A 144179-nucleotide genomic window follows, 5' to 3' on the forward strand; every position below is an offset into this window, starting at 1 on the left:
CTCCATATATTGTGTTCTCTAAATGTCATATAAAACAGCAGAAGTGCTGAGCTATCTGGTCAGACCCCAGTTCTACATGCAGGTTATGGAAAATGTACTCTTTCATTATTTCTTCTGTAGGTGAAACCTTCTATGTCAAAGATAATCAAACAAAGACAATGAAGTAAATACAGTAGTCTGCAAAAACACTACAGGGAATACTATAGTATTTTTTTCATGTGGGTTGTAGCATAGCAGTCCAAAGTTTATTTTCCTCAGGTCTCTGCAAACTATTATAACAGTTGACCTTTCTCAGCTTTTTTGCGAAGTAGATAACGCTCAAACTATGTGACCAATTTCTGCACATCTGTGTGCAATTCGCCAGGCTCGCATCTCCAGTCTAGAAATCATAGGGGTGAAGAAACTTCAAAGTGTCACACATGATAATATGCATTTCAACAAAGCAAAGCGCAGCCATTCCACACCACAGAACCATGACAACAGCGGTTCTAAGCCCACCAATGACAAAGTGTGGAAGCTTGAAACTGCAAAGAGGAACCTAGTAGTAACTGGGTTTTTGACACAGTATGTTTGATTTCTTTCCGTAGGTGTATATCTTACTGGAAAATACTGAGCTATGTGCATTTTGGATTTGGTGCGTATTTCATGATTCACATTTTCCCAATTTGTGCTGCTGTCTAAACAAAAGATTAGCAAACTTTGGCAAATCAACTTGTTAGTCTGGAACTAGCTAAGAGTAATTTATCACAGCTCACTGGTTTTATTGCGCTCCCACAGCAATTTACACTGTGTTACATTTTTTCCAAATGACAGACCAGTTTTGAGGTAGCATGTAATTGGCATGCTGACTGCAGGAATGTCCACCAGAGCTGTTGCCAGAGAATTGAATGTTCATTTCTCTACCATAAGCCGCCTTCAATGTCGTTTTAGAGAATAATGCTCACCTTCGATGACCACTGGCACGCTGGAGAAGTGTGCTCTTCACGGACGAATCCGATTTCAACTGTACCGAGCAGATGGCAAACGATGTATATGGCGTTGTGTGGGTGAGCGGTTTGCTGATGTCAACGTTGTGAACAGAGTGCCCCATAGTGGCGGTGGGGTTATGGTATGGCCAGGCATAAGCTACGGACAAGGAACACAATTGCATTTTATCATTGGCAATTTGAATAAACAGAGATACCAGGACGAGATCCTGAGGCCCATTGTCGTGCCATTCATCTGCCTCCATCTCCTCATGTTTCAGCTTGATAATGTTGCCCCCATCTGTACACAATTCCTGGAAGCTGAAAATGTCCCAGTTCGTCCATGGCCTGCATACTCACCAGACATGTCACCCATTGAGCATGTTTGGACAGCATGTTCCAGTTCCCTCCAATATCCAGCAACTTCGCACAGCCATTGAAGAGGAGTGGGACAACATCTCACTTGCCACAATCAACAGCCTGATCAACTCTATGCGCAGCTGATGTGTTGCTCTGCATGAGGTAAATGGTGGTCACACCATACTGACTGGTTTTCTGATCCACGCCCCTACCTTTTTTTTAGGGTATCTGTGACCTACAGATGCATATCTGTATTCCCAGTCATGTGAAATCCATAGATTAGGGCCTTATGAATTTATTTCAATTGACTGATTTCCTTATATGAACTGTAAATGTAAAATCTTTGAAATTGTTGCGTGTTACGTTTAGATTTTTGTTCAGTCTATAATATGATATTCTGTTTTCTGTCAATTTTAAGAAATGTTAGATCTATACACGTAAATACATACCAGTAGGGGAGCCTAAAGGTAATTATAAACCAGGTAGTTTGGCTCCTGGATGCTGATTGGCTGAAAGCCATGGTATATCAGACTGTATACCACGGGTATGACAAAAAAATGATTTTTTACTGTTTTAATTGCATTGGTAACCAGTTTATAATAGCAATAAGGCACCTCAGGGGTTTGTGGTATATGCCCAATACACCACCTCTAAGGGCTGCATTGCGTAGTGCCTAAGAACAGCCCTTAGCCGTGGTATATTGGCCACATATCACCCCCCCCTTATGCCTTATTGCTTACATAATTAAATAATAAGAGAGAATTTAGATTTTTAATAAAGTAGTACAATTTAAAGTGAGTATGTTTGGGGCAAAATCCAGTGGTGGCAAAATGCACCCAGGGCAATCAATACAAGTCAATGGTACCTACAGTGCATTCGGAAAGTATTAAGATATACCTGGCGGAGGCTCGATTAAGCTAGTTGTCTTGACTATTTTCATTCTTGTTGATAAGGGACAGAATGTGTTCGGACCATCAATTATACGGCATTTACAGTGCATTCGGAAAGTATTCAGACCGCTTGACTTTCTCCACATTGCGTTACGTTACAGCCTTATTCTAAAATGTATTAAATATTTTTTTCCATTATCAATCTACACACAATAACTCACAATGACAAAGTGAAAACAGATTTGTAGAAATTTGTACAAATGTATTAAACATAAAAAACGGAAATAGTTTTGCTATGAGACTCGAAATTGAGCTCAGGTGCATTGTGTTTCCATTGATCATCCCTGAGATGTTTCTATAACTTGATTGGAGTCCACTTGTGGTAAAATCAATTGATTGGACATGATTTGGAAAGGCACACACCTGCCTATATAAGGTTGACAGTGCACGTCAGTGCAAGTTGACAGTGCACGTCAGTGCAAAAACTAAGCCATGAAGTCGAAGGAATTGTCCGTAGAGCTCCGAGACAGGATTGTGTCGAGGCACAGATCTGGGGAAGGGTACAAAAACATTTCTGCAGCATTGAAGATCCCCAAGAACACAGTGGCCTCAATCATCCTTAAATGGAAGAAGTTTGGAACCACCAAGACTCTTCCAAGAGCTGGCAGCCTGGCCAAACTGAGCAATCGGGGGAGAAGGGCCTTGGTCAGGGAGGTGACCATGAACCCGATGGTCACTCTGACAGAGCTCTAGAGTACCTCTGTGGAGATGGGAGAACCTTCCGGAAGGACAACCATCTCTGCAGCACTCCACCAATCAGGCCTTTATGGTGAAGTGGCCAGATGGAAGCCACGACTCAGTAAAAGGCACATGACAGCCTGCTTGGAGTTTGCCAAAAGACACCTAAAGGACTCTCAGACCATGAGAAACAAGATTCTCTCAAAGATTGAACTCTTTGGCATGAAAACCAAGCGTCACATCTGGAGGAAACCTAGCACCATCCCTACGGTGAAGCATGGTGGTGGCAGCATCACACTGTGGGGATGTTTTTCAGCGGCAGGGACTGGGAGACTAGTCAGGATCGAGGGAAGATGAACGGAGCAAAATACAGAGAAAAAAACCTGCTCCAGAGCACTCAGGACCTCAGAATGGGGCGAAGGTTCACCTTCCAACAGGACAATGACCCTAAGTACACAGCCAAGACAACACAGGAGTGGCTTCGGGACAAATCTCTGAATGTCCTTGAGTGGCCCAGCCAGAGCCCGGACTTGAACCGATCGAACATCTCTGGAGAGACCTGAGAATAGCTGTGCAGCGACGCTCCCCATTCAACCTGACAGAGCTTGAAAGGATCTGCAGAGAAGAATGAGAGAAACCCAGATACATGTGCCCAGCTTGTAGCGTCATACTCAAGAAGACTCGAGGCTGTAATCGCTGCCTAATGTGCTTGAACAAAGTAATGAGTAAAGTGTCTGAATACTTATGTAAATGTGATATTTCCGGTTTTTATGCACTGTATATTATCATTTTTCAAATCATCTATAAGTAACTTCTTTGAGTTACACAATCAATTTTGAGAAACTTTAGGATGATTTGGACAGGAAGGGAACAAATGTAAATGTAATAAAAAATGTACCATTGACTTACATCAAAACCTCAATATAGTGAGGATATTAATAGTGAGATGTGCAATGTCATTTTGTTCTGATATTTGATTTATTTAATTAAAATAAGATACCTAGACTTTAGCTTTTAGGAGTCAATTACAAAAAAATTACAAAATAAAATGGATTTTAACACACTAATCTTCAGGGGACATTTTGCCCAGATATTGGGGCAAAACACCCCTATCTAAAGTTTTTGTTTCTATTGAATAACAACAAAAATCTGCCCACTTATTCCCCTTCAAAATGTGTTTACCTAAGGATAGACATTATGCACATATCTAAATCCTACCAAACCTTGCTTTTTAAAATTGAAATTTCACTTGGGGAGCATTTTCTCCCATGTCCCAAGCGTTTCTGATCATTAAATGTAGATAATTATTCCAAGCTATAGTATCTCGTCAACTCATGAAATCTGCCTTGTCCAATATAAAACAGACAGTTATTGGGACATTGTGATCATCAAATTACTGATCGGTTGATATTAAACATGATTTCAGGGAGAGAAAACACAAAACTTCAGAACATGATTGGTCAGGGATATCAAGTGACACTTTCCCTTATGTTTGTATGAAGAGTTAGAGTATGAACAGGATGCAACCGCTGATGACGCCGGTTTTATGATCCAATCTTATAAAACTCAATGTTTTACGACGTCTGTGTCTGCACACACAAAAACAGAGGCCAGTAGATTTCCGCTGCACACTTGAACCCAGGAATAAAAGCCCTAGGCTTTTTCTTTCCCATGAAGATGAGGTAGTGGAATGTTGACAGTAGGGACTGGAAAGAGTCTCTTGCGCTCTCATTCTCTTTTTCCATCTCTCCCTTTTACAGTAAAACTCTATCTAAACGAATCTGTTTATCTCCGAATGTGACAGTGATCCGGCTGAAGACCTTCATAGAACCTAGAGTACACTCATCTCTCACTCTCCTTCACACTACAGTATCTCCACCATCCCCTGGCTTAGTCCCTAGGAGTAGATCCAAACCAGACCCTCAGTATCACCTTGGAGACCCTGGGAGCTGCAGAGGTCTGTGTTTTGAGAGAAAGCTGAGACACTTGAACATAAATCAGTGGCTCTCCCTGTAGGTCCCCATAGGGCCGGAGTTCACTTGCAGGTAAGATGTTACCAGATTACCAGGTCCGTGTCACACTCTCGATGCCCCCTGCGGATGTGATGGGTTTTGCCCCTCATCCCACCCGCCCTTCCCGTCCAAAGCCTGGGTTTCGTCTTCTTTCCTCCCCCTATCCTGTGGTGAACCAGCTGGCGAGCGTAGGGAACCTGATCTTCTTGGAAGCTAAAGTCCACTGTAGAGAGAAGGGGAGTACTTGCACGACAGCATCGCCATTTCCCATTGGAACAGGCGACCGGGCCGGACGGTGGGAACCAAGCGCTGTTTCTGATCTATACTTCTCCCCGTCCATTAGCCTGGAAGGTGTTGACATGTTACTTGAAACAAAAGGCGTATCTGACAACAGGCAGCTGTGATTTTGGCTAGTTGATCGCAAGCGGGTATCAAACAGATATTGGGAAACATTTTTAAAAAGCTATGTGTGTCATACTGCATGACTGTTACTGAAGTCACTTTTTATTAACTTCTTTGGGATCGGTGTCCATTCCACGGGACGGTTGAGCTAACGTAGGCTAATGCGTGAGGTTGTAAGCTACAGGCAGTTAGATTTGGGTATGTCATTTTTGGTGGAAATTCAAGAAAAGGGGCAGATCCTTAGTGATCAACATGAGATCACAGTAATAGATCGACTGTACAAAAGGGTTCAAAGAAAGTATCTGCATTTATTTAATGTAATGATGACTCAAATAACAACCACTTGCTTGATAGACCACCAATTATTGGCAGATTCTGCAGTTCTACCTCAGAAACTGCCATTGTCTGCTTACTGTAGGTACTAAAGACACATAGTCAGTACTACCACCATCAGTGCATCTTTTGTTACATCAACAACCAGTATCAGTCCGCAGGAACCACACCACAAAACATCTAGACACTTTAAATAACTCTCATGAAGCCAATATGATTGTTTTCTTCAGTGTATAGTTCTTGTGAGGGTGAACAGTGCAATGTCTCAGAAGTTAAGAGCTGTGTGGGAGTGAACGCCCTCTCCATCTGCGCCCCCACGCTCAGAGGAGGTCCCTTGGTGGAGAAGGCGCGTAAGGAGGTGCAGCAAGCGTTTCTGGACGGCCTGGGGACGCTCCTCGTCCTCTCCCCAGGGCGTCTCGGCGCACTCCTGCACCGCCCGCTGGAGGTCCACCTGGAGGGGGAGGCCCGCCTTGGCGCCCAGCAGCGTGGGAGAGAACCAGGGCCTGAAGATCTTCTGACAGATCACCTGTCCAGAGCAGAAGAGAGGGGGAGAGAAGAGGGGATGACAGTCCAGAGAGGAGCGAAGAAAGGAGGAGAGAAGAGGGGGTGAGTCAGAGACCCAAGAGTAAAGGAGGAAGGGGGGTAACAGAGAGGAGAGAGAAGAGGAGGGGACAGTCAGAAACACAAGGAAAGTGGGGAAGGGGGGATGACAGAAGTGGACAGTCAGAGAGGAGAAGAAAGAGGGGTGGACAAGAGAAAAGGGGAGGGGGGTTGGTCATTGTGAGAGTAACCTACTGTTCCTTAGTTCTTATTTCATTATCACCGGGGCCATCATCAGTCATATTCTTATTACACGCCTGTTTGAAGGGGACGAGAGCCCCCGAGACACAAATCGTCTCCTTGACCCCCGCAATCGTTTAAAGACAAAGCCACCATTGTCTCCTGGATGGCAGGCAGTACAATGGAGAGGTAGGGGTCAGCGAGGGTTGCGATAAGTGATCAGGAGCGGAGGAAAGGTATCATTCGCAGCAGCCACCTGTGGCCTTGAGGTGGACCTGGTGTCATCACGTATGCGACATTGTCTGGGAGCTCTCCGCTTCTCCAGGGCATCCGGCAGTATGAGTGACGACAGTATTTCAACTTATCAATTGGATGCATTTTATGTCAAAGACTAGGTATTGACAAGGGTGACAACATGTCCCGGATTGTGTGGGACCGTGCCGCATTTTGGCCTTTTGTCCAGCGTCCCGCAACCAAACAATCATGTCCCGCATTTTATCAACAAATTCAAACACCACTAATTTACCAAAAAGTTTAATTTGTCCACTATTTCTCAGACATTCCAACCTGTCTCTTTTGCAGTCATGTTGCACTTTTGTACTGCATTGTGTCTTAGGCCGGATTAGGCCGGGATTTGAACAATGTGCCATTGAAAGGTCAACATTGAAAGGTCAACATTGAAAGGTCAACTGTGAATGTAGTCTCCGCAAACGCGGAAACATAGCATTTAAAATGCTGACAAAAAACACGATCGTATTGAATCCCGGGCCGTAAAGGTGATTTCTGCTTAAGCTGACATCTGCTGTGTTTACAGCGAAAGTGGGAAATAGTCTCTTGAGGTCTTATCTATCTTGGGTTGGTTCTTGTATTATAATCATGCACTGAAATTCCATAGTGTTATCATAAGCAATTAGCATTCCTTGAAGCGCTCAACTACACATTCGTAATTAAAAATAATTAAAAGTTGAGTGCTCCAGTTTAGCTCTTCAGAGGAGCAACCAACCCAATAATTGAATAACTGACTTAATGGTGAGATGTAGAGTGAGTTGAAAATAACATGCAATCACGTCCATATTTCGATGCAATCACACTTACCTGCAGGTTGCTATTCCTCCGCTTTGAGCTGCACTTGTTCGTCTTCACGTCGCATTTCGAGACGCAATCGAAGAAGTTGCAGTCGTCGTCATTAGTGCAGTTCTGATCGAGGATGTCTCGCATTTTGGGCTCGAAGAAAGCCATGTCCACATCTATAGCCACCACCTGCACAACAGCACGGAGAGAGGTGAGTGAGTGCCCGGAGTCTGATCGAGTTGCATTGCTGCCAACTTCGGAGCCCACATTGACCCCAGAGGGCACGGGTTTAATATCCGTATCAATCAATCAAATGTATTTTATTTCGCCTCATTTATTTTCAGTATCTTCACTTACGTTCACTACTTTCGCCTATCTCCCTATACCTTCACCACTTGTTCTTTTTTTTAGGTAAAAGGAATAAATCAAGAAAAGCCACATTGCAACTATTCCTGTGGGAGATATTTTGAATCTCATTGACATGGAATTATACAGTAAAAAAAAACAAAAAAACATTTTCACACATGCTGTTGTTTAAAGGCGTTGGGATTCCGTTTCATCTGTACGGCTTGTTATAATCGTCCTCTTTGCTTAAGTGACGGCCCGTGAGGAATGACTCCACCGCAGCACTTCATGTCAGCTACAGCTGATTTGTAGCAAACACTCAGAACACCAACAAAAAAAACACGTCACTGTCGAATCCTGAAAGGTAGAAAGAATCCTAAGGGCTCCATTCAATCCGTATCGCGGGAAGTCGCGCTTCATAGCGTGATTGACAATTAAAGGCAATGTTCTCGTGGTCAAGGAGACTGCATTCACGGTATGTCGGCTCAATCGGGAAATGACCTTCACATTTCTAGAGCGCAATCTCTAATGCTTCAGCGACACAGACTGAATAGAGCCCTTGGTGATCGGTGAAAATAAGCGATGGTATTCTCGACATTGCTCTTCAACTCATCATGTCCAGCCAAATCAGCATAGCGCTTTAAGGAGCTGTAGATCTGACAGATATGATAGTAATTGGTATCCTTTCTATGTATCACTTACCACTGCTAACGCAACGATGCAAGCCAACCAAATATATACTCCCAATATACTTTTAATATACAATATAGCCCCTATACTGTATACCCCCCCCCCAACATTTAATATACTCTACACAATACACCCTTTCAATATACCCCCCAGTATAAAACAGAGAATTCCTTTTCTCTGTTTATTATCACATGAGAAAACTAAATAAGGGATCAGCTGCACGGTAAAAAACAAAGTATCACCTGGAGCTATATACATGTACTTTTGAAATAAAAAGAAAGGAGGGATTGAAAGGATACTTTTTTTTGACGACGCAGCAGCCGAAAGACAATAACAAGTCTCCTTAGGACTCCTCTCCTTTCTCCTGGTCTTTGTCCACACTATCAAATGAGCTCACGGTTTATGTAAACCATAATAGGGACGAGAATATTGTATTTAATTTCAAACAGCGTCATCTTTTTAGTGTCTATGCTGTCGATAAAGTGTAAACTTACCCGCAATTACACAGAGAACAAAAACATCAGAACATTCACAAGCCAAATTAAAGCTTCCATCTTTCTTTTTTTCTTGCATGTTTCCTTTTTTTACTTCAAAAGGTAATTTGGGTTTTGGCATGCTAACTGTTATGCAAACTAAATGATGTCCTTATAACAATGGTTATCTCATCGAGGGCCTCGTCAAACTAATGTTCTCCGGTTTCGGATGCCGCCGCCAACATGAGCAATTGGTGTACAGCAACTTAAGCCAAGTTGAATGAAAATAGAAATAAATCTACTCACTCTAAAGATAATACATGTGTTTTTCATTGATTGCTCAAACAGCTTATTCTTCATGGCCCTGGCAAGTTTTTAAATTTTTTATGGAAATCAAATGAAAATGGTGCCTACCAGAGAGGACTGTTAATAAATTGTAATACCCTCTATTGTAACACTATGCTTTTGTGTTAATGATGTTCGCTTTTTATTCCCCTTGTCTCATCTAGGCTACTCAGAAAGAGTTCATTTGGATATCTGTCTATGCTTTGAATCACCCATCAGCAGAAATAAAACACGTTTTGTACTGATTATTGACACACTGATGGCACAATTGGGGTACAAAAATGCAACGTGAGGTGTATATGCACCTTGCTCTCAGTCCTTCATAGGTCAGAGTCAGCATAGGTTTCAAACAGAGAAACTCAGGTGAAACTCAGACAAACTTATATCGTTGAATGCATAGGGGGAGTCCCCAACGAGCATATTTAAATACATCTCTAATCCTATTCCTCGGTGCGTTGCCTGGATCATGGGCTTCCTCCATGTTAAAAAGCAACGTAATATAATTGTGAAAAATGGCACAACCGGCTGTTTTTTAACCTTGTGGGAAACAATGAAACGACTTGGAGCCTCATCATTCTTCAGATGGCGCGTTGTTCTCATCAAACGGTTTGCACTCTGCGGATGAATGTGCTGCAGTATTGTGTGGATCATTACTGTTTTACTATGAAAAAGGGAGCTAAATCTGACCTTTTCTTGTTTACACAGAAAGAATCTGAACTCCCCCCACTAAAGAGAAGCAGATCTCAGATCTGTGAGGGGTACCCAGCAGCCGCTCTGGGACGGTTTTAATGACAGGTTTCTCTCCAAACGAGCCTTCCATGCTGTTTTAGCGTTCCTGTGTGAAAGAGTCAGCAACTTATTGCTTTGAAGCATGTGCGTGTGTGTCTATGAGTGTACTCTGTGTGTGAGTGTGTTCGTATGTGTGTGTATGTGTGCAAAAGTGGTCAGCTCACCGTAAGGTCCTTCCGGATGGCAAAGTTCTCTGGTTTGATGTCGCACAGGTGGAGGCGGTGCGAGAAGTCATTGTCGAAGCGCCACGCCATGTCTAGGAAGCTGAGGGCGATGCGGTGCACCATGTCCCTCGCCGTCCATGGGCCCGCCGATACCTCCTCCAGAGAGAATATGTTCTGGTCCCAGGCGTGGCCCGCCGACAAGTACTCAACAGCGTAGAAGTGCCCGCAGGAACCCAGCACCTTGGCCACGTGGCGGCTGAGGTCCTGCAGCACCCTCAGGAAGACGTACTCCTCCTGCTGGAGCAGGGACCAAAGCGATGCCAGCTCTGCCCGCGAGTAGGGCCGCCCACGCTCCCTCATCCTCTGGCCCCACAGCGGTGGCAGCGAGGCGTTGCCACCCATGTCCAGCCCCAGGGAGTTCCTGATCTCCAGGGTGGCGTAGAAGACCACGTCCAGGGGAGAGAGCTCCTCGGCCGGGTCCTGGTACTCCAGGAGGCCCAGGCTTTCGTAGGAGGAGAAGTTCTCCAGCTTGGACTTGAGCACCACGGGAGTGCCACGCCACCGAGCCTCGATCACCTTCTTGCCATTCTCGTAGTAGAGGCAGCGCTTGTACTCCACCTGGCCGCTCACGCACAGGTCCTCGCACAGGTCACCAGTCAGGGCGCCCTCGCGGTACTCCTCACACTGGGACAGACAGAGACACAGACAGACAAAATCTAATTATTTTTGGTGTAGATAGTAAGGTTGTCATGGCAGAGTCACAAAACATTGTTGTTTTTTTGCAAATCTTTTTTTTCTAAAATGATGAGGCACCAACAATTTTGCAGGAAACAACGTTTATTTGTGAACAGCAGATTTGAAAAATGTGATTTGTAGTCCACGTCTCATCCTAATAAGGGAATGGCACTGTATTGTTGAGCTACTGAAATGAAAATGGACAATCCTGCACAAGGGAGTACATTTGTCTGAAAATGTTTCAGTTGATGGTGAATTAAATTACATCCCACTACACTACAGCTTCGCCCTCTATTTAACCTGCTTTTTATGTCTCCGATTCGCGAGCTTATGTGATTGTTGTACGTCTCAGTGCATAGATGTACATCCAGAGGTTGGAAATGATTAGTGTTCCTAGGGGGATTACATAGAAACTCCCTCTCTGCCTACATTCCAAAGTAAACAGCTGTCATCTTGATTCTCTCAAGATTTCAGCGAGATGCCTAATAGCCTTGACTGGGTGGCATGGCATTAACACGTTAGCCATAGTTTTGTTTCTCTTATCACCATCCCTCACAAATGTTTATTGGTCCTTCCACGCCCTTTCCTCTCTAGGCTTGCAGGCTTGCATTGAAATTGCAAGCCTACAAGCATAGGTCATACTTCACATGCACACAATGTAGTGACACATTGAAGTGAATTAATTGGTCAAATAACATGTAGTTACATGTAATTCAACAGTAACTTCACTGATAATAATTGACTGTGGTTGTGGACTATTTATTTTCATTACAATTTAGTGATTGTTTTATGTTCATTGCAGATGTGTTACAAAATAATTAACATAACAACAACTTGTAGTTAAGTCTGGTCCATGTGTCATAATCATATGTACATTACCGGTCAAATGTTTTAGAACACCTACTCATTCAAGGGTCTTTCTTTATTTTTACTATTTTCTACATTGTAGAAGAAGAAAGACTATGCAATAACACATATGGAATCATGTAGTAACCAAAAAAGTATTAAACAAATCTAAATATATTTAATGTTTGAGATTCTTCACATAGCAACCCTTTGCCTTGATGACAGCTTTGCACACTCTTGGCATTCTCTCAACCAGCTTCATGAGGAAGTCACCTGGTTAAAATACCAAGTCCATATTATGGCAACAACAGCGCAAATAAGCAAATAGAAATGACAGTCTATCATTACTTTAAGACATGAAGGCCATTCAATACGGAACATTTCAAGAACTTTGAAAGTTTCTTCAAGTGCAGTCGCAAAAACCATCAAGGGCTATGATGAAACTGGCTCTCATGAGGACCGCCACAGGAATGGAAGACCCAGAGTTACCTCTGCTGCAGAGGATAAGTTCATTAGAGTTACCAGCCTCAGAAATTGCAGCCCAAACAAATGCTTCACAGAGTTCAAGTAACAGACACATCTCAACATCAACTGTTCTGAGGTGACTGCGTGAATCAGGCCTTCATGGTCGATTTTGCTGCAAAGAATTCAATACAAAAGGACACCAATAATAAGAAGAGACTTGCTTGGGCCAAGAAATTTGTCCTTTGGTCTGAAGGCCAAATTGGAGAATTTTAGTTCCAACCGCCGTGTCTTTGTGAGACGCGGTGTGGGTGAACAGATGATCTCCGCATGTGTATTTTCCACCATAAAGCATGGAGGAGGTATTATGGTGCGGGGGTGCTTTGCTAGTGACACTGTCTGACTTATTTAGAATTCAAGGCACACTTAACCAGCATGGCTACCACAGGATTCTGCAGCGATACGCCATCCCATCTGTTTGCGCTTAGTGGGACTATCATTTGTTTTTCAAAAGGACAATGACCCAACACACCTCCAGGCTGTGTAAGGGCTATTTTACCAAGAAGGAGAGTGATGGAGTGCTGCATCAGATGACCTGGCCTCCACAATCCCCCGACCTCAACCAGATTGAAATGGTTTGGGATGAGTCGGACCACAGAGTGAAGGAAAAGCAGCCAACAAGTGATCAGCATGTGGGATCTCTTTCAAGACTGTTGGGAAAGCATTCCAGGTGAAGCTGGTTGAGAGAATGCCAAGCATGTGCAAAGCTGTCATCAAGGCAAAGGGTGGCTATTTGAAGAATCTAAAATGTAAAATATATTTTGATTTGTTTAACACTTTTTTGGTTATTACATGATTCCATATGTGTTATTTCATAGTTTAAATGTCTTCACTATTACAATGAGGAAATTGTAAAAAATAAAGAAAAACCCTTGAATGAGTAGGTGTTCTAAAACTTTTGACCAGTAGTGTATATTTCACAAAATAAATGAAAAAGAGTGAACAGTATTCTCATCCATCTCTGCTTGGCTTGTGCCTGATATTGAGTCTCATACTATGGTTGTATTGGCAGACTTTCCGACTCTCCAACTTTGCTATCTGTTAGGCTGGGTGACAACACAAATGAAAGTGGCCTGTCTTGAGCTGTATCACATAGTTTGACGGTCATTGCAGCCATCTGAAAGGCCTAAGTGTCCTCCCCTTATCTCCAGAGGGCTGAACTCAGAGAACCCTGCAATTATTTTGAGGCCCCTAATGCACCCCTGCTATCTCTCGGCCTCGTGTAGGCTAACCGGTGCCGTGGCCATAATATCCCAGCCTAGGCATCTAGCCCAGGCTGGATCGTCTATTTTCTTTTCTTTTTTCCTTCTCAGCAAGGCATCCAAGTTCCACACATCCATTTTAATTCCCTGGATTTCCTGGGACTTGCGTAATTTCAGACTGCAGCTGTTTTTAGCTTCTGTTTGTATGTAAACTTTCCCACTGTGGTGTTTGGACTCTGTCATGAGGTTTTGCTTGCATTTGTGTAAGCATTGGAGTTTACAATGTACATATAATTGCTTTGTGGAGAAACAATGGCTTCAGCTATAGTTACACATGTCGTATTGTCAGATGTGGATATGTACAGAGAAGCCAAAATACAACACAAGAGTGAAAGTCAATAAATAGCCCTGCTGACGCCCACAGCATGTTTGTTTGGCATTTCAAACTCTAGCTAATGACGTGAATAAGTGGGCTCAGGGAAACAACACACTCCAGACTTTGAAGTAGCCCAAGTCATTAATGAACCTTCGGTTAACCAGCCAAGTCACATCATCATGATTACAGGGTCGAAACAGCAACAACAAATAATCAGCAGGTGTTTGCTTTCTGTACTTTTCCTCCTTTTACATTTTATGTCTCGAAATCCCCAAAAAGGCAATGAACAAAGCATTAAATTGTATTGGCCATCAATCAGAATCAGGGAAATCGCTGCTGGCTGGGCAAAGCCCAAACTCCATCTCTGGGGCACATTCCATATACTAAAGTCCAAATACATAGACCTTAAAAGGCCCAACAAAAGCTAATCACATTAATTTTTCATTTAGCCCAATAGCAAGGTTTACCAAAACGTCTGCACCACTGCAAAGATTCGTCCACTTTTCTATTATAAAATATTTGCCTTTTAATTGCACCATTTATGTTTTATTCCTATTCTATGACTGGGATTCAATCAAACAGACAAAGTTCACAAACTGCTGCCTGTTTACACACACTTCTTATTCTGAAAACTGAAGCCATCTACCTATGAATCTACCTGGAAGTGGCAGTATAGGTTTTACAGTACTCACCATTCTGTAATCTTATTAGCTAATGGGTAAGGGAGCTAAATAACGCAATGTCCCTTGGCATTTATGTAATAACAAACTAATCCCTCAGAATTACATTAGTTCAATGCATGTGTCATAAATACGGTTCGTTTCCTGTTATTAAAAGCGTACTTATTTTGTACAATTATTGTAAATGGCTGAACTGTAGTGGCTTCAGTTCACATGACAGTTCACAAGTTTCACACAAGAAAAGTGCAGTGGACCAGTGTGCTGTGGTCCGTGGAGCGGAGCGCAGTCTGGCCCAAGCACTGGTCAGAGTCGGCATGTCTGGAATGTCCTACAACAGTGGCCTTAGCTCTACTAAGATTTCTCTCACTGGAAAAATGTGTCTGAAAACAAAGATATGCTCAAATACGTCCAGAGAAGATCTTTTGTTCCCCATTATTCGACAGACAATCGTTGAAATATATACATTGTAGCCTAGATTATATACATTTGGCTCGATTTGCTAAGCGGGAACAATGTGATAATTATTTGGACTCACTCACGGCCAATGTAAGCCAGTACTGTAAATCATCATGCCATAATTGCTCTTATTGTGTGGAGTGTGAATGTGGGGTGGACTTTATTGTGTTTATTCATTTTAAACGAAGAAGAACAATAAATACATTCATTTTGAGGGCACTGAGAGGGTGGCCTGTTTTATCGAGAAGTCCAGTTCACTGGAAGTACTAGTATCCCATAATTACGTATGTATGCACTATATACAACTTCATTGCTGCTTATCTGGAAACTAAACCCCTTTATTCAGTAGCCTAGTGTTGCATGATCTGATCGCTTAGCTGTGGGATTCAAGCCCTCGTCATATTGTTTTTGATCTCAAACAGCCGGTTTACTAGCACATAATAAAAAACACAAAAGTTACCACATACATTATATTAATATTATATTTTTCTGACCTGTCCCTTCTCCATATGAGAAAGCATTAATAGCCCTTGACTTATTCCACATTTTGTTGTGTTACAGCTTGAATTCATAATGGATTAAATATTTTTCTTCGCTCACCCATCTATACAAAATACCCCATAATGACAAAGTGACATGTTTTTTGAAGTTTTAGCAAATTTATTGAAAATTAAATATAGAAATATCTCACTTACATAAGTATTCACACCCCTGAGTCAATACTGAGTAGAAGCATCTTTGGCAGCGATTAGCTGTGAGTCTTTCTGGGTAAGTCTCTAAGAGCTTTACACACCTGGATTGTGCAACATTTGCCCATTATTCTTTTAAGAAACTGTAACTCAGCCACTCAGGAACATTCACTGTCTTCTTGGTAAGCAACTCCAGTGTAGATTTGGTCTTATGTTTTAGGTTGTCTTGCTGAGAATTGAATTCAACACCCAGTGTGTAATGATGGGGCGGAACGTACTGTGATGGGGCGGTGAAACGTTTTAATAAAACAACAAAACCAAGAACACGACACTAACATAAGGCAGTACGCCGATACACAAGAACAATACCAACTGGTGAGTGAACCTCGGAGAGTGACATATAAAGGGGAGGAAATGATGAAGGTAATGGAGTCCAGATGTGAACCATAATGATTCACAGGTGCACATAATGATGAGAGCCATGTGTGTGTAATGATGAATCCCAGGACCGGTGGTTAGTACTCTGGCGACGTCGTACGCCGGAGGGGAGGAACAGGAACAGGCGTGACACAGTGCCTGGTGTAAAGCAGACTGAACCAGGTTTTCCTCTAGGATTTTGCCTGTGCTTAGCTCAATTACGTTTTTTTTTATCCTGAAAAACTCCCCAGTCCTTAACGATTACAAGCATACCCATGACATGATACAGCCACCACTATACTTGAAAATATGGAGAGTGGTACTCAGTAATGTGTTGTATTGGATTTGCCCCAAACATAACACTTTGTATTCAGGACAAAAAGTTAATGACACATTTTTTTGACACACTTTTTGCAATATTACTTTAGTGCCTTATTGCAAACAGGATGCATGTTTTAGAATATTTTATATCTGTACATGCATTTTTCTTTTCACTCTGTCAATTAGGTTAGTACTGTGGAGTAACTGCAATGCTGTTGATCCATCCTCAGTTTTGTCCTATAATAGCCATAACACTCTGTAACTGTCACCAGTTTCCTTCCTCTCCGGCAACTGAGGTAGGAAGAACGCCTGTATCTTTGTAGTGACTGGGTATATTGATACACCATCCAAAGTGTAATGAATAACTTCACCATGCTCAAAGGGATGTTCAATGTCTGCTTTTCTTTTTTTACCCATCTACCAATAAGTACCCTTCTTTGCGAGGCATTGGAAAACCTCCCTGGTCTTTGTGGTTGAATCTGTGTTTGAAATTCACTGCTCGACTAAGGGACCTTACAGATAATTGTATGTGTGCGGTACAGAGATGAAGTAGTCATTAACAAATCATGTTAAACACTGTTATTGCACACAGAGTGAGTCCATGCAACTTATTATGTGACTTGTTCAGCACATTTTTAATCCTGAACTTATTTAGGCTTGCTATAACAAAGAGGTTGAATACTTATTGACTTAAGACATTTCAGGTTTTAATTAGTAACATTTTCAAAAAACATGATTCCACTTTGACATTATGGGGTATTGTGTGTAGGCCAGTGACAGAAAAATCAAAAGATAATCAATTTTAAATTCAGGCTGTAACACAACAAAATGTGGAATTATCACAATATTATTAACCAATCATATTATTCACAATGGCATGGTATAAAAGGAACACAATGTCATATTTACAGTTACTTTACAGATGGCACAATATATAATGTATACTTTTTAAAACAGTAGCGTACTGTAATTATCCTATGAAACACAACCATCATTAGAATTCACATTGAAGTGGCCTTGGCACCACTCCCTCCCTCCAGGCATTGCCATCTGTGCCTGGTTAAATGCATAAATAAAGAATAAAATAGCCAAGCTGTAGTGTAAGCCCTGGAGCAGAAAGCTATTAAGGTGTGCAGTAAAAATCTTAAAGGGTTTGTTCAACTGGCAAAGGCTGCCAAAAGACCTCCGAAAAGATGGCTCCACTGTTTAAAAAGAGGACTCACAACATAGCCTTTTGAATGGGATCCTTTATGATTTAGTTTGTTAATTTAGCATTCAGATAGATGTAGGATCTTAATTTGTGCCAGTTTGCTAGAGCAGTAAAATAATCCTGTAGCAACGGGAAATTTGAATTATTCGGTGGATTATAATGAATGGACATTTTTGTAGGGTTGATACGTTTTTCTTAAGGGAAAATCAAGTCAAGGTGGGAATTACAAAGCGCGGATGCCTTTTTAAACCTCAAATACACTACAAGTTCAAAATGTCCTGCATTGCAGGGAAAGTTGTCTTGAAACCTGGTGATCAAATTAAGATCCAACATCGGAACCTGTAAACTTTCATATTTCTAGTACTATCTATTACATACAGTAGCACAACTAGGTGTGGGGTGGTGTTGTGGGTCTTTATGTGGTTAGATAAGGAAGTAAACACGCATTCCAATTAGTTTTTTTTAGGTTATATTCAAATTGAAGTTCAGTTCTGTCTACATTTGTTGTTGTTGTTGTTTTGTTTCCCTTCGTTTGCTTTTGTCTGTTATCATTATGGATGAGAAAAGAGATTTCATTGATATTGCAACTCGACAAACAAATGTGACTGTACCTGAGGAAATCCTCAGAGGATGATACCGTTCTTTGATTATTCTGACTGAACGCCTCACAGATAGACAATAGTCCTGAACACATCCAGACACTTTCATGTCTGCTCCGGGCTTTGAAGCACAGCTACGTAATGCTATCTAAACCACAAAGTCCCTATTGCCAGCTGAGAAGTGATGAAATGAGTGTATATGCCCACTTACCAATGTGGGAAGTTGTTCCAAGCTGTAGATATGCTTAACTGCACATCAAGAAACCATAGCAATATTGGGTCAATGTTAGTCCCTGTATATACAGTTGAAGTTGGAAGTTGACATACACCTTAGCCAAATACATTTAAACTCAGTTTTTCACAATTCCTGACATTTAATCCTACAAAAAATTGCCTGTCTTAGGTCAGTTAGGATCACCACTTTATTTTAATGATGTGAAATGTCAGAATAATAGTAGAGAGAATGATTTATTTCAGATGTTATTTCTTTCATCACATTCCCAGTGGGTCAGAAGTTTTCATACACTCAATTAGTATTTGGTAGCATTGCCTTAAACTTGGGTCAAACCTTCTGCAAGATTCCCACAATAAGTTGGGTCAATTTTGGCCCATTCCTCCTGACAGAGCTAGTGTAACTGAGACAGGTTAGTAAGGCATCCTTGCACGCACATGCTTTTTCAGTTCTGACCACAAATTTTCAATAGGATTGAGGTCAGGGCTTTGTGACGGCCACTCTAATACCTTGACTTGGTTGTCCTTAAGCCATTTTTCCACAACTTTGGAAGTATGCTTGGGGTCATTGTCCATTTGGATGACCCATTTTCGACCAAGCTTTAACTTCCTGACTGATGTCTTGAGATGTTGCTTCAATATATCCACATAATTTTCCTCCTCATGATGCCGTCTATTTTGTGAAGTGCACCAGTCCCTCCTGCAGCAAAGCACCCCCACAACATGATGCTGCCACCCCTGTGCGTCACGGTTGGGATGATGTTCTTTGGCTTGCAAGCCTCTCCCTTTTTCCTCCAAACATAACGATGGTCATTATGGCCAAACAGTTCTATTTTTGTTTCATCAGACCAGAGGACATTTCTCCAAAAAGTACGATCTTCGTCTCCATGTGCAGTTGCAAACCGTAGTCAGGCTTTTTTATGCGGTTTTGAGCAGTGGCTTCTTCCTTGCTGAGTGTCCTTTCAGGTTATGTCAATATAGGACTCATTTTACTGTGGATATAGACACTTTTGTACCTGTTTCCTCCCACATCTTCACAAGGTCATTTGCTGTTGTTCTGGGATTGATTTGCACTTTTCGCACCAAAGTACGTTAATCTCTAGGAGACAGAACGCGTCTCCTTCCTGAGCGGTATGACGGCTGTGTGATCCCATGGTGTTTATACTTGTGTACTAATGTTTATACAGATGAACGTGGTACCTTCAGGTGTTTGGAAATTGCTCCCAAGGATGAACCCGACTTGTGGGGGTCTACAACTTTTTTTCTGAGGTCTTGGCTGATTTATTTTGATTTTCCCATGATGTCAAGCAAAGAGGCAGTGATTTTGAAAGCAGGCCTTGAAATACATCCACAGGTGCACCTCCAATTGACTCAAATGATATCAATTAACCTATCAGAAACTTCTAAAGCCATTACATAATTTTCTGGAATTTTCCAAGCTGTTTAAAGGCACAGTCAACTCAGTGTATGCAAACTTCTGACCCATTTGGAATTGTGATACAGTGAATTATAAGTGAAATAATCTGTCTGTAAACAATTGTTGGAAAAATTACTTGTGTCACGCACAAAGTATGTCCTAAGTGACTTGCCAAAACTATAGTTTGTTAACAAGACATTTGTGGAGTGGTTGAAAAACAAGTTTTAATGACTCCAACCTAAGTGTATGTAAACTTCCGACTTCAACTGTATCATCAGGATATTGGGCATTTCCATCAAGGTCCGCTCACAAAGTTACCTACTGCCTTCACTGTGTGTGGTTGTAGTAATAGGTTCACAAGGTATCAGTGTGATAGTTTTCATCTGGTAGCTTAGTTAAAAATACACTTCACTGTTACATTATATACAATTTAGCTAAAATCCTCAGTGGTCGCCTCAAGCCACATAATATATATATATATATATATATATATATATATATATATATATATATATATATATATATACCACCGGTAATCAGTTATGTTTTGGATATGCCCCAAATATAAGGCTTTGTATTCGGGCAACACAATCTCACACTCAATTCGTGCAAATATATACAAAAAGTATTTCAGCAGATTTCATGCCTTTTTGTAGGGAAAAACACATTTTTGTGCGACTTCATTCATATGAATATTTTTCTTTGGGGGGGGGGGACTTTTGAAAGTTATTGGAGCAGTGCATTTTGGGAAATGGTGTTCTACACTGCATTTCTTTGTGTCCCACATTTATTTATATATATAAAAATGTTAACAACTCAGTATTGTTAATCAACAAAATACTTATAAGAAAATAGTAGCCTTATGTTTTTTGAATGTTTTATTAATACCAATGCTGTTTTCTACAATACTTTGGGAAACTAATGTGATGTCGTATTTTATGAGGATTGCATTTATTGGGGATTTGGGATTCATTTTCATGATGGGAAATTAATTAACCAATTAATGTGGGGACACAGAAGACCTGCAAAAAAAATCTGTTTGGTTTCAATTCCCTTGGTGCTACTGCATGGTTTTTGCAACTATAACGAGTCTGGACTATGATCAATTAAGCCATATCAATGCAGTTAAACAGATTCATGTAAAATAATGAATTATGTTGGCTTACACTTATGGCACTTCCAAGGCCGTTTCATGATGATTATTGCGGTCGTGTTGATCATGTTATATACTTAGGCTATTGTAGCAAGGCATATGCCAGCATTGTAGGCCTACTGCCTCTGCTCAGACGCCTACTCGGCTTTCATGTCAACGGCCGTTAGAGCTCACTTTGCCACGTATGAGCCTTGGTTAGAGTCCCTGTTGCAGCTTTCACTTTCTTCCGCTACATTGGTGGCAGCGTTGGGATCCCGTCCAGCTCACGTCTAGTTATGTGGTATAAAAACATTCTGTTTTTCAACATTGCGTTGGGTGTAATTACATTGATGTATCTAGTGAACAATGGAGAAGCAACAATGGGTGTGACGGATAGAGGTAGTCACTACAGGTGTGATCCAGCCTCACACCAAAGTTGCCTGAAGCTGAATGGAAAGTGCTATACCCTGACCAGTTATTCAGAAGAAAATCCTCTGTGACTGTCTCATTTACATAAGTAAACTTACCAGTGTGGACCCAAAACAAACACATTCTACACATTTACAAACAGCCTGTTTACAGTGTTATTACAACCATGATGTTCTTTTGTTACTGAAGCTTATACATCTAATAACCTGACAGTGATCCACATCATATGGGTAGACAAATAATGTGTGTTACGCGGCAAAACACAACTATCCTTTTTAAGGATGGAAACCAGTAATATCAATCACTGTTGAACCCTCTTGCTCTGATCTGGGGCGGCAGGTAGCCTTGTGGTTAGAGCGTTGGGCCAGTAACCGAAAGGTTGCTGCATCAAATCCCCGAGCTGACAAGGTAAAAATCTGTCGTTCTGCCCCTGAACGAGGCAGTTAACTCAATGTTCCCTGGTAGGCCGTCATCGTAAATAAGAATTTGTTCTTAACTGACTTGCCTAGTTAAATAAAGGTTACACATCTAAAGAGATGGATGTAGGATTTTCTACAGCCTAGAATTTAGGCCTTTCCCAGTCATGAAGGACGAAGCTAGGCCGCTCTTGGTTCTCATTGGCGAAGACTGAACTCAAGTTAGGGGTTGTATGTCAGACTCTCCTATATCACTTTGCCCAACATGTTATACCCCAGACTTTGTAAATAAACCCTTTTAAAGCTGATATAACTTGTATCATTATTATAAGGTTGTGAAACCCATAGCCGAATGGCTTCAGACTGAGCATTTCTCACCATTTATTTACGGAGAGCAATTTTCGTTTTATAACAGGTGTCCTTTTATTTCCAGTCGTGTGTTGATTATTTATTGCTTTCTTCAGTGGAAATACAGAATATGTTTACAAATGCCAAATATATCAAACGCTAAATCAAGCAGAGATGTATGACTATTTATCCATGTTAATCATTACTGAAAGATGCAAACTACAAACATTTAACCAGTTAAAGATAATGAATACATGACAACTAGATAAAAATATTTTATTACAAATAATTCAGACAAAAATCAAGAGTTGGCTATAACATGAGTACAAACAAAGTGAGTGTGTGTATATGTGTTTAAGTGTTTGTGTGCGTGTATAATAGTGTGTATTATAATTTCCCATCATAAAAATGTATCCCTATTCCCCAATCAAATACCTTCATCGATACCCCCCCCCCAAAAAAACCTTTGTGTAATGAACACGAAAAAGTGGAGCCTTGTATTAAAGGCATTATGAAGAAATTAGTGTAATGCAGGCTCCACAAAATATTAAATGTGTTATGAACAAAATCATGTAGGCCACTGTTGCCTACACGAAAAAACAGCCTTTCTGACTACAAGTGCACCAGTATCCAAAGCATAGAAAACCGTATTGGCATTAATAAAAAATGAAAGGCTACTATTATATTATAATGATTTCGGTGACAACCTGGTTGATTAACAATAGTGGGTTGTTAACACGTTTGTTTATATATAAATAAATGTGGGACACGAAAAAAGGCAGTGTAGAACACCATTGCCCATCATGCATTGCTCTAATAACTTCAAAAGTTTGCCCCCCAAAACATTTATTTTCACACGAATTAAGCCACACAAAAACACACAAAATCTGCTGAAATACCTTTTGTACATATTTGTACGAATTTAGTGTGAGATTGTGTTGATTCAGGACATAAAGTTAATTTCTTCCACAGTTTTTGCAGTTTTACTTTAGTGCCTTATTGCAAACAGGATGCATGTTTTGGAATATTTTTATTCTATACAGGCTTCCTTCTTTTCATTTAGGTTAGTATTGTAGAGTAACTACAATGTTGTTGATCCATCCTCAGTTTTCTCCTATCACAGCCATTAAACTCTGTAACTATTTTAAGACACCATTGGCCTCATGGTGAAATCCCTGAGTAGTTTCCTTCCTCTCCAGCAACTGAGTTAGGAAGGACACCTGTATCTTTGTAGTTACTGGGTGTATTGATAGGGGATAAGGGATATCCACTGTCTTTTTCATCTATCAATAGGTGCCCTTCTTTGCGAGGCATTGGAAAAACCTCCCTGGTCTTTGTGGTTGAATCTGTGTTTGAAATTCACTGCTCGACTGAGGGACCTTACAGATAATTGTATGTGTGGGACAGAGTTGAGGTAGTCATTACAAAATCATGTTAAACGCTATTATTGCACACAGAGTGAGTCCATGCAACTTATTATGTGACATGTTAAGCACATTTTTACTCCTGAACTTATTTTGGTTTTTCATAAAAAAGGGCTTGAATACTTATTGACTCAAGACATTTCAGCTTTTCATTTTGAATTCATTTGTAAACATTTCGAAAAACATAATTTCACTTTGACATTATGAGGTATTGTGTGTAGGCCAGTGACCCACAATCTCAATTGAATCCATTTTAAATTTAGGCTGTAACATAACAAATGTGGAAAAAGTCAAGCAGTGTGAATACTTTCTGAAGGCACTGTATACCTGATTGGGCAGATTGTACACAAATAGGCATAGACAATCAAATATTTATCCTATTGGATTTTTACCAACTGAACTGTATAAAAGCAACTGTGGTCATAGAACCGTGTCGATTTACTATAAGGCACCTGTTTCTACAGCCATGTCTCATATTTGCTCGTCACGTTTGTTTGTCACTTTTGTTTAATCTTTTAATTCTACCCTGTAAGTGGAATTCCCTTCAGGAAAAATGCTGCAAACTTGGCACCTTTCCACCATTTCATCGCACACACAATACTGTGTGTAATCCACTGGTTCAAAGGGAGATTTATGTGAAAACTTTAGAACCAAGAAGTAATCCCAGACAGAATTGCAGTCCACGAAATGCATAGTCCGTGAAACGCCTCTAGGGCTACATAAAGATGCTGGGGTTGAAACATTAGTCGGTGTAATTGGTAGAGAGCATGGCAGTGCAGAGATAATTATGTCTCCTAAGTAAACATTGGGATTGTTTGTGGACTCTGGGCGCATAGAGCAATTGTATTAAAAGGCATAAATATGATAGGCTTCATACACACAGCAAATTTTCCAGTGTTTTTAAATCAACTTTTGTGTATATATATATATATATACATACACACCAGTGTTAAATTGTGTTCATAAAAAAAATAACATTATGATGAAATGTTCACTTAGGATATCACTTGCTGAAGTCCAAATACAACAACCATGTCTCTCTCACTAACAAATACAGTCATGGGTGGTAAATCTACAATTTACTCAGAAGGCAAGGAACTCAGTTTTAAAACAGCTATTTGAATAAGGCTTTACACAGAGCAGTGTGTTAATTTAACACTGTTATGGTGTCTATATAGGTCCTCAGTCTTGACAATTTCAGCGTTGATATAACACACCGTGTTAAATAAAATGTTTATAACACTGGCTAATTTGCTGTGCAGTAGCCCAGAGGAGGTTAAGAATAAGGGAGGTTTATTGTCTAATACTGCTTAGGAATGCTCTTCAATTGAGTTGTGATTCAGTTAAGTCAATTCAGCTTAATTGCGTGAGTGTTGGTCGGTGGAATTAAAAAGGTATTTGTCCAAGACCAAGTCTACATTATCTTAACCTGTTACATTATTTTGCTTAGTATGTGGTTTGTGGCATGTTTGTCACACACACACACACACACACACAAACACACACTAACCTCAAGTTCAGTGTCAACATCAAAATAGAAGCGTGAGCCCTCCATCCCCCGTAGGCTACTCACCACTCTCTGCAGTATCCTCTTGCTCTTGTCATCCGTGCAGTAGTCGGAGAGGATGGTCCGATGCACAAACACCAAGCCATTGAGGAACACCCAAGTGCCGAACCAGAGCAGGGCGAACACCAGCGTGCTCCTGCGGCATATTTTCAACCCCAGCCACCTGAGCAAACAGCCACCCCGTGATGGACCCGGCCCCATGGTCCTCCGCAACGACCACATCTGTGGACTGCAACCCCCCTCCCACCCCTGGTAAAACTGCTCAGGAGCGAGAGCTAGCTAGCCGACCCCCTCTCATCCCGCTTGTCTCGCATCTCTGGGATAAGTGGCCGTCTGGTGTTGGGAAGCTGCAGGGCTGCTGGTGAGGGTCTGTGTCCTGCTGGGTACACGCTCCTCTGGTTTACCCTCTCTCTCTCTCCCGCCTCTCTGCTTCCCATGGCTGGCTGGCTGGCGCTTGTCTGGAGCCCCCCCCCTCTGGAATACCCCCGCTCCCCCTTGCGACTTCTGTTGGTTCTCAAACTCACGCGTTTTGCCCCATTCGGTTTTTCTCGTCCTGGGTTGCCTTCCCGGCTCCCAGCCCCTTACTCTGTGTGTGTGTCTGTTTTTGTATGCGTGTGTTTTTCTTGAATGAGCGCAGTCAAGTGCTCTGGTCGAGAGGTTATGCTTAGTGCGTGCACCGCCAGTCCGCTCTTCTATTCTACACTCTTCCTATCAAATTGGAGAGACTCCCATGCAGTTTCCCTCTCCCGTCCGATCTCTACCCCTCTATCCCTTATTTCTTTCCCCGTCTCCCTTTCAATCGGTCCCTCTTATCTTGCTCACCCCACATTTCCCCCCTTTCCTCTGCCTCCCGCCCCCTTCTTGTGGACGCGCCTCCTTTTGGGTCGTCTGAACAACACTCTTTCTTTAATTAACGTTACCACGGCAGCTGGAACAAGACTTACTGTAGTCCCTGTGCTGCTGTGTCTGTCGAGTGTGCTGCCAATTCTAATGATTATATTTGTGCTTTCTCCTGTGCCACACATAACAGGCATAACCGTAGAAACAGACCAGGTCCCCTTACTCTCGCTGATAATTGCTCTATTTGTAAATGTTGATGAAATACGGCAAGTGAAATACAGTCGCCTTGAACTGATTTCATTTGATTTGGTCTGAAGGTTTTATTTTTACTCTCAGTCTTGGAAAATACAAATAGTTCACTTGAAGGATCATGTTTGAGACGCTATTTGAACTTTCTAATTTTGGAAATGACATTTTTTCGCACTTGCTCCATTCTCCCTCCCTCTCCCAGTTCATTCTCTCTTTACTCTCACTGTATCTCAGGGAATCTTTTACTCTCACTCTATCTCAGGGAATCTTTAACGCGATCTTCGGAGCAAGAGTAACAAGTGTGCAGGACAGAAAGAAGTCTGTCGATGGCTGTAGAGTCATCTGTAGCATGGAAACAACTTTTAGTCCAGTGGCTAAGAACCAAATATACCAGAGCTCGTTCCACTTTGTGATACAAGTGTCAAACTTGGTACACTAATACTAAATAGATACAATATATACACAAAAAAGTATGCAGACACCCCTTCAAATAAGTGACACCTGTTGCTGATAGGTGTATAAAATCGAGCATGCAGCCATGCAATCTCCATAGACAAACATTGGCAATATAATGGCCTTACTGAAGAGCTCAGTGACTTTCAACGTGGCACCATCATAGGATGCCACCTTTCCAAAAACTCCATTTGTCAGCTAGAGCTGCCCCGGTCAACTGTACATGCTGTTGTGTGAAGGGGGAATGTCTAGGAGCAACAATGGGTCATCCGCGAAAATCGTCTGTCCTCGGGTGCAACACTCACTACTGAGTTTCAAACTGCCTCTGGAAGCAACTTCAGCATAATAACTGTTCTTCAGGAGCTTTGTGAAATGCAGTGGAAACACATTTTCTGGAGTGATGAATCACACTTCACCAACTTTCAGTCCGACGGACGAATCTGGGTTTGGCGGAAGCCAGGAGATTGCTACCTGCCCCAATGCATAGTGCAACTGTAAAGTTTGGTGGAGGAGGAATAATGGTCTGGGGCGGTTTTTCCAACATCTTCCAACATCTAACATCTGGCCTGCAGCAATGTTCCAACATCTAGTGGAAAGCCTTCCCAGAAGAGTGGAGGCTATTATAGCAGCAAAGGGGGGACCAACTCCATATTAATGCCCATGATTTTGGAATGAGATGCTCAACGAGCAGGTTTCCACATACTTTTGGTCATGTAGTGTACCTTAAGGAACATTGTAAAGATGGAGGCAGTCTGGGAAGTGTGTCAGACAACCAGGGTGGCCTTTTTTATGAAATGGCTGCCATTCAGAATTCCTGTTAGATGAAAATAGGATAAAATCCTTCCAAACAATATCAAAATGACTTTGTAACGTTTAGGGTTGGGCGGTATCCAGATTTTCATATCGTCATACCGTCCTTATCTCTTCCTGGGATATACTCTAGTACAGGCATAGTACACAAGGGGGCTCCAAAAAACGCAAAAAAAGACAATTGGGCATCTATTAACAGAAAGCTAACAAAATTAGCACAAGTAATGTGGAATTTCCATGGAGGCTGCTAGCTAAATATGCCAATGAATGCAGACAAAATAAACAAATTGCAGACAGGTAATCCAGCTCATAAAGTTATACATATATAGGTAGGAGCTACCGAATGTCATTTTTTGTGAGTTTGGACATTTACAAGCGAATGTGAACAAGAGGTATTATGTAAATTAACAAAATTTTGTGAAAATGAACAACATTTTGATGCATGCCTGTCTGAAGGAAGAACAGTACTGGCTCTGGAGCAGAATGTGTACATGCTGTGTCTGTGTGGAGTCTGGAGTCGCTAGGGCAACAGGGCTGTCTGCTCTGCTCAGGACAAGAGGGGGGAGGAGAAGACCGGCCAAGAAACAATTCATGTAAATCAAGAGTGGCAGCTGTACAAATAACTCATCCAAAGGGCTTTGACTTCTCAAACATGGCAAAAAGCTAACACAATGTGATTCCCCATCACCAAATTAATTCAGCTACTTAGATTACTAGCAAGTTAAATTTAGGGGTCGCGTTAACACAGAATTCTGCATTTTTCACGCAGGAAAAAAAAAGATAAAACAAATAGAAATATCTTGGTGAGTTTTGTAAACTTCTTATTGGAATTTCTGCTCGGCATCAGACAAATGTTGTGCTTCAGTTGCACTTCTCCACTTGGATGCACTAACGGGAAGTGACAGCGCTCTGACTGATGTGTAGCTACTTTTCTCCTGTACTTTTCTCGTTGTAGCTAGCCTACTTTTTTTCCAGTAAAATGCCAGATTAACTTAAAGGAAAACATTAGGAAATGTAGCTGACTACATTCTTTCAATGATCAACATTAGAAATATGATGACCATGCGATGGCCCAGCTGCACAGGGCCATATTGGACTTGATTCACATGGCCATATCTCCATAAATAATTGTTGCATACACACCAACGATGGCTTAAAATATTTGGGGTCTGGAGAACGCAATAATGCCAAAAATACGTATCATTTAAACTTTTAGTAGAAGAGTGGTGAAAACGATTAGTTCCAATAGTTTGGAATGTATGTACAGTACACACTCTAAAAAGTAAAATGTGTGTTCCCTGAAGTCTACTAACTGCAATGATATGTATTATGATATTCTGTTTTGTGTATATTTTATGAAAAATGACAGGAAACCTGGCCTGTACACATAACTTTAGGTAAAATCACATAGGAACGTATTATGTCCAGCAGAGAGACAGATAACCCATTTTAACAAATACTTTTATGATAAGACATTTCAGCCTTAACACAAAGTTTGTAAAAAAAGTTTAAAAAAAATAGTGTTTTCCAGACAACCTCAATTATTTTAAGCCATCATTGGGTTATATGTACAAATTATTTATGGACATATTGACAAATGAATCTAGTCCAATTTGTCCCAATGCAGCTGGTTGCTGGCCATATTGGAAATGGCCACCAGGGAGGTAATGGACAAAATCTGTGATGGCACTATTTACAAAAATACTTGAAAGTCCACCATTTTTTATGCACTGGACTATGGTCAAAATTACCTCAATATGACCCCTATTAAAGTCTTGAGAGTACTTTATGATCCGAATGATTGTCTATATTATCTGTGGAGTTTATTTGATGGGTAGATTAAATTAAAGTCATTTTTATATTGTTTGGAATGATTTTACCCTATTTTCTTCTAACAGAAAATCTGGATGTTTAACCTGGTTGACCGACACTCTTCCCAGATTGCCTCCAATCTTTAAAATGTTGCTTAAGGCATTTAGTATTAGTGAACAATGTTTGATATTTGTATCATAAAATGGAACAATTATTTATCCTACCCGCTGGACTATGTGTATTAGCAGGGGCTAATGTGATCGTTACATCTCGAGCATGCTAGCTAACTATCATACATGCAGCAATCATACATACAAAAGCACAGGAAGCCCCCAATATCTAACAGGCACTGTGTACACACACACACACACACACACATATATATATATACACACACACATCAGGAAATGTACATAGTGAACTCGTAAACATTCAAATGAAAATAGAATACAGTAATTTAGAAAGTGACCTCACACTTGCATAGACTCATCATCCTGGGGAGAATTGACGTTCGCGATCTCCCCCTATCCGCAAGGGTAGCCTCAACTTTCCACTGCAGATATGTATTCAATGTTTATGTATTCCGAACCAACCAATCGAAATACATAAACATTGAATAGATATCTGCAGTGGAAAGTCGAAACCTAACCAACCCTGTTACACAAGTGCCCAGAATTTCAAATGACTTCACAGAAAAGGTACCGGCAGCCGTGCCAAGATCTGTGTATGTTCATACATTTAGTGAGAAATTGTGTCATTTTGATTGCCAATTAAACAGTCTCGTGTACTTTGAGTAGCTCCTCAGTGTTGGCACATGAAATAACACTCGTATTCTCCAAACTCATTAATGCTAGCCACTCATCAGATATGCCCGGTTGATTTTAATGGGCAGACACCGTTCCCAAATCACTGGATAAGCATATACTTTAAATGGGGTTATACCCGATTTACATCTAACCTTGAAATGTACAAATCTCATAAAATCAAAGAAAGAAAGAGTCAAAACTAAAATACATATCTAATTACACTCAAGTGTAACAATGGGAGGGATTTCACATTATCTTGAGTTATGCAAAGGAATGTATGTATTGACAGGGCAATTCGTTGTTTGTATGGAATATGCTTGATCATAGTGACACACCGTTTATGAATTTGTATTTTCACACCATTCAGTCTCTTTGTTGGGAACTTGTACCCCCTTGCTATCTTGGTGAATAAGTTGATCACTTGATTATAACTTTCCCAAGACTATAAGTATACATAGACTTTTACTGAATTCTAATAGCACAGTGTATCACCTTCTTAAAGCTGTATAACGGCGCCATCTACTGATCGCAGGTACATGTAACTATGATAGGTTAACATGAGAAGGTCCTGTATTCATTCATACAGTACATCTTCATTTAGGATCTTGATATCTTGCTCTTTCCAAAAATTGCATGGTAACATGCAAGTTGTTATCAACGAGTTGATGATGCCATTCTTACCCTCCTTAACATGGTCTATAGACATCCAGAGGGTGCCAAATCCCATGTTAGGGTTCTGTTTGTTGACTTTTCTTCTGCCTTCAACACAATCCAGCCCTACATTCTGGCACAGAGACTCATTCGGGACTTCTCCTTAGATGCGGGGCTGGTTTTGTGGCTGTTGGACTTCCTGAGCCAACGCTCACAGTGAGTCAAAATAGGTCCCCACGTGTCAGACATACTCAATACCAACACAGGCTCTCCTCAGGGATGTGTTTTGTCCCCACTCCTGTACATCTTGTACACTAATAGTTGTACTAGTTCCCATCCTGACAGACACCTCGTTAAGTTCGCTGATGACACTGCCTTGATCAGCCTGTTGCATGATGACGAGGAACATCATGGCCCGGTCCTAGATGACTTTGTAGAGTGGTGTGAGGAATCACACTTGGTCCTCAATACCAACAAGACCAAAGAGATGTGCATAGACTTCAGGAAGTGTACAACACTTACCTCTGAAACATCTATCAGAGGTCAGAATATAGAGATTGTAGAGGAATACAAATACCTGGGTGTCCTCTTGGACAATAAGCTTCAGTGGAGTAAATGTACAGACCTGATCTACAAAAAGAGCCAACAGAGACTGTACTTTCTCAAAAAGCTGGGATCTTTTAATGTACTATACTGACTCTGTTTTACAAATCTTTCATTGAGAATATTTTAACTTTTTGTATTGTTTATTGGTTTGGCAATGCCACTGTCAGAGAAATATGCTGAGAAGGATTATCACCACAGCAAGCAATGTACTTGGAGTCAAACAGACAGGCCTGGATAAGATCTTTAAGGTCAGGGTCCTCCGCAAGGCTCACAAAATCATTTTAGACCCAAGCCACCCCCTGTACCCGGACTTTGAACTACTCCCCTCTGGGCGCAGGTATAGGGCACCCCTCAGCAGGAAAAACAGAACTAGACAATAATTTGTGCCAGGTGAGATATCCCTCCTAAATGGCTCGGGCTAATGTTCCTATCGACTCAGTAAGGCCAGCAGGCTAGTCTTTAAAAAAAAAGTTTTATTGGTATGTAACTGTTATGAAAGTTGTATTGTCAATTTTGTTTTGCATTTAAATGCCACTTTAAACTTGTACATGACACTGCAACAAAATTTCCCCATGGGGACAATAAAGTCAGTAAGTAAGTAAGTAAAATAATGTATTATTCCAGCCCTGGTACAATTTAGATATTGGCCACTAGATGGCAACAGTGTATGTGCAAAGTTTTAGTGTGATCCAATGAACCATTGTATTTCTGTTCAAAATGTTGTATCAAGACTGCCCAAATGTGCCTAATTTGTTTATTAATAACTTTTCATGTTAAAAACTGTGCACTCTCCTCAAACAATGGCACGGTATTCTTTCACTGTAATAGCTACTGTAAATTGGACAGTGCAGTTAGATTAACAAGAATTTAAGTTTTCCACCAATATCAGATATGTCTATGTCCTGGGAAATGTTCTTGTTACTTACAACCTCATGCTAATCGCATTAGCCTACGTTATCTCAACCGTCCCGCAGGGGACACACCAATCCTGAAGATGTTTTAACAACAGTCTCAAACTTGTCACTTGACATTTGAATAAATTCAGTAACATCTGTGTCAGGACCCGGTGCGAGAAACAGTCACTAATAATCGTCAGAACCCAGAAGATGAGGCAGACACAGCAGTACTAGAGATGGTGGTTTAATTAAAGAACAAAATCTTCAGGCAAAGAAACTAAATCCACAATGTCCAAAAATAAAGCCAAGAGGCACAAAATGGAAATCCTCCAAAATACAAAAGAAACTCCACAAAGTGGTAAAAAACAGCAGGGAAAAACAAACCTCAAAAGGCTACTCAAATAATACACAAGAACTAAACCAGAGAACCTCTGGAAAATCCAACAAGAGAAATATCTATATAAAACAAGGCTTGGGCTGGGGCTGGGTGCTAACTTACAAACACTGAGCAAGGAACTGAGGAACACACAGGGTTTAAATACTAACAAGGGAATGACCTACAGGTGCAAACAATAATTAGAGCAAGAAAAACAAAAGGTACAAAAAAGGTGCAATGGGGACATCTAGTGACCAAAACCCGAACAGTCTTGGCCAAAACCTGACAATCTGCAGGTATAATTTCAGAACTATTCCATTTACGAGTATGAAATATATATATACACTTTCTCTCCCCAATTTCGTGATACCCAATTGGTAGTTACGGTCTTGTCCCATCGCTGCAACTCCCATACAGACTTGGGAGAGGCGAAGGTCGAGAGCCGTGCGTCCTCCGAAACTCGACCCCGCCAAGCCGCACTGAAGCTTGACACAATGCTTGTTTTGTTTTTATTTACCTCATCCTCTCTTGCTCATGTGGGTAGCTACATCCTGAGATTTGATTTATGAAACAATCCAGCCAATGGTTAGGCGGCTGTGGTTTTGGCAGAGGGAACTGATTGGTCAGGAGTAAAAGGTCCTGCCCCAGAGCGCAAATAAAAATGTTACTTGCAAATCTCTTTCTACAAATGTACAAAACTTTTTTCCAAGCAAACAAATCTCTTGGTAACGTGACAGAACTCTGAGCATGTGTAGATTCTAAATCTGTGTCAGCGTATGCGCTACTGGTGTTGAAGTCAGGTGCAGGAGAGCAGAGAGTTGTGATCAGGCGCACACTTTATTCGGCGGAAGCAAACAACAGCCGGACGCAACAGTGTCCAACAAACCTCCAGCCAAAGGTAAAAGTGCAAAGCGCGACAAAGTCACAAATAAGCAAAAATGTTTAACGATTAAACATACTCCGGGTTGAAACATAGTACCCGGGGAAAAACCAGCTAGGCTCGTCAATACAAAACACGTAACAAAACAATCCCACACAAAGACATGGGGGGAACAGAGGAATATATATATATGCAGTTGATTAGGGAATGTAAACCAGGTGTGCGGGGAACAAGACAAAACACATGGAACTGCGATGGCTAGAAGGCCGGTGTCGTCGACCGCCGAACGCCGCCCGAACAAGGAGGGGAGCCGACTTCGGCGGAAGTCGTGACAATCTGCAAGTGTATTTTTGATTCACAGCAGAATATTCATACTCGTCAATTGACATTTAAAAAAATTATACCTGCACATTTTATTGAATGTATTCATACACTCTGATCACTACTTTGTTTCCTTTTCTGTCTCCGTTTCCTCCAACCCCAGCCACTCAGCCCTACCCAGATGGCCATGCGCCGTCGCAATGTTCACTCTCTCTCCTACTACTCTCCTATAATCTCTCCCTTCTGCTAAATCATTTCCCCTCCTGTCCCCTGATTCTGCCTCTTCGGCCCTACTCTCCTCCCTTTCCGCATCCTATGACTCGCACTGTCCCCTTTCCTCCCGCCGGCTCCGCCCTCTACTCCTGCTCCGTGGACGAGTGACTCATTGCAAGCTTACAAAAGAGGGAAGCGGGCAGCTGAGCAAAAATTGAGGAAAACTAAACTTCCGGAGGACCTACCTTCTCCTCCTCTGTATCCGCTGCCATAGCCACCCACACGACAGACAGGGAATGCAGCCACCCCCCAAAATTATCAACCTGACTACCAACCACAACGCAACAATTCCAACTCCCCCACCTATCATGGTAAGCGTAAAAATAACGACCGGTACGCGCAAAATAGGTCGTATGACAGCAAACCTAATAAAACACATGTTGCTAACCAGTCAGACAAAGGGTCAGACCAAAAAGGTAACAAAACATGGAATGGGAATGCAATGCTGAGCACGGCCTCTGCGGAAGAATTGCTCAACAGCTAAACAGGGAAAAGACGGCTAAACAGGGAAAAGACGTCAACAACTAAACAGGGAAAACAAATCGTTATGACTAGGCGTGAAACATCAGTATAACATTAATGTGTCCGCTCCCACTTCCACTCAAAATCCAACCATGTGACTTCCAGACCCCGAAATAAGCACATCTGTTTTAACCATCAAAACAAATACTAATGACGAGCCGTAACCCTATGAAACACCCCCTCTCCACTTTGTTGGGGAGATGACAAGTAAAAACAACTCTAAGAGGCCTTACCTTTACGACAGTCCCTGAGGACTGTCTGCCCTGTGAAGCTCTGATCAATTCTGGTTCTACCATTTCCCTAATGTCTCTGACATTACTGGATGACCTTAAAAGGATCGTCAACCCGGCTAAACGTGAGTTAAAATTGGAACGATGTGACACTAAACTTTGAGGGTTCACACAAACAACTTCACCTCTCACAATTCTCCTAAAACTAACCTTCCAAAACGTGGCCCTTGTTCACCCTGTGTACGTTCCCAGCCTTGAAACCGAGCCACTGCTAATTGGGTCAGACTTCATAGATTGCTTGGTCCTGTTGGTAGACTGGAGCATGAACCAAGTGTGGACAAGTGACCACAGCTGCTCCCCTGACCTTACCACCTTCCCAAGACACTTGGTGCAACACTGTACTCCACAGTGGAGAGCCGACTTCAGCTACTCAACCACCCAATGACACCGAGCCATACACAAAGGACTTCCCTCTTGGCCACTCAGTCACTCCAGCATCCTTTATTGCAGATGAGAAATCATGGCCCTCCACCCAGCCCCTGAACAAAAAGGAGGCTTTCTTGTGTGCTCTGGACCTATTGCCAGTTGACGAGTACCGCTCCTAGATGGTGGGCGGTGTCAGCCTCAATAAAACTACGATTCCCATGAACATGGGGCCCTGCTCACACACTCGTTCCACCCCAAAGTTGGGCATAACCTATTGGCTTGTGTCCCGGTCCACCAACACCACTCACAGATGTGTGGTCCCAAAGACACAAAGGGGGGTGATGATAGCCAATGCCCACGATGAGCCTTGTGGAGGCCATATGGGGTCAAGGCTACATCTGAAGTCTTGCAACAAGTGGGCCACTGGCCACACATGGAACAGGATGTGACACAGCACGTACAGGGATGCTTAATCTGTTGCCAGTTCCAACCTTCCAAACCTTCACAAAGAACCCTTACAACGCAATGGTGTATCTTATCCCGGGAGGTCAATCCAGATTAGGATGGGATTGCTCTGGTTGATCCTGGCACTCTGTGCCATTGTCGAATCAAACCAACCAGATGTACTAACGAGCAGACCCCCATCGGTTATCATCCTGCGCAACGATCCAGGACTATTAATGACCAACTGTAGAGTACACACTTGTCCACTAATCTCTAGAGAGTGTACGTCTGCCTGGACTCTGAGAACGTATACCGTAAACACATTCCCCCCAGTGCACACCTGAGTTGGTTCCGGGTCTGATTGGATCGGCCAGGCAGTTAAGCACGCCCAGCTAGACACTGCTCACATGTTGGCCCAACTCCAAAAATTCTCCAAGAATTACCAGAGCCCAGAGCCCAGACGGCAGAAGCGATTCATTGGAGCCTTACTCTCAGTAGCAAGAGCTGTAGGGTCACTACTCTCTTTAGGTACCACTGCCGTCAATGCCGTCAGTCTGGCCACTGTCAAAAATGTTAGAGAACTAACAGATGAGATGCCCCTGATCCAACAGCAGATGAAAGCCCAGTCACTTAGGTTACAACATGTAGGAAAGACACTCCAAGGCACTATTCTGGGTAACATGTATGTTACTCTCATTAATATAACTATCCATTCAGTAGGAAAATTGGTAGAGGTCATGAATCATGATTATGCCCATGTACAGCTGGTAAGAATGTGGGATTGCTGCTCACACTCTGTCATTGATGTAGAGAATATCTACAGGTTAAAAACCGTACTCAACATAGGGTTCTGGCAAGACAACACACATGTGAAAATCAACACATCCCTGGTTGTAGCTTTCCAGGAGGAAAGGCCAGACTTATATCTGACAAACAATCTATTAGTGTACTAGAACTAAAGAAGTTCATTACTTTCGCCCTAGCGAACCATTTGTTAGGGACAACACCGAACATCTTTAAACCCCTAGCCAGCGATGAGCGCTGCCATGCAAGACTGACAACCAGGGATAATATGTCCACCACTCAGGTGGAGTTAGTAGAATACAAGTGGCTTGTTTACACCGTTCACATCCACGACTTATGACTTTCATGACTCAATCACTCAAATTACCATTCCTAACCAGACTGTCTTTGTTAGTGTGCAAGAGGGAGCAATTGTCCACATAGGCGACCTAGCTATGTACCATCTCTGGACACTGAGATAACAATTCCTGATTCATTTTCAAAACGCACTCTTGAATTGGCTGAACTGTACTATTCAAGACCAAATTTTTTATGAGGGACCGATGGCCGTTGATCTTAGTCTACTTAATGATGGCCTGGTAATCAACCCTGCTGATGATAAGTCCAAAGACTGGTCCGTCACCCACTCGTAGACAATGCCTGACAGTATTTTGACCGCTATCATGATCCTTGGTTTCATTGCCCTTGGCGTCTGTTCTTACTACATGCTTAGGCGCACACACACCCAATGGAGGATGTAATAAAGACCTATACTAGAATCACTAGTGCCAGGTCCGAGTCAATACCAGTCTTTGGTTGGCTGACAAGTGATCCCGAGAGTCCTATAAGCAGTACAGCTGATGCCCCTAAGTCCACGTACACTAGTGCCTTAAGCAACACACCACTGAAGTAGGAACACCCTAAGTAAGACATCTTAGACAGGTGTCCTAATAGAGAAATCTTTCCAAAATGTCGGCTTAGATAGTTACGGTGTGTTAACCAGAATTAATGTGTTTATTTACCTATTTTTGCCTAAACTGCCATGAACAGTCTTCCATACAACCACAAATTAAGTGCCACAGCATCCACTAATAGGAAAGGAAATGTAATGGTGTATTGGTTGAATGTCATGTGCCATTAACATTGTAGCTAAGTTACTGCCTAGGTCAACCAAGACGGCTGACTGGACGACGTGGTCAGGAAACTCAGCATCATAATGACAGCTCGTGGACAGTCCTACATTGTGGTTCACAGCTCGGGAAAACCTTCCAAGCTGAAACCACAAGAGGGGAATGTTGTAATGTTAGCCCACGAGTGGACAGAGTACCACACTCCAGGCCAAGATTTACAGTTCTGTAATTGACAGCACCCCCATTCAACCAATCACAAGACCAATAAACTGCTCTTCTCCCTTTACAACTCTGAATGGCCCTGAGCAGGTTAAGCAGACATAAACCAGACCCTTCTGCAAGTCAGCAGACCAGCTGGTGATCTGCATGTGAATCCGAAGAGGAGTTGGGAATTGTTAAGTGATCTGCATGTGAATCCGTAGAGGAGTTGGGAATTGTTAAGCTTTGTAACAAATACAAAATGGCAAAAGGACATCTCAACACATTTTCTCCATTGTATTAAAACTGAAGGACTTGAATATCAACTTGAATATCCATAGCTAAATTGAATATCCATAGCTAAACTAGCTAGCTAGTTAACGTGAGCCTACTACATCTAGGATACATACTGAACTTAAATCTTCTCAGGCCAGTAGTACAATGTATGAATTTATAGTTAGATCAGAATTGCCATTATAGTCATTGGCCTGTACGGAGATTTAAGTAAAAACAGCAAGTCCAAATTCCCATCTCCATGGCTTAGTAAAGGGCCGATTTAGCTAGCTAGCTACTTTAGGACAACAAGCAGACCAGAAACAGATCTTTCTGACAATGACATTTTGCTTTTGGTGTGATGCCACATCCAAACTGGCCTCCCTTGGGGGGTGTTTTGCTGCACCAGGACCACCCAGAGTTGAGCTCAACTCAATGCTGATTGGCATAGAATTGGTTTATCAACTGAGGCCAAATGCTCACTGGCATCAATCAATCAAACGCTTTGATGTCATGTCATACTATTTTTGTCCAGACAGCATCAGATACATGTGGTACACATTCTGAGACAGAGGGGCGCTTTCTCCGGTGAGATAGATACAGCAAATTGCAAATTGAAGGACAATTATGAAAACACAGAGGGAAGAAAGATACACTTTTTATAATTTGTGTTAATTTATTTGTAAATCGTTTTTGGTACGCCTGGCTTCCCTTGGCACCCATTAATACACACCACATCAGATCCTGTGACTCATTGTTACTCATTGCTTGGAGTTTAAAAAAAGTAAACAAAAACAATAGGACTAATATATTTCATTCAATGTTTTGCTCTCAGTCCAGTGCTGAGTTTAAAATTGCACAGTGTTGTCAGAGATTTTGGCTAAGTTACTACTGGGGGGAGTTCACATGCTGTCAGAGTTATTGGAACTTCAGTGTTTCGACCTGGGAAGTCGTGACTGTGGTCTTGTTCAGATGGTGGAAGGCACAGGAGTAATTTCCCCTCCCTTGAATGCATGCCTTACCTGGGACAACTTAAGAGATTGCTGTGTTCAGTCAAAAGACTACAATAGCCACAAGACTACTATGACTACAGTTATTTAACATAACAGTCAACCTATTTCCTTTAGTGTCAAATTAATACAAATTGTGTTAATTTAATTATGTTTATTTCTACTTCAAATGGAGCACACTTTGTTAATAAAAGGTATTAAATTACATAAAATTCAAAGAAGTTGACTCACTCACATAAGTATACCTGGGTGTATCAAATTTGAAACATAGTTTTCTTTATTTGGGCTAATGGCTATGGCTTATTGCATTTACCTGAGCAAATGACATGTGGTAATTGACTGCAATTCACACCTCATCATGTAGATGGCGATAACAAGCAAAACACTCAGTGCTCTGCCCTTTTTTCCTGCCTAACATTTGTTTGTTAACCGGGCAGCATTGCTGCATGGCCCAGGCAGTGTAGAGCAACTAAGACCAAAATTGGCTAGCTGCACGATACAGGTTGCAAAATAGTTGGGAGGCGATTTTCAATGTACTTATTCCATGCCACATGGTTTACAAACTGATACACAAAATGATACCGAATTCAAAACGTAAAGTTTTTCAATTAAAATACTTTATCAAAATTCTTACAACCAATAGAATGTTATATATACAGTGCATTCAGAAAGTATTCCGACCCCTTCACTTTTTCCACATTTTGGATTAATACATTTTAGAACAAGGCTGTAACTTAACAAAATGTGGAAACGTGAAGGTAGGAATACCTTCCGAATGCATCCCATCCCAGCTCTGCATATTTTGCTGCGAAGAGACAGAATAATTAGATGACTTGTTTTGGTACTGCCCATATGTAGCTTGTTTTTGGTCACAGGTTCAGGAATGGTTGAAAAATTGCAACATTTACATAGAGCTAACTCTGCAAATAGCACTTGTGGGTGATTTGAAAAGTCATAGTCAATCGATCAATACTATAATAATACTCTTAGCAAATGTGTTTATCTTTCATTTACAATCTGTAGAAACAATGGGAAAGGTTCATCACTTTTGTGAAACGTCACAGCACAGTGGGAAAATGTATGGCATCTAGAAATCAAAACTGGATGGTCTTCAGGGATAGATGGGAGGGGTTAACGGTCACTGAAGACTTGGTCTAAAAACAAACAAAAGTTAACTAATGTAAAATATACTGCCCGTCAAATTTATGTAGTATGCATAAGCTGGAAGTGTAAGACTAAGTATTGTTGTCTGTTAGTTTACTCCAATTAGGGGAGGGGTGGTAGAGTTAGGGGAAAATAATAAAGAAGGAAAAATTTTTTTTTTAAATTACTGGCCCAACACGTTAGCCACGATCTCTCTGCAATATTAAAGCTGGTCTAACCCCTAAAAAAATAAAATAATAATATACCGCGCTGCTGCCATTTCGCTGACGTAGGAAGTGACTCCACTTCCGTCGGCGGCATATTTTTTTCGGACTGCTGGGATACTTTTTACGGCTATGAAACCAGCTTGAACCGACAGGAATTTGTCCATTGGTTGATGAAATCCACCGTCGGTCTCAGCTAAGGTGAGGTGATGCAAAACCACCAATGTCCGAACTGTGAGGGAAAAATCCTGTATAACCTCTTTAAGTTTGTATAGCAGAGACAATGTAATGAAGAATTACTTTAATAGTTCTTAATGCTAAACTTTGTTATGCACATGCACTGTATGAGCCTTAAACCTGTACATTTCCACTGTCTGTTTGATGGTCTTGTAAGAAGGAGCTGGTATTTTTCCACTCTGCCTTTGTTCAACTTAGTCACACGGTCAAGACAAAGAGCCTCTTGAGAGTGACCACAGTTTTTCAGTCCATCATGTTTTTTTTCGGTCTTCCAAGGGGCACAGCTGTATGGAGATATGAAGAGAATAGAGGCTGGCTTGAACAGAGAGGAGTAACGGAACTAACGTTATCACTTGTTTGTGCGCTATGACCCGATATACATAGCTACAAGAAGAAAACAAGGTAGCTTATGATTCCCTGATCTGCCGGGAAAGGTGGAACCAGCCATGACTAAGCATTTTTAGGTCCACTATATAAGACCTCAGCATTTCCTGTATTGTGGGGCTCTCAACGGATCACCTATGGGTGGTTCGTTGACCAGCTCCATTATTGTAATAATTAATCGATATTAAAGTACGATTGCTTGAAGAATTATCCAAGTCTCTCCTGATTCTTTAGAACTTCCATGACAGAACTCTGCCGGTTCACACTGGGTTCATAGCCCCCAAAAAAGTGTCCCAGCGGTCAAGAACATTTTTGCCACCAACGGAAGTAGAGTCATCGCCTACGTCAACGGCAAAATGTGAATTGCAGCGCTGAAGTTGGTTTCCACGTAATTTTGGGCGGGAAAGAGGAGCACTGACAGTTATGCTAATTAACGCTATCTACATGGGAGGTGTGAATTGCAGGCTACTAACAAGTGCCATGCTAGGTGGTAGAATCAACATTAGCCTAGCCATTAGCCAAAAACAAAGAATATTTCAAAGTTGATACCTGTGCATCCAGGTATACTTATGCAGGTGATTCAATTTATTTTAATAACCTTATTTAATTTAATACATATTATTAACAAAGTGTGCTCCATTTGAAGTAGAAATCTTTAACATTAATAATTTTGAGACTACAGGAAATAGGTTGACTGCTAAACAACTGCTGTAATGGAGTCTTTTGATTGTAGAAAAACAGAGCTCTCTAAAGTTGTCCCAGGTGAGGCTGACAGCATGCCAGGGAGGGCCAACTGCACAGGCATTTTACCTAGTTGGTCTGGAACTCAAATCTTGCATTGCGCTCATCTCCATGCTCATGTTCCTCTTCTCAGGCGTTGGATTGCATCAACCATCAACCATCAACCAAATGTTGTAGATCTTAATGTTTTTCCACATAATCCTGGACTATCGGACCACCATTTTATTACGTTTGCAATCGCAACAAATAATCTGCTCAGACCCCAACCAAGGAGCATCAAAAGTCGTGCTATAAATTCTCAGACAACACAAAAATTCCTTGATGCCCTTCCAGACTCCTTCTGCCTACCCAAGGACGTCAGAGGACAAAAATCAGTTAACCACCTAACTGAGGAACTCAATTTAACCTTGCGCAATACCCTAGATGCAGTTGCACCCCTAAAAACGAAAAACATTTGTCATAAGAAACTAGCTCCCTGGTATACAGAAATACCCGAGCTTTGAGCAAGCTTCCAGAAATGGAACGGAATGGCGCCAACCAAACTGGAAGTCTTCCGACTAGCTTGGAAAGACAGTCACCGTGCAGTACCGAAGAGCCTCACTGCTGCTCGATCATCCTACTTTTCCAACTTAATCGAGGAAAATAAGAACAATCCAAAATTTCTTTTTGATACTGTTGCGAAACTAACTAAAAAGCAGCATTCCCCAAGAGAGGATGGCTTTTCACTTCAGCAGTAATAAATTCATGAACTTCTTTGAGGAAAGATCATGACCATTAGAAGCAATTACGGACTCCTCTTTGAATCTGCGTATTCCTCAGGGCTTAGCTGTCCTGGATCTGCACAGCTCTGCGAGGGCCTGGATCGGGAGAGACACTTAAGTGTTTTACTATACTTCTTTGACACAATGATGAAAATAATCATGGCCTCTAACCTTCAAGCTGCATACTGGATCCTATTCCTACTAAACTGCTGAAGGAGCTGCTTCCTGTGCTTGGCCCTCCTATGTTGAACATAATAAACAGCTCTCTATCCACCGGATGTGTACCAAACTCACTAAAAGTGCAGTGATAAAGCCTCTCTTGAAAAGCACCTTGACCCGAAAAATATAAAACTATCGGCCTAATCTGAACTTCCATTCCTCTCAAAAATTTTTGAAAAAGCTGTTGCGCAGCAACTCACTGCCTTTCTGAAGACAAACAATGTATACGAAATGCTTCAGTCTGGTTTTAGACCCCATCATAGCACTGAGACTGCACTTGTGAAGGTGGTAAATGACCTTTTAATGGCGTCAGACCGAGGCTCTGCATCTGTCCTCTGGCTACTAGATTGTGCTGCCTTTGCACACATCGATCACCACATCTTTTTGGAGAGCTGGAAACCCAAATTGGTCTACACGGACAAGTTCTGGCCTGGTTTAGATCTTACCTGTCGGAAAGATATCAGTTTGTTCTCTGTGAATGGTCTGTCCTCTGACAAATCAACTGTACATTTCGGTGTTCCTCAAGGTTCGTTTTAGACCACTATTGTTTTCACTATATATTTTACCTCTTGGGGATGTTATTCGAAAACTAATGTTAACTTTCACTGCTATGCGGATGACACACAGCTGTACATTTCAATGAAACATGGTGAAGCCCCAAAATTGCCCTCGCTAGAAGCCTGTGTTTCAGACATAAGGAAGTGGATGGCTGAAAACTTTCTACTTTTACTCGGACAAAACAGAGATGCTTGTTCTAGGTCCAAGAAACAAAGAGATCTTCTGTTAAATCTGACAATTCATCTTATGGTTGTAAAGTCGTCTCAAATAAAACTGTGAAGGACCTCGGCGTTACTCTTGACCCTGACTCTCTTTGACCGAAACATATCAAGACTGTTTCAAGGACAGCTTTTTTCCATCTACGTAACATTGCAAAAATCAGAAATTTTCTGTCCAAAAATGATGCAGAAAAATTAATCCATGCATTTGTTACTTCCAGGTTAGACTACTGCAATGCTCTACTTTCCGGCTACCCGGATAAAGCACTAAATAAACTTCAGTTAGTGCTAAATACGGCTGCTAGAATCCTGACTAGAACAAGAAATTTGCATCATTACTCCAGTGCTAGCTTCCCTACACTGGCTTCCTGTTAAGGCAAGGGCTGATTTCAAGTTTTACTGTTAACCTATAAAGCGTTACATGGGCTTGGTCCTACCTATCTTTCCGAGTTGGTCCGCCGTACATACCAATACGTACGCTACGGTCACAAGCCGCAGGCCTCCTAATTGTCCCTAGAATTTCTAAGCAAACAGCGGGAGGCAGGCTTTCTCCTATAGATCTCCATTTTTATGGAACAGTCTGCCTACCCTGTGAGAGACGCAGACTCGGTCTCACCTTTAAGTCTTTACTGAAGACTTATCTCTTCAGTAGGTCATATGATTGAGTGTAGTCTGGCCCAGGAGTGTGAAGGTGAACGGAAAGGCTCTGGAGCAACGAACCGCCCTTGCTGTCTCTGCCAGGCCGGTTCCCTCTCTCTCACTGGGATTCTCTGCCTCTAACCTGTTACAGGGGCTGAGTCACTGGCTTGCTGGTGCTCTTTCATGCCGTCCCTAGGAGGGGTGCGTCACTTGAGTGGGTTGAGTTACTGACGTGATTCTTCTGTCTGGGTTGGCGCCCCCCTTGGTTTGTGCTGTGGTGGAGACCTTTGTGGGCTATACTCGGCCTTGTCTCAGGATTGTAAAGTTGGTGGTTGAGGATTTCCCTCTAGTGGCGCGGGGCTGTGCTTTGGCAAAGTGGGTGGGGTTATATCCTTCCTGTTTGGCCCTGTCCGGGGGTTTCTTCGGATGGGGCCACAGTGTCTCCTGACCGCTCCTGTCTCAGCCTCCAGTATTTATGCTGCAGTAGTTAATGTGTCGGGGGCTAGGGTCAGTTGGTTACCTGGAGTACTTCTCCTGTCTTATCCAGTGTCCTGTGTGAATTTAAGTATGCTCTCTCTAATTTCTCGTTCTCTCTTTCCTCTGAGAACCTGAGCCCTAGGACCATACGTCAGGACTACCGGGCATGATGACACCTTGCTGTCCCCAGTCCGCCTGGCCTTGCTGCTATTCCAGTTTCAACTGTTCTGCCTGCGGTTACGGAACCCCTACCTGTCCCAGACCTGCTGTTTTCAACTCTTAATGATCGGCTATGAAAGCCAACTGAGATTTATCCCTGATATTATTTGACCATGCTTGTCATTTATGAACATTTTGAAAATCTTGGCTCTCTCTAATTTTCTCCTTCTCTCTTCTTTCTCTCGGAGGACCTGGCCCTGGACCATACGTCGGGACTACCGGCCGTGGTGACTCCTTGCTGTCCCCAGTCCGCCTGGCTTGCTGCTATTCCAGTTTCAACTGTTCTGCCTGCGGTTATGGAACCCCTACCTGTCCCAGACCTGCTGTTTTCAACTCTTATGATCGGCTATGAAAGCCAACTGAGATTTATTCTGATTATATTATTTGACCATGCTTTCATTTATGAACATTTTGAAAATCTTGGCTCTCTCTAATTTTCTCCTTCTCTCTTTCTTTCTCTCGGAGGACCTGGGCCCTAGGACCATGCGTCGGGCTGCCGCCCGTGGTGACTCCTTGCTGTCCCCAGTCCGCCTGGCCTTGCTGCTATTCAGTTTCAGCTGTTCTGCCTGCGGTATGGAACCGCCACCTGTCCCAGACCTGTTGTTTTTCAACTCTTGATGATCGGCTATGAAAAGCCAACTGAAAATTATTCATGATATTATTTGACCATGCTTGTCACTTATGAACATTTTTGACACTTTGGCATAGTTCTGTTATAATCTCCACCCGGCACAGCCAGAAGAGACTGGCCACCCCTCATAGCCTGGTTCCTCTCTAGGTTTCTTCCTAGGTTTGGGCTTTCTAGGGAGTTTTCCTAGCACCGTGCTTCTACACCTGCAATTACTAGCTGTTGGGGTTTTAGGCGGGTGTCTGTACAGCACTTCGAGATATTAGCTGATGTACGAAGGGCTATATAAAATAAAATTGATTGATTGATTGAACCAATGAGCCAGTCTCTGCCAGTTCACATTGGGTTCATGTGAACTGGCAAAAATTCCCCAAAACGTGCCCAGCTGCCTCGGTGGAATTGGATGTGCGTTACAGAGCGCACATTTAGTAGCTCTTCAGTGCTTTGCTGACCACCTATTTCAACACTGAAATCAAATGTATTTATAAAGACCTTTTTACATCAGCAGATGTCACAAAGTGCTTATACAGAAAGCATAGCCTTAAACAGCAAGCAATGCAGATGTAGAAGCACGATGCTAGGAAAAACTCCTTGAGAAAGGTAGGAACCTAGGAAGAAACTAGAGAAGAACCAGGCTCTGAGGGGTGGCCAGTCCTCTTCTGGCTGTGCCGGGTGGAGATTATAAATGTGCATGGACATTAAGGCCAGATCGTTATTCAAGATGTTCAAAACGTCATACAGTACCAGTCAAAAGTTTGGACACCTACTCATTCAAGGTTTTTTCTTTATTTTACTATTTTCTACATGTAGATTAATAGTGAAGACATCAAAACTATGAAAAATACATATGGTATCATGTAGTAAACCAATTTATTTTAACAAATCAAAATATATTTTAATTCTTCAAAGTAGCCACCCTTTGCCTTGATGACAGATTTGCACACTCTTGGCATTCTCTCAACCAGCTTCACCTGGAATGCTTTTCCAACAGTATTGAAGGATTTCCCACATATGCTGAGCACTGTTGGCTGCTTGTCCTCTCCGCTGCGGTCCAACTCCTTCCAAACCATTCAATTGGGTTGAGGTTGGGTGATTGTGGAGGCCAGGTCACCTGATGCAGCACTTCATGCACTCTCCTTCTTAGTCAAATAGCCCTTACACAGCCTGGAGGTGTGTTGGGTCATTGTCCTGTTGAAAAACAAATTATAGTCCCACTAAGCGCAAACCAGATGGGATGGCTTATCGCTGCAGAATGCTGTAGTTGCAAAGCTGGTCAAGTGTGCCTTGAATTCTAACAGAGTAACCAGCAAAGCACCCCCACATCATCACACCACCTCCTCCATGCTTCACGATGGGATCCACACATGCAGAGATCATCCGTTCACCTACTGTGCGTCTTACAAAGACCCGGCAGTTGGAACCAAAAATCTCAAATTTGGACTCATCACACCAAAGGACAGATTTCCACCAGTCTAATGTCCATTGCTCGTGTTTCTTGGCCCAATGGTGTCCTTTAGTAATGGTTTCTTGGCAGCAATTCAACCAAGAAGGCCTGATTCACGCAGTCTCCTCTAAACAGTTGATGAAGAGATGTGTCTGATACATGAACTCTGTGAAGCATTTATCTGGGCTGCAATTTCTGAGGCTGGTAACTCTAATGAAAAATAACGTCAAAATAAAACACACAAAAAAAGTATGTTTGAATGACACTGAGGGGCAGTGTTTTTACAGCTAATGCCGGTTTGCCTGAGGCTGATGCCGTGCAGGTGTTTGTACACATGCACATACACACACACTCATTCAAATGAACACAGATGCACATACACGGAGACACACATGTAAATAGTGCCATACATGCACTACATGCCTTGCTGTTGTGATTTTTGTTGTCCTTGATGTGTTTTATTTTTTGCATTGTTGTTTTCTGTTTTCCTTTGTCTTTCTCTTTTTTCTCTTTTGTTAATTTTCTTGGTTATGGTGGGGAATGGAATATTCTTTTATTATCTTATTTTCTCGGTGGGGGGGGGGTCTCGGATGGTTGAGGGGCAGCTCTTGGGGAACTGTGTGGGGATCTTGGAGGGCTGATGATGGCCTGGCGGTTGGGAGCTTGGGCCGGTGGCTGATGTATCGCTGGTTCAGGTCCCAGTTTTTGACCTTATGGGAGATCTGTTGACGTGCCCCTGAGCAGAGTGTTGACCCTGGTTGCTTCTGTGTGTCGCTCTGGATGGGAGTCTGTTAGATGACTAATGGGATGTAGTTGTTGAGCGGCTTCACTGCAAGCATATTGTATGTTTTAAATATTAATAAAAAAATTATAAATAAACTCTAATGAACTTTTCCTCTGCAGCAGAGGTATCTCTGGGTCTTCCTTTCCTGTGGTGATCCTCATGAGTGCCATGAGAGTGTGTTTAGCACTAACTGAAGTTTATTTAGTGGTTCAGACAAAAGCATGGATTAGATTTGCTGCATAATTTTTGGACAAAACATTTCAAATTTTTGCAATGTTATGAAGATGTAAAAAAGCTCCCCTTGAAATATTCTTGATATGTTTGTCAGAAAAAAAGTAACGCAGACGTCCTTCACTGTTTTATTTGAGATGGCTGTACAGCCATCAAGATTAGTTGTCAGATCAAACAGCAGATGTCTTTGTTTCTTGGGACCTAGAACTATTATCTCTGTTTTGTCTGAGTTTAAAATTTAAAAAAATCAACTTCCTTATGTCTTAAACACAGGCTTCCAGGTTAGGCAATTTTAGGGCTTCACCATGTTTCATCAAAATCTACAGCTGTGTGTCGTCCGCATAGCAGTGAAAGTTTAGATTGTGTTTCCGAATGACATCGCCAAGAGGTAAAATATATAGTGACAACAACAGTGGTCCTAAAACTAAACACCAAAACGTACAATTGATGTGTCAGTGGACAAACCATCCACAGAGACGAACTGATATCTTTCTGACAGATAAGATCTAAACCAGGCAAGAACCTGTCCGTGTAGACCAATTAGGCTTTCCAATCTCTCCAAAAGAATGTGGTGATCGATGGTGTCAAAGCGGCACGAAGGTTTGGGAGCACGAGGACAGTCTGGTCTGATGCCATTAAAAGGTCCCTTACCACCTTCACGAATGCAGCCTCAGTACTATGATGGGGTCTAAAACCAGACTGGAGCATTTTGTATACATTATTTGTCTTCAGGAAGGCAGTGAGTTGCTGCACAACAGCTTTTTAATGTTTTCTTTCAGGAATGGGAGATTCGATATAGGCCAACAGTGTTTTTAGAATTTTCCGGGGCAAGGTTTGGCTTTTTCAGGAGAGGCTTTATGATTGCCCCTTTTAGTGAGTTTGGTACATATCCGGAGGACAGGGAGCCATTTATTATGTTCAACATAAGAGGGCCAAGCACAGGAAATAGCTCTTTCAGTTGTTTCCTTCGAATAGGGGACTAGGTCCTGGCAGTTCTGTGCCAACTCAGGACAACTGAGTTTTGGAAAAATATGCAGATTCAAAGAGGAGTCTGTAATTTGCTTTCTAATGGTCATGATCTTTTCATTTAAGAAGTTCGTGAATTCATCACTGCTGAAGTGAAGAGGAATGCTGCTTTTTAGTTATTTTTGTGAATGTATCAAAAACACATTTTGGATTGTTTTTATTCTCCTCAATTAGGTTAGAAAAGAAGGTTGATCGAGCAGCAGTGAGGGCTCATCGATATTGCACGGTACTGTCTTTCCAAGCTAACACTTCCAGTTTGGTGGAGCGCCATTTGCATAAAACCCTGACCTTAACCCCATCGAATACCTTTGGGTTGAATTGGAACATCGACTGCGAGCCAGGCCTAATTGCCCAACATCAGTGCCCGACCTCACTTATACTCCTGTGGCTGAATGGAAGCAAGTCCCCGCAGAAGTTCCAACATCTAGTGGAAAGCCATCCCAGAAGAGTGGAGGCTGTTATAGCAGCAAAAGGGGAGAACAACTCCATATTAATACCCATGATTTTGGAATAAGATGTTTGACGGCAGGTGTCCACATACTTTTGGTCATGTCGTGTATCATATGAAATGGGTGATGGACATCCACAAACTAATACATACCAATAAGAAAAGTAACCTATCTGCTCAGACCCCAACCAAGGATTATCAAATGCTGCACTATAAATTCCCTTCCAGACTCCCTCCTTCTACCCAAGGATGTCAGAGTAAAAAATCAGTTATCCACCTAACCAAGGATCTAAATGTAACCTTGCTTAATACCCTAGATGCAGTCACACCTCTAAAAACAAAAACAAAAATTCACAAGAGATTAGCTCCCTAGTATACAGAAAATACCTGAGCCCTGAAGCAAGCAACCAGAAAAATAGAATGCAAGTCAGTCAAGTTCTTCCACACTTATCTCAACAAACCATTTCTGTATGGACCTCGCTTTGTGCACTGGGCATTGTCATGCTGAAACAGGAAACTGTTGCCACAAAGTTGGAAGCACAGAATCGTCTAGAATGTCATTGTATGCTGTAGCGTTAAGATTTCCCTTCATTGGAACTAAGGGGCCTAGCTCGAACCATGAAAAACAGCCCCAGCCATTATTCCTCCTCCACCAAACTGGGGGCAAGTAGCATTCTCCTGGCATCCGCCAAACCCAGATTCGTCTGTCGGACTGCCAGATGGTGAAGCGTGATTCATCACTCCAGAGATCGCGTTTCCACTGCTCCAGAATCCCATTTTATTTATTTTATTTATTTTACCGTTATTTTACCAGGTAAGTTGACTGAGAACACGTTCTCATTTGCAGCAACGACCTGGGGAATAGTTACAGGGGAGAGGAGGGGGATGAATGAGCCAATTGTAAACTGGGGATTATTAGGTGACCGTGATGGTAGAGGGCCAGATTGGGAATTTAGCCAGGACACCGGGGTTAACACCCCTACTCTTACGATAAGTGCCATGGGATCTTTAATGACNGAGTCAGGACACCCGTTTAACGTCCCATCCGAAAGACGGCACCCTACACAGAGCAGTGTCCCCAATCACTGCCCTGGGGCATTGGGATCTTTGTTTAGACCAGAGGAAAGAGTGCCTCCTACTGGCCCTCCAACACCACTTCCAGCAGCACCTGGTCTCCCATCCAGGGACTGACCAGGACCAACCCTGCTTAGCTTCAGAAGCAAGCCAGCAGTGGTATGCAGGGTGGTATGCTGCTGGCGATGGCGGCAAGCTTTACACCACTCCAGCCAACGCTTGGCATTGCACATGGTGATCTTAGGCTCATGAAGCTCCCGACAAACCATTATTGTGCTGATGTTGCTTCCAGAGGCAGTTTGGAACTCAGTAGTGAGTGTTACAACCGAAGACAGACACTTTTTATGCACTATGTGCTTCAGTACTCGGTGGTCCCGTTCGGTGAGCTTGTGTGGTCTACCACTTCGTGGCTGAGCCATTGTTGCTCCTAGACGTTTCCACTTCACAATAACATAATTTACAGTTGACCGGGGCAGCTCTAGCAGGGCAGAAATTTGACAAACTTACTTGTTGGAAAGGTGGTATCCCATGATGGTGCCATGTTGAAAGTTACTGAGCTCTTCAGTAAGGCGATTCTACTGCCAATGTTTGTCTATGGAGATTGCATGGTTGTGTGCCTGATTTTATACAGCTGTTAGCAACAGGTGTGGCTGAAATAGGTGAATCCACTAATTTAAAGGGGTGTTCACATACCTTTCTATATATAGTGTATGTTACAAATTACAATTCATATTATATGTTATGAATTTGCAAAAATGTACTATATGTTACAAATTTGCTAAACGTACAATATGTTACGAATTCGCTAAACTTATATGTTATGGGTTAGCTAACATGCTAAGTATTTGCAAAGTAGCTAAAAAGTAGTAAGTAGTTGAAAAGTTGCTAAAATGCTAAAGTTGTCCGCAATGAGACTCAAACTCACCACCTTTGGGTTGCTAGAAGTTCATGTTATAAGTAACCTAAGTAACCATCTGTCTTATGTAACCATACTAAAAGCAATAAAATCCTTCTAATTTGAGTAATCATATTATGCTACGTCTAGTCTATGAGACCAGGCTAGACTGACAAGGAGCAATGCTGCGCCACGAACAAAAGCATTTTAGGCGGGAAAGAGGTGCTCCTTGTGCCAACGTTAGAACGCTTAGTCTATCTTTAAATAACTACTTTGTCACTTGGTTAAAATGACTAGCATTTTATAACAGCAGCATAACTCATCTTGAGGTAAGAAACACCATCCCTTTATTGGTTATAAGAACATGTCTTATACAAGATTACCAAACTTTAATAGCCTATAGGCTAAGGCTGCCATAGGCTGTATAGGATCTAATTGCGGGTGTATGTGGGTGTATGCCATAACCTTCGTTAAAGAAAAGGGCGAAAACCATACACCTTGTTGGTTCAAGCAACCAGAAAAGCAACAGCATCATTTTCCTACTTTAGTTATTTGTTCACTATCTACCCACCAGAGGGTGCCATTCCTGCACATACTCTATCTCCCTATGCAGTACCAATGTGCACCATCTATTAATCCCCATTAAATACATATACTAAGTCACTCTTCCCCTTATTTGGCAATATTTTCATAACCCAGTCTGAGAGCCAGCACAGTCCTCCCCCTAATAGGCAGTGGGTTTCTGCTAGAGTGAGGCTACAGAGACACATGGGAGGGTTACACTGGGTCTCTAACAGCTGCAAGTTCTCTCTTTTAAGACAGCGTCCGACAATTTCACCAACTGTAGTTATTTTCAATCTTCAAACTCACAACAAATTGACAATTTCAAGGAAACATTTATTGAGGTTTGATTCACATACTATTCAGACCAGAAATGCTCGAAGATAATTGCAAACTCTTACTTACTAAAGCAAACTACTTGGTTGGTTGTTGGTTGTGACATACTGCAATCTAGCGTACTGTATCTGGTTCTGGCTCTAACGCAAGAACAGCTTTCTATAGAGAGTTCAATTGGCTTTCTTTTGCTCACATAGTTGTTCTGCTATCAACGATTCATTTTATAATTTCTGAGCCAGTGAATCCTTACAGGGATAAACACTTACAGTATCTGATAATACCTAAACAATCACTATTAAGGTAAAAACACTGTCAGCATCATTGCTGGATATTTCTGTTTCCAGTGCTAACGCCTTAGCTTTAGCTCAGTGAGATAACATTGTCTTCAAAGATGGGGGCTTCAAGCTATTGGGCTTCAAGGTTCCATTCCCTGTTGGATACAGGACACAGTTAACATGTATCAAGATCAAAGTGTAATAAACTGCCTGCTCATACTAATGTAATAATAATGTAATACATAAAATAATTCAGGCACACACACACACACACACACACACACACACACACACACACACACACACACACACACACACACACACACACACACACACACACACACACACACACACACACACACACACACACACACACACACACACACACACACACACACACACACTGGAATTGTTCTCAGGGTCAGCGCCAATGTAACTTGAGTGGCATGAAGTACTTCTGCAGCTGACTTCCCAGCTAACTGGCCCGGGCCAAGAGCGTCTGTGACACCAGCTGTGCATACCACGCCAAGCCCTTCCAACCACCACATCAAGTCAACGTACATCCAATACCAATTCACTTCCTGCCCATTCCCCATGGCCCGAACACTAAGATGTTAACGGATCTGTATACAGTAGGTTTAAGCAGTATGGGGGAGCTTCCACCTTACAGACCTGTAAATGTTGTTAGGGCCATATAGTGAGAGAGCTTTTACAATCAGATGGTGATCATGCTTCATCTTGTTCATATCACGGGGAAAGATTCACTTCCTGTTTGCTTCATTTTCCTAAAGCACATAGCATGCAAGGTGCTTTTAATTGTGACATTTAGCGAAGTTGTCTTTAAAGGTATAAACCTTTTCACACATGCTTGGTGTCTGTTTCTCACTTCAATGCTTCCAACTTTAGCACTAAGCTGACTCAGTTAGCTAGTACGTGTATGGCAGAAGACTCATTGAGGCCATGAATAGCTCTAAATAGTTTGGTGCAGACTGGACGTCCCCTATTGTTAGCTCCACAGTTCTAAATAGAGAAAGCCTTGCTCAGCAGCTGTTGTAACTAGGGTTAGGAGGGGGGGATTTGCCCCCCACCATGGGAACGTTGAAGCCTGTCTGCTGTGGTACATGACTGAGGCGGATATGAACAAAACACTTGGGGTTTACAATGACTGGTTCCCTTTCTTTGTCCCCCCAATAGAACTGCTAGGAAATCAAGTTCTAACCACAACAGAGGGAGAACGATTAGCAAGCTATTGGCAGTGTGCTTTTCTGTATTGTCCATTATCACAGTCGTACCATAGAGTGTCTGGAGCTATATCTACTAAGCATTTACACCAGTGTTGTTCTTTATTCATCCAGGAAGTCCCTTAAGGCTTGACACTTCCAGTGGAACAAGTTTTATTCTAAAGGTATTCTAAAGGGTATAAAACACAAAAAGTTGAAGGTAAAATAAAGATTAAGAGATGAATAAGGAAAAGTTCATCAAGACAGTTGAATGTTTTGACTTTGTCTTCCATTTGCATTGCACTAGACTAGAGCAGATCAACCATCAAACATATCATGCCCACATCTGACCAACATGAATTGAGAAACGTACATACAGATTTGAATATACGGTCGTGTCATTTGATTTCAATCCCTTTTTGAACTAAACTTTCTATACATATTTGCCCATGGTAGAAGTGTTCAGAAAGTGACTTTCAGGACCTGAATGCTAAAACAATTAGGAGATATATGTGCTCAAAGTTGACCTGTTTTGCATACCCCACCATCCCGAGTGTCGCAGCGGTCTAAGGCACTGCATCTCAGTGCAAGATGCGTCACTACAGTCCCTTGTTCGAGTCCAGGCTCTTCTGGGTTTGACCGGGATAGGCCGTCATTGTAAATAAGATTTTTTAAATTTATTTACCATGATACATCCATGTCTTCATCACTGGAACAGTTAAACGGTTAAGTTTGATAGCATTTAAAAGCTTACAAACAGGGTTATATTATTTATTTCTTTCTTTTTCATCTTTAACATCAATTATCTAAAAATGTGTAAAAGACACAGCATACTCTTGAAGACCGAGTGGGTCATTTCAATCATAGAAATAGCATTCATAGAATGGACATATCCCTTCAGACATATCCCTACCAGACCACTGGTACATAATTTAAATTGAATTGAAATTTTAACTTCAAAGATAGATTAACCACAAAGATGACCGCCGGTCAACCCACCGTTGAATGTCAACTTAAATGGGAATGTATATTCTATTAACTGTATTTCTATGATTTCAATAGGTTTCCTATGAAAGATTGACACTATAGTTTAAAACAACATTTTCTGATGTGGTGACCTCCAATACTCTTTGTGCTACCATTTTAAAGTTGAAATGTTATTCCATTTTAGTACATTTATCAGCCAAAACATGACACCCAACATGAAAACCCTCTGATGATATAAAATAGGGTCTAGGTTGTTAGAAAACCTTTCTCGTAAGCTTTTAAACGATATGAGACTCAACCTTTTATCTTTTCCAGAAATGAAGGAATGGATGTCTCTTGGTAGGGTGAGGTATGCAAAACTTTGAGCACCTCTATCCCCTAAAAAAAAAATATATTTTTTTACAAACAGGCAACATTATCCTTACTCATTGAGTTCTTCTTCCTCGTCGTCAAATGTCTCTTCCCCGTCATTAGCCGTGGCCTCCTGGTACTGCTGGTACTCAGACACCAGGTCGTTCATGTTGCTCTCGGCCTCTGTGAACTCCATCTCGTCCATGCCCTCGCCGGTGAACCAGTGCAAGAAGGCCTTGCGGCGGAACATGGCCGAGAACTGCTCCGAGAAGCGCTTGAACAGCTCCTGGATGGCCGTGCTGTTGCCGATGAATGTGGAGGCCATCTTAAGGCCGCGGGGCGCAATGTCACATACGGCCACCTTGACGTTGTTGGGGATCCACTCCACGAAGTAGCTGCTGTTCTTGTTCTGGATGGCCAGCATCTGCTCGTCCACCTCCTTCATGGACATGGGCCCTCGGAAAACAGTGGCCACGGTGAGGTAGCGGCCATGGCGCGGGTCGCACGCCGCCATCATGTTGCGGGCGTCAAACATTTGCTGGGTGAGTTCGGGCACTGTCAGGACGCGATACTGCTGGCTTCCCCGGGCGGTTAGTGGTGCAAAGCCAGGCATGAAGAAATGTAGGCGGGGAAAGGGCACCATGTTGACGGCCAGTTTGCGAAGGTCGGCGTTGAGCTGGCCAGGGAAGCGCAGTGAGGTGGTCACACCGCTCATGGTGGCCGACACCAGGTGGTTGAGGTCTCCGTAAGTGGGCGTGGTCAGTTTCAGGGTACGGAAGCAGATGTCGTAGAGCGCCTCGTTGTCAATGCAGTATGTCTCATCCGTGTTCTCCACCAGCTGGTGCACAGAGAGCGTGGCGTTGTACGGTTCGACCACCGTATCGGACACCTTGGGTGAGGGCATGACGCTGAACGTGTTCATGATGCGGTCAGGGTACTCCTCACGGATCTTGCTGATGAGCAGGGTGCCCATTCCTGAGCCCGTGCCCCCACCCAGGGAGTGGGTGAGCTGAAAGCCCTGGAGACAGTCACAGTGCTCACACTCCTTCCTCACCACATCCAGCACAGAGTCTACCAGTTCTGCTCCCTCAGTGTAGTGGCCCTTGGCCCAGTTGTTCCCCGCACCCGTCTGCCCTGCAAGGACAGCATAAAGGGATGAAAATTGTCAGTTAAATCCTACACCCCATCCCTCCAGTAACCCCAAATCCACCCCCACTACCTCAAACACAAGCTAATTGTGAGCAATTTATCATCCAGTCTAAGCCGAAGAGAATGTGGGGTCAGTACAGGGTGTGTGTGAGGTGAGATTCTCGGGCTCAAGTCCACGTGAAAACCCTGAAAAGTTGATGAAACAAATGTCCAAGAGATTTAGGCAAGAACGTAGGTTGAGTCTGGCATTTGTACAAGCTACATGTTCTGTCAAATAGTTTTCCATTGTCTCCCCCGTAGCTGCTAATGAAAAGGTAAATGACTAAGGCCATGTATCATGCATCTCCTGACAACTTCTGCTGGGACCGCCACACTTGATCCATCCCAGTCTTCATTAGGTCATGCATTGGAAAACTGTAGATCACTTAATTCCAATTTGTTTTTGTATGACAATCATGTGTAGTTTAGTCACATGTCATATCTTTGGTTCGTACGAGACACAACACAAGATAGCACGCAAGTCCTTGATGTAGATTGACAATCAGTTGTTATGTCTGTAGAGGATACCATTTGAACAGCCTTCACATATTTACGTTTACCTCACATATTTCCCGTTCAAGTAAGGTTAACCAGTCTGTATATGCTGCTATCAAATCCTTGAAGGATTTCCCTATGGCTACCAATTAGAGATGGGTGAAAACGTGCAACTATAGTAAATACCCTCCTAAAAAACAACAAGTCATCCTTTTTGAGAGCACTGTTCAGAACCAAAACATCCATTGCTTTGATGCCATGGCTCATCTAGAGAGCTTTCAGGGGCTTTGTGTTATAAACTTGATCAATTCTGATCCCCATGGCCCAGTTTTTCAAAAGTTATCTGATCGGATTTTGACAATCATATAGGATTAAACGTCAATTGGGTTTTTCAAAACGGAACATTTTGATTCTGATCCTACAGGTTTGGATTTGGATTTTGTAATCCAATTTTACCTTTAATCAGGATTAAAAGTCGTTTTTTGCGTTTTTCAAAGGTGATTAGGATAGTTTTGCTGCCGAAAATCAGGATTATCTTGATCCCACTGGATGGCTGGATTCAGGTTGTATTTAGAAAGGTTAAAAGCACTACAACCAAGACATTGCAATGAAACTAAGTAAAGGCAAAAAAAAAACATTATTACATTTGAAAACCAAAGGTTAATTGGGTTAAATTGACAGCAGTTTAGGTATGTGGTCAGTTGTTATATTGAAAAGTGTCAAATAAATGTATGTACTTACTTGTAAGTGATATGCAGGCTAATTTATTTTTATCTAAGGTACCTTTATTTGTGTAGTTTACTCCTCTCTGTTTCCCTATGACAGTGTAGAAGTAGCACCATAACCTGTCCAGTAGATGGCAAGGTGTAGGTTTGTTCGAAACACTGAGAATCCGTATTCTGTGATCTTGATATTGTGGTATCTGGATCAGAATGATCTTTCCAATTATGTTCTGGAAAAACTGTCTCAAAAACAGCCAGCACGATCTGACCCTGGATTGCAAAAAAGACAAATACATCATCTGGTTCATTCTGATCCAGATTAAAAGTTTTTCAAAAACTGGGCCCAGTAGACCTCACGTGACCGCCGCAAAACCTCATGCTGTGTGTCCTTGATATTGAAAAAACAATGAAAACACTTAATGGTACACATAACTAAAAACAGCCATTTTGAATCAGTAGGGAAAAAATGTGTTAGCTACATAGAGACAAAATAAGCCATATAATAGGATATTATAAATGCTCTTAGATGCCTATAATACCTATAATAATGCATTATTTAGCTGTTGACTTTAAGTAAAGTGTTACAGTGTGCACTTACCGAAGATAAAGTTGTCAGGTCTGAATAGCTGTCCAAAGGATCCCGACCGGACACTGTCCATGGTCCCAGGTTCCAGGTCCACAAGGATTGCTCTGGGAACATACTTGTGTGCTGGGAAAAAGACAACCAAACACCTATACAGATTGGAATACATTTCAAATGTATCTGAATGCATGGCATGAATGCATGGCAGTGCATGGCACTGTTTCACAAGCAAGACTTCATCAGGTATGCCTATAGCCTATTACCTAAAACACATTCCTTATTTTAGGCCTTAAGGTCTCCTGGTAGCGCCTCCATGCTCTGGACACTACGCTGACAGACACAGCAAACCTTCTTGCCACAGCTCGCATTGATGTGCCATCCTGGATGAGCTGCACTACCTGAGCCACTTGTGTGGGTTGTAGACTCCGTCTCATGCTACCACTAGAGTGAAAGCACCGCCAGCATTCAAAAGTAACCAAAACATCAGCCAGGAAGCATAGGAACTGAGAAGTGATCTGTGGTCACCACCTGCAGAACCACTCCTTTATTGGGGGTGTCTTGCTAATTGCCTATAATTTCCACCTTTTGTCTATTCCATTTGCACAACAGCATGAGACATTTATTGTCAATCAGTGTTGCTTCCTAAGTGGACAGTTTGATTTCACAGAAGTGTGATTGACTTGGAGTTACATTGTGTTGTTTAAGTGTTTTTTTATTTTTATGAGCAGTGTATATATACACACACATATATATATATATATATATACACAGTTGAGGTCTGAAGTTTACATACACTTTGGTAGGAAAACCTCGTTTTCAACCACTCCATAAATTTCTTGTTAACAAACTATAGTTATGGCAAGTCGGTTAGGACATCTACTTTGTGCATGACACAAGTAATTTTTCCAACAATTGTTTACAGACAGATTATTTCACTTATAATTTACTATCACAATTCCAGTGGGTCAGAAGTTTACATACACTAAGTTGACTGTGCCTTTAAACAGCTTGTAAAATGACTAATTTGAGTCAAACCCAGTGCCTCTTTGCTTGACATCATGGGAAAATCAAAAGAAATCAGCCAAGACCTCAGAAAAAAAATTGTAGACCTCTACAAGTCTGCTTCATCCTTGGGAGCAATTTCCATACACCTGAAGGTACCACGTTCATCTGTACAAACAATAGCACGCAAGTATAAACACCATGGGATCACGCAGCCGTCATACCGCTCAGGAAGGAGACGCGTTCTGTCTCCTAGAGATGAATGTACTTTGGTGCGAAAAGTGCAAATCAATCTCAGAACAACAGCAAAGGACCTTGTGAAGATGGAGGAAACAGGTACAAAAGTATCTATATCCACAGTAAAGCAAGTCCTATATCGACATAACCTGAAAGGCCGCTCAGCAAGGAAGAAGCCACGGCGCCAAAACCGCCATACAAAAGCCAGACTACGGTTTGCAACTGCACATGGGGACAAAGATCGTACTTTTTGGAGAAATGTCCTCTGGTCAGATGAAACAAAAATAGAACTGTTTGGCCATACTGACCATCGTTATGTTTGGAGGAATAAGGGGGAGGCTTGCAAGCCGAAGAACACCATCCCAACCGTGAAGCACGGGGATGGCAGCATGTTGTGGGGGTGCTTTGCTGCAGGAGGGACTGGTGCGCTTCACAAAATAGATGGCATCATGAGGAGGAAAACTATGTGGATATATTGAAGCAACATCTCAAGACATCAGTCAGGAAGTTAAAGCTTGGTCGCAAATGGGTCTTCCAAATGGACAATGACCCCAAGCATACTTCCAAAGTTGTAGCAAAATGGCAACAAAAGGACAACAAAGTCAAGGTATTGGAGTGGCCATCACAAAGTCCTGACCTCAATCCTACAGAAAATGTGTGGGCAGAACTGAAAAAGCGTGTGCGAGCAAGAAGGCCTACAAACCTGACTCAGTTACACTTGCCCTGTCAGGAGGAATGGGCCAAAATTCACCCAACTTATTGTGGGAAGCTTGTGGAAGGCTACCCGAAACGTTTGACCCAGGGGAAACATCTATTTAATCAATTTTAGAATAAGACTGTAATGTAACAAAATGTGGAAAAGTCAAGGGGTCTGAATACTTTCGAATGCACAGTATATCTCCAGAGCTTTCTTATATCTCCTAGATATAGGACAGACACTTCAAGAACTTGTTTCTTATGATTTTTAATTTGCCATTCATGAATGTGTTATTCAATGCATTTCTCTGGGCTATAGTAGTAAAGGCTAAATTCAATATATCAAATCATTTGTTCATATATATTTTTTTTTACCTAAAAGAGTCCTCAATTCAATAGCTAAATGATCCATAGTATGACAATCTTAAAATAATTCCATGGTTAGAACCCCCCCATTGTCGTGCCATTCATCCGCTGTCATCCTTAAGTTTCAGCATGATAATGCACGGCCCCATGTTGCAAGGATCTGTACACAATTCCTGGAAGCTGAAAATGTCCCAGTTCTTCCATGGCCTGCATTCTCACCAGATATGTCACCCGTTGAGCATGTTTGGGATGCTCTAGATCGATGTGTATGACAGCGTGTTCCAGTTCCCGCCAATATCCAGAAACTTCGCACTGCCATTGTAGAGGAGTGGGACAACATTCCACAGGCCACAATCAACAGCCTAATCAACTCTATGCGAAAGAGATGTGTCACACTGCATTGTTGCATGTTGCATTTATTTTTGTTCAGTTTAATTGGAATGTTCCGGATTTACATTTACGTCTACCACTGAGTTCAGGTTGCAGCAAAAAGTGGCAAAAGGGTTATAGCAATTTATCAAAGCACCAGAAGTAAGGACCCTGTAGCAGGCCATGAGTGCACTTATGTTAAATGCTCTATGCCTTTAACAATTGGGAACAACTTGGAAGCACGATGACTCCTTCTACCACAGACACACTTACGGGACGCTTCGTTGTAGTACACATTAATCCTGTCGAGTTGAAGCGATGAGTCACCCACATAGTTTCCTGCCGGAGCGATGCCGTGTTCATCGCTGATAACTTCCCAAAACTGTCGAGTTATCAACATAGGAGGAAACAAGGTTACAGTTAAATATCCTAAAGTTATCAAGGCATCATGAAAAAACGAATGGGCATTGTGCATCCTTCGGTCTTATTTGATGACTGAAGCACACTCAGCTGCTGAAATGGATAGACTGCACAATTTCATGGCACTCCATAGCTGAACGCTAGGGACCGTTATGAAGTTTATTATAGGCTAAATAGATTTGTAATTAAGCGATGGAAATCTACATTTTCAAAGGGCAAAGTCGCATGGGGTCATATGCTATACAACATTGGCCTACAATTAGTCTATATATAACTTGTCACATCAGCTTCTAAACATTTAGGCTAAGGACACACCCACGGTATTTTCGGAGTTAAAAGACAGACCGTTCATTCGTCATCCGTTGTCATTCATCTGGCAACGGATGATTCCCATTGAAAAAACAATGGCTCCGGTAAAAATTATTGGACAAAATCCGTGTGCGATGGCATAATAGAGTTAAGAAATTGTTTTTCTACACAAAACATAAATCAAATGAAAAAGTCATTCTTAATGAAAAAGTCATTCAGTTCAATGGTCTCTACTTGCCTTGGTGCCAATCTGATTCCCACATTGTCCGGCTTGTATGTGAACTATTTCTCTCATGCTGTCTGTGTGCAAGGGTGTCTTGGCGGCTGGAGTGTGTATGCAGCCTGGTAAACTCAACTGATTAGCAGGCGCACTAAATTCCTGTTCACCTCTGCCGAACTTCCACGCCCAGTAGGGCTGGACAAGTGAATGACACCCCAGCTGTGCAATAAAGTAGTGAACCGTTATCTTCCATCCCGTCTCCGTTCTCACAAGAGAAGTATATTATCAGGCTTAGTTTGTTGAAATAATGTATCAATTCAATTCAGTTGTGACTTATGATGCAAATGTAGGCTTTTAAATCATTGTTGAATAATTAAAGAGTAGCCTAGGCTGTATTTGCTTTAGGTCTTGCACCATTTCAAGTGTTAAAGTTAGAAGTTGAGCTCACTACACTCATTCATTATGAGTGTAGTTCCCTTGGGTACAAAAATATCAATACACATAATATACCTTCAGGAGGTACACGTATGATCTAACATGGCACTGTTCGGTACATTTTAGGGTACATGTGCGGCTAATATAGTAATTGTACATTTTTGTACGCAATATTTTGAATATAATAAAGGTATAATCATTGGGTGCGTGGCTTTCAGTTATTTTTGGCCACCCGTGAGTTGAAGTGTTGTACCAGTTTAAGTGGTCTATCGTTATATTGCAAGTTTGAGCATGTCTGCATGTTCTGTCTGCATGTTCTGAAATCTTTATATAGACTTACGTAAGAGCATGTGACAATATTGTAATTCATTTTGTAGCAAGCTTAACCCAACACTGAGCAACCTAGTCAAGTACAGACCTCTTGGTGTAATGGTTAAGGTGTTGGCTTGCCAGTCGCTGGACCCAGGTTCGAGTCCTGGTTGGGGCTACCCTCTGAATTTGCTACGTTGTCAGAAGTGGGATGGAAACTAGGCGTATGTCACAAGTGGGGACTGTTTGGGGGGGGGGGGGGGTTGGGTAGAAATGTCTTCTGGAACATGTGAACTTTCATGTGCCTTAATAACAATCTTGGATGCCATCTGTAAATACAAATACAATTGTTAAATTACGAGCCTTTTTGGTTAAGCAACAGAAAAAGGTAGCTACCTTCCCACTAGCCATGATTGGCTGAGATAATGAGTGGGCTGGACATGTCGAGAGAGGAGTTTGGATTGGTCTGCCAAATAGAGGGCTTCTGTCTATTTGAGCTGGTCAGTCTGCGTTGGTAATCCTGTCGAACGCAGCTTTTTAAAATGTATCGTGTAGTCGAGCTGCATAAGTGTTGATCTCCACTTTCTGGAGAATTGAGTTCTGAAATCAGTGGAATTAGAGTATGATAGCTAAAGAGATGGAGAAATCACCTGTCTATGGATTACATCTTCAAACTAAGGGCATCCGTGACAGGGAGACGCGTCCATCATGCATGATGATGTATACGGATAGTCTAGCTAGATACATTTTCAGATATTACACATTTCTAATTGACGAAGTGGTTTCATTTCAAGCTAAAGTGTACTGTTAGCTAGCTAACATTAGCTGGCTGGCTCCCTAGCTAACGTCACGTGTATGCCATTATTATTCGTATCCCAGAGCCGTTTGCTTTGCTAGTTAGAGTCTAGCAAGCCACCATTGAACCTGGTTGGTATGCTCCCAGCAGATTCATGCAGGGTAGTAGTGCCAAATCATGTCGTTATGTTCATTGTTTTTTTAACTAGCTAATGTTAGCTGGCTTGCTCGTTAGCTAACATTACGTGTGTGATCTTACACATCGTTTCCCTAGCTAGGTTCATTGTTTAGCTAGCTACTGGTCTTAAGCTAAAGTGTACAACACCCTTTGAATATGGCCTGGGTCAGTAAACGTCAACAAAAAAGCGTAAAGAAATGATTGCCAGCAGAGCTGGTAGGCTGTTTATGTTATCCAGAGTTAAACAAAATCAGCCAGAGCACCAAGTGTGCGCTCTGAACGCGCCGAGAGCGAAATGAGATGGTGGGGCTAAAGCATAAGAGGGTGTGAACAATGCTATATGGGTGTAGACAAAGAGCTCTTTAGATACCAAAAGATTCAAAGGCCATTTTCTCAAAAATTTGTTTACAAGTTTATCAATTTTCAAAGGAAAATTACTTTCCCATTGTTCCTCAAATGCAGTGAATGATATACAATTTTGTAGCTCTGAATCAACTTCTTTCCAATGTTAAATAAAATAAAATTTTGCAACATACTGTAACACCAAATCCAGGTGGTGAGTCACATTGGTGAGTTACGCACACCAGACTGAAACAGGACTAGATGGGTTGTATTCATATGACTCAACAAGCTAGTCTTGGACAGGTATTTGTAGTCGGTCCATTTTATGCCGCTTGGTATGGTGTCCCCTTATGAACACAACCCAGAATGTAGCCTACTACCCTTAATTCCCCTGACCATGAACAGATGACATTTCTGCAAGTGTCAAGACTAAAAAGGATCAAATTACCCAATTGAGGATATCAGAAGTGTGGCTTCCACACTGCTAACTTTGGACTGCCCATAAAGGAACCAAGGCCCTTGGTTCAGGAGGGTGCAACAATATACAGATAGAAATTGTACCATGTAGAATAAACAGGATTGATCAGTCATGTATTGGGAAGTGTCCACAAGTAGTCTGATTGCACTCAAAGATTCTAAATGCCTGTTCACAGAAATGTGTGTCCATTGCTCTGGTGAAGGATATGTAAAAGTCACTGTGGTTACCCAGCAGAATTAGTGATAATGTACAGTACCATTTTTGACCACCCATCACTAGCACACAGCTCAATGGATTTAAAGAGCTTAAGGCCGACAAAGGAAATCATGGCAGTCTGCAAAATGACTGCAGCTAGGCTCTGACTGAAGCGTAGGAGCCCCAATGTCTATGTATTTGACATCACCCACAGAAAATGTACAATCATTGACAAACTAATAGCTCGTATCAAGTCAGATGAGACTTTTTACAAAAACCTTTATTTATAGATTTGACAGACAGGGCAAATATTCAGTGACATTTTAGTTTCAGAGTGCTTCCAAATTGAACTTCTTTGTACTTAGACAATGCACAGTCCCAGACAGTTGGGCTTTCAATTGGTCCTGGAGTAAACCCCATTTTAGTCATTTAGCGGATGCTCTTATCCAGAGCGACTTACAGGCACAATTAGGGCCTTGCTCAAGGGCACAATGACAGATTTGAGTCAGCTATTCCAAGGCTACCTAGCGTTGGGCCATAAAGTCTTTGCTCGATTCCTCACATCCTTAAAACTCATTGGAGGACAAGATCTTAGGTGATCTCCTCCAATGCAATTTGAGAAGATGCATGGAGAGGAAATACTTGATTCACCCTAGTAGATTGCTATTCTGATGGGGAATGGAATCACTAAAAACAGTCACCATCAAGTCAATCCAAGCAACATTTCAGGCATGCTTTTCTTTAAAAACATACGACACAATGGGGCCATTCAGATTAAGGGATAGTTTAAGAACATTGATATTTTGCTTTTTTTAATGACTTTAAAAATCAACAAAATCACACATGGTCACATCATCCCAACTAGACATGCAAGTTGGAATATGTTGCCCATAGTAAAAATGTGCATATTGTATTTACGTCCTCCAGCAGGGCAGTGCTTTTATTTGATATGTATCAACATTGTTTTACATACATTTCCAATGGCTCAACGAAACCAGCCGGTAACAAGGCCTACAGCAACTCATGAAGGAATTTCCCCAGTTACTTAGTGAGACAAATGGCATTCAGGAGGCCCTGGACACTTTTCACCTGGTTCATTTTAAAGAGCTCAAACAGGGCCTTGGACTTTGGTCATGTCCTAGTAGTCATCATCCCCAAAGTACTGCAGTATGTGTGAGGAACCACAAAGAAGCAGCTGCCCCGCCACTCTCGCCACATACGTCAGACAACGCAGAAGAGATCTAAAGAGAATGCGAAAGGCAGAGCTGAAAACTTCCTGAAACAGTCAAAGCACATATTCTGATATCTCAGAACTTGTTCAGTGAAGACCCATTTGTAAGCCCCAACTTGCTCATGTTAAAAAAAAAACAGGTGGAATCTTCAGAGATCCTTGCAGCCAACCCACTGGACACAAACTGGTAGAATGAACATTGTTTCTATGTCATTTAAACACCAACAATTGTTCCATCTGATGAAGTTGAAACAACATGGAAAAAACTGGCAAAGGAATTTAAATGTTTTTACTTTAGTCCAATGACATGGTTCAATTTCTTGTTGGTTTCACATTAGTTGCCAACACGATTAAATGTAAATCAGAACTAGATGTTTAACTGATGTCCGTGCCCAGTGGGAATGAATGAACAAAAACACAAGGACACAATGACCTGCCGACTGAATATTTCTCTACTAAAATATTTTACATTTTGACTAGTGCCTATAAAAATGTACAATACCAGTCAAAAGATTTGACACCTACTCATTCAATGGTTTCTTTATTTTTGCTATTTTCTACATTGTACAATAGTGAAGACATCAAAACTATGAAATAACACATATGGAATCATGTAGTAACCAAAAGTGTTATATCAAAATATATTTTTATATTTCAGATTCTTCAAAGTAGCCATTCTTTGCCTTGATGACAGCTTTGCACACTGTTGACATTATCTCAACCAGGTTCATGAGGTAGTTAATTTGTGGAATTTCTTTCCTTCTTAATGCGTTTGAGCCAATCAGTTGTGTTGTGACAGGGTAGAGGTGGTATACAGAATATAGCCTTATTTGGTAAAAGACCAAGTCCATATTATGGCAAGAACAGCTCAAATAAGCAAAGAGAAATGACAGATGATCTGGCCTCCGCAATCACCCGACCTCAACCGAATTGAGATGGTTTGGGATGAGTTGGACTGCAGAGTGAAGGAAAAGCAGCTAACAAGTGCTCAGCATGTGGGATCTCCTTCAAGACTGTTGGAAAAGCATTCCAGGGGAAGCTGGTTGAGAATGCAATTTCTTTAACACTTTTTTGGCAACTACATGATTCCATATGTGGTATTTAATCATTTTGAAGTCTTCACCATTATTATACAATGTAAAAAAAATAATAAAGAAAAATCCTTGAATGAGCAGGTGTCCAAACTTGATTGGTACTATAAATCAGTCTACTTTACCTGACATTTAAAGACCCCACAGCCCCCAATAATTTCCCCTTGAGAGATGGTACTCACTTCAAGATACCCTTGGCCCTGGTGCATTGAATGTCGTATGACAGTGTGTAGATTTCATAAAGAGTCGCTTTGATGGTTAGACAACCGATGAAGTCCTTGGGGTTCAACTTGTACAGGTCAAGACTCAATTTACCGATTCCATTTCTCTTGGGCTGGCTGGCACTTGGGAGGACCTGCACAAGAATGGACAAAGGTCAGTCTAAGACAGGGCTATTAAAATCTGTCAAGCTAGGTGAGTTACACTTCTGGTTCATGCGTCCCTCTAACCAAGGCATGATTTAGACATACAGTGCATTCAGAAAGTATTCACGCCTTGACTTTTTCCAAAATGTGTAATTTTACAAAGTGGGATTAAAATGTGCAATTGTGTCAATCACACAAAATACTCTGAAAGATGCAAAAATAAAAATTTGATAAGTATTCAACCCCCGGAGTCAAGAGAACACCTTAGGCAGCGATTACAGCTGTGAGTCTTTCTGGGTAAGTCTCAAAGAGCTTTGCACACCTGGATTGTACAATATTTGCCAATTATTCTTTTAAAAATTCATCAAGCTCTGTCAAGTTGGTTGTTGATCATTGCTAGACAGCCATTTTCAATTATTGCCATAGATCTAAGACGATTTAATTCAAAACTGTAACTCCGCCCATACCATAACCCCACCATGGGGTACACCGTGTTCTCAACGTTGACATCAGCAAACCACTCGTCCACACACACGTGTCCTGTGGTTGTGAGGCCGGTTGGAGTTACTGATAAATTCTAAAACATTCACCTTATGGTAGAGAATTTTACATTTCCAGGATCTTTTATTTCAGCTCATGAAACATGTGACCAACACTTTACATGTTGCGTTTACATTTTTTGTTTAGTGTATATTTAGCCTTGTTTTAGGTAATTGTCCTGCTGAAAGGTGAATTTGTCTCCCAGTGTGTTGGAAAGCAGACAGAACCAAGTTTCTCTAGGATTTTGACTGTACTTAGCTCTATTCGGTTTATTTTTATTTGAAAAAACTCACTAGTCTTGCCGATGACAAGCATACCCATAACATGATGCAGCCACCACCATGCAAGAAAACAAGAGTGGAACTCAGTGATTGTTTTGGGCAAATACAACACCTTTGTAGTCAGGACAAAAAGTTCATTTCTTTGCAGTATTATTTCAGTGCCTTATTGCAAACAGCATGCATGTTTTGGAATATTTTATTCTGTACAGGCTTCCTTTTCACTCTCAATTAGGTTAGTATTCTGGATTAACTACCATGTTGATCCATCCTCAGTTCTCCAATCACAGCCATTCAACTCTGCAACTGTTTTAAAGTCACCATTGGCCTCATGGTGAAATCCGGCAACTGCGTTTGGAAGAACGCCTGTATCTTTGTAGTGACGGTGTATTGATGCACCATCCAAAGTGTAATTAACAACTGCACCATGCTCAAACAGATATTCAATATCTCCATTTTTTAAATGATTTTCCCCCTCTCTTCATCTACCAATAGCTGCACTTTTGTGAACCATTGGAAAACAATCCTTGTCTTTGTGGTTGAATCTGTGCTTGAGATTCACTGCTCGACTGAGGGACCTTACAGATAATTATGTGTGGAGTACAAGAAATTAGGTAGTCATTTACAAATCATGTTAAACACCATTGCACACAGTGAGTCCATGCAACTTATTAAGCACATTCACTCCTGAACTTATTTAGGCTTGCCATAACAAAAAAGGGTTGACTACTTATTATTAAATCAAGAAATTTCAGCTTTTCATTTGTAAACATTTCTAAAAACAAGGAGGGCCACACTCTCACATCAAACCAGGGATTTCCAACTCTGGTTCCAGAGAGCTACTTGGAGATCCCTGTTTGATGTGAAAGTGTGGCCCTCTTGTGGTGTGTGATAATATAGCAAGTCTCCACAATTGGGAAATGTGACATCCAAAAATGGTAAAAGTCAGTCCTACAACAGAGAAGTACGACATGGCCAGCCCTCATAAAGTTGCAGCAGATAATGATCTTCTAATGCTTTTTCCCAAAGCAACAGTATGCCTAGCACACAAAAGTTAACTTCTGTGTGAATGTACAGTCAGGTCAATAAATATTTGGACATTGTTATTTTAGCCGTCTACAACAGCATATGGGAGTTGACATGAAATAATGACTGACTTTCAGGTTTAATTTGAGGGTATTTACATCCAAATCAGGTGAACAGTGTAGGAATTACAGCCTTTTTAAGGGACCAAAAGTAATTGGACAATTGGCTGCTCAGCTGTTCCATGGCCAGGTGTGTGTTATTCCCTCATTAGTTAATTTACAAATGAGCAGATAAAAGGTCTAGAGTTCATTTCAAGTATGGCATTTGAAATCGGTTGCTGTCAACCCCATAATATGAAGTCCAAAGATCTGTCACTGCCAGTGAAGCAAGCCATCATTAGGCAAAAAAAGAATCGAAACAAACCAATCAGAAATAGCAAATACATTAGGTGTGGCCAAATCAACTATTTGGTACATTCTTAAAAAGAAACACGGCTCGGAAGACCACGGAAAACTGTGGTGGATGACAGAAATGGTTTCCCTGGTGAAGAAAAACCCCTTCACAACAGTTGGCTAGATCAAGAACACCCTCAAGGACGTAGGCGTATGTGTCAAAGTCAACAATCAAGAGAAGACTTCCCCAGAATAAATACAGTGAGTTTACCACAAGATGTAAACCATTGGTTATCCTCAAAAACAGGAAGACCAGATTAGAGATTGCCAAAAAAAATCTTAAAAAGCCTGTACAGTTCTGGAACATCGTATGGACAGATGAGACAAAGATCAACTTGTAACCAGAATGAAAGGAAGAGAAGAGTATAGAGAAGGGAAGGAACTGCTCATGATCCGAAGCGTACCACCGCATCTGTGAAGCATGGTGGAGGTAGTGTTATGGCGTGGGCATGTATGGCTGCCAATGGAACTGGTTCCCTTGTATTTATTGATGTGACTGCAGACAAAAGCAGCAGGGTGAATTCTGAAGTGTTCAGGGCTATATTATCTGCTCAGATTCAGCCAAATGCTTCACAACTCATTGGACGGCTCTTCACAGTGCAGCTGGACAATGACCCGAAGCATACTGCGAAAGCAACCCAAAACGTTAAGGCAAAGAAGTGCAATGTTCTGCATTGGCCAAGTCAATCACCTGATGTGAATCCAATTGAGCATGCATTTCACTTGCAGAAGGCAAAACGCGCCAAGAACAAGCAGGAACTGAAGACACCTGCAATAAAGGCCTGGCATAGCATCACCAGGGAAGAAAGCCAGCATCTGGTGATGTCTATGGGTTCCAGAGTTCAGGCAGTCATTGACAAAGGATTTAGAACCAAGTATTAAAACGTATGATTGTCCAATTACTTTTGAGCCCCTAAAATTGGGGGGACATGTATAAAAATGGTTGTAATTCCTACATGGTTAATACAATAATTGACAAAACCCTTAAACTAAAGATGAAAGTCTACACTTAAAGCACATCGTTTATTTTCAAATCGACAAAATTATGCAAATTGTGTCACTGTCCAAATACTTATGGACCTGACTGTATGTATGTACAGTTGAAGTCAGAAGTTTACATACACTTAGGTTGGAGTCATTAAAACTCGTTTGTCAACCACTCCACACATTTCTTGTTAACAAACTGTAGTTTTGGCAAGTCGGTTAGGACATCTACTTTGTGCATGACACAAGTAATTTTTCCAACAATTGTTTACAGACAGATTATTTAATTGATCATTAATTCACTGTATCACAATTCCGGTGGGTCAGAAGTTCACATACACTAAGTTGACTGTGCCTTTAAACAGCTTGGAAATTTCCAGAAAATGATGTCATGGCTTAGAAGCTTCTGATAGGCTAATTGACATCATTTGAGTCAATTGGTGTACCTGTGGATGCATTTCAAGGCCCACCTTCAAACTCCGTGCCTCTTTGCTTGACATCATGGGAAAATCAAAAGAAATCAGCCAAGACCTCAGAAAAAAAAATTGTAGACCTCCACAAGTTGGCTTCATCCTTCGGAGCAATTTCCAAATGCCACGTTAATCTGTACAAACAATAGTACGCAAGTATAAACACAATGGGACCACACAGCCGTCACACCGCTCCGGAAGGAGACGCGTTCTGTCTCCTAGAGATGAACGTCCTTTGGTTCAAAAAGTGCAGATCAATCCCAGAACAGCAAAGGACCTTGTGAAGCTGGAGGAAACAGGTACAAAAGTATCTATATCCACAGTAAAACGAGTCCTATATCGACATAACATGAAAAGCTACTCAGCAAGGAAGAAGCCACCGCTCCTAAACCACCATAAAAAAGCCAGACTACGGTTTGCAACTGCACATGGGGACAAATATTGTACTTTTGAGAAATGTTCTTTGGTCTGATGAAACAAAAATAGAACCGTTTGGCCATAACGACCATAGTTATGTTTGAAGGAAAAAGGGAGGCTTGCAAGCCGGAGAACACCATCCCAACCGTGAAGCACAGGGGTGGCAGCATCATGTTGTGGGGGTGCTTTGCTGCAGGAGGGACTGGTGCACTTCACAAAATAGATGGCATCATGAGGAGGAAAATGTGGATATATTGAAGTAACATCTCAAGACATCAGTCAGGAAGTTAAAGCTTGGTCGCAAATGGGTCTTCCAAATGGACAATGACCCCAAGCATACTTCCAAAGTTGTCGCAAAATGGCTTAAGGACAAAGCCCTGACCTCAAATCCCATAGAAAACTTGTGGGTAGAACTGAAAAAGCGTGTGCAAGCAAGGAGGCCTACAAACCTGACTCAATTGCAAAAGCTCTGTTAGGAGGAATTGGCCAAAATGTACACAATTTATTGTGGGAAGCTTGTAGAAAGCTACCCGAAACATTTGACCCAAGTTAAACAATGCTACCAAATAGTAATTAACGTATGTAAACGTCAGACCCACTGGGAATGTGATGAAAGAAAAGCCTAAATAAATATCTACTATTATTCTGACATTTCACATTCTTAAAATAAAGTGGTGATCCTAACTGACCTAAGACAGGACATTTTTACGTGAATTAATTGTCAGGAATTGTGAAAACTGAGTTTAAATGTATTTGGCTAAGGTGTATGTGAACTTCCAACTAACTGTATGCATGTATACGTACCCGAGTCCACATCTCTCCCTTCTGCAGGACCATGACTGGAGTATTGGCAGGCAGGGACTGGAAGAAGGCCTCAGAGTCCACCATTGTCCCATCTTCCTCTAGCACCAGGATGAGGAACTGGCATGTCAACAGGAAGGCACTTGCTGTCTGGGGAGGACCGGTGTCATAGCACACACTATCATGTGATTTTCAAATAGTTTTTCATTTTCAAAAAAAAAAAATTCTGCTAAAAGTGGGCAACAACGATTTCGTCGAATCAACAATTTTAACATTGTGTTTGTGGAGAACTGCACTTTTACGGATGACATGCCAGGTGACCATCCTTGGAAGATCAACCATACTAAACTTAGCAAATAAAAAAAAAGCGCCCCTTTTTCAGTACCCTGTCTTTCAAAAGAGAATTCGTAAAAATCCAAATAACTTCAGATCTTCATTGTAAAGGGTTTAAACACTGTTTTCTGTGCTTGTTCAATGAACCATAAACAATTAATGAACATGCACCTGTAGAACGGTCGTTAAGACAAACAGCTTACAGACGGTAAGCAATTAAGGTCAGTTATGAAAACTTACGACACTAAAAAGGCCTTTCTACGGACTCTGAAAAACACAAAGAAAGATGCCCAAGGTCCCTGCTCATCTGTGTGAACGTGCCTTAGGCATGCCGCAAGGAAGAATGAGGACCGCAGATGTGGCCAGGGCAATAAATTGCCATGTCCATACTGTGAGACGCCTTAAACAGCGCAACAGGGAGACAGGACGATCAGCTGTCTGTCCTCGCTGTGGCAGACCACATGTAACACCACATGCACAGGATCGGTACATCCGAACATCACAGGATGGCAACAACTGCCCGAGTTACACCAGGAACCCACAATCCCTCCATCAGTGCTCAGACTGTCCACAATAGGCTGAGAGGGCTTGTAGGCCTGCTGTAAGGCAGGTCCTCAGACATCACCGGCAACAACGTCACCTATGGGCACAAACACACCGCCGCTGGACCAGACAGGATTGGCAAAAAGTGCTATTCACTGATGAGTCGCGGTTTTGTCTCACCAGGGGTGATGGTCGGATTCACATTTATCGTCGAAGGAATGAGCGTTACACCAAGGCCTGTACTCTGGAGCGAGATCGATTTAGAGGTGGAGGGTCCGTCATGGTCTGGGACGGTGTGTCACAGCATCATCGGACTGAGCTTGTGGTCATTGCAGTCAAATCAACACTGTGCGTTACAGGAAAGACATCCTCCTCCCTCATGCGGTACCCTTCCTCCAGGCTCATCCTGACTTGACCCTCCAGCATGACAATGTCACCAGCCATACTGCGAGTGATTTCCTGCAAGACAGGAATGTCAGTGTTCTGCCATGGCCAGCGAAGAGCCCAGATTTCAATCCAATTGAGCACATCTGGGACCTGTTGGATCGGAGGGTGAGGGCTAGGGCCATTCCCCCCAGAAATCTCTGGGAACTTGCAGGTGCCTTGGTGGAAGAGTGGGGTAACATCTCACAGCAAGAATTGGCAAACCTGGTGAAGTCCATGAGGAGATGCACTACAGTACTTAATGCAGCTGGTGGCCACACCAGATACCGACTGTTACTTTTGACCCCCTCCCCCCTTTGTTCAGGGACACATTATTCCATGTCTGTGGAACTTGTTCAGTTTATGTCTCAGTTTTTGAATCTTGTTATGGTCATACAAATATTTACACGTTAAGTTTGCTGAAAATAAAAAGCAGTTGACAGTGAGGACGTTGCTTCTTTTGCTGAGTTTATAAATCCATTTGTGAATCACATACTGTAGGTCATTTGCACAACATGGGACTGGGTTGCGTTCAGGAGGGCAAAACATTCTGCCGATAGAAATGTCTTGCATATGATTCCCTGAACATTCTGTAAAATTTCACTCCACTGCACTCCGGGCCACGAGTCTCTCGGGTGAGGTTACTCAACAATTGCAACAAGCAGCATCAACTTAACAGGGTCAGTTAACCAGGAGTGTATTAAATGTGTTGAAATGTTCACATTTGATTTAACATTTGGTTACAGAGTTGCCTGTCTACTAGCAGTGCTTGCAATTTTGTGTATATTAACTTCACAAGGTAATGTAACCTGTCCTTGATGACATCTCATTAGCAGGAAGTTCCACCTCACGTTCCTCCTCTAAATATACATTAATTTAAAAAAATATATCTTACACCGATTATTTAGTGGGGTTGTGGTTGATGGAAGTGTTGGAGAGACTGATTTTCTGTCCCCATGAAATGGCTTTCTGAATACTTTTAAAGACTGACATGTTGAATGCCAAGAATTGTGAATACCCCAGCGGCACAAACAGTATGCAAATGTTGCAGATATAAATGACATCCAGAGCTGAATAGACTCATATTTTAGTCATTTAGCAGACACTCCTATCCATGGTGACTTTCAGTTGGTGCATTCATCTTAAGATAGCGAAGTGATTTCTTATTTAACTTGTCAGAGGTATGTTTGTTCTGCGAAATATATTTGTATCTGAACGCTCCACAACGTTGTCCTGCTGAACGTAGCCCAGGAGTATGCATTTACCTGGTCTAGGAGGTCATCCAGGGAGGCGGCCATTACCCCTTTCCTCTGCCTTCGGCTCTGGGTACAGAGCCTGAAGGGGCGGGGCTGGGGTGGGGGAAGGATCCGGCGTGAGATTTTTGTTTGGATAGTTGACACTGACCTGTCAGTATAGAAGCAAAAAGGACAAAAAAGTTAGTTCAGTTCAAGGTCGTGTTCAGTAGAGCACAATTTGTGTTCAGGACAGGTAATGTCTCCAGTTAAGACTTTTAGACCGTTTTGTGCCTAGCTTCTTAGTGTGGAGTGATACTAGCTGCTGGACTTCTTACAGAGAAACATACTGTATGTCTACCGCCTTGTTTTACCACATCGAGGAGACAGCATCTCAAATGTCGCATTAGGATCATCAGATCTCAGCAGAATAAGTATTAGAGGTAGACCGATTTATGATTTTGCAACGCCGATACCGATTATTGGAGGACCAAAAAAAGCCAATAGATTATTATATATATAATCTATGTAATAATAACAATTACAATACTGAATGAACACTTATTTTAACTTAAAATCAATTTAGTCTCAAATAAATAATAATGCAAAAACACTGTTGGAGAAGAAAGTAAAAGTGTGCCATGTAAAAAAACAGAACATATGAAAGCTGGTGGTTCCTTTTAACATGAGTCTTCAATATTCCCAGTTAAGAAGTTTTAGGTTGTAGTTATTATAGGACTATTTCTCTATACCATTTGTATTTCATACACCTTTGACTATTGCATGTTCTTATAGGCACTATAATATTGCCAGCCTAATCTCGGGAGTTGATAGGCTTGAAGTCATAAACAGTGCAATGCTTGAAGCACAGCGAAGAGCTGCTGGCAAATGCAGGAAAGTGCTGTTTCAATGAATGCTTACCAGCCTGCTGCTGCCTACCACCGCTCAGTCAGATTACTCTATCAAATCATAGACTTAATTATAATAAAAACACAAATACGAGCATTTGATCATTAATATGGTCAAATCTGGAAACTATTATTACAAAATTGTTTATTCTTTCAGTGAACTGTTCTGTATTTTAACAAACGGGTGGTTCGTCTAAATATCAGAGGTGTGGACTCGAGTCACATATGATGACTTGCAACTCGTCTTTCACAACAATGACTCGTGACTTGAGCCTTATGACTCGACCCCGTCCAACCCCCTTAAGTGTGCAGCGCATCAACTCTTCATTTAATGGATTACAGTTTGAGTCGGACAGCAGCCAATCAAATCGTGCCAGCAGAGAAAGTTGTGTGGCAGTGCAGAGGAACGTCGGCGGGTGATTTCAGATGGAGCCCTTGAAAAGATGATATGAGCCCTTTCTCATGGCTAACCATGTATTTCCATGGAAATGTAAAATGTATTTGGAAAGTAATAAATATACTTTTAAAAGCATTCATGATTTGCATACATGTAATATACTATTTCGCTTGTTAAAAATATGAAATGGTATTACATTTGGTGAAGAGCACATTGACTTGTTTAGGACTCGAAACAAAGTTTAAGACTTGAGACTTGACACTTGTTGGTCTTGACTTGGGTGCTAAGACTTGTGACTTGTAAAACATTGACTTGGTCCCACCACTGCTAAATATTGCTGTTACATTGCACAACCTTCAATGTTATGTCATAATTATGTAAAATTCTGGCAAATTACGGTCTTTGTTAGGAAGAAATGATCTTCACACAGTTCGCAAAGAGCCAGGCGGCCCAAACTGCTGCATATACCCCGACTGCTTGCACAGAACGCAAGAGAAGTGACAATTTCCCTAGTTAAAAGAAATTCATGTTAACAGGCAATATTAACTAAATATGCAGGTTTAAAAAATATATATGTGTATTGATTTTAAGAAAGGCATTGACGTTAATGGTTAGGTACATTGGTGCAACGACAGTGCTTTTTCCGCAAATGCACTTGTTAAATCACCTGTTTAGCAAAGTAGGCTGTGATTCGATGATAAATTAACAGGCACTGCATTGATTATATCCAACGCAGGATAAGCTAGTAATATCAACCATGTGTAGTTAACTAGTGATTATGTTAAGAATAATTTTTTTAATAATGTAAGTTTAATGCTAGCTAGCAACTTACCTTGGCTCCTTGCTGCACTTAAGTAACAGGTGGTCAGCCTGCCACAGTCTCCTCGTGGAATGCAATGTAAACGGCCATAAACAGCATAAAAATGCTGATTGTTATGAAAACTTGAAAAATCGGCCAAAAAACCCCGATTAATCGGTCGACCTCTAATAAGTATGAAATGAGATTATAGAGCAAGTGGAACTCTTTAAAATATATGCAAAGAATAACATCTGAATTATTCAGATATGCGTTTCAAACGAAAGCTAACATTGGAAGTTGGCTAGAGCAAGCGGCCTTGTTCACACTGCAGGCCTGATTTAAATAGCCTCATTGCTGGTCAACAAACTGACACAGTTGTGCAGAACTGAAATTGAACTTTAAAGAAAACTAGTTTATATGAACGTGATTTAACTTGAATCATTTAAGCCTTGCTCACACTGCAGGCCTAGTTTAAAAAAATCTGTTTTGGAATAATGACTGTCCAAATAGCAAGTTACAAGTGACCAAATCGGGTGTGTGTTCAGAGAACAATCATTTGCTGACATGTCCATGCTATTTCTCATAGTAATGACAGGTGTGTGTGCAGTGGTGTAGGCTGATTAGTGATAGGAAGCAGGAGCACCTACAAAGGTGGTTTGAAATGTGGCTTGTAATATCCGATTCCATGTGCCTTTTGGATGTTCAGAAAGTAGGAAAAAGAACAGATTCAAATAAGCAAATAAAATTGATTTTTGTCACTTCAAACTGCCAGTGTGAACAAGGCTTTAGAGTTGTTAAGAACAGGTTCTCCCAGTGTCAGCTAATCAAGAATTGAGTTGCATGCCTAATCACATAACTATTGACAATATCCGTTAATAAAAAAAACTTCTGTCCTATTCAATATCATATTGTAACATCATTACACTGCCAATGAGGGGAGAGGGGAGGTAGACCTCTGTGGAAATGTATGACAAAGGGCACACCCACAGGAAGTATGAAATCACAGAAGTATTAACATTACTTGACATCTTTTGCTTTCAGTCTATATTATCATAACTTTATTCAAGTTCAGATGTTTGAGTTTAAGAGTTTTAAAAGTCTTACTAATTTGGAGCAGGGCCACACTCAGTTGTGGAAATGACATGACTAGGGTGGACATGATTCCTTGTTCTACATGTCGGATAGGCATGTTTGCTCTACATAACACATCTGAACGTTCAACTTCGAAAATACTGTAACGACCCTGGGTTTATAAGCGCGGAAATCGACTCTGCCGCTCGAGCATGCTTTTGCGGCACAGTCGATAGCGCGCCGGACCTCGGGCTAGGAGGTCGAGGGTTCGAGACCTGCTCCCTGCCTGTTTCATTACACTGGTGTCAGAAGTGATCGGACCTCGCATCCACGACAGTGCGTGTGCTTGGCCGGTGAGCGCGTTCCTGTAAGACGTAAAGTCGCAAGCTAGCGCGAGGACGCGCTCTTTGAAAGGAGGGAGTAGTGTAACGACCCTGGGTTTATAAGCGCGGAAATCGACTCTGCCGCTCGAGCATGCTTTTGCGGCACAGTCGATAGCGCGCCGGACCTCGGGCTAGGAGGTCGAGGGTTCGAGACCTGCTCCCTGCCTGTTTCATTACAATACCATTCTGCATGATCTAAAGACGCACCTATGAAGCGTAGTCTACATAATTAGCATTTGCCAACGAGTCATGTCCCCGTGCGAGACAGACCAGTGGCCTTCATCCATACAGCATTTTTTTTTTTTAAGACGCGACTGAACTGCAACTTCCGTTTAAGAACAAAACCGAACTCAACATTGTTTTGAGTAAACTGTTTTGCAACAGAATCGGCGTAATGAATATACCCCTGTTAAACGCGCCACCAGTCTGTCGCGCAACAGGGTCATGACTAATTGGCAAATCCTAATTATGTAGACTACGCTTCACAGGTGCGTCTTTAGATCATGGGATATGGGGGAGAGCTGGGACGAAAGTAAAACATTTCAGAAAACACAGAAACTAAAATTACGCAGAAAATTGAAATCAGCACATTCCTAATGGAGGATGAACTCCCTGCACCCCCCCCCCCTAAAAAAAAACAGACCAGTCGGACCATGTTACACCAAGTTAAGTGGTTTTGAGCAATGCAAGTACAAAAAAAACCATTGAAAATTCCATTGTAAATTGTGAAAAACATATCCTACGACATTCCCATTAAAGTGAGATGAGAAAGTTATGGTTAATATAGCTGTGTTCCATTTTAGTCAGATTAATATTGAAAGGCAAAATATTGTTTGCTAAACATTGACGTTGATTAATTTACAATGCTTCAAATGTTGATGTCAAACCTATAGCATAATTATACGAATTGAAACAAACATGAAATTATGGCTGAATCTTTCAACAAGTGTATGAACTAACGAGCATTACAAACAGGACGTAAGACCGATATTGATATAGAACAGTTCCACACTTCCAGCCAGCTTTTACTTCTGTCACAATGCTCTGCTACTCTCGCCCGCCGGCAGTTACAGAACTAACTTTGTATAGGTCTGTTCAATGTATATTTAAATTTACCCTAGAAAATGAAATTACAGTTGCTAATGGTAGAGGACACAGACTAAGCCGTTTTTCATAACATACGGAGTCGTTACTTCTATCGATCTGAGTAATTAGGACAAAAAATAAAATTAAAATAAAGTGTTACTTTCGTCCCGGTTCTCCCCTGCTAGTAAGTGGAGCTCTAAATAGGCTACCTATAATGCTGGGATATGAAATGACACCTGGGTAGTTTATCCTTACCTCACCCAAGAGTCCGGGAGAAGGCTTTTAGCATAATCCACACTGGAATGGATAGACAGTGAAGCCATTGTTTAAAATCAAGTGCAATCCTTGTTTTTGCAAGACTATCGAAAATCAATTGGGCTAGATGAGAAAAGAAAGTTGTCGCGCTATTCCCGGCTCTTGCCCGCCTGTGTCCTACCGGTGGTCACTGGCCCTGCCAACGGAAGCGAATTACCGAGGGTTCACTTTACGCCTACTACGTCAGGTGATCAACAATAATAGTGATGCCTTTTTAGAAGGTTGCCCCTCACGCGATTGGTCGCTTGTTAGTGACAAAAGCAATACCATGTGCCACAAGTTGTTCCATCATCGTAATTAATTATTCCCCCCAAAAATACAGGTAGACCTTGTCCTAGAATCAATCAAAAAATATCAATAGCCTGAGATGCCTATAAATAATTAGAAAACCACTGGCACCCAGCTTGCGCTTAATGTATTACCAAGGCTAAGAGACAATGTATGGTTGATCTGAAAAATGTGGTCGGAGGCGCTATATGGAAAACGTAACACAATTTCAAAGCCTCCAAAGCCTCCAGAGGCCACATTTAGCGCCATACCTCATTGCTGTGCGCCTCTCAAATTTTGTAACAATGCAGAGGGCTCCTCATTGACATGATTTGTTGACGACAGGTGGGGCGGGAGGTCCTGTATAAACAAAAACTCACTTGCATTAACAACAGCACTGTACTGCTCTGCAGAGGCCATAACATCGTAAATGTTGCACAGCCAATGCAGACAGCAGATTGACCATGTAGCGCCTGTAAGGGCTCAGACACACCAATAGCGTTTGCAGGCCTACTTTAGTTAAATTCGCAAGTGGCTGAAACTACACTTTATATACACAAAAGTATGTGGACATTTCTTCAAATTAGTGGATTCGGCTATTTCAGCCACACCAGTTGCTGACAAGTGTATAACATCGAGCACACAGCCATGCAATCTCCATAGCAAACACTGGCAGTAGAATGGCTTTACTGAAGAGCTCAGTGACTTTCAACATGGCACCGTCATTTTTATTTACTTTATTTAACTAGGCAACTCAGTTAAGAACTAATTCTTATTTACAATGACGGCCTACCAACAGGCAAATGGCCTCCTGCGGGGACGGGGGCTGGGATTAGAAATATAGGACAAAACACACATCACAACAAGAGAGACAACACAACACTACATAAAGAGACCTAAGACGACAACATAGCAACACATGACAACACAGCATGGTAGCAACACAACATGTCAACAACATGGTAGCAGCACAAAACATGGTACAAACATTATTGGGCACAGACAACAACACAAAGGGCAAGAAGGTAAAGACAACAATACATCAAGCAAAGCAGCCACAACTGTCAGTAAGAGTGTCCATGATTGAGTCTTTGAATGAAGAGATAAAACTGTCCAGTTTGAGTGTTTGTTACAGCTCGTTCCAGTCGCTAGCTGAAGCGAACTGAAAAGAGGAGTGACCCAGGGATGTGTGTGCTTTGGGGACCTTTAACAGAATGTGGCTGGCAGAACGGATGTTGTATGTGGAGGATGAGGGCTGCAGTAGATATCTCAGATTGGGGGGAGTGAGGCCTAAGAGGGTTTTATAAATAAGCATAAATCAGTGGGTCTTGCGATGGGTAAACAGAGATGACCAGTTTACAGGAGTATAGAGTGCAGTGATGTGTCCTATAAGGAGCATTGGTGGCAAATCTGATGGCCGAATGGTAAAGAACATCTAGCTGCTCGAGAGCACCCTTACCTGCCGGTCTATAAATTACACCGCAGTAATCGAGCATGGATAGGATGGTCATCTGAATCAGGGTTTGTTTGGCAGCTGGGGTGAAAGAGTAGCGATTATGATAGAGGACACCAAGTCTCGATTTAACTTTAGCCTGCAGCTTTGATAGTGTTGAAGTTTACATACACTTAGGTGGAAGTCATTAAAACTCGCTTTCCAACCACTCCACAAATTTCAGGTTAACAAACTATAGTTTTGGCAAATCGGTTAGGACATCTACTTTGTGCATGACACAAGTAATTTTCCAACAATTGTTTACAGACAGATTATTTCACTTATTATTCACTGTATCACAATTCCAGTGGGTCAGAAGTTTACATACACTATGTTGACTGTGCCTTTAAACAGCTTGGACAATTCCAGAAAATTATGTCATGGCTTTAGAAGCTTCTGATAGGCTAATTGACATCATTTGAGTCAATTGGAGGTGTATCTGTGGATGTATTTCAAGGCCTACCTTCAAACTCAGTTCCTCTTTGCTTGACATCATGGGAAAATCAAAAGAAATCAGTCAAGACCTCAGGAAAAAAATTGTAGACCTCCACAAGTCTAGGTCATCCTTGGGAGCAATTTCCAAATGCCTGAAGGTACCGCGTTCATCTGTACAAACAATAGTACGCAAGTATAAACACCATGGGACCACGCAGCCGTCATACTGCTCAGGAAGGAGACGCGTTCTGTCTCCTAGAGACTATGGTTTGCAACTGCACATGGGGACAAAGATTGTACTTTTTGGAGAAATGTCCTCTGGTCTGATGAAACAAAAATAGAACTGTTTGGCCATAATGACCAACGCTATGTTTGGAGAAGAAAGGGGGAGGCTTGCAAACCGAAGAACACCATCCCAACCGTGAAGCAGCCAAGGGGTGGGGAGCATCTTTAAAGCCTACAGGGAGAGGATCGAACAGGTATAGAAAAAACACAACGTTTCCAAAGCTACAAAATAACAAATTGAGATCTGAAAATAACTAGGTAAGACACAAGTGAGTGTGTTGTGGAGCCTACCTCTCTTTCCTTCCTCGAATAACTGCAGAAGCGTCTTTGGTTCTTACTTTTGTGCCGAGACAGCCGCTGACACAGCTGCCGCTGAGAAAACAGGGGAGACTGAATTACTATTCATATTTGTCTTACAGAGGTGAAAAGTACACCTCCCGAAACTAATTGCTGATTGCCTAGGAGAGGAGAAATACCAAAAACAACAGTAACAAATTGTCCTGCCCCTTATTCCTGGTTGATGTGTCAACAATCATCTGCAAATTATGAGCAGTCAGCAGTTCACACACCGAGTAGGCAACTGGGAAGACAGGTAGCACTTAAAGTAGATGGCCCTAGCTAGCAAAACGACAGCACAAGACAACAGATAACATTAGCTAGCTAGATCTCCATTATTTCCCACCCATTCTACTGCCCACTATTTCACACATCTGCTCCTGGAACATTCCGTTGCTAGGGGCAACTCTCCTTATCAAGTCAGCTGACGGGGGTCAGCCAATCACAGGCCCTATCTGGTGCAGTAGCATACACCATTCCTGGCTTAAATTTAGGGTGGCACAGAGACAACATGTCAGAAGAACTCTGCACCACCTCAAACACATTTTTGGACCAAACCTCCACCCTGGACTTCTTAACCGTGTGTTAGGTCGTCACTGACAATAAACCACTTTCATTATCAATATCTACTACTAGTCTCCTCTTCCTGTTTGCCGTGTGTCTGTTTGGTGTATGTATATACAGTGTGAGTTGTATCCCGGTCAACTACTGGTCATTTATGTCCTCTAACCAGGGCGCTGGGACAGTTGTACCTATAATCTATACCAGTGGCTCTTTCGGCGATGACCACATGGTGGCACTTTTTTTCAATGTAGAAATCACCATGATGTTCTCAACCCCAATTCATGAGTATGTATTGGAGCCTACGACATTCTTCTAAGGTGAAGCCTAATCGAGCATTTCCGCTCTATGACAAGAATTACGTCGAAATAGAGGTGGCAACTTCATCTGAAGAGGGCCTTTAATTTCCCTTTGCAGAGATACTGTATGGCATGATTTGATTTAAAAGCTACCGATGGTCATAAATTGTTATTGGTAAGTGATAATTAGCTATTCAATATATCAATGCACTTGATATATTGAATAGAAAATACAAATGAAAGAAATTAAATACTCAGGGTGGCATTTTAGTTGTGCAAAAGCATTATGAAAAGTGCAAAACATACAATAAAACCAATCTAATCTGTCAGGACATTTAATTATATACTTTTCCTCAACAATGTGCGTTATGAAAAGCATGGTTGGGGTCAATTTGGAATTTCTGAACTTAATTCAACCCATGAATTTGAATTTAATTTTGAATTGGCCACACCCCACACCCCACAGGAAGCAGAATTTGAATTGAAGGAAGTAGAATTTAATTCAAAGCAATTCAGCTTCAGAGACATGAAATATGAGTCTTACTCATTTGACAAATATTTTATCAAAATAATCTGTCACTTATTAATGCATAGTGTACACATACCATTTCAAATATTACTCTGATTCAAATATGTTTTTTTAGTTGTCATGAGATTTTTCTCTTTCATAATGCAGTGTGATCTAATGCATTCTGGGAAATGTATTTTTATAGACAACTCACAACATGTTCTTAGAATATTTCTTGACCACCTTTATTATTTTAAATAGTTTTAGGAGAATGGGTTTTAACAATGAAATGTTTCAACCATATCCTACATGACATTGGTAACCATACATGATGTCAAAAATAAACAGAGCTGAGTGAGGAGACGAGAAAACAGCCCTTGTCTTTGGAAAGAGATGAGAAAGGAAAACTCACCTTAGTTATGATCAACTGAATGAGGAAAATATTAGAATAAAGTAGGCTAATGCAATTGAAGGCATGTATCAAATTGTTGCTTATAGGACTAGTAAAACTCCAAATGTCATATCCAACCGTTATACTAAATCTAAAACAATAGATTTGAGTGTCCGCTAAATGACTAAAATGTCAAATGTAATTTGTGGGTGGTGAACTAGACGATAATTTCAGCACAGTTTTGGTTGGTGCTTTGAGACAAGGGTGGGGGACACATTTTGAAAAATCAATCAATGTCAGATTTTATTTTCACTGAATCTCCATTTGGATATTTGGTTACAATTAGGCTGGTAAACTGTTAGCTAAGTTGAGGTGAGTGCTCATGATCATCTTTATTTAAGTTTTCTCATATATTAGTGGTCAGAACATTTTGCTTGTCACTCCCTGATCTGTTTCACCTGTCTTGTGCTTGTCTCCACCCCCTCCAGGTGTCACCCATTTTCCCTGTTATCCCCTGTGTATTTATACCTGTGTTTTCCGTTTGTCTAATGCTAGTTCGTCTTGTCTCGTCAAGCATACCAGCGGTTTTCTCGTACACCTGTTTTTCCTCTCTAGATTTCCCGGTTTTGACCATTCTGCCTGCACTGAGCCTGCCTGCTGTTCTGTACCTTTTGACACTGCCCTGGATTACTGACCTCTGCCTGCCCGTGACCTGTCGTTTGCCTGCCCCGTTTTTGTAATAAAAGTGTTACTTTGAACTGGGTCTTATCCTGAGGTCTGATATTGCTAGCATGTTATGTAGCTTAAAGGTCCAATGCAACTGTTTATCTCAATATTAAATCATTTCTAGGTAACAATTAACCTTACCGTGATTGTGTAATTAAAATTGTAAACTTCTTAGCAAAGAGCAATTTCTCAAGCAGGAACATTGCTAGGACTGTCTGGCAGGGTCTGCGTGGGGAAGGCAAAAGGGAAAACTAGCTGTTATTGGCAGAGAGGTTCAGAACTCTTTCTTATTGGTCTATTAACTAATTTACCGCCTGTCTTACTTCCAACCAAAAGCCTCTGGCTTGTCTGATAAGTCAATGTGATTTTGTTTAACTGATTATCCATCTGTATATTTGGTTAATTGATCTGGCTGGGCAAATAAGTGGTGGTATAGCTAATTTATTTGCTCATCTATCACTGATCAGAAATACTTAGCATGCAATGATGTAGCTTAAATTAAGTATAATTTTGCTCTTGACTCACAGTGTCACTGGTGTAGAGAGGTGTAGGCAGTTGCAGGTTTAGAACTGCTGAATTTTTTTAAGCACTACAGAACAACGAGGGACGAAACCCAAACACTGTTGTGCTCAAAATATATATTCATAAACAAAAAGGCACAGGGCGAGCCCAAAGTGCAAAATATAAAGTACTCAGGAAATAGTAGAAGAGATTCCTCTCAGGAAAATAAGTAACATTTACAATGACCGACAAAGACAAATGGCAGAGGGAGTATATATACAGTGAGAGTGGGGATTGGAACCAGGTGTGTGTAATAATGAGACAATTCCGGGGTAGATGAGTGAAGGGCGTTTGCCAGCAGCTAGAAGGTCGGCAACGCCTGAGCTGGACAGGAGGGGGAACAAAAGTGAAGGCTGGTGGGACAGTACCCCCCCCCCCCCCGAGGAGATGCTCCAGCAGCGGGGAGCCGCCGACCTTGGGGATGACCCCTGCAACGCGGTGCGGGTCGACGCCTGTGGAAGTCCCGAATGAGAGAACGATCCAGGATGTCCCGCGCCGGAACCCAGCACAGCTCTTCGGGACCGCACGCCTCCCAGTCGACCAGGTACTGGAGAAGCCCCCCACGACGCAGTGAGTCCAAAAGGCGCCCACTTGACATCCAAGGGAGGGGGAGGTGCGTTGTGGGGTCCAGCACTAGCCAAGGGACCAGCTGCCACCGGCCTGAGGAGATATACATGAAATGAGGGTGAGATATACATGAAATGAGGGTGAGATACGGTAATTGACGGGGAGCTATAATCTGTACATCACCTCATTGACTCTCCTCAGGTCTTTGAACGGCCCCACAAACCGTGGACTCAGCTTCTGTCAGTGCAGGCGGCGGGTCAGGTCCTTCATACAAAGCCAAACCCTGTGAAAGACCGGGGCCACACTGCGGTGACGATCGGCCTGCGCCTTCTGTCGGAGGACGACGCGCTGGAGACGGGTGTGCACGGTGTTCCATTCCTCCTGGGCGTGCGGGAACCAACTGTCTACAGCAGGAGTCTCGATCTGACTCCGGTGCCAGGGTGCCAGTGCCAGCTGATTGCTAAGAACACGATTGATGAAAGGGTGTGAGGTTAGTGGAGGAGTGATGGAGGGAGTTTTGTGGGTATTCTGCCCAAGGCAGAAACGCAGCCCACTCCCCCGGCCGGTTCTGACAGTAACTACAAAGGTACCTCCGCAGTTCCTGATTTACCCTTTCCACCAGCCCATTTGATTGGGGACGGAACCCGGGGGTGAGGCTGACCGTGACCCCCAGGCGTTCAATGAAAGGCCTTCCAGACACGGGAGGTGAACTGAGGACCACGGTCAGACACAATGTCCTCCGAGATCCCGTAGTGTCGGAAGACGTGAGAGAAGAGAACCTCTGTGGTCTGCAGGGCCGTAGGGAGACCAGGAAGAGGAATCAAACGACAGGCTTTGGAAAACCAGTCCACAACGACAAGGATGGTGGTGTGCCCCTCCAAGGGGGTGCCCCCTCCAAGTTCCTGTGGTCCGTCCATACAATGAATTGGTGTTTAGCACCCTCCAGCCAGTGTCGCCATGCTTTCAGAGCCTTCTTGACGGTCCACAACTCACGATCCCCCACGTCGTAATTCCGCTACGTGGGAGACAGCTTCCGTAAGTAGAAGGCCCATGGATGGAGTTTAGGAGGCGATCCAGTGCGTTGGGAGAGAACAGCCCCTACTCCAACCTCAGAGGCGTCCACCTCCACGATGAAGGGCAGAGACGGGTCAGGGCGAGCCAGAACAGGTGCGTTAGTAAAACGTTCCTTGAGCGCACAGAATGCTTCGTTGGCCTTCCCAGTCCAGCGCAGCTGTCGAGGACCTCCCTTCAGGAGGGAGGTGAGAGGAGCCACCACTGTGCTGAAACCCCTAATGAAACGCCAGAAATAGTTGGCAAAACCAAGGAAGCGCTGCACCGCCTTGATGTTGGATGACATAGGCCACGACCGTACTGCATTGACCCTGCTCTCCAACACCCGCAGTGGATATCCGATAGCCCAGGAAGGAGACCGCCTGCTGAAAGAAAAGGCACTTCTCCGCCTTGGTGTACAGGTGATTCCCTATCAGCCTCTCAAAATGGACCTGACATGAGAGACATGTTGCTTGTGTGTAGTGGAGTACACCAAGATGTTGTCTGTGCACACCACTACACAGTGACCCAACATGTCTCTAAACACCTCATTAATGAATGATTGAAACACAGAGGGTGCATTTGTCAGGCCGTAGGACATTACCCTGTATTCGTAGTGCCCGGTGCTGAAGGCGATATTCCATTCCGCTCCCTCTCTGATGTGCACCAGATTGTAGGCACTGCGTAAATCCAATTTAGTAAAATACTTAGCACCGTGCATTTGTTTGATCACAGTGGGTATGAGAGGCAGGGGATAACTGAATTTAACAGTAGCCTTATTCCGTGTCTGGTAATCGATACAGGGGCGAAGACCTCCCTCCTTCTTCACAAAAAATAAGCTGGAGGTGGCCAGAGAGGTGGACGGACGGATGAATCCTTGGGCCAGCGCCTCCTGGATGTAGGCCTCCATGGCTTCGATCTCTGCATGCAAGAGAGGGTAGATGTGCCCCCGCGGGAGGGTAGAACCAGACAGTAGGTCGATAGTGCAGTCCCATGGGCAATGTGGGGGCAGGCACATGGTACGAGTCTTTGAAAAGGCTACCTGTAGGTCCCGGTACTCCTCCAGGATAGGGATGTGGGTGGCCTGGTCCGGACTTTCCATGGAGGTGGCACAAATTGACACCGAGAGACGCATCCCTTCATACTCCTGCGACCAACCCAACAACCTCCTCTCTGTCCACGATATGCTGGGGTTATGCAACTGTAGCCAGGGGGAACCTACAACTACGGGGTGTGCAGGAGAGTCTAAGATGAGAAAAGTGATGTGTTCATGGTGGTTGTGCGTAACTGAGGGAAATGAGAATTGTGGTCTGGCGCACCAGTCCTATTCCTAGGGGATGGTTGTCTAGGGCAAGGACTGGGATAGAGGGTTGTAAAGGGACTAGAGGAATCCGTAATGATAAGGCCACTGACCGGTCTAGGAAGTTGCCTGCAGCACCTGAGTGCACTAGGGCAGGACTCAGTGGGCGGCCAGGATAGTCAGGGAAGGTGATAGGGAGGAGGACGGGCTGGGTGGACAGAGAGGAGCAAGGCACGTCCACGCCTACCTGGGAAGGTGCAGGAGCGCTCCTCTGCCTTTTGCTTCCTCGCTTGGTTTTCCTCCTGGGACAGGTGTTCCAGGGGTGGTCCGACTCCCCACAGTAGGAGCAGAGACCCTGTTGACGGCGGCGTTTACGTTCCTCAGGGGGAAGGTGCGTCATGCCTACCTCCATGGGCTCAGTCTTGCTGGAGGTTCCTGGGAGAGACCCGAATCCCCGGGATGGGCAATGACGGGCTGATGGCCATGGCGAATAGCTGGTCCAGCATGAGGTCCTCATCGCGACAGGCCAGCTTGGTCTGGATGTCAGCCTGTAGCCCGCTGCAGAAACCCGTCATCAGGGCCTGGTTGTTCCAGCCAGTGGACGCAGCCACCTTCTGGAAATACAGAGCGTACTCCGACGCTGTCCTGGACCCCTGGCGTAGACGGAGGAGACGCTCACCTCCCTCTCGGCCCTCTGTAGGGTGGTCGAAGATGGCACGGAAGCGTTGGGTGAAGTGCTCATAGGACTGCACTTCTGGTCCATCCCTCTCCCAGACGGCGTGTGCCCACTCCAGAGCCCGGCCTGTCAGCACCGAGATCACCAAGGCCACCTTGTCCGTCTCTGAGGCTACCCTGGCATGACAGGCCAGGTGGAGGTCACACTGCAGGAGAAACCCCTACAATGAGCTAGGGTTCGTCAAACCGCTCCGGGAGGGGCAGGTGGATGTTGCTGATTGGACCGGGTGATGTAGATGGTGATGGGGTGGCTGGAACAACTGTTGGGAACTGGGAAGGTGGTGGTGTAGCCTGCAATTGGTGTAAGGCCCGGAACAGCTTGTCCATGGCAGTCCCGAGGCACTCCAGGTACGAGTCGTGCTGGTGGAGCTTTGATCTTTCAGCGAAGATGGCCTGCTGCATCCTGTTTTCTTGGGTCGGTCATTCTGTCACTTGTTAAGAGAGGAGTAGGCAGGAGGCAGTCGCAGGTTTAGAACTACTGAACTTATTTAAGTACCATAGAACAAAGTGAGATGAAACCCAAATGCTGTTGTGCTCAAAATAAACTCAGCAAAAAAAGACACGTCCCTTTTTCAGGACCCTGTCTTTCAAATATAATTCCTAAAAATCCAAATAACTTCACAGATCTTCATTGTAAAGGGTTTAAACACTTAATGAATCAATTAATGAACATGCACTTGTGGAACGGTCGTTAAGACACTAACAGCTTACAGACGGTAGGCAATTAAGGTCACAGTTATGAAAACTTAGGACACTAAAGAGTCCTTCCACTGACTCGAAAAACACCAAAAGAAAGATGCCCAGGGTCCCTGCTCATCTGCGTGAACGTGCCTTAGGCATGCTGCAATGAGGCATGAGGACTGCAGATGTGGCCAGGGCAATAAATTGCAACGTCCGTACAATGAGACGCCTAAGACAGCGCTACAGGGAGACAGGATGGACAGCTGATTGTCCTCGCAGTGTCAGACCATGTGTAACATCACATGCACAGAATCGGTACATCCGAACATCACACCTGCGGGACAGGTACAGAATGGCAACAACAACTGCCCGAGTTACACCAGGAACCCACAATCCCTCCATCAGTGCTAAGACTGTCCGCAATAGGCTGAGAGAGTCTGGACTGAGAGCTTGTAGGCCTTGTTGTAAGGCAGATCCTCACCAGACATCACCAGCAACAACGTCGCCTATGGGCACAAACCCATCATCGCTGGACCAGACAGGATTGGGAAAAAGTGCTCTTCACTGACGAGTTGCGGTTTTGTCTCACCAGGGGTGATGGTTGGATTCGTGTTTATCGTCGAAGGAATGAGCGTTACAGGTGGAGGTGGAGGTGGAGGGTTCGTCATGGTCTGGGGCGGTGTGTCAAAGCATCATCGGACTGAGCTTGTTGTCAATTCAGGCAATCTCAACGCTGTGCGTTACAGGGAAGACATCTTCCTCCCTCATTTGATTGGAGGGTGAGGGCTAGGGCCATTCCCCCCAGAAATGTTTGGGAACTTGCAGGGGCCTTGTTAGAAGAGTGGGGTAACATCTCACAGCAAGAATTGGCAAATCTGGTGCAGTCCATGAGGAGAAGATGCACTGCAGTACCTCATGCAGCTGGTGCCAACACCAGATACTGACTGTTACTTTTGATTTTGACCACCCCCTTTGTTCAGGGACACATTATTCCATTTCTGTTAGTCACATGTCTGTGGAACTTGTTCAGTTTATTTCTCAGTTGTTGAATCTTGTATGTTCATGTAAATATTTACACATGTTAAGTTTTCTGAAAATTAACGCAGTTGACAGTGAGAGGACGTTTCTATTTTTGCTAAGTTTATATCTTCATAAACAAAAAGGCACAGGGCGAACCCAAAGTGACAAATATAAAGTTCTCAGTCAATAGTAGGTGAGATTCCTCTCAGGAAAACAAGTAACATTTACAATGACCGACAAAGACAAATGGCAGAGGGAGTATATATACAGTGATAGAGTGGGGATTGGAACCAGGTGTGTGTAATGATGACGAGACACGATGAGTCAAGGGCGTTTGCCAGCAATTGGTTCGGCAGCAGCCAGAAGGCCGTCGATGCCGAACGCCTGAGCTGGACCGGAGGGGGAGCCAAAGCGAAGTCTGGTGGGACATAGGCTATAGGCTATATTAGCCCTATAGAAATTGCAGCTCAAATAAATGCTTCACAGAGTTCAAGTAACAGACCCATCTCAACATCAACTGTTCAGGGTAGACTGCGTGAATAAAGCCTTCATGGTCGAACTGCTGCAAAGAAACCACTGCTAAAGGACACCAATAATAAGAAGATACTTGGTTGGGCCAAGAAATACGAGCAATGGACATTAGACTGGTGGAAATTTGTCCTTTGGTCTGATAAGTCTGCATGTGTGGTTCCCAACATGAAGCATGGAGGAGGATGTAGGACGATGTGGGGGTGCATTGCTGTTAACACTGTCAGGGATTTATTTAGAATTCAAGGAACTCTTAACCAGCATGTTTACCACATCATTCTGCAGCGATACGACATCCCATATGGTTTGCGTTTTTAGTGGGACTATCATTTGTTTTTCAACAGGACAATGACCAACACACCTCCAGGCTGTGTAAGAGCTATTTGACCAAGCAGGAGAGTGATGGAGTGCTGCATTAGGTGACCTGGCCTCCACAATCACCCAACCTCAACCCAATTGAGATGGTTTGGGTGAGTTGGACTGCAGAGTGAAGGAAAAGCAGCCAACAAGTGCTCAGCATATGTGGGAACTCCTTCAAGACTGTTGGAAAAGCAATCCAGGTGAAGCTGGTTGAGAGAATGCCAAGAGTGTGCAAAGCTGTCATCAAGGCGAAGGGTGGCTACTTTGAAGAATTAGTTTAATACCTTTTTGGGCACTACATGATTCCATATGTGTTATTTCATAGTTTTGATGTCATCACTATTATTCTAAAATGTTTAAAATAATTAAAATAAAGAAAAACCCTTGAATGAGTAGGTGTGTCCAAACTTTTGACTGGTTCTGCAAATAACTCCGTGGTGAATGATTTGCGTAAGGCTCCCCAGTCCCCACGGTCATCACCTGAGCAACACGACAACAGCCTGGAACGCACCCTTCATGGAAAGGGTGGTGCAAATGCCTTAGCCAATGGTGAAGGATAACGAAGGTCAAGGGGAGGGTTCAGTTTTGTAAACAGCTAATTCATTTGGCTGGATTGTCTTGAACATCCAAGTTATTGTATTTTGGACTGAAATGACATAACTGTCATGGCTGTGGCTTTACGCAAAATTTCTCTGTGGCGATTTGTCAGGTAAGATTAGCTATAAAGAATACACTCACTTGCAAGGTGGATTTACAGTCATTTAATGTAGCCTATGTTGCACGGATTTGAGGTCAAACCATAGACCGAGTGAGTTAGCCTGGCTAACTTAAGTAGATGTTTAATTTAGCTGTCCTGTATGACGGGAGCTAGTTAGTTTAGCTACCGTTATAACAGTAGCCTAATCGTCATTGCGAATAGTTATTATTGTATCTTCACCATGCAGTTTTGGCTGGTTGGCACGAGAGTCTGTTAAAACTCTGCCTGTATTTAAAAGGTGTCATGTTCTGCACGAGCTAGGGCTGTCTGTCTTGCTTGGAATGAAGTTTAGCTTGCTAGGTTAGCTAAAGTTAGCTATCGCTCAGTTGTTCTGGGGTGCTTCCGTATCCCTGACGAGAAAAGATTGCAGTCAGAGTCTGCAATTTTTACGTCCAAATACCACAGTCGACTTCAGTTACAGCAGCAAATGACAATATAAAAACAGGATGTACATGACCTAACATTCCAACGTATCAGCTACCACGAAAAACACTTGCACGATGACCTGTTGCTAGGATGTGGGGCAAAGGGCATAGCTGGCTGTTGAAAGGCTAGTTACTTAGTTAGCCTTTCAACAGTTAGCTATGCCCTTGGCCCCACATCCAGACGTAGCTAGAATCCGTGAATAAAAACCAGAGGAAAGGTCACAACTCATTCTTGATGGCCCATCCAATGCTGTCACTACATTGTATCACAAACTGTACTGGAACTCCCAGTACATTATCTTTCGTCCTGATCCTGCTCATATATAATACAACTAATTATTTAGAAAGGTCACTGTAGGTGTTTGGATCTAGTTTAATGCCCTCAGCCAAGTTCAGTTCATTTGTGCTTGGCTATTGTATTGAAATAACATTTTATTCAAATAATAACATTTTATTAAAATAATATTATTTAGTCTGTGGCAGTCAGTAATTGTTTTTGAAATCGTACCACTTATGTCACTAATTTGACCTGAAATCATCTCTTCAGGGCAGTCCAAGTCGCACACATTCCCACTCTGAAGCTGCACATGACTGGTTCTATGATGGGGGCGACGGTGGATCAATTCAATCATGCCAAGAGTCAGATGGGCACGCTGAAGGAAGACCCTGGCAATGAGGCCAAGCTGAAAATCTATGCTCTCTTCAAACAGGTTAGAGGTCATTGTGCTTTAGTCTTAGCTACTTGGCTGTCATGTCTCTGAACATCGAGCAATATTCCCTCTAATCTTTTTCAGTAATGAGCAAATTTCAGGTCTGCTGAGCGCAAACTTTAGTTGTGAAAAATCTGTGTAACTTCTAGTGCGCTTTTACTGTGAACACTGAGGCTGTACCCGCTTTAAGTTACAGTTTTAAGTGATCAAGTTGGCTACTGTGGCTATTTGATAACGTAGGCCTACCATCAAAAACAGTGGATAAAATGCATCCCATAATATTTTAACATGGAAATAGCTGTTCTATCTAGAGGTCGACCGATTAATCGGAATGGCCAATTAATTAGGGCCGATTTCAAGTTTTCATAACAATCGGAAATCAGTATATTTGGACACCGATTTGGCCGATTTCTTTTTCATTTTTTTTTTACACCTTTATTCAACTAGGCAAGTCAGTTAAAGAACACATTCTTATTTTCAATGACGGCCTAGGAACGGTGGGTTAACTGCCTTGTTCAGGGGCAGAACGACAGATTTTTACCTTGTCAGCTCGGGGATTCAATCTTGCAACCTTACAGTTAACTAGTCCAACGCTCTAACCACCTGCTTTACATTGCACTCCACGAGGAGCCTGCCTGTTACGCAAATGCAGTAAGAAGCCATGGTAAGTTGCTAGCTAGCATTAAACTTATCTTATAAAAAAACAATCAATCAGTCATAATCACTAGTTAACTACACATGGTTGATGATATTACTAGTTTATCTAGCGTGACCTGCGTTGCATATAATCGATGCGGTGCGCATTCGCGAAAAAGGACTGTCGTTGCTCCAACGTGTACCTAACCATAAACATCAATGCCTTTCTTAAAATCAATACACAAGTATATATTTTTAAACCTGCCTATTTAGTTAATATTGCCTGCTAACATGAATTTCTTTTAACTAGGGAAATGGTGTCACTTCTCTTGCAACAGAGTCAGGGTATATGCAGCAGTTTGGGCCGCCTGGCTCGTTGCGAACTGTGTGAAGACTATTTCTTCCTAACAAAGACAGCCAACTTCGCCAAACGGGGGATGATTTAACAAAAGCGCATTTGCGAAAAAAGCACAATCGTTGCACGACTGTACCTAACCATAAACATCAATGCCTTTCTTAAAATCAATACACAGAAGTATATATTTTAAACCTGCATATTTAGCTAAAAGAAATCCAGGTTAGCAGGCAATATTAACCAGGTGAAATTGTGTCACTTCTCTTGCGTTCATTGCACGCAGAGTCAGGGTATATGCAACAGTCTGGGCCGCCTGCCTCGTTGCGAACTAATTTGCCAGAATTTTACATAATTATGACATAACATTGAAGGTTGTGCAATGTAACAGGAATATTTAGACTTATGGATGCCACCCGTTAGATAAAATACGGAACGGTTCCGTATTTCACTGAAAGAATAAACGTTTTGTTTTCGAGATGATAGTTTCCGGATTGGACTATATTAATGACCTAAGGTTCGTATTTCTGTGTGTTATTATGTTATAATTAAGTCTATGATTTGATACAGCAGTCTGACTGAGCGATGGTAGGCACCAGCAGGCTCGTAAGCATTCATTCAAACAGCACTTTCATGCGTTTTGCCAGCAGCTCTTCGCAATGCTTCAAGCATTGAGCTGTTTATGACTTCAAGCCTATCAACTCCCGAGATTAGGCTGGTGTAACCGATGTGAAATGGCTAGCTAGTTAGCGGGGTGTGCGTTAATAGCGTTTCACACGTCACTCGCTCTGAGACTTGGAGTAGTTGTTCCCCTTGCTCTGCATTGGAAACGCTGCTTCAAGGATGGCTGTTGTCGATGTGTTCCTGGTTCAAGCCCAGGCAGGGGCGAAGAGAGGGACGGAAGCTATACTGTTACACTGGCAATACTAAAGTGCCTATAAGAACATCCAATAGTCAAAGGTATATGAAATACAAAATCGTATAGAGAGAAATAGTCCTATAATTCCTATAATAACTACAACCTAAAACTTCTTACCTGGGAATATTGAAGACTCATGTTAAAAGGAACCACCAGCTTTCATATGTTCTCATGTTCTGAGCAAGGAACTTAAACGTTAGCTTTCTTACATGGCACATATTGCACTTTTACTTTCTTCTCCAACACTTTGCTTTTGCATTATTTAAACCAAATTGAACATGTTTCATTATTTATTTGAGGCTAAATTGATTTTATTTATGTATTATATTAAGTTAAAATAAGTGTTCATTCAGTATTGTTGGAATTGTCATTATTACATATAAAATAAATAAAATCGGCCCATTTAATCGGTATCGGCTTTTTGTGGTCCTCCAATAATCGGTATCGGCGTTGAAAAATCATAATCGGTCGACCTCTAGTTCTATCATTCAGCAGCAGCAAATGTGTGGTGTTCAATGTAGGCCTACATTCCATGAGAAAATAACATGCAGGGAGTGACATTAACCTGTTTATCCACATGTCCTTCAGACAAGGTGACTGAAAATGTTGTGTCGTTTGATGCAAGAAACCACGTTACAAAATAAAATGCATTATTATTCCAATACCCTTATTCCAGAGAATCAGACAAATAATGCTACCCTCTGCCTATTGGCTACTTAGCTTATTCAAGACTGTCTTAAAATACAACACTGGCCCTTTTAAGAAATGTAAAAAAGCTTACTCTGATGCGCTATGCCTTCAAGCAAATCTCTTGCACAGGTAGTTTTGCATATTAAGTCTTGCATGGTTCATTTTGTTTTTGTATGTTACATTGAAGGTGGTTAATATTGCATTGATTCGAGCGCAGTTCCCACAGCGGAGCGAAACGTTGATAATGTTAGCTAAAGGGGAAAACTCTTGAAGTTCAATTTTGTGCTTCTCTGCACTGGCTGATATTTCTTCTGCGTAGCTTAGAGGGAACATTGATCAAGAGTATGATAGACAGAAGGGGTGCTCCTTTTTTCTTTTGCTGTGTCACAGTTGTATTGAGTAGCATGCTACTGAAGGAAGCTTTGTGCTTATAGCGGCGGGCCAGTAACTGAAGGGTTGACGGCATCATCTCGGGTGCCTCAACTTACTTCACCGGACTCTGTGCGGCTCTTAGGCTGTCTGTGTGTGTGTGTGTGGTCGGGTGCTTGCATGTTTGGTGCCTTGTCAGCAAAAATACAAGTTTTCATTGTACTGTACATAGCAAATTCTCCAGTGTTAAATCAACACTGAAAGAGGGGGACCCTATAGATACTGGAACCAGTGTTAAATTAACACACTGCTTAGTGTAAAACCTTATTTGAATATTTCCTACAGTGCCTTGCCTTTTGAGTGAATTGTAGAGTTTTACATTCTATAGCTAGAGGACTCCTGATATCTCCAGGAGTGATAAGTATCATTTTTTTGTCTTTATCTGTTGTGGTTTAGTACTGTCTTTTTGCTAGCTAGGGTCATCTACTTCAAGTGCTGCCTGTCTTCCCAGTGGCCTACTTGGGGTGTGAACTGCTGACTGCTCATAATATGCAGATTGTTGTTCACACATCAACCAGGATAAATGGGCAGGGCAATTTGTGACTTGTTTTGGTGATCAATGGCTGTATTGGAGGGGGAGTGGTTTCACCTCTCCTAGGCAATTAGTACAGGGATATGTGCTCTCTACCTCTGCTAGGATATTAGCAATTAGTGTTAGTTCTTCAGTGTCCCCTGGTATCTCAGCCGCAGTTGTAAGTGGCGGTTGTATCAGTGGTGGTTTTGTCGCAAAACTAAGACCGTCACCGAAACAAGGACGGTTCTGCCGAGTTGTTCTGCTGAGTTATTCGAGGAAGGAAAGAGAGGAGGTTCTTCACACTACTTTCTCACTTGAGTATCTTACCTAGTTATTTACAGTTGATCTAATTTAGCTATTTTGTAGCTTTTTCTATACCTGTTCGCACCTCTCCCTGTAGGCTTTACAGACCTCCCCATCCCTTGGCTGCAACCCTTATAATTTAGTGTACCCTGAGCGCACAACCCATGTGGAATTCTGGGTCTCTGGCAGCGTTTGGAATTGCTGATCTGCAGTCAAGAATTCTGAGTTCATGGACCACCCTAGAGAACACTGCTACTCCAGCTGCTCGCTCTTCATCTGACTCTGTTTTCTCTCATAGTCCGAGAGCATCTGGTTGTTGTGGTGGTGGCACAAGTCTACTCATTTCTCTTAAGTGGAGATTTTCTCCTTTCTCCCCCTCTCACCTGTCCATCTCATTTGAATTCCACTGTCACTTTTTGCATCCTATGACTCACACTGTCCCCTTTCCTCCCGGCTGGCTTGGCCCTCCCCTCCTGATCCGTGGCTGAGTGACTCTTGTGAGCTTACTGAACAGGGGCAGCTGAGTGAAAATGGAGAAAACTAAACTTCCGGAGGACCTATCATCCTTTCACTCCCTCCTCTCTACCTTCTCTTCCTCTGTATCTGCTGCTAAAGCCTCTTTCTACCACTCTAAATTTCAAGCTTCTGCCTCTAACCCTAAACTCTCTTTGACCTTCTCCAACCCCTCCCTCTCTGCGGACGACTTTGTCAATCACTTTGCGGACAAAAAGGTTGACGACATTCGCTACTCATTCACTCAGCCTATTGAGTCCACTGGTCTCACTTACACAGAACCACCCTAAACCATGACCTCTTTCTCCCCTCTAACTCCAGATGACATCCTGCAACTAGTGAGGTCTGGCCACCCGACAACCTGCCCGCTCGACCCTATCCTCTCCTCCCTTCTCCAGACCATCTCTTGAGACCTTCCCTCATTCCTCACTTCCCTCATCAACTCATCCCTGACCACTGGCTGTGTTCCCTCTGGCTTCAAAGTGGCCCTAGTTGCTCCCCTCCTCAAGAACCCAACACTGGACTCATCTGATGTCAAAAACTATAGACCTGTATCCCTTCTTTCTTTTCTTTCCAAAACACTTGAGCATACTGTCTCTGATGAACTTTCTTGTTATCTCTCTCAGTACGAACATCTTGACCCTAACCAGGCAGGCTTCAAGACCGGTCACTTAAACGAGACTGCTCTTCTCTGTCACGGAGGCTCTCAGCACTGCCAAAGCTGACTCGCTCTCCTCTATTCTCATCCTCCTAGATCTTTCCGGTGCCTTTGCCACTGTGAACCATCAGATCCTCCTCTCCACCCTCTGAGCTGGGTCTCTCATGCTATGCACACTCTTGGATTGCATCCTACCTGGCAGGCCGCTCCTAACAGGTGATGTGGAGAGGATCTGTGTCTGCACCACGTACTCTCACTACTGGCGTCCCCCAGGGCTGAGTTTTAGGCCCCCTCTTCTCTCTATACACCAAGATACTCAGCTCTTTCATATCCTCACATGGTCTCTCCTATCATTACTATGCAGATGACACTCAACTACTTTTCTCCTTCCCGCCTTCTGACACCCAGGTGGCGACACGCATCAGCAGGGTTTCAAACTGTATAACCCAGTTCCTATATTTTGAATATAAAAATGAATTTTATCAAACAAAACTATGCTACATTTTATCTGAGACCCTCAGGATGACAAATCAGAGCAAGTTTACTGAATGGAAGTACATTATTTACCTTCAGAGGTGAATGTATCAAACCAGTTGCCGCGAAGTTTTATTGTGCACTCTCCTCAAACAATTCCATCGTATTTTTGTTCACTGTAATAGCTAATGTAAATTGGACAGTGCAGTTAGATTAACTTAAATTCTTGTTTTCTGCCCATATAAGACATATCTACCTCCTGGGAAATTTTCTTGTTACTTACGTCATGCTAACCACATTAGCGCACATTAGGTGAACAATCCGGGGGGGGGGGGGGGGGGGGGCACTCTTCCCGATCCCGTAGAGGTTAAAGTAATGATGGACTGCTGTTTCTCTTTGCGTATTTGAGCTGTTCTTGCCATAATATGGAATTGGTCTTTTACTACCTTGTCACAACTGATTGGCTCAAACTCATTAAGAAGGAAATAAATTCCACAAATTAACTTAACAAGGCACACCTGTTAATTCAAATGCATTCCAGGTGACTACCTCATGGAGCTTGTTGAGAGAATGCCAAGAGTTTAAAAATGGGAATTGATGGAAATTATGTAAAAATGTACCACTAGCCACTTTAAACAATGCACTATAATACAATGTTTTACAACGCTACCGTTACCATCTCATATGTTATACCTGTTATTATATAATCTACTGGCATCTTGCCATCTTTATGTAATACAGTGTACACTACCACTTTTAAACTGTGCATTATGCTTTAAATACCTAGTTACAGTACCATCTATCTGTATTATTACCGTATCTATACCATCTACTGCATCTGCCATGCCGTTCTGTACCACCACTCATTCATATATCTTTATGTACATATTCTTTATCCCTTTACACTTGTGTGTGTGTGTAAGGTAGTAGTTGTGGAATTGTTAGGTTAGATTACTGTTGGTTATTACTGCATTGTCGGAACTAGAAGCACAAGCATTTCGCTACACTCGCATTAACATCTGCTAACCATGTGTATGTGACTAATAAAATTTGATTTGATTTGATTTGAGTGTGCAAAGCTGTCATTAAGGCAAAGGGTGGCTATTTTGAAGAATCTCAAATATAAAATATATTTTGATATACTTTTTTTTTGTGGTTATTACATGATTCCATGTGTTATTTAATAGTTTTGATGTCTTCAGTATTATTCTACAATTTAGAAAATAGTAAAAATAAAGAAAAACCCTGGAATGAGTAGGTGTGTCTAAACTTTTGACTGATACTGTACACATTACTTCAATTAGCTTGACTAACCTGGATCCACGCACATTGACTCGGTACCGGTACCCCCTGTATACTGTACATAGCCTCGTTATTGTTACTTCAGTTTTTTGAAATTTTGTAAATATTTTCTTAACCCTTATTTTTCTTAACTGCATTGTTGGTTAAGGGCTTGTAAGTAAGCATTTCACAGTAAGGTCTACACCTGTTGTATTCGGCGCATGTGACAAATAACATTTGATTTGACTTGGTGAAGTCCATAGGACCTAAAAATTTGTGAACGCAATAACCATGCTTCTGTCACTCACTAACAAATAGTCATTGGTGGTAACTAGAATTCATTTGAAAGGCAAGGCACTGGGAAATAATTGAATAAGGTCTGACACTAAGCAGTGTGTTAATTTAACACTGGTTATAGTGTGTATATTGTTCCACTCTTTCAGTTTTGATTTAACACTGGATAATTTGCTGTGTATGTTTTAATGATTGGAAAGCTATCCAAGGTATCACCCCCTGTTTCAGTCTGTTTTCTTCCATCTGATATCTAATGAAAATGACCTAGATTGTTAACCTGTCAGAGTTCATGAAGGAGACAGGACAAGTAAAGTAAGCCCTTAAAGTGTACCAGAGACACCGGCTGTATCTCATTTCAGTATCTCCTCTTCTCTCTTTGGTGTCTTACTAGGCTACTCAGGGACCCTGTAACACCCCAAAGCCAGGGATGCTTGACTTTATCGGCAAGGCCAAATGGGATGCCTGGAAGTCTCTGGGTTCTGTATCTCAGGTAATCTACATTCCAACATTGCATATACACTGAGTATACAAAACATTATTTTTATTACATAGACTGACCAGGTGAATCCAGGTGAAATCTATGATCCCTTATTGATGTCACTTATTAAATACACTTCAATCAGTGTGGATGAAAGGGAGGAGACCGGTTAAAGAAGGATTTTTAAGCCTTGAGACAATTGAGATGGATTATGAATGTGTGCCTTTTCAGACTAGGCAAGAGAAAAGATTTGTCTTTGAACCGGGTATGGTAGTAGGTGCCAGGCGCATCGGTTTATGTGTCAAGAACTGCAACTCTGCTGAGTTTTTCACCCTCAACAGTTTCCTGTCTGTATCAAGAATGGTCCACCACCCAAAGGACATCCAGCCAACTTGACACAACTGTGGAAAGCATTGGAGTCAACATGGGTCAGCATCCCTGTGGAACTCAGTGTACAGAACACCACTGTCATACATCTTTTATTAAGATACCCATTTGTCCATTTTAAGACTATTCTTCCCTAGTTTATTAAAAACAACAAACACACGACCTGCGAGCAATTTCAAACAGACAAAAATGATAGTAGTTAAACAAAACATATTAGAATCAGCCATTCTTACTGAATGCCAATATAAGAACACTAAAAACTCAGTTGTCATCACGATGTGGAGATGTGCCATTGTCTTCACACAATGAAATTGACAGACAGGAATTAATACACTGTACATCTCCTTTTTCCTTCCTCTCAGGAGGATGCCAGACAGCAGTATGTGGACCTGATCGATTCTCTGCTGGCTGCTGAGGGGCCTGCGGTAGCCGCACAGCCCACTGGGAGCGCTGCTACCTTTGAGACGCTGCTGGTCTCCACGGAGGACAACATCACCACTATCCGCCTCAACAGGCCACAGAAGAAAAACGCCATCACCGTGGAGGTATTTCAAATGCATACATTCATTAAGCATTAGTGTCATAGTCTATTTGCCGCCGCCCAACATCAGCGGCAGTCTAAGCAGCAGACATATTTTGTAGATGGGTTTCACAGTTGTAAGTACTACATACCAATGTGGAGCCTTAGGATACTCTATGGTTAAGTGTTACCGACGTTGTGATATGGTCTTGTGTTTTATCAATGAAATGCCTGAAATGAAATGAAATGAAATCACAGTGAGTGATTTACTTACTGTCTATGAGAAGAGCAATTACTAACATCCCAAATATCCAGTTCTTCAATTCTGTTATTTCAATTGTTTCCCTCTTGATATCCAGATGTACAACGAGGTCATCAAGGCTTTGGAGCAAGCTGGCAAAGATGACTCTGTCATTACTGTAATCACAGGTAGAGCCAAACCAACCAATTTCTCCAATGGAAGTTATGAGTGACCTTAATACAGTTGAAGAGAGTATCAGTGATATGAATATGCACTATTTTGCTGGCCCAGAAATGAAACATTAGGAATAAAGAAAAGCCAGCACACACTATATTACAGAGTTTATTATGGTGCAGGAGAAAAGCATGCGGGAGCAAGATTTACTGTGTGCAGGCTTTTCTTTCTCTAGACCTCCAAGGCTTTGCCGTGATACAGTAACGGGCACTGCTCCAGTCTTCTCAATTTCTCTACGTGGCTCTCCCTAATTGACGAAAGCTGTTCTTGTTCACCCCCTCAAGGTAGTGGAGACTTCTACTGCAGTGGCAATGACCTGACAAACTTCACCAAAATCCCGGAGGGCGGAATCGAGCAGATGGCAAAGAATGCAGGCGAGTTGCTAAGGTAACGACTTACCCAAGAGGAGCAGGCAAAGGTTTACCTTGAAAGAACCTTTTTCCTAACGCTGTTGATATCATCTGTTGACAAATCAGTGTGCGTGTGTGTGTGTGTGTGTGCAGGGAGTTTGTCAAAGCGTTCATCGACTTCCCTAAGCCCCTGATTGCAGTGGTCAATGGTCCGGCTGTGGGCGTGTCTGTCACTCTACTGGGCCTGTTCGAGATTGTCTATGCCACAGAGAGGGTAAGGTGCTTTGTCATGTCCACTCAATGCTGGCTAAGAACACATTTATATTGTTGACCGATTATGATTTTTCACCGCCGATACCGATTTATTGGAGGACCAAAAAAAGCCGATACCGATTAATCGGCTGTTTTTTAATTTTTTATATATGTATTTGTAATAAATGACAATTACAACAATACTGAATTAACAATGAACACTTATTTTAACTTAATACATAAATAAATAAATTTAGTCTCAAATAAATAATGAAACATGTTCAATTTGGTTTATATAAAGCAAAAACACAGTGTTGGAGAAGTAGAAGTGCAATATGTGCCATGTAAAAAAAATAACATTTAAGTTCCTTGCTCAGAACATATGAAAGCTGGTGGTTCCTTTTAACATGAGTCTTCAATATTCCCAGTTAAGAAGTTTTAGGTTGTAGTTATTATAGGACTATTTCTCTACCATTTGTATTTCATATACCTTTGACTATTGGATGTTCTTATAGGCACTATAGTATTGCCAGCCTAATCTCGGGAGTTGATAGGCTTGAAGTCATAAACAGCGCTGTGCTTCAAGCATTGCTAAGAGCTGCTGTTTGAATGAATCCGTGTGAGCCTGCTGCTGCCTACCACCGCTCAGTCAGACTGCTCTATCAAATATCAAATCATATATTTCATTATAATATAATAAACACACAAATACGAGCCTTTGGTCATTAATATGATCAAATCCGGAAACTATCATTTCGAAAACAAAACGTTTATTCTTTCAGTGAAATACGGAACCGTTCCGTATTTTATCGAACGGGTGGTAACCCTAAGTTTAAATATTACTGTTACATTGCACAACCTTTGATGTAATGTCATAATTATGTACAATTCTGGCAAATTAATTAGTCTTTGTTAGAAATAAATGGCCTTTCAACAGTTCGCAACGAGCCAGGCTGCCCAAACTGCCCAAATACCCTGATTCTGCTTGCACTGAACGCAAGAGAAGTGGCACAATTTTCCTAGTTATTATTGCCTGTTAACATTAATTTATTTTAACTACATATGCAGGTTTAAAAATATATACTTGTGTATTGATTTTAAGAAAGGCATTGATGTTCATTGTTAGGTACATTATTGCAACGATTGTGCTTTTTTCGCAAATGCGCTTTTGTTAAATCATCACCCGTTTGGCGAAGTTGAAGTAGGCTGTGATTCGATGATAAATTAACAGGCACCGCATTGATTATATGCAACGCAGAACAAGCTAGTTAACCTAGTAATATCATCAACCATGTGTAGTTAACTAGTGATTATGTGAAGATTGATTGTTTTTTTTAATAAGATAAGTTTAATGCTAGCTAGCAACTTACCTTGGCTCCTTGCAGCCACAAGGTCCTTTTGATGCTGCACTCACGTAACAGGTGGTCAGCCTGCCACGTAGTCTCCTCGTGGATTGCAATGTAATCAGCCATAATCGGCGTCCAAAAAGGTTGATTACTGATTGTTATGAGAACTTGAAATCGGCCCTAATTAATCGGCCATGCCGATCGGTCGACCTCTAATCTCTATACATGTCTGTTAGTTGATAATACGATATTAGCATTGTTTTATATCAGGGTTGGGGTCAATTTCAATTCGGAAAGTAAACCCAATTCCAAATGTTCCTCATTGAAAAGCATTGAAGATAATTTCAGTGTATTTCCTGATTTGCTTGGAATTGACCCCAAACCTGGTTTCCAACTACACTCCTGGAGAGATACTGGGTCCCCAGGCTTATGTTCCTGCCCACCAGCACTAATATACCTGCTAAGCTTGGTCACGATTGTTGTGACCACTAGTGCACTACCCATGCCACTACGTCCACATTGCCATTCTCCACTTGCATTGCAGTAAGACGGTGGGAGTTTTCCTGCCTAACGTATGCTTCTTCCACCTCCTGACAGGCTACATTCCACACCCCCTTCAGCCAGCTGGGACAGAGCCCAGAAGGCTGCTCCTCCTACACCTTCCCTAAAATGATGGGCAATGCAAAGGTATGGATGCACAACCTTGTTATTTTGCTGCAAATGTTGCACTACATAGAGGGGTATTCTCAGGCAGTTATCTTCTCAGTTTCCCTGTTTCTAACATCAATGCATGATTGATGCAAAAACGGAAAAGTTTCAGATATGGATCAAATATTTTTTTTATACTTCTGTATTTTATTTGAATGTATTTAATTTGCAATTGGAATTGAATGAAATTACACGAATAGACATTGCCATGCTCTGTGACTAGGCCAGTGAGATGCTGCTGTTCAACAAGAAGCTGACTGCCGTCCAAGCGTGTGCCCAGGGCCTGGTGACCGAGGTCTTTCCTGACAGCAGCTTCCAGACCGAGGTGGCCACCAGACTCAAGGCCTACGCCAAGCTGCCCAGAAATGTGAGTCAAAGCCCCAGTAAATGTTGAATGTCAGACGTTTGAAACGTTTGTGCATTTTGTGGAATGTATTCCTCAATATTCCTGGAACGTATCAATATTGATGAAAGCTGGTTGTATTTTACAGAACTTCCTTTTGAATGTTCCAGGAATTTTGAATGATGTATTATATTATTGGCCGTAGTTGCGCTTCCGTGGACCGGAGGGCGCCAAATCGTGCAAATTGAAGGTCATTCAAGTCCAAAGCTGATCTGATGGACAGCGCAGTTGAATTTTCAAAACTGTCACTAATATATGATATGGCCGTATATATCTAGACCACAATATTACATAATCGCTAACATCAGCAGAGAAAATGTTACAGGAATGCGTCATTAAGTCTGGATGGCAATGATGGCAAGGCTACAATATTTGCACAATTGGCAGGGAGTTAGACAACTGGGCCATTGTATAATGCTTGAAGATTGTTTTGCTTCAGATCAGTAGAAGAGCTGAGCCTAAAATTGTTTGTCATGCATGCCAAAATAGATTTAATCTCACAGTAAGCCTTTGATTCTGCTTTGTGACAAACTGTGCTGTTGTTTAGGGTGTATCATTCCCTTATTATTGTTACTATTGGGCGAGGCATAACCAATACACAATGTAAATGTATACAAATAATTAATAAAGTCGCAGGTTTGATGCCCTCATTGCATGCAAAAATAAACAAATTAAAAAAGATCTGATTTTTCCGGACCCCTTATCCCGGGGGCTGAAGGTCCTGTAGCTTCTCTACTTACGCACCGTCTCTGCTCTACTCGTAGAGAACAGGCTACTCGGGTGAATGGTGCTTGTTTAATAAAGTTAGATCAAAACTGAATCAATGTCTGCAAGATCACATTATGATAGTATTGTACATAATCAAAAATAATAGCATAGTATAATGTTACTGTAAGACAAACATCATCTAATTTCTTAGGAGATTTTAGGATGATTTAGCAAATGGTCGCATTTTACCTTCATGCAGCCACAACTCAACAGCGTGCGCCACTAGGCAAAATACAGTTGAAGTCGGAAGTTTACATACACGAAGGTTGGAGTCATTAACTCGTTTTTCAACCACTCCACACGTTTCTTGTTAAACAACTGTAGTTTTGACAAGTCGGTTAGGACATTTACTTTGTGCATGACAAGTAATTTTCCAACAATTGTTTAAAGACAGATGATTTCACTTATAATTCACTGCATCACAATTCCAGTGGGTCAGAAGTTTACATACACTAAGTTGACTGTGCCTTCAAACAGCTTGGAAAATTCCAGAAAATGGTGTCATGGCTTTAGCCTAACAGAAGCTTCTAATTGACATCATTTGAGTCAATTGGAGGTGTACCTGTGGATGTATTTCAAGGCCTACCTTCAAATTCAGAGCCTCTTTGCTTGACATCAAAAGAAATCAGCCAAGACCTCAGAAAAAAATTGTAGACCTCCACAAGTCTGGTTCATCCTTGGGAGCAATTTCCAAATGCCTGAAGGTACCACGTTCATCTGTACAAACAATAGTACGCAAGTATAAACACCGTGGGACCACGCAGTCGTTATACCGCTCAGGAAGGAGACGCGTTCTGTCTCCTAGAGATGAATGTACTTTGATGCAAAAAGTGCAAATCAATCCCAGAACAGCAAAGGACCTTGTGAAGATGCTGGAGGAAACCGATATCCACAGTAAAACGAGTCCTATATCGACATAACCTGAAAGGCCGCTCAGCAAGGAAGATGCCACTGCTCCAAAACCGCCATAATAAAGCCAGACTACGGTTTGCCGCTGCACATGGGGACAAAGATCGTAACTTTTTGAAGAAATGTCCTCTGGTCTGATGAAACAAAAATATAATTGTTTGGCCATAATGACCGTCATTATGTTTGGAGGAAAAAGGTGGAGCTTGCAAGCCGAAGAACACCATCCCAACCGGGAAGCACGGGGGTGGCAGCATCATGTTGTGGGGGTGATTTGCTGCAGGGCGGACTGGTGCACTTCATAAAATAGATGGCATCATGAGGCAGGAAAATTCTGTGGATATATTGAAGCAACATCTCAAGACATCAGTCAGGAAGTTAAAGCTTGGTCGCAAATGGGTCTTCCAAATGGACAATGACCCCAAGCATACTTGCAAAATGGCTTAAGGACAACAAAGTCAAGGTATTGGAGTGGCCATCACAAAGCCCTGACCTCAATCCTACAGAACATTTGTGGGCAGAACTGAAAAAGCGTGTGTGAGCAAGGAGGCCTACAAACCTGACTCAGTTACACTAGCCCTGTCAGGAGGAATGGGCCAAAATTCACCCAACTTATTGTGGGAAGCTTGCGGAAGGCTACTCGAAACGTTTGACCCAAGTTAAACAATGTAAAGGCAATGCTACCAAATACTAATTGAGTGTATGTAAACATCTGACCCACTGGGAATGTGTGGAAAGAAATAAAAGCTGAAATAAATAATTCTCTCTACTATTATTCTGACATCTCACATTCTTAAAATGAAGTGGAGCTCCTAACTAACATAAGACAGGGCATTTTTACTAGGGTTAAATGTCAGGAATTGTGAAAAACTGAGTTTAAATGCATTTGGCTCAGGTGCATGTAAACTTCCGACTTCAACTGTGTGCTTTGATTGAAACAGAAACACAGGTAAGCTACGGTTACCACCATTGTCTCTAAATTTGCCTCACTGTAGGCCCACATCATTCATAACAACACTGTACATGACTAAGAAGATCTAAACACATTCCCATGAAACTCAACCTAAAAGACAGAGCTGCTCTTCCTTCCGCGGAAGGCCTGCCCACTCCAAGAGCTCTCCATTCTAACCTCTCCACGGTGTCCCCTTCCCAGAGTGCAAAGAACGTTGGCTTGCCCCTGGACAACACCCTGTCGTTCTCTGCAAACATCAAGCAGTGACTCGTTCGTGCTCTACAACATCCGTGGAGTACAATCTTTTAACACAGGAAGTGGCGCAGGTCCTCATGTCTTGTCCTGTTTAGACTACTGCAACTCGCTTTTGGCTGGCCTCCCCGCTTGTGCCATCAAACCCCTGCAACTTATCCAGAACGACACAGCCCGCCTGGTGTTCAACCTTCCCAAGTTCTCCCATGTCACCCCGCTCCTCTGCGCACTCCACTGGCTTCCAGCCGAAGCTCGCGTCCACTATAAGCCCATGGTGTTTACCTTCGGAGCAGTAAGGGGAACTGACACTCCATACTTTCGGGCTATGCGCAAAATCCTACACGCCAACCTGAGCTCTCCGTGCTGCCACCCCCGGTCTCTTGGCCATCCCAGTCAAAGCTCAGCCGACGCTCTTATCAAGACTGATATGTGGTTGTCTCACCTAGCCATCTTAAGATGAATGCACTAACTGTAAGACACTCTGGATAAGAGCATCTGCTAAATGACTTAGATGTTCATGTAAACTGAGATCAAATGGTTTTCATGCAGATGCTGCATGGACGTTTCACCAGTGAAACCTGAATTATAAATCATGATTTGAAAGTGAGAAATGTGAAGGGAGGGTGACCGTAACACTTTGTGCATAAAGTAGAGGTAAAGAAACACATGCAGAATATGATACAGATCTTTCTAGGGTGTCCAGGGGGGGCAGAACGGGGCGGCTACCTACGGGATCCGCATGATACCAAAGACACATTTCCGCATTTTGTATGGACATTAAAGTTTTTCTAATCCTATCTATTTGACCTCTACTTTCTTCCCATGGCTGTTCCCTGGCTGCCCAGTCCCTAGCCCTGTCCAAACAACTGATCCGTGGGACAGAGAAGGAACATCTCCACACTGTCAACGACCAGGAGGTGGAGCGCCTGGTGGAGCGCTGGCTCTCAGACGAGTGCATGCAGGCCATCATGAGCTTCTTCCAGGCTAAGGCTAAGCTGTGAGGAGGTCCTCCCCCAGAGACCCACAGACAGAGCACCTAACCAGAGTCATGCTCATTAGGTATCAATCGGGGGGAAAAATTGACCGAAACACGCTCATTTACGTTTTCGTTGTAAAACATTTGAAAATGTATTATGTTATGTGCCCTAATGAGCATGACCCACATCACACCAACCTGTACCCCCCCCCCCCTCCTCCCCTCCTTTCCTCCCCTAGTACAGCTCCAGCCTAGATTCACTAACCTGTAAGAAGAGATGTCAATGGGATAAAGCCTGTAACCATGCTGAGCCTTGAGCTGATGCCTTTTTTTCCCCTTCAGTTTTATCAGATGGTTTTGTAAATTAATTATAATATTAGTGTTATTATTGTACTGTATGAACACCCAACATCCTGTTCTGTAGATTTTTAACTGTTGATCTTGATTGTTTTGCAATTAACATATCTGGGCATTCCATGTTTTGAAACACCAGTGAAGTTAACTGCCAAAATAAAGGAAACGCCATCATAAAGTGCCTTAATAGGGCGTAGGGTCATTAACTCAGCAAACACACCTGTGTGGAAGCACCTGCTTTCAATATACTTTGTATCCCTCATTTATGCAAGTGTTTCCATTATTTTGGCAGTTACCTGTAACTTACATGGACTAAGCTTCCAAGCGGTGCATATGGTAAATTGAAGGTGGGTAGTGCCTTACAGTCCAAAAAACTGAGCTGAGCAAAGAGGATTGTGTTTTGCACTGTCCAATGGTAATTTATATGCACTCAAAAGTATTCTTGGAGATGGCATCATTGTTTCACACATCTATATCTGTTTGATTACAGTAATAAATACATTTTGGAGCAAAAAAAATGTCAATGTGTCTTTTTGTCAAACTTATTTGACAAAAGGATGATTATGATGGTGAAGGGTTGTAGGATAGTTCTGCCATTTCACTTAGTATCCTGTAGAGGGCGTACTGCACCAAAAAACAACTGCAACAGCTCTGCAGCCTTCATGCCAGCAATTTCTAGATGGTTCATCTTTCAAATGAATAGGGACAAAGGACGATTAGTTGCTAATTGTATACATAACATTTTGGTTTGAATGTAAGTATACTTAAGACATGTTTTAATATTATATAATTTATCTCATGAAACCTGTATTCTTTTCCTCATTGGTATGGGGAGGTGTACCCCTGTGTCCAATGAGCTGAATTCAGGACAGTATTTCTGTCCATTTGGAGTGGCCTCTTTTGGCCCAAGGGCACCCCAGAGGCACATTCCAGTACTACTTCTATTCACACCATCTGCACTAGATGACATAGGTCCTCTATCCTTGGATAAGGTTTGACAGGCCAACGCAGTAGATCTCAAGGCAGGAATGATGAGTTAATTTTCCTCTTGCATGACGTTTCAGACCAACACAACTGGGACGAGGGAAATATATTATCACGTCATCCACTGATGGGCCCCCACACTGGGCTGTCACTAACCCACTTAGGGGCCCTGCTTTGCATGTTACACCTGGTTTGCTTACCCTTTCCCTGACCGATAGCAGCTAGGCCTACATAACAACGTGTTTTTGCCAAGCAAAACACTTGTAGCGATAAAGTGGTCCCCAAAGGTTACCTTTCCAATCTGTGGGCTGAACATTCAAATGGCTGTGAATGTATATGGAACGTGATAGGTATATGGAACCACTAGTATAACATAGGCCTACAGTTTGAATTACAACATACTAGACTCTTGGGTATTTAGAATAGTGTAAATTCAAACAAGGATGGCTGTGAGGTTGTACCACACTACCACCTTTCGCCAGTTGCTTTGAATAGCTAAGCCTGTTCAAGTAAATCAGTGGTGTTAGACAAAGAATGATGTTGACTCATTTGATTATATTCAAACGCCATCAGCACTGAACAAACCTAGCAAGGAGATTAGAAATCCCACAGTGAACCGACATTGAGGAAGCAATGAAGTTGAGTAGATGTATAGAATAGCCTAGATATAGCCAGGGAAAGAACATTTGCAGTGATATGTTTTCACTGTCACCGGCCGTGATGCGGCACGCAGCTCTTGGAGGTCATTAGCAGTACGTGAGCATTGTCACTGAAAGGCAGTTGTTGAAACACCAGTCTCCTTTGTTCAGGGAAATAACCACTCTTTATCTCCCAACTTTCCTCTCCGGGCACTGAGCGCCCCTTCACGGTTAGGCTACGCTTCACCTACCGCCCTCTCAGACGCTCTATCCAACCAAATGCTGGCATTTCCAGAAGTGGCTGGGCAATAACGCTGATAATGTTCCCCTGACGCCACAGTGCGAGGCCCACACCCACTAAATTTTGAATGGTGCTCTTGGCGCTGCGACCCAGGCCAGTGTCCCCAAGGACAGGAGGATGGGAAGGATTATACCAGTATGAGATTTTTGGGGAAAAAAGTGAGGGAGAGTTAAAAGCTAGACGGCAGCTCCCTTGTCGTTGAATCATCTGTGTTTCAGTGGGTAGGGCCCGGTATAATGGATTTTTGTGGTAGAATGTGCAAGGCGACCAACGGGCCCCTACGGATCTACAGCTGCTGTGAGACGAAGTCGCATCGAAAAGACATCCGACTGTGTCATGTTAATTTTGAGTTACAATAATTATTTAAAATCAGAGAAGGCACATCTCTTATTCAGAACAGTTATTCAACCGTGTGGAGTGGAGGCCTCTAAAACCTGTTTCTATTTTCTTTTACATGCTAGTTGGCATAACCAAACGGCTCTATGATGGAATGAGGCAGATTATTTATCTTTGGTGGCCTGATTTAAACATTCCAGCGTGATAGACACAAGATCAACATCATAAACTCAAGACTTGAAGGCTCAACATACTGTATACGTAATGTAACACTCTCCCATATCACATAAAACCACAGCATAATCTCAAACCCCCTTTCCCTCTAAAACTGAAAATCGATCAACCGCAATAAAAGAGGCCATCCTAGTCATCTGTAATTACAGTATATGATGGAATTTACAGACTTGCTTCTCCTGTGTGGCTTGGTTGGTAGAACATGGCTCTTGCAACGCCAGGGTGCTGGGTTCGATTCCCACGGGGGACCAGTACGACAATGTATAGCACTCACTACTGTAAGTCGCTCTGGATGAGAGCATCTGCTAAATTATTAAAATGTCAATAATTGATACTTCCATTGAAAACTAGTTATTGATTAGCTCAGATTTGAATTGGCATCTTTCTCATCTACAGTGTTGTCTGAACTACAATTACAATTTACCTGTCTATCTTAAAATGCCCGACATGATGCGTTAGCGGTATTATTCATGTGACATTTGGAATGTGAACAACCAGATGTGGCCATTAATTCAGTAATGCGTTGGAAAAGTTGTGTATTTTCGACTGTAGGCCTGCCTATATGGGGCCACAGCATAGAAGCTGAACCCAAGTCCAGATGGACTTCTCCATCCTCTCCCACTCCACTCTGTGTTTGACAGACAGCAGTTAAGCACAGCCTTTCACACTGCTGATGAATGAGCCCTCCCCAACAGGGACTGGCAATCAGGCCTCTGTCTAGTATTACCACTGATACTGGAGGCACAGCCATGGGGAGGAAGTCAAACAGATACAAATAGAGAGAGGCTAGTTGCATCCAAGGACCCTGCGAGAGTGATGGGGAGGAGGGGGGGGGGGGGGGGGGGGGGGGGAAATAGTTGTCAGACATCTGGAGAGCTGCTCTACTCTTACAGGTGCACAAGATAATTTGCTAACAGGTCGTTTTGCAAATGGCATGACACTCAGAAGGAACCTATTCACTTTTGTCGCTGACAAGGTAATTTGCCAATTGGTGTCTTGATTGGCTGGCAATTTCACACACTGCTATTCAGCCTAAATCAGGAGAGTGTTATTCATTGTTATTACAAGGCAAAGATGAACACAAACAACACATGCTAACATTTTTTAAATTTTTATATATATGCCAGCAGCTACCACCCTGCATACCACTGCTGGCTTGCTTCTTGAAGCTAAGCAGGTGTCCTGGGTCAGTCCCTTGATGGGGAGACCAGGTGCTGCTGGAAGTGGTGTTGGAGGGCCAGTAGGAGCACTCTTTCCTCTGGTCTAAACAAAGATCCAATGCCCCAGGGCAGTATTGGGGGGACCACCTGCTCTGTGTAGGGTGCCGTCTTTCGGATGGGACGTTAAACGGGTGTCCTGACTCTCTGAGGTCATTAAAGATCCCATGGCACTTATCGTAAGAGTAGGGGTGTTAACCCTGGTGTCCTGGCTAAATTCCCAATCTGGCCCTCAACCATCACGGTCACCTAATAATCCCCAGTTTACAATTGGCTCATTCATCCCCCTCCTCTCCCCTGTAACTATTCCCCAGGTCGTTGCTGTAAATGAGAACGTGTTCTCAGTCAACTTACCTGGTAAAATAACGGTAAAATAAATAAAAAAATACTGCTTTGGGCCTTGGTCTGCTTTGAATTAGTATTCAGAGTGCCTTGGAGACACACTACATAATATGGTAACATAAAGTTGTCTTCCCCATGAAAAGTCTGGTCTGTTTTTTCCCCAAAGAACAATGATTCCACAGGCACTATAATGGGAGAGAGCCAGAGCTGTCAAGGTGGACTTCAGTTCCTACTCATCACGTCCTTCCTGTGTTACATGCCGACTGCAGAGTAGGGATACATCGAACCAACATGTTTTATTCCTTTCCTCCTTAAATATTGTCCCCGTACCCCATGTACATTTAGTGTGGTATTATCCATAATGTGTACTTGGTGAGTCACATATTTCACCATTAGTGTGCATGCAGTTCCTCCATGTCCAGTAAAAAAGGATTCAGAATGTATCCTATTGCTAATCCAAGGAGAACCTCCAAAGGTCATAAATAATGTGTCCTAGTGACTCCGTGATTTAAACGTACACTAGGGTTGTAGCTGGGATCCACCTGGTCTTTTGGTTTCCTGCTAGACTCATCTCACTCCATTTACCTCATTTATTGTCAGTGTGTTAAGTATGTGTCTTTGAGTGCTCGGATACAAGCATTCAACGTACCCTACATACGCTGAAGCGTCCCACATGTGACACTTTGTTTATAGGGCGCGAGGAGATAAGGACCGTGGACATTCACTATGTGGAAGGGGGAGCGAGGGGGCTGTGGGATTTTAGGAGTGAGAGAAAGGGAAGAGAGAGGAAAGCCCATGTCAGCTGGAGTGGTAGACTGAAGGGTCCCGGGACGCCCCTGCCACGAGATGAGTGATGTTCCCCAGGGGAGATGGCCTGTCTGACCCCAAGCAAGGCCAGCCTAAGCCGGGAGTCCTGAGTTAACATTTAGGTGGTGGTGGTGGGGGGAGAAATGATGAGCCTCCAGGGGCTTCAATTAGGACAAGAGGGAAGAAGAGGGGGCCCCGGCCCTAGAATCCCTGGTGCTGAGTACCGTCTCACATGAGGACCATAGCCGTCTAACAGGAAGCCCTTGGCGTGAAATGTTCATTATCTCACGAGTGCACTTTGGGGGCTCGGGAAATCACACAGGCATGGGCTGCTGACTCTCAATGTTTCGCATTTCGTGTCGTATAGTAAAAAAGAAAAGATTCACACCCCCAACTTCTCAAAGGAAGGAACCAATGATGAAAAAGGGGGTGGATGTTTTGCTCCACCTTGTGTATGCTGCCTGCTACCTAGACTTCCCTTTCATTTCTAATTGTAAAAGGCATTTGATTGAGTTGACTATGATAACATAGATTTCACTGAAGGACTATTCACCTAAGGAGAGTTGGGATGGAATGGGATCAGGATTACATTTTAGGCATGAAAAACAGTTTAGTGGTTTGTCTTATGGATGTTGCAGCTCCACACTCAAACAGCAATCCCAAGTTAAGTACCTTATTGAGAGATGCTGAGAAGATGAGAGGGTTGGACCTGGTGGGGTTGGGAGGTTTATTATCCAGGTCACTGGATAATCTGTGGGTTTTCAGTATACAATATCTGCATAATGAACCCGGATGTCCAATGGCTCTGAGCCATGACCTCACTGGACTGTTACAGGGAAAGGTTTAAAGTGCCCCAGTGGGCAAAACTGGTTGTAATGACATCATTGTGATGTCTTTCATGACATCATAGTCAGGTTTGCAAACTTAGTGTTTTAGATGTTTCTGTATGGGTCCCATTTTAGTTTTTTAGCTTTGGATAAAATGCTTTCATTTGAATATAAACTGTTGTCTCTGTTTGGGTCAGTTAGATTTGCACTGTACTTCTAAGACTTGAGTTTTACTATCATTTCTTGTCAGGTTTTGACTATGTTATTATCAATAAGAAGTGAGTTTTTGTAGAGAATTAACGTACTGTAGCAGGTTTAGTAAAAGGGTTAGTTTTAGGGTTGCTAAAATTAAAAAAATTCTCCCTGAAGCGACTCCAACATGCAACTTCATTGCCATACCTGTATACCATCTAGCCACAACCGTCTCACAGGCAGACCAATTCTGATCTTTTGCCCAAAAACTTGCATGTTCGGCTCGCGTCACGAATACAGGTCAAGAAGTATATGTAATGTTTTCTTTTTAAGTTGTTGTCTTTGGCACATTACTTTGAGGAATTGAAAGGAATAGCAACGAAGTAATCTGGAAAATGTATTATTTTCCAGTTATTTTATTGTAAGTATATGAACATAGCAATAATAAAGTAACATCAAATAAATAACCCTACAAATATGATGTATCTTGACACTAGACTATGTTCACAGGGTAAAAACATCTGGAAAACATAGATTTGAGTGTACCTTTATGACATATTTTTCCCACTGGAATCCCTTTTGCCATGGGGTCACGAGTTGACTCTCGACAAAGCCCTGCTTAAAAATATCTTTAGAGATGGGAGTCATGTTACAGTAAAGTCTCCCTCATCCATATGATTGATTGCAAGTCATAATGTACATATGAAATACAGATGAGTGAGTAGCTACAGTACATGAATTTGTTAATAATTTCACTAATACTGTACATCCTGAACTGATTACTACATCTGCGCAACTATGCTGGTCTTGTGACAAGACAAATCCAGCAACTTGCTGGTATACATATCAAATATCCACAAGGGTTATCCAAGGACTTCGAATTCAGACTCATTGAAAGCCCCTTATTACACTCCACTGCTATACATAAGCCTAGACCACTTAGATTGCATTTTTTGAGAATGGGCAGGATAGTGACAGGTTTGTGTCGTGAATATATTTAAATCATGATATCTTCAAAAAACGTTGAATCTCCAATACATTTTAAACTTGAATGAATGAACTTCGTTGGTACATCGTTTTTAAAGTAAGCACTGCAGTCTGCCCCCTTTGATATGACCATAAATATTTCCTGAGATTCCCAACTTTTCATTTTGCAAACTCTTCTCAGAAACCAAGTGAATACCTTGGTTTTTAATAAATCTACTTAAGACATGAGTCAGGTTCAGCAAGTAAAGCCTGAATACACACTCCAAAATATCTAACCTACAACATACAAATAGAGACATAATTTGCTTAATACACCCTTTAGTATTCAGGACAGCCCAAAAATACTTTCCCAGTGGACAGAAATTTGGCATGAGAAGTGATAATGACAGCATTTTCTGGTTGAAATACATTTTTCTGGATAAAGTGACATCAGATTACAACTAGTTACAAGAGACAAAATTCACAAATTCTACAGCACAACGGTGGAGTCATGTCTTAAGTGTAAAACTAATAATGACGCAAGCAGTAAAATTAGATTTTAAAAAACGATTAAAAAACACCTTATGGAACAGCGGGGACTGTGAAGCAACACAAACATTGGCACAGACACATGCATACACACACACACACACGATAACATACGCACTATACATACTCATGGATTTAGTACTGTAGATATGTGGTAGTGGTGGAGTAGGGACCTGAGGGCACACAGTGTGTTGTGAAATCTGTGAATGTATTGTAATGTTTTTGAAATTGTATAAACTGCCTTAATTTTGCTGGACCCCAGGAAGAGTAGCTGCCAAAGCAGCAGCTAATGGGGATCCATAATAAATACAAATACAAATAAAAATCCATGCTTTCTGGGAATGCTTTAAAGCCGGAATTTGTGGGTAGCTGTCAGAAGTATTACAATGTAAACATACTTTTAATCCGTCTGTCTGTATATTTCAAGACATGGCATATGGGGTGTAGTGAGATACTCAATGGGCTGGACGATTCTTTTCTCATCATTCATCTCTAAAAAACATATATTAAAAAACTTGGAAATACAATTAATCCGCCATCATTAACACAATGGAAAAATCGAATGATTTATTATTAAAATATTGAAATGGCATGGGCGACCAAGAAAAACAAATTGGTTAAATTTAAGGCCAATAATGCAGGCACTAGGCATGTGAGCATGTGAGTCTGGGCAGAAGAAATGTAGTTGTTGTTTGTGTGCAACTGTAAGTTGTTGTTTGTATGTGTATGTTGGTATTTTGTGTGAAAAAAAATAAGATTACAACTAGTTAGAGGCCCAGTCTAGTATTTTCTTAACTTTTCAACCTGGAAAACAAGATTCTGAGTTTACACATGATGTTGTGCAAACATTTTAGTCTCGTAACCATTGTTTTAGTAGAAATATAGATCAAGACCTTTGCTCTGCTTATCAAATAATTATTCCGGTTGAGGCACATTGTTTTAGTGCAATCATTTGTAGAACATTGCACAGCTCATCCTTTCTTCCCACTGCAGTGGTCGTGTCTGTATGTTCCCGTTACACGGGAGTCTCTTCGAGTCCCTTTACTCTAAAGAAAACAAAAGAAGCCAAATAGTTTTCATCCTCTGACTTAATCTACGTACTCTAGAATGAATTAGGGCCCATTGTGGTCTATATTGTGACAGGTGACAGAGAGGTATTTCCAGGAAATGATGATCCTCTGTTTCCAAAAGAGACTTACTGGTGCTTTTGTAGCGCAATAAGTTCAAGACACTGAATTTGACGACGAGGCTATCCATGTTACGTGAACCATTGGGCCATTGCAGTGTAACGTCAGCCACTTCTGTGTGTGTGTGCATTTAATTTAGTATTTACCAGATGTTGAAAGCCAAAGCATTTGTATTCGTTAACAGCCTAGGCGCCAGTATTTGCCTCATAAAATTAGCCCACCCAAAAAAGTAAGCTTCATGAATCATCTCCTGGTGTGTGCCTCTAATATGTTTACTGTGGCAACCAGTTGTATTACAACACGCACGCACGCAGGTACGTACACACGCACGCACACACACACCGCGACCACACTACAAGCTGGGGCAATAAGTTCAGCCCAGCTGGGGTAGTAGTAGCTGAATGCTCAATGGCAGTGCTGACTAATCAATGGTTTTTCAGGTGCCTTCACTTTTGCCTTTCTGACAAATCCTTATATGGGCATTATTAAAATGGAGGACGCTTTCTCTCCCAGTGATGTCATTCTTTCATGTCAAGGGCTGTCTGCTTCTATTTTGTGTTTACTGACTAAGTGAGCTTTCAGCTTTTATAGCTCAAAGAGTCAAAGTGAAAACCTTAAGCTGCACTGCTGTTCCTCACTTCTGCTTGTTTGATCTGGAGCCCTCATCAAAGTGTGGGCTTTGAAATGTGCAATGTTGTGGTTTGAGGCTGACACACAACAGTGAGAACATACACGAGGCAGAGCGTCTGTGGCCTCAGGGCCAGAAAAGTGAGTCTGTTTTCTATGGCTGCATTAAACCACTCAAGCTGTGGGCCCACTAGAGTCCAATGGGGTTTCCTATAGAAAACAACTCTTAGATATCATTATTCATCAGAAAAATGTTGACAGTAAGGGGATATGGAGCAGAATAAAGATACTAACAGCAGTATCATGCTGTGATACAAATGTTTACCTGCTAAACCCCCATTGACTTTTGTGTTAAAAAAGGTCATAATACATGTTATTCAAACCCCCCTGTTACTTTTTTTTTTTACCCCTTTTTTGTTATATCCAGTTGGTAGTGAGTCTTGTGCCAACTCCCGTACGGACTCGGGAGAGGCGAAGGTCAAGAGCCATTTGTCCTCCAAAACACGACCCCGCCAAGCCACACTGCTTGCTTAACCCGGAAGCCAGCCGCACCAATGTTATAGAGAAAACACCGTACAGCTGGTGACCGTAGTCAGCGTGCATGCACCTACCCCACCACAAGGAGTCACTAGAACACGATGGGACAAGGACATCCCAGCCGGCCAAACCCTCCACTAACCCAGTCGACGCTGTGCCAATTGTGTGCCGCCTCATGGGTCTCCCGGTTGAGGCTGTCTGCAACACAGCTTGGGATCAATCCAGGGTCTGTAGTAAGTGCCTTAGACCGCTGCGCCACTCGGGCGGCCCTAGTTCATTTTATTTTGAGGTAGATTTGAGGCTGGACTTTTAAAGAGGCTGTTTGGAACATTTGCTGTTGAGCCAAAAGGGGTCCCCTAAAACGTTCATACTGTATCTTTAACAGCATTGGTTTAACTTCAAGGGCAGCCTCTATTCTTTGTCCTGTGCCTGGGTATTAGTAGTCATTGAAGCATGTCTGGGCCGGCCACAGACCGCCAGCTCCATAACCATTATAGAGGAGGTGGAGTCTGGACCTCCTCCAAAGCTAAGAGAGTTGTCCCACTTTCCCTAGGCTGCTGTGGAAACATTGAGACGGAAATGTTGGATTATTGCACAGTCTTCGCACCTCATTCACCTCTACCGACACCGTTTATATTGCAAGAGCGGGAGCCACCTCTGCTCTCCTGGGCTCTCTTTCCCTTCACTCGTTCATTTCCAAAAAGCAGGAGTGCAGGTTTATAAGTTATTTGTCCAGAGAGCTATGTGCCCTGTGCACCGTTCACGCCAGACAGGCCGAAAGTACCAGCGTTCCTGCTCTTGGGAGGCTGAGAAAGAGGGGGGAGAGACACGGTTTTAAAAAGTGGTGAAAAAATGCAACGTGTGAAGATCCATAACAGTTTTTTTAAGTGCTTTGGATTCCGATTCGAGGGCTATGCAGCTCACATTAGCACTTGAAGGATGTTTCTGCGTCCTGGTTTCCAGTCTCCTGTTGCAGGTACTATTCAGAGGAGTTTGGATGAGGAGACATAAATTAACATCTCGGCAGTGACAATTTACATGTGCATGGCTTGGGAAAAAGCAATCCCTTTAGTAGTCTCAATCTGACCAGGGCCACACAGAAATCGAGATGACATATTTCCTGGAACATAGTCTGAGTTTTGGCTAACTTGTCAGGGACAGACATTGTGACTGAACTCCAAGTGCAATACTCTGAACCACGACTGATACTCCACTACGGCTTCTCTTAAGACTTCTGACTTATTCCACTTCGACCACTCTATTAGGGAATCTCTCTTACAATGAAGCTACAGTTTTGAAGAAGCATTGCGCTCTAGATGCTTTCAAGAGCTGGGAAAACGTTCTGTTCATTTGAAATTCAGGTCTGCAGAGAGCCACAACCCTACCCGTGACAAGTCGTCAAATAAACAGGAATCCCAATGTGCAGCTAAGATGGAACTGCTGGTAGGAAAGTGAAAAATAACCTGGACATTTTTGGAAAATTACGACTGGTAATGAATAATTTCATTCAGTTAGTTTCCAGTGATCTTAAAAAAAAATCTAATGGCTGTACAAAAAGGCAGAGCATATTTTTGGAAGTAGTTTGCATTAAAGGAAATACAGTTTTTAAGTGACTGTCTAGACATGGGACATGCCTTTTTGGGTCAATTTGGAATGCATTGGGAGTGAAGCGGATGCACTTGGTTAAACACTTGCCACGACGATGAAGTTCAAAAAGGGAGTCGACCAAATTATAATTATGGGATTTGATTCTGCGTTCTCTACACATTTCATAATTCATCGACGACAACAAATAGAATTCTTTAATTTGCAACATATGTTGTTTTCTTTGTTAACACCCCTCTCCCACTTCATGAAAGACACTAAAATGAGACTATTGATATACTATTCTTTCCATGGGGCTATTAAACAGTGTTTATCTGCGTACATTAAAGATGCTATAAAGAACTTTCAACTCTGGGGGTGCTGAGCCAAAAGAGGTCACCTAAACGGATATAAATATTTCCCAGAAATTACCGTGTTGGACAAATAGGGGCACACCTCCCCACACCCAAAAGCATATTACTGTTTGCCTAAAACTAATATTTTGGAGGCTTCATGAGCTAAGAAATGTATTAATGTTGCATCATATGTTTATATGAACTGCAGGCAACACATTTGGAGGCTGGTCAAATAAGTAGAGGTGGCAGCTCATCTATTAGTTTGCTAATATCTGATCAAACACATTCAGCATGCTATAATGTAGCATGAATCAAGTGTGTTATTTAGTTATTGACTCACGCATATGCGTGAGAAATGCCAGAGGAGGTTGTGAAATATAGAACATTTTGAAAATAAAGATTGCTATTATTTTCTGTGCATATCACGAAAGAAGATCCTTTTTTTGTCCTAATTTAACACCCTACGCCTGCTCCCTACTTACTAGCTGTAGAATCTACACCCAGGCGAAGGTCAAAGAAGGGCATACACCCAGGTGGTGTAACAGGTATCATTTTTAGGTCCGGCGTAAAGCACATTTTACATTGGACGTAGAGTCACGACCCGCTTACGACCAACTGTTGCAACCGGACCCAGTTGATGACAGGACAAAAACATTTGCATAAGGGTGCCCACACCTGTTTTACACCTTGGACAAAATTTAGAATATTATTAAGAATGAATTGTATATAGCCTCTTTGGTGTAAAGTAGACCCTATGTAAAAGAGTGAACTGCCTCAACTTGTACCTTGTGTTAAATTAAAGACGTTGAGCATCTCAAAAGAGCATTCCCCACTTCTCATCTTCAAGAAGTTCATTATTCCCTATCAGAGATTGAAGACCAGAGCACATGTATGAAATGAAACCTTTCATCCCTCTCCTCTCCAACCACAGTTTATCAGATGTGGATGTATTCATGGGCTGAATCATACCTTCCTGTTGAGTGGCTATATAATGCCTGACCTGGAATTACTTGAAGAAATGAGTTTGTGGTAACTGAAAATGAGATGCCAGTTGTCGGAAGGATAATAGTTCACCATCCCTATACAGTTGACCAAATGTTATGATTCCTTTGTTGAACCATAAAAATGTGATACCATCTCTCAGATCTTTGGATAATATGGAATGTTATGAAAAGGTGTTTGTTTGTATGTGGATCTACAGTGCCTTCAGAAAGTATTCACACTCATTCACCTTTTCCACATTTTGTTGTGTTTTAGCCTAAATTCAAAATTCATTCCATTTAGATGTTTTGTCATTGGCCTACACACAAAACCCCATAATGACAAAGCGGAAACCGTACCTCACACATACAATTATCTGTAAGGTCTCTCAGTCTAACAGTGCATTTCAAACACAGCTTCAACAACAAAAACCAGGGAGGTTTTCCAATGCCTCACAAATAAAGGCACGTGTTGGTAGATGGGTAAAAATAAAAAAGCATGAATATCCCTTTGAGCAAGGTGAGATATTAATTACACCTTGGATGGTGTATGAATACACCCTGTCACTACAAAGATACAGGCGTCCTTCCTAACTCAGTTGCCGGTGAGGAAGAAAACCACTCAGGGAATTCACCATGAGGCCAATGGTATCACGGTTCAGGATATGACCCAGATGCAGACACAGGAGGCGGATGGTTCGGTTCTCAGAATATTTATTATCACAAAGGGTCAGGCAAAAGGGCAGGTCGAGGGCAAGCAGAAGTTCATAATCCAAGGCAGAGTCAACAAGGGACAGAACGGCAGGCAGGCTCAGGGTCAGGGCAGGCAGAAAGGTCGGAACCGGGAAGACTAGAAAACGACACTAGAGAGAAGGTAACACACAGAAAACACGCTGGGACGACCTGACGAGACAAGACGAACTGGCAACAGACAAACAGAAAACGCAGGTATAAATACACAGGGGATAATTGGGAAAAATAGGAGACACCTGGTGGAGGGTGAAGACAAGCACAAGACAGGTGAAACAGATCATGGTGTGACAGTATCCCCCCCGCCACCTGGCGTCCTACCCGGGCACATACCTGATTGACCGGGGTGTCGGCGGCGGAACTTAGAAATGAGGACTGGGTCCAGGATGTTCCTAGTGGGGACCCAGCACCTCTCCTCGAAGCCATAACCCTCCCAGTCAACCAGGTCCTGGAATCCTAGACACATGGAAAGTGGGATGTAGACGGAGGGTACGGGGCAACAGAAAACAAACAGTAGAGGGGCTAAGGACTTTAGAGATGGGGAATGGACCAATAAAATGGGGGGAACGTTTTTGTGACGCCACCTGGAGGGGCAGATCACTGGTGGACAGCCATACCTTCTGCCCGGGCCGATAGCGGGGAGCCAGGGTCCAGTGGCGATCCGCCTGTTGCCGATACCTGTAGGTGGTCTTAAGAAGAGCGGACTGGGCTCTCTTCCAGATACACCGACAACAGCGGACGTACATCCGGGCCGAGGGTATGCTGACCTCTTGCTCAGGGAAGAGCGAGGGCTGGTTACCCAAGGAAAACTTGAGGAGCGAGAGTCCAGTGGCTGAGCAGGAAGGAGAGTTGCAGGCATACTCCACCCACACAAGTTGCTTGCTCCAGGTGGTGGGGTTTGCGGAGATGAGGCAATGAAGAGTAGTCTCCAGGTCCTGATTGGCCTTATTATGCACAAAGAAAAACCCTGCTCCAGCAGGGGAGGCAGAAGGACGCATGCTCCTGGCAGTTAGAGAGTCCTCAATGTATACCTCCATGGTCTTGGTCTCCGGGCCAGAGAGGGAATAAAGTCACCCCAGAGGTGGTGTGGTGCCCGGGAGGAGGTCAATAGCACATTCGTAGGGTCAATGCGGAGGAAGGGATGTGGCGCGAGCCTTGTTGAAAACCTCCCGGAAGTCCTGGTACTCCGCGGGAACGGCGGAGAGATCTGTGACTTTTCCCAATCCTGCAGAAGGACGTCTCAGGGCAGGCTGCACCTCCTTAAGGCAATGTGCATGGCAGAATGGACTCCAACCCAGGATAGAACCAGTAGCCCAGTCGATCAGGGGGTTGCGTCTCTGGAGCCATGAAAATACCAAAAACACAGGTGTATGAGGAGATTCAATTAGTAGAAACTGTATGGACTGTGATTACCCAACACTTGCAGGTTAATGTGAACCGTACGGTGAGTGACCCTGCCAATGGAGAATCCGTCCAAAGCTCTGGCGTCCATTGGAATGGAGAGGAGTTGAGTAGAAATACCCAGCTAAGATACCAGGGTAGCGTTCATGAAGTTCTCGTCAGCCCCAGAGTCAATGAGCACCCGGAGAGATTTTGAACGGTTACTCCACAGCAGGATAGTGTGGAGAGGAGTATAAGTAATGGAAGTTTGGAGACTCCCTCTATGGCCCACCAACATACCCGTACCTAATGATGAGCCTGTTCTTTTACTGGACAGGTGGATATGTAATGTCCCGTAGTACCACAATACAGGCAACTGTTGGATCCTTATAGTCAAGGCTGCGAGTTTGTCTTTGATTTCCTCTGATAATCCATGAACAGGGACTCCGGATTCCAGGCACTCTCGGCGGCCAGCGTGCGAAAGTCTACCTCGTAGTTTGCAACAATGCGGGAGTCTTGACGCAGACGAAGTAGCTTCCGAGCCGCCTCTCTCCCGGACCCCGGGGAATCGGTGTACTTAGTCTGGATGATTTCGGTGTCTACGAAATCATCCAGACTAATGCAAATGCGTGTTGTTGATCCCACACCGCTGTAGCCCAGGTGAGCGCCCTTCCAGACATCAGCGAACGCCCGGCAGGTTCCAGGATCTCCAGCATAGCGCTCCGGAGGAGGTAAGCGGAGTTCTCGGAAAGCCGGAGTAGGCTGGGGAGAAGCATCGCTAGTAGCGAGGTTACTGAGCGCCCTGGAGGTTTCCATTGTGGCTTGCTCCAGTAATGAGTTGACCATATGGTCATGGCATTCCTCCAAGTTATGGAGTCCCTCAATAAGGTTCTGAAGTAGCTCCTCGTGTTTTCCAATGGTGGCTCCTTGCAAGAAGATAGTATTGTGGAGCTGGTCTGAGTCTGCTGGGTCAGTCATGGCCAGTTCGTACTATCACTGCTCAGGATATGACCCAGATGCAGACACAGATAATGGAGGAAAATAGGAGACACCTGGTGGGGTGTGGAGACAAGCACAAGACAGGTGAAACATGAAAATTGTGTCTTTAAACAGTTAGAGTTTAATGGCTGTTATAGGAGAAAAATTAAAAATTAGGATGGATGAACAACATTGTAGTTGTCCACAATACTAACCTAATTGAGTGAAAAGGAAGCCGACAGAATAGAAATATTCCAAAACATTTGCTACAACGCACTAAAGTAATACTGAAGAAAATGTATCAAAACAAATGACTTTTTGTCCTGAATACAAAGTGTTATGTTTGGGGTAAATCCAATACAACACATTACTGAGTACCACTATCCATAATTTTAAGCATAGTGGTGGCTGCATAATGTTTCGGTAACTTCCGGGTTGGAGCGAGTAGTCGCATTCCGCATTCCGCTTCGCTCCACAGGTAGTATTACCATTTCATTTTCATTTTCATTACAGTACAACGGTTTGATTTGTTTGATCTTAGCTAGCTACATAGCCGTCTTTGTATCAAAGATAATTGTGTAGTTATTGAGGTTCGCTAGCCAGCTATTTTCGTCCTAACGTAACGTAACGTAGTCAACACTGCTAGCTAGCCAGCTAGCCAGCTAGCCACCGAATAGCAGCACTGTAGAAACGATTACATTACAACGGAACGACTTGATTAGTGTAGCGTTAGCTAGCTACATAGTTGTCTTTGCTATCTTTGTATCTAAGATAATTGTGTAGTTTAGAGTAGTTTAGAGTAATTATCGGTTAGCTAGCCAGCTATTTTCGTCCGCCGCGCTGCCGTTCTCCTACCTAGTCAACACTGCTAGCTAACACTGCTAGCTAGCCAACTTCTACCGAATAGCAGCACTGTAGAAACTTACATTACAACTTACATTACAACGGAACGACTTGATTAGCGTAGTGTTAGCTAGCTACATAGTTGTCTTTGCTGTCCTTGTATCCAAGATAATTGTGTAGTTTTGAGAAATTGTCGAGGTTACCTAGCCAGTTAGAGGTTACCTAGCCAGCTACACTTTCAAACAAAGTCAACAACGCAGCCACTGCTAGCCAGCCTACTTCACCAGCCAGCAGTACTATATCATTTTAGTCAATAAGATTTTTATTTTTTTTGCAACGTAAGCTTAACTTTCTGAACATTCGAGACGTGTAGTCCACTTGTCATTCTAATCTCCTTTGCATTAGCGTAGCCTCTTCTGTAGCCTGTCAACTATGTGTCTGTCTATCCCTCTTCTCTCCTCTCTGCACAGACCATACAAACGCTTCACACCGCGTGGCCGCCGCTACTCTAACCTGGTGGTCCCAGCGCGCACGACCCACGTGGAGTTCCAGGTCTCCGGCAGCCTCTGGAACTGCGATCTGCGGCCAACAAGGCAGAGTTCACTCAGCCTATGCGTCCCTCCAGTCCCTCGACTTCTTGGCACTGACGGAAACATGGATTACCACTGATACACTGCTACTCCTACTGCTCTCTCCTCGTCTGCCCACGTGTTCTCGCCACCCCGAGAGCTTCTGGTCAGCGGGGTGGTGGCACTGGGATCCTCATCTCTCCAAGTGGACATTCTCTCTTCTCCCCTGACCCATCTGTCTATCGCCTCCTTTGAATTCCATGCTGTCACAGTTACCAGCCCTTTCAAGCTTAACATCCTTATCATTTATCGCCCTCCAGGTTCCCTTGGAGAGTTCATCAATGAGCTTGACGCCCTGATAAGTTCCTTTCCTGAGGATGGCTCACCTCTCACAGTTCTGGGTGACTTTAACCTCCCCACGTCTACCTTTGACTCATTCCTCTCTGCCTCCTTCTTTCCACTTCCTCCTCTTTGCCTCACCCTCTCACCTTCCCCCCTACTCACAAGGCAGGCAATACGCTTGACCTCATCTTTACTAGATGCTGTTCTTCCACTAATCTCATTGCAACTCCCCTCCAAGTCTCCGACCACTACCTTGTATCCTTTTCCCTCTCGCTCTCATCCAACACTTCCCACACTGCCCCTACTCGGATGGTATCGCGCCGTCCCAACCTTCGCTCTCTCTCCCCCGCTACTCTCTCCTCTTCCATCCTATCATCTCTTCCCTCTGCTCAAACCTTCTCCAACCTATCTCCTGATTCTGCCTCCTCAACCCTCCTCTCCTCCCTTTCTGCATCCTTTCACTCTCTATGTCCCCTATCCTCCAGGCCGGCTCGGTCCTCCCCTCCTGCTCCGTGGCTCGACGATCCACTGCGAGCTCACAGAACAGGGCTCCGGGCAGCCGAGCGAAATGGAGGAAAACTCGCCTCCCTGCGGACCTGGCATCCTTTCACTCCCTCTCTCTCTACATTCTCCTCTTCTGTCTCTGCTGCTAAAGCCACTTTCTACCACTCTAAATTCCAAGCATCTGCCTCTAACCCTAGGAATCTTTTGCCACCTTCTCCTCCCTCCTGAATCCTCTTCCCCCTCTCCCCCCTCCTCCCTCTCTGCGGATGACTTCGTCAACCATTTTGAAAAGAAGGTCGACGACATCCGATCCTCGTTTGCTAAGTCAAATGACACCGCTTGGTTCTGCTCACACTGCCCTACCCTGTGCTTTGACCTCTTTCTCCCCTCTCTCTCCAGATAAATCTCGCGTCTTGTGACGGCCGGCCGCCCAACAACCTGCCCGCTTGACCCTATCCCCTCCTCTCTTCTCCAGACCATTTCCGGAGACCTTCTCCCTTACCTCACCTCGCTCATCAACTCATCCTTGACCACTGGCTACGTCGCCTCGTCTTCAAGAGAGCGAGAGTTGCACCCCTTCTGAAAAAACCTACACTCGATCCCTCCGATGTCAACAACTACAGACCAGTATCCCTTCTTTCTTTTCTCTCCAAAACTCTTGAACGTCCGTCCTTGGCCAGCTCTCCTGTTATCTCTCTCAGAATGACCTTCTTGATCCAAATCAGTCAGGTTTCAAGACTAGTCATTCAACTGAGACTGCTCTTCTCTGTGTCACGGAGGCGCTCCGCACTGCTAAAGCTAACTCTCTCTCCTCTGCTCTCATCCTTCTAGACCTATCGGCTGCTTTGATACTGTGAACCATCAGATCCTCCTCCCCACCCTCTCCGAGCTGGGCATCTCCGGCGCGGCCCACGCTTGGATTGCGTCCTACCTGACAGGTCGCTCTTACCAGGTGGCGTGGCGAGAATCTGTCTCCGCACCACGTGCTCTCACCACTGGTGTCCCCCAGGCTCTGTTCTAGGCCCTCTCCTATTCTCGCTATACACCATGTCACTTGGCTCTTTCATATCCTCACATGGTCTCTCCTATCTTAATCTTCTCCTTTCCCCCTCTGATAACCAGGTGGCGAATCGCATCTCTGCATGTCTGGCAGACATATCAGTGTGGATGACGGATCACCACCTCAAGCTGAACCTCGGCAAGACGGAGCTGCTCTTCCTCCCGGGAAGGACTGCCCGTTCCATGATCTCGCCATCACGGTTGACAACTCCATTGTGTCCTCCTCCCAGAGTGCTAAGAACCTTGGCGTGATCCTGGACAACACCCTGTCGTTCTCAACTCACATCAAGGCGGTGACCCGTTCCTGTAGGTTCATGCTCTACAACATTCGCCGAGTACGACCCTGCCTCACACAGGAAGCGGCGCAGGTCCTAATCCAGGCACTTGTCATCTCCCGTCTGGATTACTGCAACCGCTGTTGGCTGGGCTCCCTGCCTGTGCTATTAAACCCCTACAACTCATCCAGAACGCCGCAGCCCGTCTGGTGTTCAACCTTCCCAAGTTCTCTCACGTCACCCCGCTCCTCCGCTCTCTCCACTGGCTTCCAGTTGAAGCTCGCATCCGCTACAAGACCATGGTGCTTGCCTACGGAGCTGTGAGGGGAACGGCACCTCCGTACCTTCAGGCTCTGATCAGGCCCTACACCCAAACAGGGCACTGCGTTCATCCACCTCTGGCTGCTCGCCTCCCTACCTCTGAAAGTACAGTTCCCGCTCAGCCCAGTCAAAACTGTTCGCTGCTCTGGCACCCCAATGGTGGAACAAACTCCCTCACGACGCCAGGTCAGCGGAGTCAATCACCACCTTCCGGAGACACCTGAAACCCCACCTCTTTAAGGAATACTAGGATAGGATAAAGTAATCCTTCTAACCCCCCCCCCCCCCCTTAAAAGAGTTAGATGCACTATTGTAAAGTGGTTGTTCCACTGGATATCATAAAGGTGAATGCAGCAATTTGTAAGTCGCTCTGGATAAGAGCGTCTGCTAAATGACTTAAATGTAAATGTAAATGTAAACAGCATTCTTACATAGTTATTCCTTGTGTCCAGTTGGGATAGGGCAGCGTGCAGTGTGATGGCGATTGCATCGTCAGTGGACCTATTGGGGCGGTAAGCAAATTGGAGTGGATCTAGGTATCAGATAGGGTGGAGGTGATATGATCTTGAATAGTCTCTCAAAGCACTTAATGATGACAGAAGTGAGTGCAACGAGTCGATAGAAATTTAGTTCAGTTAACTTAGCTTTCTTGGGAACGGGAACAATGGTGGCCATCTTGAAGCATGTGTGGACAACAGACTGGGTTAGGGATTGATTGAATACGTCCGTAAACACACCAGTCAGCTGGTCTGTGCATGCTCTGGGCCGGTAGCCTTGCGAGGGTTAACACGTTTAAATGTTTTACTCACATTGGCCATGGAGAAGGAGAACCTACAGGCTTTGGTAGCGGGCCGTGTCAGTGGCACTGTATTGTCCTCAAAGAGAGCAAAGAAGTGTTTAATTTGTCTGGGATCAAGACGTCGATGTCCGCGACGGTGCTGGTTCTATTTTTGTAATCCGTGATTGACTGTAGACCCTGCCACATGCATCTCTTGTTTGGGCCGTTGAATTGCGACTCTACTTTGTCTCTATACCGACGCTTTGCTGGTTTGATTGCCTTGCGGAGGGAATAGCTGCACTGTTTGTATTCGGTCATGTTTCCAGTCGCCTTGCCATGATTAAAAGCGGTGGTTTGCGCTTTCAGTTTTGCGCAAATGCTGCCATCGATCCACGGTTTCTGGTTAGGACATGTTTTAATAGTCACAGTGGGTACGACATCTCTGATGCACTTGCTAATAAACTCGCTCACCGAGTCAGCGTATACATCAATGTTGTTGTCTGAGGCTATACGGAACATATCCCAGTCCACGTGATCGAAGCAATCCTGAAACATGGAATCCGATTGGTCAGACCAGCGTTGGACAGACCTGAGCATGGGCGTTTCCTGTTTTAGTTTCGGTCTATAGGCTGGGAGCAACAAAATAGAGTCATGGTCAGATTTGCCGAAAGCAGTGCAGGGGAGGGCTTTGTATACATCGCGGAAGTTAGAGTAGCAATGATCCAAAGTGCTAGCAGTCCGTGTCGCGCATTCGATATGCTGACAGAATTGAGGAAATCTCGTTCTCAGGTTAGCTTTGTTGAAATCCCCGGCTACAATAAATGCAGCCTCAGGATGTAGGGTTTTCAGTTTACATAGAGTCTAGTGACGTTCTTTCAGGGCCGACGAGGTATCTGCTTGGGGGGATATATATGGCTGTGACTATAATTGAAGAGAATTCTTTTGGAAGATAATGCGGTCGGCATTTGATTGTAAGGAATTCTAGGTCAGGTGAACAAAAGGACTTAAGTTCCTGTATGTTGTGATTACACCATGAGTCGTTAATCATAAGGCATACATACACCCCCGCCCTTCTTCTTACCAGAGAGATGTTTGTTTCTGTCGGCGCGATGCATGAAGAAACTGGGTGGCTGTACTGACTCTGACAACATACCCCGAGTGAGCAATGTTTCCGTGAAACAGAGAATGTTACAATCTCTGATGTCTCTCTGGAAGGCAACTCGTGCCCTAATTTTGTCCACCTTGTTATCTAGAAATTGGACATTGGCGAGTAATATGCTCGGGAGCGGTGGATGGTGTGCTTGCCTTCTGAGTCTGACCAGTAGGCCGCTCAATCTGCCTCTCCTGGGGCGACCACGTTGTTTTGGGTCGGCCTCTGGGATAAGATCCCATGTCCAGGGTGGATGTCCGAACAAAGGATCCGCTTCGGGAAAGACCTATTCCTGGTCCTAATGTTGGCAAGTTGACAGCGCTTTTATATCCAATAGTTCTTCCCGGCTGTATGTAATAACACTTGACATTTTCTGAGCTAACAATGTAAGAAATAATACATAAAATAATACATAAAAAAACAAATAACTGCATAGTTTCCTAAGCACCTGAAGTGAGGCGAACATCTCTGTCGGCGCCATCTTGCAAATTTATTTATGTACCTTTTTTAATGTTTTTTTTAAGTGGTAGCCCAGAGGTAAATGTGATATGAACTATGCAGTTATTAGTAATATGAATGTATGTATATTGTACCTGTAATACCAAACCAAATACTAAATGTTTGAATACTTTAAAACACATATCTCATAAAACTCCCATTAAACACAGTCTCAAACTGTCCCTTTTAATAGCCAGGCAACAGCACACATTTCTGCAAATAAACACCTTTTTCATCTAAATTAATTGTTTATGAGAATACCATGAATTGTTTATGAGGTTTAATGTTTGATTTGTTACATTAAAAAATTCAGTAATGACTCAAAAAAAATTATGTCAATCATCTGTTTTTATCGCCAGTAAGAAGCTGCTAGTCATTGGCTGCTAACGGCTGAAAACTGCTAGCTAACTGGAAAGCACAAAAACAGTCAACAACTTCTAGTGGCGAAAGTAAGAATTGATGATAATACACAGTTACATTTTACTCATTTATCCAGAGCGACTTAGAGGAGCAATTAGGGTTAAGTGCCTTGCTCAAGGGAACATTCACAGATTTTTCATTTAGTCAGCTCAGGGATTCCAATCAACCTTTCTGTTACTGGCCCAAAGCTCTTAACCGCTAGGCTACCTGCAGCCCACAGTCAAAGATGAGAATAATTATTCTTTTTTTTTTTTTTTAAATAGAGATGAACTAAGACAAAAGAAACAGTACACAGTGTGTAAATGATAACACATTACTGCAGGAAATGAAGAAAATTATTAAAATGCAGGAAGTGAATGCTGGAATTAAACAATTAACTATGCAAATGAGGAAAAAGTTGTCTGGTGAAGGAAATAGATCCCTGGCTCAAATAGAAGCCTGTCTCTAATAAGTGCCTGTTGTGTTCAGTGATTTAAGCAATTAATACAGTGCCTTGCAAAAGTATTCTTCCCCCTTGGCGTTTTTCCTATTTTGTTGCATTACAACCTGTAATTTCAATGGATTTTTATTTGGATTTAATGTAATGGACATACACAAAATAGTCCAAATTTTATGTTTCAAAAATGTTAAAAAATTTAAAACTGAAAAGTTGTGCATGCATATGTATTCGCCCCCTTAGCTATGAAGCCCCTAAATAAGATCTGGTGAAACCAATTACCTTCAAAAGTCACATACTTAGTTAAATAAAGTCCACCTGTGTGCAATCTAAGTGTCACATGATCTGTCACATGATCTCAGTATATATACACCTGTTTTGAAAGGCCCCAGAGTCTGCAACACCACTAAGCAAGGGGCACCACCAAGCATAAAGACCAAGGAGCTCTCCAAACAGGTCAGGGACAAAGTTGTGGAGAAGTACAGATCAGGGTTGGGTTATAAAAAAATCTGAATCTTTGAACATCCCACGGAGAACCATTAAATCCATTATTAAAAAATGGAAAGAATATGGCACCACAACAAAACTGCCAAGAGAGGGCCGCCCACTAAAACTCACAGTCCAGGCAAGGAGAGCATTAATCAGAGAGGCAACAAAGAGACCAAAGATAACCCTGAAGGAGCTGCAAAGCTCCACAGCGGAGATTGGAGTATCTGTCCATATGACCACTTTCAGCCGTACCCTCCACAGAACTGGGCTTTACGGAAGAGTGGCCTGAAAAAAAGCCATTGCTTAAAGAAAAAAAGCCATTGCTTAAAGAAAAAAATATATTTTTCGACAAAAGGCATGTGGGAGACTCCCCAAACATATGGAAGAAGGTACTCTGGTCAGATGAGACTAAAATTGAGCTTTTTGCCCATCAAGGAAAACACTATGTCTGGCGCAAATAATGACGCATGGTGGTGGCAGCATCATGCTGTCGGGATTTCTTTCATCGGCAGGGACTGGGAAACTGGTCAGAGTTGAAGGAATGATGGATGGCGCTAAATACAAGGAAATTCTTGAGGGAAACCTGTTTCAGTCTTCCAGAAATTTGAGACTGGGATAGAGGTTTACCTTCCTTCAGGACAATGACCCTAAGCATACTGCTAAAGCAACACTTGAGTGGTTTAAGGGGAAACATTTAAATGTCTTGGAATGGCCTAGTCAAAGCCCAGACCTCAATCCAATTGAGAATCTGTGGTATGACTTAAAGATTGCTGTACTCCAGCAGAACCCATCCAACTTGAAGGAGCTGGAGCAGTTTTGCCTTGAAGAATGGGAAAAAATCCCAGTGGCTAGATGTGCCAAGCTTATAGAGACATACCCCAAGAGACTTGCAGCTGTAATTGCTGCAAAAGGTGGCTCTACAAAGTATTGACTTTGGGGGAGTGAATAGTTATGCACACAAGTTTTATGTATTTTTTTTCTTATTTGTTGTTTGTTTCACAATAAAAAATATTCATATATTTTGTAGCCTGGGCTATTAATCCTGCATTTTTTTTAAATCCTGAAGTTTTACAGTAAGTGAATTTGTGCAAATACTTATGACACCTTCAAATGGGGGGACTAGATAAATAAAGTGCTTTTATTTCTAAAAGGTAAAACAGATATGTATGAAAATACCCTCCAAATAAAAGGTGACATTCTACACTGTCACCTCATATAAAACATTTGATCTCAAATCCAAAATGCTGGAGTATAGAGACAAAATAAAAGGTTTTGCTTCACTGTCCAAATAAATAATATCCTCTCTGGGCCAGACAACAGAGCTAAGCATTGCTGTCTCTCACAAAGTACAGCTCCATGGCTCCCTGTCAACAGTGGAGGCTGTCAGTAAAGTAAAGTCTTCCCGTTGGTTCAAAGTCAAGGTTGATCTACATCAGTCCATGGCTCAATACGTGATGATGCACATGCAAAAACTGAAACAGGTTGACTGCAGCATTACTCCTAATCTTGGGGAATTACTAAAATACAGTTTTGAACATCCGGCAATGGATGAAGCTCAAACAAGACGTATCTTCGTAGCATCCCAAAACTTTGAACATTTTACACTTTATTAAGGCATTTTGACATGGTTTACCTGTTCGTTAAAAGTTAATTGATAGTTAGTGGGTGTCTTTTATTGCAAAAACAAAAGATTCCCAATTCTGAAAAGACTCAGACGAAGCATGGGAAAGAGAGCCATCTGACAGCCCTTCTTCAGCTTCGGCGCATGCTAGTTCTGAAGAAGCACCAGAATGGTTCCAAATGGAGATGGGAATTACAAGGGTATTACAAAAATTCTGGATACACTTTCCGAACGTCTCAACAAAATGTATGTGCTTGTCGATAAACCCCACGAAGACCAGAAAGTCACTAAGGGGCGAGTGACATGGCTAGGATTTTGCCTGTGCTTAGCTCCTTTACGTTTATTTTTTATCCTGAAAAACTCCCCAGTCCTTAACGATTAAAAGCATACCCATAACATTTACATTTACATTTAAGTCATTTAGCAGACGCTCTTATCCAGAGCGACTTACAAATTGGTGCATTCACCTTATGATATCCAGTGGAACAACCACTTTACAATAGTGCATCTAACTCTTTTAAGGGGGAGGATTAATAATTGGATTTAATTGAATTATAATGTGGTCATATTCCTTAATGTAATATAACATGCTTTTTAAATGCAATATTGGTCACAGTTTTCTACTTAAAATTCAAAGGGATGCAAAAGGCACTCTTTTTGAGGAACGGACCCACTTGTGTTATAAAGACAACACATAATGAATTGCAAAAACAAAGTCAGAAAACTGCATAAACGTTTGTATCATCAGCTGCATCGTCGTGACTCAGTAGATGGAATTATTTCCTGTGTAGTAATAGTGTGGTCAGCTTTCCATCAACAGTCGTTGAACAACTTCTGGGGAAAACTTCACTCAGCCCATTCTGGCACTCTGAATAGCCCGTCCGAAATACTAGTCAAAGTGTTTTGATAATGAGTCGAGTGAGTATTCCTCAGAAGTTATTCACCAGCGGTGGAAAGCCTTTGACAGGAAACTTGCACACTGTTTAAAACACACAGCGGGGATCAAAACATACACAAGTTAATCGACCTGTGCACTGTGACAACACTTTTCACACTTTTTTTCTCATACATGTCAATTTGCAGTGCCTAGTTCATTTATCTGTTCAACCCCAGCTACATTCAATCCCGGAAAAAGTAGGAAGAGGAAAAAAAAAGGGGAATGAAATGAACGGGTTTTATTTGACACGAGGAAAGCCTCGCATGAATGATAGTGTCATTCTCTACTTCCCTAGGAGTTCAAAAGATTTTGACATGCCTCACTTGTCATCACTTTGTCCAGTCTGATTCCTCTTTGAACAATGCCATGTCCTGGCGGGAGGGAATAGCAGTGGGCAGGGTGAGGCGAAGGGAGAATAGTCTCGGCTCTCTCTGCAGTGAATCAGATAGCCCAGATCTTCGTGGAGAGAGAGTGTGACGCACGAGCAGAATCCCTCGCTATCTTTCTTGCCGAGGATTATTGGTGGCCGCCCCCACCTCTCCCCCTTCACCCCCGATGACTCACCGCGGTATAGGTATGGTACCATGGTACCACCTCACGCCTGCGCCTCTGATCCTCAGCATCGATTGAACAAGCTTCACCTGTCAACGTGACGCCCAACAATCCGGATCCCTTCTGAACTTTTTTATTTTCTTCCTTTCATCCTCCTTTCTCTCTATTCACACAATCCAGAAAGAGACACAAAGAAAAAAAGACCATATAGAATAAAAAGGTTACGCATTAGGTTCCATCTGTAGAAGTAATTGATGCCAGTTCTAGCTGTCACTTTTTATCCTGTGGATTCAGTTCACACACTTTGTAAATCAGTGTTTCCCTGTGAACAGGTTCACTTTTTGTTTTTGTGCGTGTGCTTCATTTAGAATACGTAAAAGAGAAGCTTGAGTGGTGATGCACTGCCGTAGTGCACACAAAGTGTACTATCTGATATTGTCACACTCCTCCTAAAACTTGTTTACTACACTCACTATGTATTATTTGGACCAGTGAAGCAAAACGTTTCATTTTGCTCTATGCTCCAGCTTTTGGATTTGAGATCACAGTTTCATATGAGGCAACAGAATGTCACCTTTTATTTGAGGGTATTTTCATACTATCTGTTTATCTGTTTAGAAATGAATGCACTCACTTCTATAAAGATCGTGCAACACCTTTGATTGTAAGTACACACCAAGCCAGACTTCTAAAATAACTAAGAACTGCTCTTTTCTCAACAGAGGAAGTCCGCTTGCTGGGAGCCCCAAATCTCTCAATGAAGTCAAAGGGCATTGAATAGCACTTTTATGGGAAAAAAAGGTATGGATGGAACCAAGTGTTCTCTATGTCGCCCCTATCTTTGATTAAAACAGCTTATTAAACTGTTTTACAAAAATGTTGTTGCCCACCTCGAGGATTACTTTACCTAAATTGGTCCACACGGACCAAACGGGTTTGTTAAAAAAATATGACATATCTTAATACTTCCTCAATAACACACGCTCCTTGGCTGTTTTTATCTCTCGATGCAGAAAAAGTCTTTGAAAAGACTACAATGGTCATATCTCTGGTCTGTCTTGGAACAAATGGGAATTGGCTCCACATTTCATATATTGATTAAAGCACTACATGCCTGGGCCTCCCGAGTGCCGCAAGCGGTCCACTGAATTGCAGTGCTGAGGCGTCACTACAGACCCGGTGTCGTTCAGGCTGTATCAAACCGGCCGTGACGCGGGATTCCCATAGGTGGCGCACAATTGGCCCGGCTTCGTCCGGGTTCGGGAGGGTTGGCCGAGGGGCTTTACTGTGGCTCATCGCACTCTAGCGACTCCTTGTTGGGGCGGGCCGGGTCATCAGTTGAATGGTGTTATCCGTCTGACATACATTGGCAGCTGGCTTGCGGGTTAAACCTGCCGAGTCGGGCGAGTGTTAAGAAGCGCGGTTTGACGGCTCATTCCCGTTCAGAGGACGCGCATGGAGACTGTTTTGTCTCGTACCTTATTCTTTTTTTTTCTTCTTCCTCAAACTGCCGTTGTGTACGCTTTTTTCTTATTGCTTAGTAGTTTTCGATTGTAGAATCATATTGATTTTTTAAGTGGACTCTAGAGATTATGTCACATTAAATGGAGTTTGATGGAGATCACTAAGAAAGGGGCCGAGGAGCAAATTATCAAAACATATTGGCTCGTCTTCCGGTGCGGCATATAACGTTGGTAATTCAAGCCTATCCACTCGTAAACCGTGTCGTCTGAAACGGGCTAGTATGGAAGGATGAGTCGGAAGGATTGGAAGAGATGGTGGCAGTACCGACTGCTAGGCATTCCATCGGGTGAGACAAGGAGGATATCAGTCCACCGCGCTTCTGAATGAGGTGACTCCACTTAGTCGGAGACTGCACCCTTTATGGGGCCCCAAGTGTTGAAGGATCAGCGGGGTGGGAGATTTTGTTCCCCTACTTCACCACCTGGGGGACGGCACTGTCCGAAAGTCCAGACACAGTCTGCACCAGCCCGGCGCAGCGGCGGTACGAACCCGGCTCGACGCAACTGGGTCTCGCAACCTTGAATAGACGAGTATGTGGAGGTCGTAAACTGAGTGGTATTCAAATCTGGCTGCAGATGCTGTCCGTCAATGAAACAGGGCTGTGCTCGTAAGGCATCCGACTCTCGCCTATTCCGCTGCTATACACAAGGAGCTCCAGCTAGCACCACGTGTCACTTGTATGAGCTCTGTCACTACACTCGCTTACAACGAGCTGGTCTCTCCTATCATTTGCCTATGTCCCAGACGACACCTACCCAACGAATCTATCTCCCCTGTTCCCCACCTCTGAATGCCACCAGGGCGAAATCAGCATTGCTCGTGCAGTGTCCTAGGCAGCACATATCAGTGCCTGGAATGAACGGATCACCATGCCGTCAGAAGCACTGAACCTCGGCGATGCAACCGGACGTGGCGCTTCCGCGTGGCCCGTGGAATGGGATACTGCCGTTCCGATGATCTCGACCAATCACACGACGCTTGACAAGGCTCCAGTGTGTCTCCTCCCAGAGTGTAAGAACCTAATCGGCGTCTGACCTGAGAACAACACCCTGCGGTTCTCAACTCACATCAAGGCGGTGACCGTTCCTGTAGGTTCATGCGTTCTACACATCGCCGAGTACACCGCTTGCCTCACGCAGGAGCGGCGCAGGTCCTAGATCCAGGCACTTGTCATCTCCGCGTCTGGATTACTGCAACTCGCTGTTGGCTGCAGGCTCCCTGCCCTGTGCTATTAAAGCCCCTTAAACTCATATATCCAGAACGCGCGGCAGCCCGTGCTGAGTGTTCACCTTCCCAAAGTTCTTACACGTCACTTCGTCCCTCCACCGCAAGCTCAACCTCGTGGCTTCCACACTGAGAATGCTCCGCATCCTGCTAAAAGACCATGGTGGCTTGCCTTGACGGGCTGTGAGAGGTTGAAGGCACCTCCGTACTCAGGCTCATGATCAAGCAGCCGCTACACCGCAAACAAGGGCCTGCGTTCGAGATCCACCTCTGGCCTGTCTCGCCTCCCTACCTCTGAGGAAGTACAGAAGTTTCCCGCTCATAAGCACCAGTTCAAAACTGTTCGCTGCCTCTGGCACAAATGGTGGAACATATTTACTCCCTCAGCTGACAGCCAGCAGCGAGTCCAACCTCCCACCTTGCCGTGAGAACTACCTGGGAACACCCTCACCATCTTTATAAGGAATACTTATGATAGGGATAGAGTAATGCCTTCTAACCCCCTCGAGATCCCCGCCACCCCTTACAAAGAGTTTAGATGCACGTAATTAGGTAAGTAGGTTTGTTCAGCTGATATTCAATTAAAGGTGAATGCACCAATTTGTAAGTCGCTCTAGGAAAGAATCGGCGTTGTCTAATGACTAAAATGTAAACTGTGAAGATAGTTATGGGTTAATCGCCTTGTGTAATCATGTTATTGAAGACTGGGAGTTTTCAGGAATTAAATAATAACAACGTAAAGGAGCTCAAGCATACAGGCAAAATCCTAGCCATCAAGTCACTCGCCCTTAAGTGACTTTCTGGTTCTTCGTGGGGTTATCGACAGCACATAACATTTTGTGGAGACGTTTCGAATCAGTGTGACCAGAAATTTTTGTAATACCCTTGTAATTCCCATCTGCTCATCCTTGGAACCATTCCTGGTGCGTTACTTGCAGAAGCTAGCATGCTGCGTAAGCTGAAGTATAGGTCTGTTCAGATGGCTCTTCTTTCACCTATGCTCTTCGGTTGCTGAGTCTTTTCAAATTGCCATGAAATCTCTAGGTGTTTTGTGTGGGCAATATAATAGCATAAGCAGCGAGCAGTACTATACAATTTATACTTTATTAACGTAATCAGGTAAATACAAACACCGGTATCTTCTGGGTCAAAATGGCCTGTTAATAGAGGATGTACCAAAATGTACAAAGTTTTCGCGCATAGCTACAAAGAATAGTTCTTTAGTTTGAGCTGTCATCATTGACAGTACTGTCATATTAACCTTGCTATATTTAGATATATGACACCACCAGGTGTCTCCAAGACAATTAGCCGACAGTAATAAGGTGCAGCTCGAACCTGCGTCCATAGTGTTTGCGAGAGCTGATAGTGCATCATTCCGATATTGAGCCAGTGCGACTTCGATGTACGTATGCTAATCACCTTGACTTTGAACCAACGGAAAGAACTTTTACTTTTAATCAGTGACGAGCCTCTAAGCTGTAGACAGGCAAGGATCCTAGGTGAGGACGAGCTGTTAGATTATAATGAAATCGGACAGAATGCTAGCTTCTTTTGTCTGGCCCAGAGGGGAATATGTAAGGTATTTAATTTTGGACTAGTGAAGGTGCAAATAACCTCTTACTGAGTCTGTCTCTATAGCGCCACGCACCTTTTGGACATTTCCGCTCTCTTTTACGTATTTCGAGATCAAAATGATATTTATATGAATGACGAGCTATGGACCAAGATAGTAAAGAAGTGAAATGACACCCCTTTTGTATTTGTGAGGAGCAGGGATAAATCACATACATGAGCTGATTTTTAATCCTTTTTATAGACAAATTAAAGAACGATTGTGATTGAAATACTGCATATTAGCTCCCCCCCATATTGAAGGTAGATAAAGATGAGATCATGTTTAGATAGATCACCGCGACTTCATCCTTAACTTGTTACTAAACTCTCACGGAAGATTGTACAAACACAATATAATGGCAGGATTACGGTAATCAGCCTATGGCTACAAAATTATTAATGATATTCATATTTTTGTTATTGTGAAATACTATTTATACACTATTATATTTGATAGGAATATAACAATTTTATAGCGAATTAAAGATGTCTAGATAGTTGACAGAGACCTGCAAGTCACGATGTGCCACCGGACAGGAGTCAAACACTGCATGAAATAGAGACACACAAACTTTCAGGCATGACAAGACAGCTCTACGTTTGGGGTAGTCTGCTATAAGGCCTTGGCACATCAGTGCGCACTGGGAGTTTTGCTTATCCCTTGCTTCTTTTCTAAGCATAGATTACTGCTGCAGCTGCTCTTCGAAGGTTGGTGGATGTGGTTGCTGCTGAGGTCACCAGCAATCTTAAAGTCATCCCTAGCAGATTTCCAATTGGATTGTAGTCTGGGGCTTGGTGACTAGGCCTATGTCCAAGACAGTTTAAGAGGGTGTTCGGCCTGCGCGCTTCAAGGCGCATTTCAGGTGTGGGTGGCTTCCCACTTCTCCGTTCGGGGATCTGGTGTGTCCTCTCTTGCGGGGTTTGTTTGCCCGAGGGGCTGCTTCCGTTTTTTGCCGGCTGCCGTTCGCGCACGTGGCCAGGGGGGCACTGTTGCTCCCACGCACACACACCCTCCGGGGTCTTGTCAACACATCCCTTTTGTTCTTTGTTTCTTCGGGCACACACACATGCCTTGCCGCTCCCTACCCCCTCCCCCGCCACCCTCCCACACACACACAACATCACACACCACACAATACGTCCACAACACGCAACACCATGAAAATAAATGTTGTAGCAGTATGCTTAGGTCATTGTCCTGAAGGAAGGTAAACCTCTATCCCAGTCTCAAATTTCTGAAGACTGAAACAGGTTTCCCTCAAAATTTCCTTGATTTAGCGCCATCCATCATTCCTTCAACTCTGACCAGTTTCCCAGTCCCTGCCGATGAAAGAAATCCCGACAGCATGATGCTGCCACCACCATGCGTCATTATTTGCGCCAGACATAGTGTTTTCCTTGATGGGCAAAAAGCTCAATTTTAGTCTCATCTGACCAGAGTACCTTCTTCCATATGTTTGGGGGTCTCCCACATGCCTTTTGTCGAAAAATATATTTTTTCTTTAAGCAATGGCTTTTTTTTTTAAGCAATGGCTTTTTTTCAGGCCACTCTTCCGTAAAGCCCAGTTCTGTGGAGGGTACGGCTGAAAGTGGTCATATGGACAGATACTCCAATCTCCGCTGTGGAGCTTTGCAGCTCCTTCAGGGTTATCTTTGGTCTCTTTGTTGCCTCTCTGATTAATGCTCTCCTTGCCTGGACTGTGAGTTTTAGTGGGCGGCCCTCTCTTGGCAGTTTTGTTGTGGTGCCATATTCTTTCCATTTTTTAATAATGGATTTATGGTTCTCCGTGGGATGTTCAAAGTTCAGATTTTTTTATAACCCAACCCTGATCTGTACTTCTCCACAACTTTGTCCCTGACCTGTTTGGAGAGCTCCTTGGTCTTTATGCTTGGTGGTGCCCCTTGCTTAGTGGTGTTGCAGACTCTGGGGCCTTTCAAAACAGGTGTATATATACTGAGATCATGTGACAGATCATGTGACACTTAGATTGCACACAGGTGGACTTTATTTAACTAAGTATGTGACTTTTGAAGGTAATTGGTTTCACCAGATCTTATTTAGGGGCTTCATAGCTAAGGGGCGAATACATATGCATGCACAACTTTTCAGTTTTAAATTTTTTAACATTTTTGAAACATAAAATTGGACTATTTTGTGTATGTCCATTACATTAAATCCAAATAAAAACCATTGAAATTACAGGTTGTAATGCAACAAAATAGGAAAAACGCCAAGGGGGAAGAATACTTTTGCAAGGCACTGTATTAATTGCTTAAATCACTGAACACAACAGGCACTTATTAGAGACAGGCTTCTATTTGAGCCAGGGATCTATTTCCTTCACCAGACAACTTTTCCTCATTTGCATAGTTAATTGTTTAATTCCAGCATTCACTTCCTGCATTTTAATAATTTTCTTCATTTCCTGCAGTAATGTGTTATCATTTACACACTGTGTACTGTTTCTTTTGTCTTAGTTCATCTCTATTAAAAAAAAAAAAAAAGAATAATATATTCTCATCTTTGACTGTGGGCTGCAGGTAGCCTAGCGGTTAAGAGCTTTGGGCCAGTAACAGAAAGGTTGATTGGAATCCCTGAGCTGACTAAATGAAAAATCTGTGAATGTTCCCTTGAGCAAGGCACTTAACCCTAATTGCTCCTCTAAGTCGCTCTGGATAAATGAGTAAAATGTAACTGTGTATTATCATCAATTCTTACTTTCGCCACTAGAAGTTGTTGACTGTTTTTGTGCTTTCCAGTTAGCTAGCAGTTTTCAGCCGTTAGCAGCCAATGACTAGCAGCTTCTTACTGGCGATAAAAACAGATGATTGACATAATTTTTTTTGAGTCATTACTGAATTTTTTTATGTAACAAATCAAACATTAAACCTCATAAACAATTCATGGTATTCTCATAAACAATTAATTTAGATGAAAAAGGTGTTTATTTGCAGAAATGTGTGCTGTTGCCTGGCTATTAAAAGGGACAGTTTGAGACTGTGTTTAATGGGAGTTTTATGAGATATGTGTTTTAAAGTATTCAAACATTTAGTATTTGGTTTGGTATTACAGGTACAATATACATACATTCATATTACTAATAACTGCATAGTTCATATCACATTTACCTCTGGGC

The 144179-nt window shown here is 42.8% G+C and overlaps 4 protein-coding genes across 9 annotated transcripts; 1 reads left to right on the forward strand and 3 right to left on the reverse strand.

Moving 5' to 3' along the window:
- Window positions 1–5655: 5655 nt before the first annotated feature.
- On the reverse strand, window positions 5656–26172 carry dipk1c (divergent protein kinase domain 1C). The gene is made up of 4 exons (XM_023973272.2): window positions 25381–26172; window positions 10358–11041; window positions 7576–7740; window positions 5656–6226 (listed from the first exon to the last, which is right to left on the reverse strand). The coding sequence occupies exons 1-4, from the start codon at window positions 25594–25596 to the stop codon at window positions 5966–5968; spliced, it is 1326 nt and encodes a 441-aa protein (XP_023829040.1). The 5' UTR covers window positions 25597–26172; the 3' UTR covers window positions 5656–5965.
- A 26417-nt stretch (window positions 26173–52589) lies between these two features.
- tubb6 (tubulin, beta 6 class V) lies at window positions 52590–62231 on the reverse strand. 5 transcript variants are annotated; one of them, XM_023973081.2, is made up of 6 exons: window positions 62069–62231; window positions 61375–61483; window positions 58447–58580; window positions 57910–58048; window positions 55518–56577; window positions 52590–53040 (listed from the first exon to the last, which is right to left on the reverse strand). In XM_023973081.2, the coding sequence occupies exons 1-6, from the start codon at window positions 62123–62125 to the stop codon at window positions 53016–53018; spliced, it is 1524 nt and encodes a 507-aa protein (XP_023828849.1). In that variant the 5' UTR covers window positions 62126–62231; the 3' UTR covers window positions 52590–53015. The 5 variants fall into 5 exon arrangements, with proteins under 5 accessions (XP_023828849.1, XP_023828845.1, XP_023828846.1 ...); XM_023973077.2 differs by having other exon boundaries at window positions 58447–58557; window positions 62069–62203; XM_023973078.2 differs by lacking the exon at window positions 57910–58048 and having other exon boundaries at window positions 58447–58557; window positions 62069–62226.
- A 2795-nt stretch (window positions 62232–65026) lies between these two features.
- cidea (cell death inducing DFFA like effector a) lies at window positions 65027–80125 on the reverse strand. The gene is made up of 5 exons (XM_023973016.2): window positions 79868–80125; window positions 75002–75140; window positions 72441–72587; window positions 67287–67459; window positions 65027–66023 (listed from the first exon to the last, which is right to left on the reverse strand). The coding sequence occupies exons 1-5, from the start codon at window positions 79933–79935 to the stop codon at window positions 65921–65923; spliced, it is 630 nt and encodes a 209-aa protein (XP_023828784.1). The 5' UTR covers window positions 79936–80125; the 3' UTR covers window positions 65027–65920.
- A 12484-nt stretch (window positions 80126–92609) lies between these two features.
- eci2 (enoyl-CoA delta isomerase 2) lies at window positions 92610–110244 on the forward strand. 2 transcript variants are annotated; one of them, XR_002875868.2, is made up of 11 exons: window positions 92610–92738; window positions 93759–93921; window positions 101376–101474; window positions 102212–102394; window positions 102729–102798; window positions 103129–103231; window positions 103348–103468; window positions 105390–105479; window positions 105724–105867; window positions 109627–109840; window positions 109997–110083. XR_002875868.2 is itself a non-coding variant. In XM_023972791.2 (10 exons), the coding sequence occupies exons 1-10, from the start codon at window positions 92695–92697 to the stop codon at window positions 109780–109782; spliced, it is 1173 nt and encodes a 390-aa protein (XP_023828559.1). In that variant the 5' UTR covers window positions 92610–92694; the 3' UTR covers window positions 109783–110244. The 2 variants fall into 2 exon arrangements, 1 of the variants encoding a protein (XP_023828559.1); XM_023972791.2 differs by having other exon boundaries at window positions 109627–110244.
- The last annotated feature ends 33935 nt before the right edge of the window (window positions 110245–144179 follow it).

Source organism: Salvelinus sp. IW2-2015, linkage group LG27 (genome assembly GCF_002910315.2).
Source record: "Salvelinus sp. IW2-2015 linkage group LG27, ASM291031v2, whole genome shotgun sequence".
NCBI lineage: Eukaryota > Metazoa > Chordata > Actinopteri > Salmoniformes > Salmonidae > Salvelinus > Salvelinus sp. IW2-2015.

Bases quoted from the DNA above. Each gene is read 5' to 3' on its own strand.
- dipk1c (XM_023973272.2), bottom strand. From the start codon at position 25,596: ATGTGGTCGTTGCGGAGGACCATGGGGCCGGGTCCATCACGGGGTGGC. The intron at 7,741-10,357 runs GTGAGCTGACCA...GCTGTTGTGCAG, and splicing joins CCATCCGGAAGGACCTTACG to GTGGTGGCTATAGATGTGGA. The intron at 6,227-7,575 runs GTAAGTGTGATT...TGCTCTGGACAG, and splicing joins GGAGGAATAGCAACCTGCAG to GTGATCTGTCAGAAGATCTT.
- tubb6 (XM_023973081.2), bottom strand. From the start codon at position 62,125: ATGAGAGAAATAGTTCACATACAAGCCGGACAATGTGGGAATCAGATT. The intron at 61,484-62,068 runs GCAAGTAGAGAC...ATAACTCGACAG, and splicing joins GGAATCAGATTGGCACCAAG to TTTTGGGAAGTTATCAGCGA. The intron at 56,578-57,909 runs GTACCTTAGATA...CTGTCCTTGCAG, and splicing joins AGTAAACTACACAAATAAAG to GGCAGACGGGTGCGGGGAAC.
- cidea (XM_023973016.2), bottom strand. From the start codon at position 79,935: ATGGCTTCACTGTCTATCCATTCCAGTGTGGATTATGCTAAAAGCCTT. The intron at 75,141-79,867 runs GTAAGGATAAAC...CTATACTGACAG, and splicing joins CTCCCGGACTCTTGGGTGAG to GTCAGTGTCAACTATCCAAA. The intron at 67,460-72,440 runs GTACGTATACAT...ATTCTTGTGCAG, and splicing joins AGGGAGAGATGTGGACTCGG to GTCCTCCCAAGTGCCAGCCA.
- eci2 (XM_023972791.2), top strand. From the start codon at position 92,695: ATGGCTGTGGCTTTACGCAAAATTTCTCTGTGGCGATTTGTCAG. The intron at 101,475-102,211 runs GTAATCTACATT...CCTTCCTCTCAG, and splicing joins CTCTGGGTTCTGTATCTCAG to GAGGATGCCAGACAGCAGTA. The intron at 105,480-105,723 runs GTATGGATGCAC...CTCTGTGACTAG, and splicing joins AAATGATGGGCAATGCAAAG to GCCAGTGAGATGCTGCTGTT.